The sequence below is a fragment of the Chanodichthys erythropterus genome, chromosome 17 (genome assembly GCF_024489055.1).
Source record: "Chanodichthys erythropterus isolate Z2021 chromosome 17, ASM2448905v1, whole genome shotgun sequence".
Classification (NCBI taxonomy): domain Eukaryota; kingdom Metazoa; phylum Chordata; class Actinopteri; order Cypriniformes; family Xenocyprididae; genus Chanodichthys; species Chanodichthys erythropterus.
Window position 1 is genome coordinate 8,292,600 of NC_090237.1, and position 114,265 is coordinate 8,406,864.

A 114,265-nucleotide genomic window follows, 5' to 3' on the forward strand; every position below is an offset into this window, starting at 1 on the left:
AGTTACTTGTCATTATATAAATAATCAGAGAACTCTCCTTGTGGGAGAATAGGCCTATAGACCTATTTTGTGTTTGCAAACAGTGATGATGTTTTTGTGGGCTGAGCCTACCTGGTGGCAGAAAATAACAGTTCTGCAGGAGCAGTCTTTGGAAGACACTGAATAAAAGAATAAAAAAGTTAATTTCGAGTTTATATCTCACAATTCTTAGAAGGAAAAACAAAAAAGCTATCTATGTAAAATGTTATAGGTTTAAATATTATTTTTTAGGCTGTAACTGCTATATATGTATGTCCTACACCTCCCCTATTCTACTTATGGAACAAACACGGTGCCAGTTTCGTTTTTTTCCATAAGTAGAATAGAGAAGGCGTAGGACATTCAGCGTAAGCGTTTTGAAGAATGTGGAAACGGGAAGTACATTCAAGGCGATATTTTGTGTTTATAAAGCAAAAACAGTTGTATTTTTTTTTTTTTTGAAAATGACTGATCATTTCACTAAATAAGACCCTTATTCCTCATCTGGTATCATTTAAAGTCCTTTGAAGCTGCAATGAAACTGTAATTTTGACCGTTTGGGGTCCATTGAAGTCGACTATAAGGAGAATAATCCTGGAATGTTTTCATCAAAAACCTTAATTTATTTTCGACTGACGAAAGAAAGACATGAACTTCTTGGATGACATGGTGGTGAGTAAATGATTAGGAAAAGTTTATTTAAAAGTGGATTAATCCTTTAAAGGACTCACAGACAGAAACAGTTTTAATTGCTTTCTTATTATGTGAATGAAGAATAGTCTTGATATATATTTACATTTCTTTATCAAGAACCAAAAACAAAGGATGAGTTTTACTGTACTTACATTTATGTATGTGAAATTTAGCAAAAATTAAAATTACATTTATAATATAGTATTCTTTTCTTTTATTTGGGGGGATATTTACGGAAGAGGATTAGGGCCAAGCAATAATAAAAAAATAAAACCATCTCGAGATTAAAGTTGTTAAATTTCGAGAAAAAAATCGTTACATTTCGAAGAAAAAAAGTCTAAATAAAATGTTGAGAATAAACTCGTTAAATTACGAGAAAAAAAAACGTTACATTTCGAGAAAAAGTCGAGATAAAATGTTGAGAATAAAGTCATTAAATTACGAGAAAAAAGTCGTTAAATTATGAGAACAAATTCGTTAAATTATGAGAAAAATTACATTAAATTTTTAAAAATAAAATGTTGAGAATAAACAAATTAAATTATGAGAAAAAAGTCGTTAAATTACGAGAACAAGTTAGTTAAATTACGAATTTGTTCTCATAATTTAATGACTTTTTTCTCGTAATTTAATGACTTTATTCTCAAAATTTCTCAACTTTTTTTCTTGAAATTTAACGACTTTTTTTCTCATAATTTAACGAATTTGTTCTCATAATCTAACGACTTTATTCTCGTAATTTAATGAGTTTATTCTCAACATTTTATCTTGACTTTTTTCTCGAAATTTAACAACTTTAATCTCGAGAAGGTTTTATTTTATTTTTTTTATTATTGCTTGGCCCTAATCCTCTTCCGTAGATATTAGTAAAACCAAATATAACATTTTCTAAACACAAAGAAAAGGTGGAGTTCAATAAATCTAGACAAATCTTTCCAAAATTTAAAAACAAATTAATAAATGTCCTAGCAGCTTGCCATAGCACCCACGTTTATAGAACCCTGACGTAGCCCTCCAGCGCGTGAGGAGGGGCGAGGGTGGCCCGTCGGCACGAGCGCAGACAGCAAGGAACAGCTGCAGAGAAGCTCTCGTTCATTGAATTACACCGCATAGCTCATACAATATTACTGTTTCCTCCCCAAAAAACAAATAATATCGTCCAAACCATAACCATCCAAAATGGTTGACCGCGAGCAGCTGGTTCAAAAAGCCAGGCTGGCTGAACAGGCAGAGCGATATGATGATATGGCAGCAGCCATGAAATCGGTAAGTCATTCTTTTAATATACCCTTGGGGTTTTATTCTTTTGATAGTTTAGTTTGACCAACAATCGTTAAATCAATCAGACTATCTATCTATCTATCTATCTATCTATCTATCTATCTATCTATCTATCTATCTATCTATCTATCTATCTATCTATCTATCTATCTATCTATCTATCTATCTATCTATCTATCTATCTATCTATCTATCTATCTAATTTGGTGAAATAATTGTCTTATTATGCATAACCTATTATAAACTCGATGCATTTGGACAAAAAGGGGTAATGTTGAATGATCACATGGGTGAAGTGACAGTAAAATATTGCATGGTAGCCTAGCCTAACAAAAGGCTTTCATATGCTGTCGTATAATAATTTTGGGGTGTTGATCTATGATAAATCAATGCTTTATTATTGAGAGTGCAGTGGATCGGGTGTAGACTGTCTGGATCTTGGGCGGTGCCTCCTGTCTTACCCGAGCCCACACTCAAATGAATGAGACGACACATGACAAATGTATAAAGATATGTTTCAACATCGCTTTCAGCGTTAATGGAAAAAAAATCAATATATTGCACTTTATTCTTTTTTAAATCGTTGCTTTGCGTAACATACTGCATATTCATAGTCATACACGCAGTGTATAGGCTAATATTTGAATTTACACTAGAAATTGGCGTTTTGTCATTCCTGTTCACAAACATAGTGCATTGTCATAAATACATCAGATGTTCATTTTCCATCATCAGCAAGCATATATAAATTCCAGCTGCCTTTGTTTTTTTTTCTCACGCATCCTAATAATTTAGTTATGTCTTCCCATATTCATTTTCTACACATGGCAGTTGTTAAGATATTTCCTCTAAACCAACGTTAGAGGCAGCAGCATTCCTTCCAGAATCTTCCATCCTTGTCATATTGCAGTAATTCAATAAGGTCCATGATTCCTTCTTGCTTTAAACCCACAGATTTATATAGTACTAAAGGAAACGTATATCTCGTCTATAGTGCTTATTCATAGTGAATATTATTTCTGTTCAATATTTTAACCGTGTTTGAGGGGTTAGCACACTGTAATGAAATCATTGAAGGCCTTAGGGCTTCTCGAAGGGGGTGGGTGGAGGGGGAAGCAAACATCTGCATCTTAAGCTCTAACGCTTCTTCACGTCAGCATCCTGACTATATTCCCTGACTATATGAGCGCATTTAGGAGACTCTAGTCTTACATAGGCTTATGGAGATTAAGGAGGACCCCTCCGTTTCTGCTTTGTCAAGTGTTGACATCACACTTTTTTTCTGGAAGGGTGTCATCTAGCATCTCTTCTCTTATTTCTTGAGTGATTGAATGTTTCTTACCCATGGCAATACGTTTCAGACTTAATTACAAATGACATGTAGATGCATCTCTTTACTTGATGACCTCAAAAGAAAGATTTCCAAACAGAAAATAGACATTACAGTGCAAAATCTACTAGACGTGTCAGTGTTTTACATAAAATAGTCTACCGAAATGTTCAATAAGTGTACTGATCGAAAAGTAGCAAAGATCTCTATTTTTTAGCACCATATTACCTTGATTAAATCCCAAATGACTGTTAAAAGCAAGGTTCTCATCCTTTGAAGGATTGTTTTGTACAATTTTAGTTTCATGGATCTGTGGAGGACATTTAAAACTCTAAAGTTACTTCGGCCCCATGGATAAAAGCCCATTTAGCCACAGAGCTGATGGGAAAGTGCCCACAGGCCTCCATTATCTTGATGCATTCAGCCAAAGAGATGTGCAGCAATAGGCCGAGCTTAAAACTTCACATCGGAGTAAGATCATCCGGCTTTTTACTTAAAATTTGTGAACGACTTCCTTATGTGTAAATATTTGCATCCGATTGCAACACGGCTACCAAGATAACAAGGTTACCCCGTCACCCACCACAACTATCCGTTACTATCCGTCTCTGAGACGAATGCCAAATCTGCGTTGCGCAGAACTTGTGTACCCAGACATAAATAGCTATAAGTTTGTTGTTCCCTTTTTAAATAAAACCCTTTCATATCCTCCTGCCTGTGTTTCGCTATGAGTCTCGTCTTCCTGTCCTACCAGTGTTCCTGTTTTCTGCTCTGATCTTTATTGAAGCTGTCTTTGAATTCAATTCTCTTTGTACTCCAAGGGAATAATTTTAGCCGAAATCTAAAATCAGAAACCTTGATCTGATGCACAAAGTGTTTAATTGCACATGGGTACATGCATACAGTTCCTTCATCATTACATAAAACACATTACAAACATATATTATGTAAGTGCACCACAAAGAGGTGACTAAAAGGAGGTCTGTGGTTGAAATTAATGAAAAATACTCAATCAGACTCGTTTAACATACGTAGTATGTTTGTCTCAGTTTGGCAAGAGAAAAGGTCAGAGAGAAGGCCACCGTAACACATGAACTGCCACACAGAGATCGTGTTAACTTACACTGCAGCTGCCCTGAGGGGTATGTGGGAACATTTCGCCTCCCGCCCCTGCCCCCTATCCTCACCCTGCCCCCACTCCCAGCTGAAGTGATTTCACCTCTAGTGCATTGTGTAGCGCTAGCGCTCCGTCATCTCACTAGATAGAGTTGGACTACTGTACAAAATGAGACTATTGCCATGGAAACTGCACTTGGCATATAGCTCGAGCTCATGGCAGCACAATGCATTCAGCTGATGAAGCTCTGTGTGGATATTATCATTATGCAACTGAAAAATGAAGCATTGTACATTTATGTCAAAGTTGCGATCGTCTTTTCTTACATTTTCCGACACATATCAGTGTGAAACGGCTTCTTGAATCAGAAGAAATGTAGGGCAGGACTTGGTTTTGTCAATGGAGAATTGATTAGATTCTATTGGTCGATCTCATGTGAGTGACAGGTTGTCCCGCCCTTGTGCAATTAAACACATCATCATCAGAAGAGAAAAGATGTCGCTGCAAGAGAGTTATTTTGATTAAAGATTATGAGGACACATAAATTAAAAAAAATATGATGTGCATGGATATATCATTTTATAATTAACACTGCAATGCTCCATAAAAAACAAGAATTGTCTATTTTGATTTCATTGTAAACTTAACCCATAAATGCATGAATGTTTCACCAATCATTATTACATATTTGGGTCTTTAGCGACACAGATGGATCTCTGCCTGTCGCAATAATATAAAACTCAATTGATTTTAGAGTTACAATTACAGAAGAATAAAATAAAGCATATTTTGTTACTTTTTGGAGCTTGGAAGGGTTCAGTTTGAGCAGATGTTTTATACCATCATCACTGTCCTTGTCAGAGCTCAATTCCCAGTAAATTTAGCAACTGGCTCATATTCGCAATCTCAAACTAATTCTCAAAACTATCATTTTCAGCATCTTCAAAATCATTATTTTGATCGCTGACAGCTTCTTCACCAGAGTGAGTGACAGTGAAACTAATATTTGATTTTTGAACAGTAAATCGCTGAGCCGTTTCAAGTTTTGCTGATGATCCTTCCCATTCTTTTGTTTTCTGCCTGCGGCAACTATGAGTGAAGTGTCACTTCATCATTGTGTATCAGACATTGCCACCTTGTGGAATAAAGGTGATTTACACTTATTCAATTATTGTTGTGCAGAAAAATATATACTCACATTACTAAGAATACTAAGAATTGGTGTCTAACTTTAAAAATGAATGAGGAGGACGTCCCGGGTCACTAAAGACCCGAGGTATGCGTTTAAGGGTTCATGTAAATTTGCTCAACTTATGAAGAAAGCGTATCTGTAATTACCTTGTTGGATGTTGTACGTCTCTTTCCTCAAACGGCGTTCTATTTGCCTCCTTCGTAGGTAACCGAGCTGAACGAGGCCTTGTCCAACGAAGAGAGGAACCTGTTGTCGGTGGCCTACAAGAACGTGGTAGGCGCTCGCCGCTCGTCCTGGAGGGTCATCTCCAGCATCGAGCAGAAGACCTCCGCGGATGGCAACGAGAAGAAGATCGAGATGGTGAGGGCCTACCGCGAGAAGATTGAGAAGGAGCTCGAGGCTGTGTGCCAGGACGTGCTCAACCTGTTGGATAACTTCCTGATCAAGAACTGCAGCGACACCCAGCACGAGAGCAAGGTCTTCTACCTGAAGATGAAGGGAGACTATTACCGTTACTTAGCCGAGGTGGCCACAGGCGAGAAGCGCTCCACCGTGGTGGAATCCTCCGAGAAGGCCTACAACGAGGCTCACGAGATCAGCAAAGAGCACATGCAGCCCACTCACCCCATCCGGCTGGGATTGGCCCTCAACTACTCGGTCTTCTACTACGAGATCCAGAATGCTCCGGAGCAGGCCTGTCATCTGGCCAAGACGGCCTTCGACGACGCCATCGCCGAACTCGACACCCTCAATGAGGACTCCTACAAAGACTCAACCCTCATCATGCAGCTCCTCCGAGACAACTTAACACTGTGGACGAGTGACCAGCAAGACGATGAGGGTGGGGAAGGCAACAATTAAAAGTAGAAAACCTCTCTATCTAGTTACATAAAAATGGCTGGTGGACTTTGGCAGCAGCTTTTGCCATGGTTTCCTCTGCAGCAGCAGTTCTTTATTTTTCCACGAGTTTAAAGAAAAAAATATCAAGGGTCGTAAAGGGGGGGCTGAAGTCCTAGTTTGAATATATACAGAAATATATATAGTTGAATGGGCCTCCCTCTTCTTGGTTCTCTTTGACATTTGCCAAAACCACTGAAATGTCAGTCAATCAGCCGGAAGCGGTGGTTGTTGGTTGGGAATGGCAGCCTCACACTGGCATATGGACTGATGTATTTCAAAGGGATGCTGCTTATTTATGTTTTGGGTAGTAGAAATGCATTTCAAAAGAGGGTTAGGTGGTGTTCGAAGGATAGAAATAGTATTAAATGGTTCCAGTATTAGTCACGAGTTGATCTGTTCGAATCATCTTGTTTGCGCTCGATTAATTGAACTGGAAAGCTATTCCGTTCGCTATTAGATGGAAGTGCAGTGAATGAAATTGTGTTCTTTGAATGCACCAAAACAGATTTCAGTCATTGTCATATAATCATAATAATCAGTCTGATACTACTGGAACCATTCACTTTTTAAAGGACAGAGACTGATCTGGATGGAAAAAAAGAAAAGATAAAAAAAAAAAAAAAAAAATAGGACAAATATTGCAGCTTCAAAGTTTGTGGTTTACTTCTGTGTTTAATTTATTTTTGCACTTGCCAAGTATACTGTTTTGTCAGTGTAAGATAATTACAACGATACTATCAATGATTCAATATTGTGCATGCTGGTGATGTATTTATACAATAGCTTGACTTTATTAACTTATATCTTGGATGTTATGTATTCCTATAATTGAAGAGTAAACTGGCTTCTTATTGTTTATTTATAATTTATCAGTTTTCGTTTTGATTTGCTATTCCAAAATTGTGATTGTTAACAATAAATCGATCTGTTATGGGCGTTGCCGTTGTGACATGGAATGTTTTTTCTTTAGCTAGGCTGATTTTTGAAAAACACTACTGATCACTTAAATGTACCGGTGTTTTTCTTGGTAAATTGTAACCATGACATTGTTAAGCAATGTTTTGCTCTCTGAACAATATATGAGTGCTCTTCTTGTCATATTATGCACATTGAACGTGTGGTTTAAACAAGTGACGTTACCGAATCAGTGTTTCCGTGACCGATTCAGAACATGGACCATAAATTGTCTTTGGCAGTATTTTTTAAAATTCATTTATTTGCCTTTTTTCCTTTCAATATTTTATTTTTTTTTACTTTTAGCTGTATCCTCAGTGACAATATCTTGAATGTGAATAACTATGTAGCAGTTGCACAAGAGCCAAAATAATTATAACAATAAAAAGACAGAAAAAAAAGAATTCAAGTAGTCCTAGATGCATCATGTCAATGCTGGTTGTGTGTATTGTTCCTCTATTATTAACTCAAACCAAACAATTACTCAAAATACTGAATTACACCAAAGTCAACTTTCTATTTGCGATGTGTGCTCAAATCCAAGTCCTGTCAATTTTTTGCCTACTGTATTTGCAATCATCGCAACCAATATAAAGTTAAGCAGCATTGTAAATGATTTAAAGGGATAGTTCACCCAAAAATGATAATTATCCCATGATTTACTCACCCTCAAGCCATCGTAAGTGTATTTTGACTATCTTCTTTCAGACGAACAGAATCAGAGATATATTTAAAAATATACTGGCTCTTAGCCTTATGTGTGGTAGCGAGATTTTGAAACCCTTAAAAAATGCATCCATCCATCATAAAAGTAATCCACACGGCCCCCATTCACTTCCATTATGAAGCTTGGAAGAGTATGATGGATGGATGCAATTTTTGGGCTTCAAAATCTCACCCCCATTCACTTCCATTATAAAGCTTGGAAGAGTATGATGGATGGATGCAATTTTTGGGCTTCAAAATCTCACCCCCATTCACTTCCATAATAAAGCTTGGAAGAGTGTAATGGATGGATGCAATTTTTGGACTTCAAAATCTCACCCCCCATTCACTTCCATTATAAAGCTTGGAAGAGTGTGATGGACGGATGAAATTTTTGGGCTTCAAAATCTCACCCCCCATTCACTTCCATAATAAAGCTTGGAAGAGTATGATGGATGGATGCAATTTTTGGGCTTCAAAATCTCACCCCCCATTCACTTCCATTATAAAGCTTGGAAGAGTGTATGGATGGATGCAATTTTTGGACTTCAAAATCTCACCCCCCATTCACTTCCATTATAAAGCTTGGAAGAGTATGATGGATGGATGCAATTTTTGGGCTTCAAAATCTCGCCCCCCATTCACTTCCATTATAAAGCTTGGAAGAGTATGATGGATGGATGCATTTTTTGGGCTTCAAAATCTCACCATTCACTTCCATAATAAAGCTTGGAAGAGTGTGATGGATGGATGCAATTTTTGGGCTTCAAAATCTCACCCCCCATTCACTTCCATTATAAAGCTTGGAAGAGTGTGATGGATGGATGCAATTTTTGGGCTTCAAAATCTCGCCCCCCATTCACTTCCATTATAAAGCTTGGAAGAGTATGATGGATGGATGCAATTTTTGGGCTTCAAAATCTCGCCCCCATTCACTTCCATAATAAAGCTTGGAAGAGTGTGATGGATGGATGCAATTTTTGGGCTTCAAAATCTCGCCTCCCATTCACTTCCATTATAAAGCTTGGAAGAGTATGATGGATGGATGAATTTTTGGGCTTCAAAATCTCGCCTCCCATTCACTTCCATAATAAAGCTTGGAAGAGTGTGATGGATGGATGCAATTTTTGGGCTTCAAAATCTCACCCCCCATTCACTTCCATTATAAAGCTTGGAAGAGTATGATGGATGGATGCAATTTTTGGGCTTCAAAATCTCGCCCCCCATTCACTTCCATTATAAAGCTTGGAAGAGTATGATGGATGGATGCATTTTTTGGGCTTCAAAATCTCGCCCCCCATTCACTTCCATTATAAAGCTTGGAAGAGTATGATGGATGGATGCAATTTTTGGGCTTCAAAATCTCGCCCCCCATTCACTTCCATTATAAAGCTTGGAAGATTATGATGGATGGATGCAATTTTTGGGCTTCAAAATCTCGCCCGCCATTCACTTCCATTATAAAGCTTGGAAGATTATGATGGATGGATGCATTTTTTGGGTTTCAAAATCTCGCCCCCCATTCACTTCTATTATAAAGCTTGGAAGAGTATGATGGATGGATGCAATTTTTGGGCTTCAAAATCTCGCCCCCCATTCACTTCCATTATAAAGCTTGGAAGAGTATGATGGATGGATGCAATTTTTGGGCTTCAAAATCTCGCCCCCCATTCACTTCCATTATAAAGCTTGGAAGAGTATGATGGATGGATGCATTTTTGGACTTCAAAATCTCACCCCCATTCACTTCCATTATAAAGCTTGGAAGAGTATGATGGATGGATGCAATTTTTGGGCTTCAAAATCTCGCCCGCCATTCACTTTCATTATAAAGCTTGGAAGAGTGTAATGGATGGATGCAATTTTTGGACTTCAAAATCTCACCCACCATTCACTTCCATTATAAAGCTTGGGAGAGTGTGATGGATGGATGCAATTTTTGGGCTTCAAAATCTCGCCTCCCATTCACTTCCATTATAAAGCTTGGAAGAGTATGATGGATGGATGAATTTTTGGACTTCAAAATCTCGCCTCCCATTCACTTCCATAATAAAGCTTGGAAGAGTGTGATGGATGGATGCAATTTTTGGGCTTCAAAATCTCACCCCCATTCACTTCCATTATAAAGCTTGGAAGAGTGTGATGGATGGATGCAATTTTTGGGCTTCAAAATCTCGCCCCCCATTCACTTCCATTATAAAGCTTGGAAGAGTATGATGGATGGATGCATTTTTTGGGCTTCAAAATCTCACCCCCATTCACTTCCATAATAAAGCTTGGAAGAGTGTAATGGATGGATGCAATTTTTGGACTTCAAAATCTCACCCCCATTCACTTCCATTATAAAGCTTGGAAGAGTATGATGGATGGATGCATTTTTGGACTTCAAAATCTCACCCCCCATTCACTTCCATTATAAAGCTTGGAAGAGTGTAATGGATGGATGCAATTTTTGGACTTCAAAATCTCACCCCCATTCACTTCCATTATAAAGCTTGGAAGAGTGTAATGGATGGATGCATTTTTGGACTTCAAAATCTCACCCCCATTCACTTCCATTATAAAGCTTGGAAGAGTATGATGGATGGATGCAATTTTTGGGCTTCAAAATCTCGCCCGCCATTCACTTCCATTATAAAGCTTGGAAGAGTATGATGGATGGATGCAATTTTTGGACTTCAAAATCTCACCCCCATTCACTTCCATTATAAAGCTTGGAAGAGTATGATGGATGGATGCATTTTTGGACTTCAAAATCTCACCCCCCATTCACTTCCATTATAAAGTTTGGAAGAGTATGATGGATGGATGCATTTTTGGACTTCAAAATCTCACCCCCATTCACTTCCATTATAAAGCTTGGAAGAGTATGATGGATGGATGCAATTTTTGGGCTTCAAAATCTCGCCCGCCATTCACTTCCATTATAAAGCTTGGAAGAGTGTAATGGATGGATGCAATTTTTGGACTTCAAAATCTCACCCCCATTCACTTCCATTATAAAGCTTGGAAGAGTATGATGGATGGATGCATTTTTGGACTTCAAAATCTCACCCCCCATTCACTTCCATTATAAAGTTTGGAAGAGTATGATGGATGGATGCAATTTTTGGACTTCAAAATCTCACCCCCATTCACTTCCATTATAAAGCTTGGAAGAGTGTAATGGATGGATGCAATTTTTGGACTTCAAAATCTCACCCACCATTCACTTCCATTATAAAGCTTGGGAGAGTGTGATGGATGGATGCAATTTTTGGGCTTCAAAATCTCGCCTCCCATTCACTTCCATTATAAAGCTTGGAAGAGTATGATGGATGGATGAATTTTTGGACTTCAAAATCTCGCCTCCCATTCACTTCCATAATAAAGCTTGGAAGAGTGTGATGGATGGATGCAATTTTTGGGCTTCAAAATCTCACCCCCATTCACTTCCATTATAAAGCTTGGAAGAGTGTGATGGATGGATGCAATTTTTGGGCTTCAAAATCTCGCCCCCCATTCACTTCCATTATAAAGCTTGGAAGAGTATGATGGATGGATGCATTTTTTGGGCTTCAAAATCTCACCCCCATTCACTTCCATAATAAAGCTTGGAAGAGTGTAATGGATGGATGCAATTTTTGGACTTCAAAATCTCACCCCCATTCACTTCCATTATAAAGCTTGGAAGAGTATGATGGATGGATGCATTTTTGGACTTCAAAATCTCACCCCCCATTCACTTCCATTATAAAGCTTGGAAGAGTGTAATGGATGGATGCAATTTTTGGACTTCAAAATCTCACCCCCATTCACTTCCATTATAAAGCTTGGAAGAGTGTAATGGATGGATGCATTTTTGGACTTCAAAATCTCACCCCCATTCACTTCCATTATAAAGCTTGGAAGAGTATGATGGATGGATGCAATTTTTGGGCTTCAAAATCTCGCCCGCCATTCACTTCCATTATAAAGCTTGGAAGAGTATGATGGATGGATGCAATTTTTGGACTTCAAAATCTCACCCCCATTCACTTCCATTATAAAGCTTGGAAGAGTATGATGGATGGATGCATTTTTGGACTTCAAAATCTCACCCCCATTCACTTCCATTATAAAGCTTGGAAGAGTGTAATGGATGGATGCAATTTTTGGACTTCAAAATCTCACCCCCATTCACTTCCATTATAAAGCTTGGAAGAGTATGATGGATGGATGCATTTTTGGACTTCAAAATCTCACCCCCCATTCACTTCCATTATAAAGTTTGGAAGAGTATGATGGATGGATGCAATTTTTGGACTTCAAAATCTCACCCCCATTCACTTCCATTATGAAGTTTGGAAGAGTATGATGGATGGATGCAATTTTTGGACTTCAAAATCTCACCCCCCATTCACTTCCATTATAAAGCTTGGAAGAGTATGATGGATGGATGCATTTTTGGACTTCAAAATCTCACCCCCATTCACTTCCATTATAAAGCTTGGAAGAGTATGATGGATGGATGCATTTTTGGACTTCAAAATCTCACCCCCATTCACTTCCATTATAAAGCTTGGAAGAGTGTAATGGATGGATGCATTTTTGGACTTCAAAATCTCGCCCGCCTGTCACTTCCATTATAAAGCTTGGAAGAGTGTAATGGATGGATGCATTTTTGGACTTCAAAATCTCGCCCGCCATTCACTTCCATTATAAAGCTTGGAAGAGTGTAATGGATGGATGCATTTTTGGACTTCAAAATCTCACCCTCATTCACTTCCATTATAAAGCTTGTAAGAGTTAAATGGATGGATGCATTTTTGGACTTCAAAATCTCACCCCCATTCACTTCTATTATAAAGCTTGGAAGAGTATGATGGATGGATGCAATTTTTGGACTTCAAAATCTCACCCCCATTCACTTCCATTATAAAGCTTGGAAGAGTATGATGGATGGATGCAATTTTTGGACTTCAAAATCTCACCCCCATTCACTTCCATTATAAAGCTTGGAAGAGTGTAATGGATGGATGCATTTTTGGGCTTCAAAATCTCGCCCGCCATTCACTTCCATTATAAAGCTTGGAAGAGTATGATGGATGGATGCATTTTTGGACTTCAAAATCTCACCCCCATTCACTTCCATTATAAAGCTTGGAAGAGTATGATGGATGGATGCATTTTTGGACTTCAAAATCTCACCCCCATTCACTTCCATTATAAAGCTTGGAAGAGTGTAATGGATGGATGCATTTTTGGACTTCAAAATCTCGCCCGCCATTCACTTCCATTATAAAGCTTGGAAGAGTGTAATGGATGGATGCATTTTTGGACTTCAAAATCTCGCCCGCCATTCACTTCCATTATAAAGCTTGGAAGAGTGTAATGGATGGATGCATTTTTGGACTTCAAAATCTCGCCCGCCATTCACTTCCATTATAAAGCTTGGAAGAGTGTAATGGATGGATGCAATTTTTGGACTTCAAAATCTCACCCCCATTCACTTCCATTATAAAGCTTGTAAGAGTATGATGGATGGATGCAATTTTTGGACTTCAAAATCTCACCCCCATTCACTTCCATAATAAAGCTTGGAAGAGTGTAATGGATGGATGCAATTTTTGGACTTCAAAATCTCGCCCGCCATTCACTTCCATTATAAAGCTTGGAAGAGTGTAATGGATGGATGCATTTTTGGCCTTCAAAATCTCACCCCCATTCACTTCCATTATAAAGCTTGGAAGAGTATGATGGATGGATGCATTTTTGGACTTCAAAATCTCACCCCCATTCACTTCCATTATAAAGCTTGGAAGAGTATGATGGATGGATGCATTTTTGGACTTCAAAATCTCACCCCCATTCACTTCCATTATAAAGCTTGGAAGAGTATGATGGATGGATGCATTTTTGGACTTCAAAATCTCACCCCCATTCACTTCCATTATAAAGCTTGGAAGAGTGTAATGGATGGATGCATTTTTGGACTTCAAAATCTCGCCCGCCATTCACTTCCATTATAAAGCTTGGAAGAGTGTAATGGATGGATGCATTTTTGGACTTCAAAATCTCGCCCGCCATTCACTTCCATTATAAAGCTTGGAAGAGTGTAATGGATGGATGCATTTTTGGACTTCAAAATCTCGCCCGCCATTCACTTCCATTATAAAGCTTGGAAGAGTGTAATGGATGGATGCAATTTTTGGACTTCAAAATCTCACCCCCATTCACTTCCATTATAAAGCTTGGAAGAGTATGATGGATGGATGCAATTTTTGGGCTTCAAAATCTCACCCCCATTCACTTCCATTATAAAGCTTGGAAGAGTATGATGGATGGATGCAATTTTTGGGCTTCAAAATCTCGCCCGCCATTCACTTCCATTATAAAGCTTGGAAGAGTGTAATGGATGGATGCAATTTTTGGGCTTCAAAATCTCGCCTCCCATTCACTTCCATTATAAAGCTTGGAAGAGTATGATGGATGGATGAATTTTTGGACTTCAAAATCTCGCCTCCCATTCACTTCCATAATAAAGCTTGGAAGAGTGTGATGGATGGATGCAATTTTTGGGCTTCAAAATCTCACCCCCATTCACTTCCATTATAAAGCTTGGAAGAGTGTGATGGATGGATGCAATTTTTGGGCTTCAAAATCTCGCCCCCCATTCACTTCCATTATAAAGCTTGGAAGAGTATGATGGATGGATGCATTTTTTGGGCTTCAAAATCTCACCCCCATTCACTTCCATAATAAAGCTTGGAAGAGTGTAATGGATGGATGCAATTTTTGGACTTCAAAATCTCACCCCCATTCACTTCCATTATAAAGCTTGGAAGAGTATGATGGATGGATGCATTTTTGGACTTCAAAATCTCACCCCCCATTCACTTCCATTATAAAGCTTGGAAGAGTGTAATGGATGGATGCAATTTTTGGACTTCAAAATCTCACCCCCATTCACTTCCATTATAAAGCTTGGAAGAGTGTAATGGATGGATGCATTTTTGGACTTCAAAATCTCACCCCCATTCACTTCCATTATAAAGCTTGGAAGAGTATGATGGATGGATGCAATTTTTGGGCTTCAAAATCTCGCCCGCCATTCACTTCCATTATAAAGCTTGGAAGAGTATGATGGATGGATGCAATTTTTGGACTTCAAAATCTCACCCCCATTCACTTCCATTATAAAGCTTGGAAGAGTATGATGGATGGATGCATTTTTGGACTTCAAAATCTCACCCCCCATTCACTTCCATTATAAAGTTTGGAAGAGTATGATGGATGGATGCATTTTTGGACTTCAAAATCTCACCCCCATTCACTTCCATTATAAAGCTTGGAAGAGTATGATGGATGGATGCATTTTTGGACTTCAAAATCTCACCCCCCATTCACTTCCATTATAAAGTTAGGAAGAGTATGATGGATGGATGCATTTTTGGACTTCAAAATCTCACCCCCATTCACTTCCATTATAAAGCTTGGAAGAGTATGATGGATGGATGCATTTTTGGACTTCAAAATCTCACCCCCATTCACTTCCATTATAAAGCTTGGAAGAGTGTAATGGATGGATGCAATTTTTGGACTTCAAAATCTCACCCCCATTCACTTCCATTATAAAGCTTGGAAGAGTATGATGGATGGATGCATTTTTGGACTTCAAAATCTCACCCCCCATTCACTTCCATTATAAAGTTTGGAAGAGTATGATGGATGGATGCAATTTTTGGACTTCAAAATCTCACCCCCATTCACTTCCATTATGAAGTTTGGAAGAGTATGATGGATGGATGCAATTTTTGGACTTCAAAATCTCACCCCCCATTCACTTCCATTATAAAGCTTGGAAGAGTATGATGGATGGATGCATTTTTGGACTTCAAAATGTCACCCCCATTCACTTCCATTATAAAGCTTGGAAGAGTATGATGGATGGATGCATTTTTGGACTTCAAAATCTCACCCCCATTCACTTCCATTATAAAGCTTGGAAGAGTGTAATGGATGGATGCATTTTTGGACTTCAAAATCTCGCCCGCCATTCACTTCCATTATAAAGCTTGGAAGAGTGTAATGGATGGATGCATTTTTGGACTTCAAAATCTCGCCCGCCATTCACTTCCATTATAAAGCTTGGAAGAGTGTAATGGATGGATGCATTTTTGGACTTCAAAATCTCGCCCGCCATTCACTTCCATTATAAAGCTTGGAAGAGTTAAATGGATGGATGCATTTTTGGACTTCAAAATCTCACCCCCATTCACTTCTATTATAAAGCTTGGAAGAGTATGATGGATGGATGCAATTTTTGGACTTCAAAATCTCACCCCCATTCACTTCCATTATAAAGCTTGGAAGAGTATGATGGATGGATGCAATTTTTGGACTTCAAAATCTCACCCCCATTCACTTCCATTATAAAGCTTGGAAGAGTGTAATGGATGGATGCATTTTTGGGCTTCAAAATCTCGCCCGCCATTCACTTCCATTATAAAGCTTGGAAGAGTATGATGGATGGATGCATTTTTGGACTTCAAAATCTCACCCCCATTCACTTCCATTATAAAGCTTGGAAGAGTATGATGGATGGATGCATTTTTGGACTTCAAAATCTCACCCCCATTCACTTCCATTATAAAGCTTGGAAGAGTGTAATGGATGGATGCATTTTTGGACTTCAAAATCTCGCCCGCCATTCACTTCCATTATAAAGCTTGGAAGAGTGTAATGGATGGATGCATTTTTGGACTTCAAAATCTCGCCCGCCATTCACTTCCATTATAAAGCTTGGAAGAGTGTAATGGATGGATGCATTTTTGGACTTCAAAATCTCGCCCGCCATTCACTTCCATTATAAAGCTTGGAAGAGTGTAATGGATGGATGCAATTTTTGGACTTCAAAATCTCACCCCCATTCACTTCCATTATAAAGCTTGGAAGAGTATGATGGATGGATGCAATTTTTGGACTTCAAAATCTCACCCCCATTCACTTCCATAATAAAGCTTGGAAGAGTGTAATGGATGGATGCAATTTTTGGACTTCAAAATCTCGCCCGCCATTCACTTCCATTATAAAGCTTGGAAGAGTGTAATGGATGGATGCATTTTTGGCCTTCAAAATCTCACCCCCATTCACTTCCATTATAAAGCTTGGAAGAGTATGATGGATGGATGCATTTTTGGACTTCAAAATCTCACCCCCATTCACTTCCATTATAAAGCTTGGAAGAGTATGATGGATGGATGCATTTTTGGACTTCAAAATCTCACCCCCATTCACTTCCATTATAAAGCTTGGAAGAGTATGATGGATGGATGCATTTTTGGACTTCAAAATCTCACCCCCATTCACTTCCATTATAAAGCTTGGAAGAGTGTAATGGATGGATGCATTTTTGGACTTCAAAATCTCGCCCGCCATTCACTTCCATTATAAAGCTTGGAAGAGTGTAATGGATGGATGCATTTTTGGACTTCAAAATCTCGCCCGCCATTCACTTCCATTATAAAGCTTGGAAGAGTGTAATGGATGGATGCATTTTTGGACTTCAAAATCTCGCCCGCCATTCACTTCCATTATAAAGCTTGGAAGAGTGTAATGGATGGATGCAATTTTTGGACTTCAAAATCTCACCCCCATTCACTTCCATTATAAAGCTTGGAAGAGTATGATGGATGGATGCAATTTTTGGGCTTCAAAATCTCACCCCCATTCACTTCCATAATAAAGCTTGGAAGAGTGTATGGATGGATGCAATTTTTGGACTTCAAAATCTCGCCCGCCATTCACTTCCATTATAAAGCTTGGAAGAGTGTAATGGATGGATGCAATTTTTGGACTTCAAAATCTCACCCCCCATTCACTTCCATTATAAAGTTTGGAAGAGTATGATGGATGGATGCATTTTTGGCCTTCAAAATCTCACCCCCCATTCACTTCCATTATAAAGCTTGGAAGAGTATGATGGATGGATGCATTTTTGGCCTTCAAAATCTCACCCCCATTCACTTCCATTATAAAGTTTGGAAGAGTATGATGGATGGATGCATTTTTGGCCTTCAAAATCTCACCCCCCATTCACTTCCATTATAAAGCTTGGAAGAGCCAGCATTTTTTTTTTTTCAATATATCTCATATTGTGTTCATCTGAAAGAAGAAAGTCATACACCTAGGATAGCTTGAGGGTGAGTAAATCATGGGATAATTTTCATTTTTGGGTGAACTATGCCTTTAAAGCACAAGATTCCAACAGGTTTAAACACAGTGGTGAATCCAGACCAAATAGTTTTTCTCTGCATTGCACCTACTATCCGTGATTAGTGTTCAGCACTGCATTGCAGAGCTCACCTCTCCAAACTAATAATGTGCTTGACATACAGTATGAATGTGTCTTGATAAGGACTGTATTATTGGCTTTGGTTATGGAGTATGCATGCATTAAAAATGATTTGATGTTCGATGAGAGTAGAAACTGCAGATATGGCTGACTTTCTTCCTTCCTTCCTTTGAAGGTCACATGACAAACCTGCATCATGCATGCCTTTAGACATTTCCATGTGAATTCATTATCAGCATGACTAATTCTCTGAATAATTATCTCACTGATGCTAAACTCGGATCTCTTCTGATATTCTCTTCTAAATTGCACCTGAAATGACACTTTCATTGCATTCATTCGATTTCCGTTGAGTTTAAATCTATTTCTTTTTCATATTGCAGAGGTAAAACAAACTTACACGCTGAATTGCTAGCTCTTTCAACATTCTGCTGCAGCCTCCTACAGCAACCCACACCCAGTAGAGCAAGAGATGAATTTCTCTGCTCAAAATGCTCCACAATAACAGCCAATTGCAGGCAGCGTGAGCTGTCATATCCACCAATCCAGTGCATGTTGCTAGGGCTGGAGAAAAAACATCCCCTTTCCCATTGGCACTGTTCAGACATCTAGAACAACCTGCAAAGAGATAAACATCAGAACATCAGAGACACCATTAAAATTCAAGGGAAACCTGTCTCCCCTCGTTCACATCGGGACTCTGTCATGTAGACAAAAGGAGCAAGCCACCATTTTCTGCTGCATTATGATCAGATGCAAGATAAAAAAAAAACGTGTAATATTTGAACATGTTTGCCCTGGTTAAATTGTTCAGATAAGCTTTTCATATTTGTCACATCAAAATATATTTAAAGCAATATTTATTTCTATTCTATTGATGCTTAATTGATTGGACAATTGGAATAGGATGTAATACATCTGTTTCTGCCCCTCAAGGGCGTTCATATATAAAGCTTAATATGGAGAAACAAAAGACAAGAACATTCATTAAAACATTGTACCATCTGCATAAATCCAAATGCCAAGGATTTGTGATGTGCCTCAGTCTAAGATCCCATCTGCCTATTGTAGAAATTAGTTCCAAATCAATAACAGAACATGCCGAGATACGTACTTCAATAAAATCCGTTGGTAAATGAACTGTGACTTCATTTCACTGTAGGCCACAATTAGCGTTTGAATATTTCACACTTCAGATGAGATAATGATCTTAATTTTTTACTAATGCAGCAAATATGATCAGATATAAGATTGCAGTAACAGTTTTACAGCTATAATTTTTTTGAATGCACAGAAAAAAAGAAGCATATTGCTGAGCAAATAAGAATTAAATTAATTCGAAAATAAAAAGGGGACTTTTAGGTTTACGCTTACATTCAGTTTTTTGTAACAGCCTTTACATCGAAGCATTGAAATAAAGTAAAGTGTCTCTGAAAGGGAATAGGGGCCACAACACTTCCACTGTTCTTTCATTATGTAACAAGACTATAAAGAGCACTTACTGATGGTTTTGACCTCTCCATCCACGTTTTTTTTTTACAAACTGTCTGCCTGAAAAGGTTATTTATAACATCTAGGGCTGCTAACGAAAATACAACAATAACCTGGAATTAATGCTGTACCAGCCTTATGACACTGCGGTTTTCTGAATTTTCATAAAATTTCCATGGCCCCCAGAATATTTTGTTGTGTGAATATCTGAATATGCAATATGCCAAAAGAAAGAACAGAGCTACTGCTTTAAAGAAAGAAAGGGAAAAAAATCTTCATGCACATTTTTAGCAACACTTGAATATGCGTAATTTCATTAAAAAAAGCAACGTTTTGAACAAAAAGGTGAGAAAAATGCATCTTTTTCAAAAGCTACAATGTGCATAAGCAATGCTTCTAGCGATTGTTTCTGCTCCTTTTTTGCACGTGTTTTGATCCGGAGATTCTGTACTCTTCAGAAGTTGTGTAATAGCTAAAACAGACTACATCCTTTGGCGGGGACTTCAGACGTCATCATGACAAACAGGACATTTGGACAGCATTTCTCATGAAAAAGTGGATAAGTATTCATAACAGCGCAGATCATAATCAGCGAGCATGTTTTTAAATAGAGTTGTTTTTTAAATGCAGTTTGAGGACGCTTGGTGGTGACGACGTTGATCCGCGACCATGGTCCGTTTATAGCCTGCTGTTAGCCTTTTATATCTGACCACTTTTATTTAGGCTTCAAAATCTATAAATGTTGTGTTAACTTGTAAAGATTATCTTGATAGACAAAATGTGTTAGTGTCATAACCCTTTGTTAAACACAGAGCTTATTTTCTGCGATTTTCCAAAAGTCTATGGGAAAAATGAATAGGCTTTCGATCGAGGGAACCCGTGCGCCGCTAACTTCCGGGTTGGCCTACAAAAACACATCATCCCTGAGGCACTCTATATAAACACATCATCTCGTCAGTTGGAAACTAGTAGTTTCCAATTTAACTCGGTTATACCGGCCGGCTTTTGCTAGCTAGCAGGTGGGCTAGTATCAACGGCTAAAATCATGCGAAGCGTTTTACAAATAACCACTACCCAATGTCTTCGCTTATCCGCTTCCAGGCAAGGTCCTTTTTATTCCTGTCTCGATAAAAATATGATGACACATCATAGAGCTCAGGGTGGCCACACACAGCAACTATTAGTTTGTCCTCCATCTTTGTTCTGGTCTCCACCGCTGATCACGTCATAAACACGTTAATACCAAAGCAGAGTCCCTGATTGGTTAACACACCGCGAATTTTCGCCAATGTTCAGATTTTTCAACTCGGCGTCAGACGCGTTCAGGCGTGTGAACGCTCGATTCGCGCCGCGGCATTCGCGCGTCAACGGCCGATTCGCGCCGCAGGACGTCTAGACGCGCATTTAGATTTACTTAACATGTAAGCCAGACGCCAGACGCGTTCGGTGTGAACGCAGCATCAGAGAAGAGAAAGAGTTGTTGTGTTGAGTATCGGAGCCATGCCGTCATTTTACGCCGGACTGTTTCACAAACCATGGTTAATTCAACGCTGGATTTGCACAAAAGATTAACATGACAGCAACTACATAAATTTATCCACTAACCATTCAGAAACATCCAGTTGCGTTCTAGTTGTAACTTCTTCCTGAGTCTCTCCATCGGTGTCCGACACCGGTTTGAACAATGTAAGGCTGAACACCGTTACTGACAATCCTCATTTTGGCTGCATGAGATTCTCCAGCTTTGTTGTTGTTGAGCAACTGAAGCGCGAGCTGTTAAAGCTCCGCCCTCTTCTGGAAAGCGGGCCAGGAGCAGCAGCTCATTTGCATTTAAAATGCCCAAATAGAGGCAAATTTGATAAGCTATAAATGATCTGTGGGGTATTTTGAGCTGAACCTTCACTGACACATTTTGGAGACACCAGAGACTTATATTACATCTTGTAAAAGGGGTATTATAGCTTTTGAACTGGGTCTTTTGTGTAAAATCAGTTATTATTTTGACTGATTTTGGAAGAAGTCTTTTATGCAAGATAGCTTATTTTAAAATAGCAGTAAATAAAAACAAAATCATCTCTTTTTAAAATTAAGATTTTGCAAGGGTAAACTTATGATCTCAACTAAATTACTTTTGGGGCAATAAAGTTTATTTTTTGCAAAAAAAAAAAAAAAAAAGCTTTTGAAATTAAAAAAAAAAAAAAAACAACAACAATGAATTATGATTTTAATTAAGATAATGATGCCCCACCGAGTTTTCAAAGTCACCCAATCGTAGTTGTACACTCCTGAAATGTATACTCTATTCTTACAAAGTCAACAAAAGTAAAGTATGATATTTAACCTTAGGTTAAGTGTACACTAATTAAAATATATAGTGCACACCAGGAAAATATGACAGCAGGTAATCACATGAATGCCATATGTTAGGTGAGTAAATTTGTGACCTGAATATTGACAAAGTGAACTGCGCATCATTTGACTGCTGTCAAGCAAGCGTCACTGAGGAAGAAATTGAAATCATTTTAAAATGCAGTCAGATCACTATCAAGTGGCTGGGAATGTGAGTTATGTAATATAGGACACCCTGTTCATGCTCTCTGATCTGAATAGCTCAAATGACAACAGATTAATGTCCATTGAAAACTGAGTCATTTCACATCCAGCAATAATATATACGATTTGGGGGATATTTTAAAATAAAATTAAAAAAATAATTTCTTGTATTTTTCTGGGGTGAAATGTGTCTGTTTTTGAGAGATTTACCCTGAAAAAAAAAAAAAAAAAAAAGGATTCTGTTTTTTGGATTCTGTTTTTTACTGTTTGGTAGTTTTTCGTGGAATACAAAGGAGAGACACCACGAAATATGAATCAAATTAATATGCTCGCATTCTGTGTCCCAAATTACCCATGAGGCTGAACCTCTGATATAAAAAGCCACATTGTAAATTCCAGTGGCCCATTTTCTTTCACATTCTTTCATCATAAACCAGCCTACAGCTCATTGTGCCAGTCAGGGCAAAGCTAAGTACAGTGGGCCGATTGTAGTAAGACAAAGTGATGTATTCTCTTCAGTTGCTTAAATGTTTGTTTTCTCTTCAGTGTAATGGACTGACACTGTACAGGCAGTAAAGATAAGAACTGTGCCCGGATGATATTTGAGGACTAAACGTTGAACTGTTAAAGAGATAAAGGATAAACATCCTGGCAAGATCATCAGTCCATTTATACCCCGAGTAACACACACATGCATCAACCTATAATATGTTTAGCCACAAAAGTATATATAAACAAACTTGTTTTATTACAGTAATGGGCCAGAACAGGTTTTTATCTCTAAATGTCAACTGAGCAATAAAATTAACTACCATATTATTCTTCTACTGGGCTGAAACTCAAACGATGTGGTGTGGATAAAATCCCATAGACTTCCATTTAAATGAAAGTGCACTTGCAACAGCCGACACACCAATGCTTAGTACACCCGAGCATCCGCATAGCAAAGCACACTAGCCAACAACTGTTAGAATTTTCTTCAGTTAAAATGAATGCTCTTTGACAGATAAAAACGCTTGATATAATTAAGTTCTGTAATACAACCTGTGATGAAATAAGGGTCATCACTGTTGAGGGGTCATCATAACATTAAAGAGAATCAACAGTGAACTTCACTGTGTTGACACATCTGTCTGGGCCATAATGGAGCTCTTACATACAGTCTCCCTTACAGAGTTATTTTTTAAAAAACAGGGGCATACGGAGTCCCTGGGGTTTGTGTTGCTAATCAGAGAACAACCTCATGGAGGCACAAGAGTACTTTTGCAGTGATTACTAGTGCACACTAAAGGGGCCTATAATTAGGATAGAATGTTTTTTATATTATATTATATTATATTATATATATATATATATATATATATATGGTCTATATATATAAATATTTAATATCATATATAAGTATATGTATATATTTATTTTTTTCCACATTTATTTTTTCTTTCGTTTCTACATTTATTCATTTAGATTTTTATTTCTACATTTTTTTTATTTCCATATTTGTTCATTTCTACATGTCTTTATTTCTACATTTCTATATTTTTACTTTTATGTATTTTTACATTTCTTTGTCTGTAGGGTAATGAGGAGGGCGTGGTTTACCTCAGACATAGCAATCGAGCTCAGAGTAGGCAAGGGCGAAGTGCTGAGGCCACAGTGACACCTTGTGGTGTACCCGAAATACAAAAATACAAAAGAAATGTAGAAATTAATATATGTGGAAATGAACAAATATGGAAATAAATAAATAAATAAAAATCGAAATGAATAAAATGTATAAATAAAAGAAAAATAAATGTGGAAAAAATAAATACATTTTTTATATGTAGGCTATATTTATTTATATATTTTTGCTTTTTTACATTTTTATATATTTATTTATGTATTTATTTATTTTTAATTTTGGCAGACTTGGGATTCCATACATGTATCCCGTCGAGCTGTTTAACCTCGGCAAGTTCTTCTGGAATTTTCTGCTGGCTTTGATGTCTCTAAAGTGGTTAAATAAAGCAATAAGCCCCAAGAAGCCATGGTTTACAGTGAATTTAAAACAGCTAAGGGGTGTTGTTAGGCATGATGCGGAGCGGAATTATACATTTTAAAATGATAAAGTCACTGTAAACCACGGCTTCACGGGGCTTATTGCTTTTATAAAAAACGGTTACCACTCAATACAAATATTAAAGCCAAAAAATATGCATCAATGCAACTTTCATGAAGTAAAATCATTAAAAGGCTTCCTTCCACTGGAAAAAATAGTCCCTGACCGTGAACAGCAACAGAAGAACGTGAACCATAACCGCTGAAAGGATACTAAGACAAAGATATCACTTTCCTCAGCGTTTTATGAATATGTGATTGACCTGAAGAATGAATGCTGTATCAGAAGTAGGTAATCACACTCGCTCATTCGATCTCTCACATAATACTCATAATTTTAGTATATAGCTTATAGCATGTATACTGTATATATCTTTAATAAAATGTAGTAGTTTTGTCAAGGAAAGAACAACAAAGTCACAATTGGTGCAAAATAACGTTTTTTTTTTTTAAATTTCACCTACACAAACTACAGACATTCTGTGATACCACAGACCAGATACACAGTACAACTGCAAGACCTCAAAAAGACAATAAAACAGCATAAAACCTTTTATATAACACATAGACTTTTATACATCTCATGCAAGATTTTGCTGATTTCCACTTCACAGAAAAGTCATCACTGTTGCTGCCATGCTAATGTCAAATGCACAGATATCTTTCTTAAATATGCATTTAAATCAATTTCTTTAAATTTGGCACTTAAATGCAATGAAACACAAATATTACTCTAATATAAAGGACTTATTACCAGATTCAGCATTATATTTTTTTATAGGTACCTCAAAACCTATCCATCATGCTATGTCCAGTACATAGGATTTTGTAAATTCTAATACAGATGTGTGATTAAACTATTTTGTTCCCGACTGGACCAATATAAAAAACGACTTCATGAAAAAGTTTCATCCTCAATCAGGTTTTCCAGCTCCCCCTCTCTGCTCCCGTTACTGTTACTCCCTCTGCTGTTGGAGACACAGACCATCAAAACATGAATATGTAGTACAAACACGCACTCAAACATGAGCATTAAATTTGAAATAATAAAATGAGCTTATTGTCATGGTAGTGAGGTCTATTGTGTGATACCTTAAAGGGCGAAACAGTGACATATCCCTGCAGAATTTATTGAGAGAAATAAGAGCAACATATCAGTGTCACAGGTATTCAGAGTATCAGCGTACAGTAGGATGCGACGACATGCAGTGGTTGACTTACAAGGTCAGACCTCCAGGGGCAGACATGGACCTGCCCTGCCTGCGGCTTGGACACTCAAAGGGGTTACTGAAGGAGCGCTTCCGCAGCATGGATTTCACCAGGATCTTAAAATTAAAAATTTAAAACAAATTTTAGACATGCACTGCACACATTTACATTACAGAGCCTCAACGTGGGACATTTTGATCCAGGGGCTTTTGAGCTACAGAATGTAGTGACTACTACTATTTGAAAGTTTGGGGTCAGTAAGATTTTTTTTTATTTCCGGCACTCCTGTCCGTTTCAATTCAGTGTTGGGACCCAGACATTCATGCTCATGTTCAGGGCCATCCCAAGCAGCGTGTTAGAGGAAGCAGGGCCCCCCTCAGTCAGTCTGTTCGGGATTGCACTTCCCTTGGGTCCTCTCAGTTCATGTTCGCCCTAAAGTTTGGGGTCCGGTGCGGTCACATCATTTAGACTGACCTAAGGAAGGCCCTGCTCATGTTTTGTCTTTGTTGTGAGCACATGGTCTGGGTGTTTGTGCCCTCACTGAGTGCGCTTATTTGGTCTTGTATACAGGGCCGTCACAAGCATGGGCCGGGCCCAGTTCATGTTGGAGGAAGTTTTGAGATCTTTTAACCAGAACATAGCCTACGCCAAAGCAGGTTAGCCATGAACACAGCTAAAAGCTGAGCCGCTTTCATAGTGCCTAAAAACCAGGATTGAACTAAAACATATCTGACTAGCCACCTAAACCGGCTTTATGGTATAGGCTCCTGATCGGATTTGTATGGTTTTGTCAACTCTAAACCTACTCTGAAACCCAGGCCCTGTTTACACCTAGTATTAAAGGATTAGTTCACATCAGAATTGAAATTTCCTGATAATCTACTCACCCCCATGTCATCCAAGATGTTCATGTCTTTCTTTCTTCAGTCGAAAAGAAATTAAGATTTTTGATGAAAACATTCCAGGATTATTCTCCTTAAAGTGGACTTCAATGGACTCCAAATGGTTGAAGGTTAAAATTACAGTTTCAGTGCAGCTTCAAAGGGCTTTAAACAATACCAGATGAGGAATAAGGGTCTTATCTAGAGAAATGATCGGTCATTTTCCAAAAAAATGTAAATGTATATGCTTTATATAAACAAATGATCGCCTTCCAAATGGTTCCACCAAAACCACACTTTCGTATTCTTCAAAATGTTTACGCCTTCCTTGTCCTACTTACGGAAAAAATGGAACTGGCGCTGCGTTCTTTCCGTAAGTAGAATAGGGAAGGCGTAGGACATACAGCGTAAGCTTTTTGAAGAATACGAAAATGCGGTTTTGGTGGAAGCAGTTTTGGAACTGTATGCTTTGTTTATATAAAGCATACAGTTGTATTTTTTTCAAAAATGACAGATCGTTTCACTAAATAAGACCCTTATTCCTAATCTGGTATCGTTTAAAGCACTTTGAAGCTGCAATGAAACTGTAATTTTGACCTTCAAACATTTGAAGTCCACTATAAGGAGAATAATCCTGGAATGTTTTCATCAAAAACCTTAATTTCTTTTCGACTGAAGAAAGAAAGACATGGACATCTTGGATGACATGGGGGTGAGTAGATTATCAGGAAAATTTTATTTGAAAATGAACTAATCCTTTAAGATGCATTTTGGTCGATCAGATAACAAGTGGACGAGAGAGACATTGTTCCTGTGTGAACTATATCTTTAAAATATCTATTCTTTGTTTTTTTTGTTTTCTTTTGTTTTCTTTCTCAGATGTACTCACCACAGCAGACAGGCTGGGAACTAGTTTGACAGAGTTCTGCACCTCCTCCTCAGTGACCTCCACCACTGTGCAGTGCTCCTCCTCCAGGGGAAGGGGATCCGTGCCATCCACCGTCACCCATGGGTGCAACTGCCGACAGAGACCAGATTACAGTAACAAGTCAAATCACCTTTATTTATATAGCGCTTTTTACAATGCAGATTGTGTCAAAGCAGCTTTTCAGTGATAACTGGTACATAATTTTGGCTGCACAGCAGCTCTTAAAGAATAGTGTCAATGCAGGCAGTTGAATATCAAATAAAGCACTGTGGAATATCAAATGTCAAGTTAAAGGTCAAGTGTCCCCAACTAAGCAAGCCAAAGGCAACAGCGGCAAGGAACCCAAACTCCAACAGGTGACATGAGGTGGCAAACAAGTGGCAAATAGGTGTTAAAATGGAGAAAAAAAAAACTTGGGAGAAACCAGGCTTAGTCGGGGGGCCAGTTCTCCTCTGGCGAACAGTGCTTTGTTACGATTTAGGTTGCTATCATAAGTCCGATAGGATCGCAACATTCAAAATATTTCAGTGTTGAAGTTTACAGTGGGTACGGAAAGTATTCAGACCCCCTTAAATTTTTCACTCTTTGTTATATTGCAGCCATTTGCTAAAATCATTTAAGTTCATTTTTTTCCTCATTAATGTTCACACAGCACCCCATATTGACAGAAAAACACAGAATTGTTGACATTTTTGCAGATTTATTAAAAAAGAAAAACTGAAATATCACATGGTCCTAAGTATTCAGACCCTTTGCTCAGTATTTAGTAGAAGCACCCTTTTGATCTAATACAGCCATGAGTCTTTTTGGGAAAGATGCAACAAGTTTTTCAAACCTGGATTTGGGGATCCTCTGCCATTCCTCCTTGCAGATCCTCTCCAGTTCTGTCAGGATGGATGGTAAATGTTGGTGGACAGCCATTTTTAGATCTCTCCAGAGATGCTCAATTGGGTTTAAGTCAGGGCTCTGGCTGGGCCATTCAAGAACAGTCATGGAGTTGTTGTGAAGCCACTCCTTCATTATTTTAGCTGTGTGCTTAGGGTCATTGTCTTGTTGGAAGGTAAACCTTCGGCCCAGTGTGAGGTCCTGAGCACTCTGGAGAAGGTTTTCGTCCAGGATATCCCTGTACTTGGCCGCATTCATCTTTCCCTCGATTGCAACCAGTCGTCATGTCCCTGCAGCTGAAAAACACCCCCACAGCATGATGCTGCCACCACCATGCTTCACTGTTGGGACTGTATTGGACAGGTCATGAGCAGTGCCTGGTTTTCTCCACACATACCGCTTAGAATGAAGGCTAAAAAGTTCTATCTTGGTCTCATCAGACCAGAGAATCTTATTTCTCACCATCTTGGAGTCCTTCAGGTGTTTTTTTAGCAAACTCCATGCGGGCTTTCATGGGTCTTGCACTGAGGAGAGGCTTCCATCGGGGCACTCTGCCATAAAGCCCCGACTGGTGGAGGGCTGCAGTGATGGTTGACTTTCTACAACTTTGTCCCATCTCCAGACTGCATCTCTGGAGCTCAGCCACAGTGATCTTTGGGTTCTTCTTTACCTCTCTCACCAAGGCTCTTCTCCCCCGATAGCTCAGTTTGGCCAGACGGCCAGCTCTAGGAAGGGTTCTGGTCGTCCCAAACGTCTTCAATTTAAGGATTATGGAGGCCACTGTGCTCTTAGGAACCTTAAGTGCAGCAGAAATGTTTTTGTAACCTTGGCCAGATCTGTGCCTTGCCACAATTATGTCTCTGAGCTCTTCAGGCAGTTCCTTTGACCTCATGATTCTCATTTGCTCTAACATGCACTGTGAGCTGTAAGGTCTTTTATAGACAGGTGTGTGGCTTTCCTAATCAAGTCCAATCAGTATAATCAAACACAGCTGGACTCAAATGAAGGTGTAGAACCATCTCAAGGATGATCAGAAGAAATGGACAGCACCCGAGTTAAATATATGAGTGTCACAGCATACTTGAATACTTAGGGTCTGAATACTTAGGACCATGTGATATTTCAGTTTTTCTTTTTTAATAAATCTGCAAAAATGTCAACAATTCTGTGTTTTTCTGTCAATATGGGGTGCTGTGTGTACATTAATGAGGAAAAAAAATTAACTTAAATGATTTTAGCAAATGGCTGCAATATAACAAAGAGTGAAAAATTTAAGGGGGTCTGAATACTTTCCGTACCCACTGTACATTTGAAAATACTTCTCAGCAATCTTTTATTATGATTTCACCTTTATTTCTGGTAATGTGATTCTAGTTTCAGGGACTTTGTCCAGCATTCTGGTAATGAGCTCCTTCAGCCCCTCACTGATCACAGGCCTGTGCAAACAATACAAAAACTATTACACGGGCTGTTTCAAATGCTTCGAGTAAATGAGGGGGACTTAACCTCGTAAAATGGTTTATCTGTGTTTGTGACTCACTTATCTGGAAACTCTACTGCCATATTCCTGATCTTATCATGCAGGCCTAAGATGTATTCATCATGGAAAGGACACTGCACAACAAAATATTAAAATATTGTATTTGAATAATAATATTTGAAAATAATATAGCATTTGATATATATACACAGGTAAATGTCTTACCTTTCCAAAGACGAAACAAAATAGTGTCACTCCCATTGCCCATATGTCTAGAGCCTGAAGCCAACGAGAGTCAATTGTAAATGATAAAGAATCAATGTCTTCATTGTATGCAAACCAGAATATTCTAGAAGTCTTCTAACCTTTCCGCTGAATCTCAGGTCCTGATCGGTTAGAGTTTCAGGCGCCATGAAAGCTGGTGTTCCTGCACTGTTTGTCAGGAGAGCGTCATTCCCCTCAAACACATTACTGACACCAAAATCTGCTATCTTGATGTGCCCATCATCCCCCAGCAACAGATTTGAGGGTTTGATGTCTCTATGTATGATTTTCTGATAGTGCACTAAAAATAAAGCATGCAACAAAGAACTAGCACCAAACCTCAACGTTTATAGATGACATATGGCAAATACTTTTATATACTATTGAAACTTACAGTATTCAATTCCTAAGATGACATCTCTGAAGTAGAAATGAGCCATTTCTTCTGTTAGTGGACTGTCAGTAGGGACCTCCATCACTGGACTAGGGTCAGGTGAAACAAATTTTTAGAGAAAAACAAACTAAAGAAAAATTTGTGATCTATAGGTACAAATACTTACCCTTTAGGTACCAACTCGAAGACTGAGAAAAGGATGCACAGAATAAATCAAAGAGTATAAAGCAAACTGTTCTATATCGAAGAATAATGACTGAATTACTCACCCATGTGCAAGTTATCCTCAGCCGGATCATCAAGAACCTTCAGTTAAATATCACGGGACAGATGTGTTTTGGTTTGTTATTTGTTAACATATTTGACTTGTCCAGTGAAACATTCTTTAAGCACCAGTACAGATCTGACTCACCTCAACTAATTTAACAACATTAAGATGGTCAAGTTTCTTGAGAATAGCAACTTCTTGATATACTCGGTCCAACAGGCCAGAATGCTTTAAAAGATTCTCTTGTGATCCACTGGAGTCTCTGGAAGGATGTCGACCTACACAATCATCACAACATTAATGTTCTGCAGACATAATTCAATTCCATTCAATTCAATTCACATTTATTTGTATAGTGCTTTTCATGATACATATCATTTCAAAGCAGCTTTACAGAGAATGCATGTCAACATCATAATTTAAAGAATGCAGTTAGCAAATAATGTAATAATTATAATGTAAAGACATAAGACTAAACTTCATAAAAAAAGTCAAAAGCTTAAAATGTAAATGTGTCTTACTTACGTGGGAATCCAAACTGCTTTATTAACTTCTTTTTGGATACCAACTTCATAGCCTGCAATAAATATATATTATATTATATTATATTATATTATATTATATTATATTATATTATATTATATTATATTATATTATATTATATTATATTATATTATAAATAAAGCCATTTTATTGTGTTTTATAAGCATTTACTCATTATAATATAATATAAAATATTTTTTTAACAATTACTATATGTTACAAATGATCATGTTATGACTAAATGCTGACAGAAAAAAAAAAATACAATTTTACAACATTTACTCACATAATACTGGTCATCATCTTCATTATGTGCTAATTTGACCACCCCATATGAACCCTGGGTAAAAAAGGAAGATTACCAGATAACATTATGTTTATATTTATGCATGTGTACGGAAGAGGATTAGGGCCAAGCAATAATAAAAAAAATATCTCGAGATTAAAGTTGTTAAATTTTGAAAAAAAAAAAAAAACTTGTTAAATTAAGAGAAAAAACTCGTTAAATTACGAGAAAAAAATCGTTAAATTACGAGAACAAATTTGTTAAATTATGAGAAAAATGTCATCAAATTTTGAGAAAAAAGTCGGGATAAAATGTTGAGAATAAAGTCATTAAATTACAAGAAAAAAGGCATTAAATTATGAGAACAAATTCATAATTTAACGACTTTTTTCTCATAATTTAATGACTTTATTTTCAACATTTTATCCCGACTTTTTTCTCAAAATTTGACGACATTTTTCTCATAATTTAACGAATTTTTTCTCGTAATTTAATTACTTTTTTCTCGTAATTTAACGAGTTTTTTTTTTTTTTTTTCAAAATTTAACAACTTTAATCTCGAGATGGTTTTACTTTTTTATTATTGCTTGGCCCTAATCCTCTTCCGTACATGTGTGATCTTTCCAACCAATCAGAAATATTTGAAACAATCACCAACCTTTCCTATTTCAGTCTTTAACTTGTACTGGTTTAGCTGGACACAGTCCTGTGGGTAGAAAAGGATATAGAGTCAAGCTAAAAATGATTTAGACATTTTTTTTTATATTTTTGATATATTTTTACTAGTGGGTGCAGGACACTATAGTTCATTTATTTAAGTGAGGATAGCAAAATAAAGTAAAATGTGACATATTATACCCAAAAATTCTTCATAAATTGGACTACCAATAAAATTAATAAACATTTGGAACCAAAAATTATTCAGAGACTTTGACCTAACCATGTTTTGCTTAAGTGTTATCTGACATAATTAAGATTATTTTTTTCTGACACAGTTTATCTCTGAGATCTTGTCATATTTCATTACCATTTTTTTAAACTATAGTAAATAAACTGTATTAATGAATGAAATGTTCAAGATGTCTGAATACATTTAGGTTTGACTGAGTATTAGGGGTTGCAATATAGCGATATTAAAAAAATAAATTTTTTGATATTTCATTACACTCATGTTGTGTGTTAATCATTGGCCAAAAATGAAAAGACACAAAATAAACTCAAAAAATAAAAGATTAATTTGTTCCCCATAAACTTTTTGTAAAAATTATGTTTCAAGGTGGTAAATAAAATGAAGATTATATGTAGTACTTTTTACAAGAAAATTCTATTTCAGGCTTTCTGCTTCAAAACTTTGTGTTTATTACTTGCCATTTCTTTGTATTTAGATGTGAAATTTATGGAAGAGGATTAGGGCCAAGCAATAAAAAAAAAAATGAAACCATCTCGAGATTAAAGTTGTTAAATGTTGAGAAAAAACTCGTTAAATTTCGAGAAAAAAGTCGAGATAAAATGTTGAGAAAAACTTGTTAAATTTCGAGAAAAACGTCGAGATAAAATGTTGAGAATAAATTCATTAAATTACGAAAAAAGTCGTTCAATTATGAGAACAAATTAGTAATTTAATGAATTTGTTCTCGTAATTTAACGACTTTTTTCTTGTAATTTAACGAATTTGTTCTCAACATTTTATCTCGACTTTTTTCTGGAAATTTAACGACATTTTTCTCATAATTTAACGAATTTGTTCTCATAATTTAACGACTTTTTTCTCGTAATTTAATGACTTTATTCTCAACATTTTATCTTGACTTTTTTCTCGAAATTTAACAACTTTAATTTCAAGATGGTTTTATTTTTTTATTATTGCTTGGCCCTAATCCTCTTCCGTAGAAATTTACTAGTAATTTCAAAGTGAAAATTGTTTCAACGTAAATCCTACACCACTTTTGTTAATAATATCCTAAATTCTTTTGGCCACAATCATGTAATGAAAATCTGATATTGTGACAGCCCTTACATAATGAATTTCAGTAACAATGCCATATTTTGCTGAACATACTCATTGACGGTCAACAATCTGAAGACAAAAATCTCATGCCCGACTCACATCACCATCAGAGATAGACACCCGCTTCGATTCAATAGTGGGTCTTCTGGCTATTCTCGGGGTGAAGCCATTCGCGTAACTTGATCTCTCTTGGAGTGACATCTTGCGATCAGAGAGACTGAGGCGATGTGGGGTGGTCCTCTGTCCATTTGGAGGGGTCAGTCTGTTGGCAGATACATTCATGGCTGCTACCATGTCAGCCAGTTCAGCATTATAATCAGGGTCCAGATCCATCCTGTTGGCTGTGTCGACACTCATGAGTGTCCTGCCTCAGTCTGAGCTGCTTATAACAAAGTACACATCTCAATGGACATCGCAGAGTCCAGTGTCTTCAGAGAGTCCATGACAACCTCAAACTGTTACAGCAGAACAGGATAGTTTAGTAGAGACAACAATAACAAATAACACTCACTGCCATTTCACAAGCCCCGAGTGTGTGTTTAACATTTTAAGCCACATCTCAGGCTATATGTAGAATTCAGAAACTCTTGTTTTTAGCGACATCGGTGGCTGTCAAGTGAACTGCAGCCAGCAACTAATTGCTCGTGCTTGTACTAGTGCGCATGAAATGTACAAGAGACGACTTTATTCAGTCAAGGCCCCGATATACTCACAGCAAAGTTGTGTTTTGTTCTTCGCTTAGAAGTAAAAAGAAGTTGGAAATACATTTGCAGCAAACATCCAGACACCACCCATGTTAATATGTTCTGCGCACTTTCCTCTCAATAACAAAATAAACGCAACAAAGCTGTGAAAAAGCAGCAATTGATCATAGCGATGTGGATATGCTCGCACCAGCTCTGCAATTCACCGGCATCATGTCGACAAATGAGGTAAATAAACTTAAACTGTTATGATAGTTTGATTATAAAGTATATTTGAGAACATAGACTGTATAGATCTGACTATGTTTGAATTAATCCCTTTTCTTTGTATTGACATTACAGAATAGCTCTTTTGGCATTATCCTCCTGAACATAGAATAAACATTCATTTCCAGTGTCACTGGACGGAAGAGAGGATCTCGGGAGCGTGCGTAAACGTCTCTTCCTTTTAATTTTCCCGGCAAAAACGTCCCGAGTCATTCACAAAAAAAATCAGGCTCTCATAGACAACCTAGGAAGTCTGGGAAAGTCTTAAGTTTCGTTACAAGCTCACAACTTCACACATTTGCACAGAAATAAATAAATAAGTTAAAAAAAATTGATTAATACGTGAAATTTCTTACATATAGCCCTCAAATATGCTTACTTGAAATAAAATAAACATGAACTGAAATTAAAACCCTTAAACGTATTTTATTTCAGCTAGTTACTACAGCAACATGTCATTTTCATTTAGTTTAAGTTGAAGTATTAACATAATGAAGACTAAACCATATAGACAAAAACGAATAAAAATGACAAAACAAAGCAAAAATCACTAAATCCAACTAAAATTAAAACATAAAATCCAATTCAAAATATTAACTATAATAGCAGCTCAGATATTCTAAAATAACACTATGATAAAATCCTAAGGAACATTCTAAACAAATCAGTCTGACCTCATACATTATATTGGTACAGAAATAATATAATTGTCTAAACGTGTTGATTATCTTGTATACAACAAACGTTTATGCAACAACAAAGCATTTGAAAAGTGGATGACCTCAGGCAAGAAAGCATTATTTGTACAGGTTTCTACTTTTTCTTATAATATGTATATGGGTTGTAATTACTTACATAGAGAAACATGCATTTGTATCGCCAGCCATAGTGTTGCATGCTCTTCCGCTCATCAGGCAGAAACACTTGAGTATCTGAAGCCCGGAGGTCTCCAGACTCTTTGGGATCACAGAAGCAAAGAGGATTAACTAGCATGTTCACATTTAGTCTACCGTGGCTATATCTGATCCAAAAGACTGTTTACTTTAACTGGCTGCAGGCAGTGAAAGGACATGAACAACAGTCAAGCTACGTCATACTGGGGGGCATGTGTGGTAATGCCTGGGTAAGTACCTAAGGTGTGAACACCCGAATTATGACAAGTTATTCCTGTTGCAGTGTGGCTTGGAAATGAATGACTAAGTGTCTAAGTGTTTGAACATCTTGAAGTTAAAGTATAACAGGATAACACTTTAAGGTTGAAGTAATATAAACTTGAAACAGTGGGAAAGAAGATCAAGTGTTACATAACCTCATGTTGCTGGGCAGCAAGATAGGATTTAATCCAAAACAAAGATGTCATGTCAAGCTCTTTATAATCAGAGTATTGTCTGTCTTGCGAGTTTTAGAAGGCATTTGTCATATGCTTAATAGCTTCCCCCCAGTTTGGAAAATAATATCAGAAGTTTCATTCTATCAATTGGGTGCCTTTGCCATTTCAAAGAGGTAATATTTTAATTTGAATCTAAATTAAAGGGTTAGTTCACCCAAAAATGAAAATTCTTTCATTACATAAATTAAGATATTTTTGATAAAATCTGACGGCTCAGTGAGGCCTTTATTGCCAGCAAGATAATTAACACATAAGATAATTAACTTCATGAAGCTTCAAAGCTTTACGAATGTTTTGTTTCGAATCAGTGGTTCGGAGCATGTATCAAACTGCCAAAGTCACGCCCCCCAGTGGTGAACCACTGAAATTTCGAAACACTTATGACGTAACAAAGCCTCGTTTACTGAAATCAGGTGACTTTGGCAGTTTGATACACGCTCCGAACCACTGATTCGGGAAAAAAAAAAGATTCGTAAAGCTACGAAGCTTCATGAAGCAGTGTTTTGAAATCGCCCATCACTAGATATTGTTGAATAAAGTCGTTATTTATTTATTTTGCACAAAAAGTATTCTCGCCGCTTCATAACATTAAGGTTGAAAGTGTTAATTATCTTGCTGGGAATTGAGGCCTCACTGAGCCATCGAATTTCACCAAAAAATATCTTAAATTTGGGTTCTGAAGATGAGCTAACCCTTTAATGAAAAGTAATAGGTTTGAATATAACTAAATGTAAAGTAACAGGGTTGACGATAACCAGTTTTATAGTTTTATAATTCATTTGGGTATTATTATGTTGTGTTTGTGATCTTATTAGAAAGAGGGTTTTTAAATAACAGATTGTTTACTACAGAAAATCACAGTAACAGGGTTGACAATTTATTGTCATACTCTTTAGACAAACCTTACAAAATTAATTATAAAATGCAAAAAAAGAGGAGACACTTTATTGTTCTTGCAACATTTACTTCCTGAAAGGATGATGATGTCATTATGAGTTTGGTTTGTTTATAAAATAGGGGAAATAAAATGGTAACAGGGTTGAATAGTCTTTTAATAATACATCACTAGATAATAAATGTAATAGTTATATGTCCTATATGTTTTATATTTTACCAATCAAATGTGCACATTTGCTTATATAACAAATGGAATTTGTAAACACTTAAATATATAATTAAGTAATTATAAGTAAATATTCTACGGTTTAGATACGAGTTATCTATGTTTCATTTTTTGGAATGTGTAAATAATAATAAAAGAAGCTTATCTCTTCTACTCTGCCTATCATAACATACAGTAAATGTGGGTGTGGGTGATTCATTTATAATTATTGATGCATTTCATAGTATTAAACCTAGATAACTCATATCTATACAGTTGAATAATACAAGTAATATTTTCTAAAGTTTTTCTAAGTTTATTCTAAATATTCTAGAGCTGTCCAAGGTGCTGAAGGCCCACAGAAGCCCTCATTTACATTTAGAAAGCGTGTAAGAGAATGTGTAGTTCTGTGCTGGTATATGTTGGCTCCAGTGTAAGCTCAGAAATCCCTAGTAACCAACCTCTCTGGAGCTTGTTATCATGTTACAAGATGTACAAATGCACCGTGATCTCAGAGCACCAGTAGCTAAAGTCCCGGGTGAGAGGCAGCGTCTTTATAAATGGGCTGCAATGCCACATGAAGGGGATTCAATGCTAAATTTGGACTATCTCAGGTGTTTGAACACTGCTCAGCTTCTGGAGCTCTTGGAAGACGAGGAAAGGATGCGAGAAACTGTGAGGGTCAATTCAAAGGTACCAAACTACAAGTACACCATGGAGATTTTACATGTATTTTGCATTTGTACATGACTTACTTGATCTGAAGGACTTGCCTGCAGTTACAGCATCTTCAGAGGTGTAAAGTGATCTTGATGGCGTCCAACTGTTGGCTCGCAGAGCAGAATTTAGCACATCAGCCACGTCTGAACAACTCTAAAATTCTCTTAGCTGAAAAGTACCAGATTCTTGGCCAAATGATGTCTTCAATGCGGCGCAAACAGAGAAGGTTGGGTAAGTTCTCTGAGTGATGAGATTATGCTTGATGTTTTTTTCTACTGTACAACTGATGTAATGCTTCTTGTGCCACATGCAGAAACTTTACAACAGAAACTAAGCCTTAGAGCGATTCATAAACTTATTAAGGAGAAGACCAATCAGTCCTTACGTCAGTCTGAGGTACATCTGAGATATGACTCATGAAATGCAGATTTGAAAAACTTAAGTTATCATTTCAAAGCCTTGATTGAGATTTCCGTCTTCCACTCTTCAGAATCTCTGGCTAAAGTTCACAGAAGGAAAACTTCTGCTGACAGATTTTGTGGAATCACTTCAAAACTCTCAGACGTTATGCCATCGACATCTTATTCAAGCTGAGAAGATCCAGAACCTCATCCTACAAGCACAAATATACAATCAAGATGTTGATTTTTCCCGTCTCGGGCATCATCCAAACTTCGGGTACTCACCGACTGCGATCAATGTTTACAGTGGCCTCTATCCCGTTATGTTACTGCCTGGTTTCCAGTATCCTCATTTATCTCCGACATCATATCTTCCTCCTCTAAAGCATCATGGCTGTGTTGATATATGCTCGACTTTGATAACCGAAAATGAATGGAGCCATAAACAAGGTTTTTGTAAATGCACTGAGACTCGCCAAAGGCCACAAAGACACGCTGCTTTACAGCCACTTGACAAGATTCAACCTAACATTCACCAGACTCCCTAGTAAAGTTGTGCTGGTGATCCAGAAACTCTAAAATCTTTTTAAAACCATTTTGTTTCTGATATATATTTGATTCCGAGATATATATTTAAGGTCACACTTTAGATTAGGGTCCAATTCTCACTATTAACAATGACTTTTGCCTCAAACTCCTAATTACTGCTTATTATTAGTTAGTAAGGTAGTTGTTAAGTTTAGGTATTGGGTAGGGTTAAGGGATGTAAAATATGGTTGTGCAGAACAAGGCAGTAATATGTGCTTTATAAGTAGGGCTGTCAAACGATTAATCACGATTAATCGCATACAAAATAAAAGTTCGAGTTTGCCTAATATATGTGGGTGTACTGTGTGTAATTATGTATATATAAATACACACAAATTAATGTATATATTTAAGAGAAATATGTTATTAATGTACAAAATACTTTTATTTATATATAATATAAATTATATAAACACATAAATAAATACATATACTTGTAAATATTTCTCAAATATATACATGAATGTGTTTGTATTTATATATACATAATAATTACACACAAACACATTCATGTATATATTTGAGAAATATATTATGTTTTAGTTTTGTGAATGTTAAGTAAAAATTAATGTCCATTTCATTTCAGAAATACTGAGTACCATTTGTCATCATTAATGTATAATGTGACTGACTGATTTGGTCTCTAAATATATTATTATACATCATATAATATCATATATTATTATGTGTTAGTCAAATAAATACAACCATTAAAAATATTAACTAAACATTGCATTTCTATCATCAAAGCCCACTGTTACGGTTTAAATAAACTATTGGTAATGTTGCATTAGTAAAGTAGTAAAATTGTTAATAACTGTTATGGTTAAGAGTTTTCATGCATTATATTTAGCCTAATTTGCTGCCATTCTCTATGGCTTCGAGTCTGTCAATTGATTCATCTGGTTTAGAAGAAGTTCAGCACGAGGTCCATTTCCTTGATCAGACTCATCTCTCTAATTAGAGCTCATTAAACAGGCTGAGAGGGTAAAGAGAGGCTTTTGTCTGACCGTTGGCTTCTTTTGTCTCTGGATAATACTTTGGTTACATCACTGTCAGTATGTGCTATTGTCTGCAGCAGCTCAAATTGGGCAATTTTCTCATCTGTCAGCTAAATGCTTAAAGCCTTTGAGCAGCTCAGTCTGACAGCTATGACCTGCCACAGACAACCAACTATGTAAAACTAAATAGTAAAAATGGGAGCTTCAAAAACAATTATATGGAAATACAAAAATTATTTATTACAAAAATAGTTTATTACTGTAAATAAACAACTTTTTTAATGCTTACATTATCCAAAAATCCCATTAGAAAACCATATTGCGTTATGTAAGAAATAAATAAGCATCAAAAATGCACATACTTTAAATACAAATTTAAAAAAAAAATTAAAAACAAGTGCACACATAAATCAGAAGAATGTACTAACTTCCTTCTGTAAACTTTGAAGCAAATATTTTTGCAATTCTTTTGGTCTCTTCACTCCTCTGTGATGGAGGGATGCTGGGTCTTGATCGAGGCATTCTTCGATATAGATTTACAGGATTTACATTCTCCTAAAAGAAAGAAATTCGAATGACAAAATCATGACAGCTTTAAATTAAATTAAATAATTTTACAAATAAGAAAGCGTACCAAGATTCATGAACTTTGGAAATTGTGTTCACAATATAAAGGTCATTATGGGCCACATTTGAAAATGTATTCACTCATATCTACTGAATGATTTGACCAATAGCCTAGGATGACCCAAAAAAGTAGGTTTTAGAGGCTTTTCAGTATTTTATGTAGGCGTAAATGGAATATATATGACCAACAGATCAGATAAATGGATGGATGGACAAATAACTAACTACTTACCATAAATAAGAAAAAAATTAACCATCCTGGGTGAGCTCACAGGATTATTATCATTAACTAAAACTAAAACTATTAAACATTACTCTTAACTGAAATAAAGCTGAAATAAAATGAATATTAGCTCAAATTAAAATTGAAATAAAGTTTAAGTTGAAGCACTAAAATTATTAACTGGAAATAAATAAAAACTAAAATGAACTAAAACTAGGGATGCACGATATATATGGGCCACCATATCGGTATCAACTGATATATGTTCTTTTTTAATGTTATCGGCTCGATAAGAAAATTTGGCCGATATGTTTTAAAGGAGACAGATAATGGATTATTTCCTTCAATTGAGACACTTCAGATGTGCACTGTTCACCATGATGGTTTAAAATAGAGTGCAACATGTGGCGCACAAATCTGTCATATAGGCTACATGAAATTATAATGAGAACATTATAATTGTGTGCTTGGGACATGGCTTTAAATGGTGAACCTTTTGTTTTTGTAATCAGGTTCTCAAAAATTATATAAAAATTTCGATTCATCGGCCAATATATCGTTTATCGGCTTTCAAATATAATGATTTATCGGTTATCGGTATCAGCCAAAATTTTCATATCAGTGCATCCCTAACTAAAACTAAAATAGAAATAAAAATTAATTAAACCTAAATAGCAATATTAAAAAAAAACATCATGAAATGATTAAGGCTAATTCTAAAATATTCATAAAACCATAATAAAAATAAAAACTAAAATAACACTGTCCTGGGACTATCTCCGTACTTATATTCTCGGAGAGTTTCAACAAAGAAAATAATGATAAAGAAGAAAAATCATAAGAAAAACAACCAAATGCATTAACTGAAATATCTTCAGTGCATTAATTAAATCAGAAATAGTTTTTTCTATAATCTATAGTCTTTTACCAAATGGTAGCAGCAGCTTTATTGAAACTTCTAAAAATGGGAGAGTACTCACTGATTCAGTTGCTGCTGATGGAAAGACAGGTGCCATCCTCAAAGCCCTCATGGATGCCTCCAGATGGTGCGCCGATAAGAAGAAATTTGGAATCTCTACAGATTCCGAACTGCAAGGAGGAGTTTAGCCAAAAATAACGCAGATATCAAGTAATAAAAACGGCAGTTTAAAGGATATTCACCTGTCAATGTCAACTTTTTAACACTTGCCCATAGACTTCCACTGTAAATTAACTTATAATCAAGGCTGGACATTAACACCTGCCAACCTGCCAAACGCGGGTGGATTTCAGCAAACCCGCCTTCCCTCACACACTCATTTCATTTGCTCCAGATGAATATTGTTGGTGTTACAGAGCTTGAATTTCGGCGTAGAATTGCGTGTTTTACGCATAATTTTACTCATTTCCGCAGATTTTGTGCTCATGCCCAAAGTGCGTACACATAAAGCTGCCTCTCAGTACTGAATTGAGTTCTTTTGTGTGTAATAGTCAAATACACACAAGATAATGTCATAATGCTGGTCTTGGCGGCACATAAAGACAGTCAGTTATGTTTTAATTGAACATAAACAGTTGAGAAAGAAAACGCATGTGTAACATTATAATGGATCTGTGCGACGGGTCTTAAAGTGACAGCAGCCTAATATACCTGCTCCCAAATTATGAGATAATATTAAAAATATCTATATGGTAGTTTTTCCTCATGGTATCAATGTCAAAATTGTGGCCAGTGAAAATGCTGAGTGGCTAGTAACTTTGGAAAACCACAAGCCACAGTGACTGGTGAGCAAAAAAGTTAATGCCAAGCTCTGTTTACAATGTAAGTCTATGGGGAAAGTGTCAAAACTGTTTTTTGGTTTTCACAAACTGAGGCACAGGATGACATTTTTCAGAGATAATCAACAGCATGCCAGATATGCTGTCAAAAGAAAAAGCTGTTTTGTGACATATAAAGCTTGGAAGGATACGGTTTTGTTCTCTTCTCAACACTTTTATCATCTGTTTCTGAACCAGAATCTGCAGGAGGAGGCGAGTTTGGTTTCTCATCCCTTTCTTCAGGCCCACTGTTACTTAGGTCATAATCTTCAACCTCACTAATGCTAGAAAGAGCACCATCTCCATCCAGACCATCTGGAGAGGGCTGCTGTTCCCGATGATCTGTGGCAATAGCTCTTTCACTCCTAAATGTATCCAGATCAGTTTCAGAACCTTCACAGATATCTGAATCAGAATCAACGCCTTGTGATTCTGCAGTCGATGACTGCGGGTTAACACCTGGAACAAGTTCTCTGCCGTTTCTTTCCTCTCGTCGAGAGTGGACGGTGTCGTCATGCAGTAACTCCAGACTCTCCAGAGATCCCATATCTGGGTCAGACAGTAGGCTGGTCCAGGGACTGGTTCTGTCTGTGACTGAAGTGACCTCATTGAGAGCTCGGGGCTGTATTAAAGTTTCTTCAAAGTCTTCATGCTCATCCTCGTCTTTATCCTCTTCTTTACACTCATCTTCATCAGATTGATCAGAGTGATTGCTGGAGCTGTGATGGAGCTTTTCATCTTCAGGTGCAGCTGGCGGCTGTCTGATCTCTGCAGGAGGAGGAAAGCTGATGGGCGAGACTTCATCTTCATCCTCCAACAGCATGTGTGAGTCTTTATGAAAACGTGGCTCTATCTCACAGCTGTCAGACTCCGATAATATCAGCTGATCAACCCCAGAGGTTAAACGCTCATCGACTGCATCAGGAGTGGTAAACCTTTTATGGGTAGTTGGTGCTTCTTCCATCTGGTGTTCACTTAAGCCTGATTTAAAATAAATACAGTATTAAAAATACTGCTGCAAGCTGCAATTAAGGGCCCAAGCACAACAGAAGCAAACAAAGAAGCTAGTAGCAGACCAACAATGTCATAATGTCAAATTTGTTGAAAATATCTCATTTCGTTTAGGAGTTATAGACATTTATATGTATGAACACAAAAAATTACCCACATGTGACTTTGATTGCATTTTTTTTTTGCCACTTACTATCAAAATTTTGACATTTGGCAATTAACATAATGTCAACGACCTATGTTACAGATTTTACTAAGGTGGTTTAGTCTTGATCGGACTAACGGTTTTTAAGATATTCATGAATGCTGTTTAAACACTAAATCACAATGTTGCACTAACCATAATGCGAAACCTAGCATGTTTGGTGTCGTTTGACTCGGCAAGGATTCAGGAAACCATACTTCTGTGAAAATGAGCCAACCACATTTACAGTTATAAGCATGTAAATAATTTTTTGGTCCAAAAACTTCAGACTCTTTCAGGGAATTATGCCAATGACCCATACAGAGTTTCGTAATGATACATTCATGTGTTCGTAAAATACAGCATTTTACTACAAAATTCAAAATGGTCGACGCCCGGAATATAACCTAAGACCACTTTTATGATTTTTGGACAAACCGTCCAGAAGTTATCAGCAAAAATAGCCATTTTTCGTATCTCCTGACCAGTAGGTGGCACTGCGGCAAAACTCAGCATGTAACCTCAGGTCATGCTTGTGGTGACATGGACAAAGTTTTGTCTGAATACGATAAAGCGTTGAGGAGATACAGCCTTGCGTCTATTTTTGCAAACTCTACGGAAAATTCATTCACATGTTTTTCGAAAATGGTTTGACAAATCAGTTTGAATTCCACAACTTTTTGGCCGCATAGTCTGAAGATGAATTTGGTTCAATTTTCGTGAAAATTGGAGCAACGGCCTATGAGGAGTTCGAAAACTTTCATGACGGAACATGATGCCAAAGGGTCGAATCATCTTAAGCCCAGATACCCCAGGTGAATAGGGTAAAAAAAAATATTAAAGGTGCCCTCGAATGAAAAATTGAATTTATCTTGGCATAGTCAAATAACAAGAGTTCAGTACATGGAAATGACATACAGTAAGTCTCAAACTCCATTGTTTCCTCCTTATATAAATCTCATTTGTTTAAAAGACCTCCGAAGAACAGGCCAATCTCAACATAACACCGACTGTTACGTAACAGTCAGGGTGTATGCTCCCAATATTTGCATATGCCAGCCCATGTTCCCAACATTATGAAAGGCATTAGACAAAGGCAAAACATCTGGATCTGTGCACAGCTGATTCATCAGACTAGGTAAGCAAGCAAGAACAACAGCGAAAAATGGCATAAATAATAAAATGTATAAAATCAGGCAAATGATACATGAACAAACCCCTCTGTAAAAACCTCCAGAACATAGATAGGAATGAAACTGTTAAGTTTGGTGTATGTAAGAGTTGAAGTGGAGATTTCTGACTCATTTTGAGAAAATGGCCTTTAAAGATATGTACTGTAATTGAAATCTACAGACGCAAATAAAGTGCTATAAAAGATCCACTTAAAAGTATATTTTAGATGTTTTCTTTTCACTAGTTTGAAAAAACACTTTATGAAAAGCCAAAAAGACCAAAATCTAAAAATTGACAGTGTTTTTGCTTGAAGTGTCTCGCCTTAAATAAAACAGGAAATCACACAAACCGATAACTACTCACCCTTTATGATGTCATCGACCTCTCCCACCAGCTGACTGGACTTCAGTAGGAGGTGTGTCGTGTCCGTCTCCGAGTCCCTGTGCTCTTCCTGCCTGGAGGTTCCTCTCAGCTCACTCAGCTTTGGGAATGTTGGAGTGGACAACTTCCGGCTAAAATATCTTTGAATATCATCCAGCTCGCTGAGGTTTTTCCTTAAAATGCAACAAAAATTCAATTAATAATAAAAATGACAGCCGAATTGGAATTAATCAATTGGCAGTCCAAATAAAAGCCTAGATCTGAAAAATGATTTTGAAGTGTAATTTATTCCTGTGATGGTACAACTGAATATTCAGCATCATTACTCCAGTCTTCAGTGTCACGTGATCCTTCAGATATCATTCTAATATTCTGATTTAGAAGCATTTCTTATTATCATCAATGTTAAAAACAGTTGTGCTGCTTAAAGGGATAGTTCACCCAAAAATGTAAATTTGATGTTTATCTGCTTACCCCCAGGGCATCCAAGATGTAGATGATTTTTTTTCTTCAGTCGAAAGCAAATTATGATTTTTAACTGCAACCGCTGCCGTCTGTCAGTCAAATAAAAGCAGTGATTGGGAACTTGAACAATAAGAGTCGAAAAAACTTCCATAGACAAATCCAAATTAAACCCTGCGGCTCGTGACGGCACATTAATGTCCTAAGACACGAAACGATCGGTTTGTGCGAGAAACCGAACATTTTTATATATTTTTTACCTCTAATACACCACTATGTCCAACTTCGTTCAGCTTCCTGTTAGTGAGGTCAAAAAACGCATTCTGAAGACGGAAGTGATGTCTCGCCCATATACTTCAATGAGCGCGAGACATCACTTCCGTTGTCAGAGCGCGATCAGACCTCACTAACCGGAAGCTGAACGAAATTGGACATAGTGGTGTATTAAAGGTAAAAAATTATATAAATAATGTTCGGTTTCTCGCACAAACCGATCGTTTCGTGTCTTAGGACACTAATGTGTCGTCACGAGCAGCAGGTTTTAATTTTGATTTGTCTAAGCAAGTTTTATTTACTGTTATAGTTGAAGTTCCCTTCCACTGCTATTATTTGACTGACAGACGGCAGCGGTTGCAGTTAAAAATCATAATTTGCGTTAGACTGAAGAAACAAAGTCACCTACATCTTGGATGCACTGGGGGTAAGCAGATAAACATCAAATTTCCATTTTTGGGTGAACTATCCCTTTAATATTTTTGGTGGAAACTGTTTTTACAATTATTTGATGAATAGAAAGTTCAAAAGAACAACGTTTTTAAAATAGAAATCATTTGTAACACCGTACATGTCTGTACTATTACTTATGATATGGTTTCTCTGACATTAAAAGCCAGTCTTTGAATGTGCATAACTTTTATTTGGAGTACATGTGTGGAGAACATGTAAACTGATATTTGTATTTCATATGGACTCTGATAATTATCTGATGTGACATCTTAACCTTTTAGCCAGGAAGTGGAGGACAGTGTGGCTACCTGAGGGCAGAGAAGAGTGTTGAACTAGATGGATGGGAATCTCCAGCCAAGGAGGAGCGAGATGTTTTCTCACCCTCATGCAAAGTCTGATGGAACATTCTTATGTTGTCCATGTGCTCGTCATGGCGATCTGTCACACTGGACCTGACAAAACATCCCCTTAGATTTTATTTCAGATCGTAAATCTGATAATAAGGTAGATTCTATTTCATTGTCCCTAAATAAATACCTGTCAGAGAGCAGTCTTTCAAAGTGATCAGGTGGTGTGTTGATCCTCTGCTCTGAGAATCGACTAATGTGGCTGGGGAAGCTGCTGTACGTAGCAGTTGTCTGATAGCAGAGTGGAAGTGCACTAAAGAGAGCCTGCAAAAGACAACCATCACCATGTGTGATAACAGTATTGACATTTTCAGGTGGAAAAACAGGTTTTTATTTGTATACACTACCGGTCAAAAGTCTGATCAAAAGTTAAAGTCTGGATAGGGTTAAAGATAACCCAAACTTTTGAATGGTAGTGTATAACAGATTCCACAAAAATATTGAGTAAATAAGCAAGAAAACAAAATCCATGAATGGCTTACACTCGAGTCTGGAGCAACAGTCTCGTGGGCCGTCTGTCTCTGTGCCCGGAGGTCATGTAGTGCCCTTAGAGGAGACACGGACACCTTTAGCTGTCCCTGACACTGCCCACTGAAATCAGTGATGTTATACCACCCACAAACTGACTGAAATCCTGACAGAAGTGGTGACAAGTCTACAGACACGAATCCAATCACCCGTTCGACCTCTGCAAAGGAAAATACATTGCAAAACTAGCCGTTTACATTTTCTTAAGAAAAGATGTGTGGTGCCTGCCTTTGTAAAACTTGCCACAATGCTAGGGTGTTGTGCATGATTGCTGTGTGTAATTACCTCCTTTATGCCAAACTTTAAAAACCAAGGACTGCTGGGGATCCAAAAGTAGCTCCTTTGACAGACTGAAAACAAGAAAAGCCACGTGTTTTAAAGGGACAGTTCACACAAAAATTCTGTCTTCATTCTGTCGTTCCAAACCGGTAAGACTTTATTTCATCTTCGGAACACAAATGAAGATCTTTTTGATGAAACCTGAGATCTTTGGACAGCTACACATCTGACACTTAACACTTTAAAAAGTTCATAAAGAGATCATAAAACTAATTCATATGAATTGAGCGGTTTAGTCCAAATTTCCCTATATGATGAACAGATTTAATTTAGTCTTTTATTCACATATAAACATTCACCAACTCACACATCTGATATGGTAAATGGAAACTCAAGCATGCTTGCTTGACGTGCAAGAACCACTGAGGTTAATTCTTGTGTTACCTAGCACGTTTGAGGTTCCGCAAGAGCCAATGAGTTTCATTCTCGTGTTTTACACAGCATGTTTGAGCTTCTGCCAGACGTTTGTTCTCGAGTGTCAAGCAGGTTTGGTTGAGCTTTTGTTTATATGTGAATAAAAGCCTAAATTAAATCTGTTCAGTTCATATGGATTAGTTTTACAATCTCTTTATGAACTTTTTGAAGTGTCAAAGTGTCAGTTGCGTAGCTTTCAAAAGAGGGACAGAAAGTTCTCAGATTTCATTAAAAAGATCTTTATTTGTGTTCCGAAGATGAACGGAGGTCTTACGAGTTTGGAACGACATGAGGGTGAGTCATTAATGACATAATTTTCATTTTTGTTTGAACTATCCCTTTAACATAGACCCTTTTCACATTTCCAGGGTTCTCGGAAACGGTAGTAGTCATAGTTGGGTAAACTTCAATAGTGGTGAATGGGACATGACCGTTGTGTTTCGATTTGCTCCAATAGCAAAAAAAAACAAAAAAAAACAACATGATAGCATTTCTATGTGATTAAAGGGTTAGTTCACCCAAAAATGAAAATTATGTCATTAATGAATCACCCTCATGTCGTTCCAAACCCGTAAGACCTCCGTTCATCTTCAGAACACAGTTTAAGATATTTTAGATTTAGTTCGAGAGCTTTCTGTCCCTCCATTGAAAATGTATGTACGGTATACTGTCCATGTCCAGAAAGGTAATAAAAACATCATCAAAGTAGTCCATGTGACATCAGTGGGTTAGTTAGAAGTTTTTGAAGCATCGAAAATACATTTTGGTCCAAAAATAACAAAAAGTATGACTTTATTCAGCATTGTATTCTCTTCCGGAATCCTTTCCATTGAATTGATTTCATTGAACTGATTCCATTGAACTGATTCCATTGAACTGATTCCATTGAACTGATTCCATTGAACTGATTCCATTGAATCCTTTCATCTGTCGGCGTTGGTAATGCACTTTTACGTCACTGTGGTTGTTTTTGGCGATTAGGACATCCGTGACATTTTGAAGCATCGAAAATACATTTTGGTCCAAAAATAACAAAAACTACGACTTTATTCAGCACTGTATTCTCTTCCGGGTCTGTTATCAATCTGCGTTCACGACTCCGCTACTTCTTCTTTCCAGTTTTATGGCAGTTGGCATCCAGCTTATTGGTGCATTTCCGCCCCCTTCTGCTCCGGAGTGTGGTTCACGACTCCGCAGTGACGCTGCTGACGTAAGACGCTGCTGACATATTATCTGGTGAGCCAGAGCTTCGTTTACAGTCTGAGGGAGACGCACGCTGTATTCAAGCTATTCTACATTGTTTGTATTTTGGTATTGCTATATTTTTTAAAATGGTGTGTAAGTGTGCATGTCGCGGATGTCCTAATCGCCAAAAACAACCACGGCTACGTAAAAGTGCATTACCAACGCCGACAAATGAAAGGATTCAATGGAATCAATTAAATGGAATCAATTAAATGGAAAGGATTCCGGAAGATAAGACAATGCTGAATAAAGTCGTAGTTTTTGTTATTTTTGGACCAAAATGTATTTTCGATGCTTCAAAAAATTCTAACTGACCCTCTGATGTCACATGGACTACTTTGATGATGTTTTTATTACCTTTCTGGACATGGACAGTATACCATACATACATTTTCAATGGAGGGACAGAAAGCTCTCGGACTAAATCTAAAATATCTTAAACTGTGTTCTGAAGATGAATGGAGGTCTTATGGGTTTGGAACGACATGAGGGTGAGTCATTAATGACATAATTTTCATTTTTGGGTGAACTAACCCTTTAATTACATTGATTACATCCCACAGCCATAGTATTAGACGCACTCAACAGCCTTAACTTTCCTGGATTTACAATATTAATAACTGTGGAAATGCATAATCAATCACAGTTTGTGAAAAGGGTCCATGAGAATTGCATGAGGAATGTTAAATGGGTTTACCGGCATTCTTGCTGGTGGTCCCACACAGGGCAGTCACTGTCTTTGATCAATGCTGTGGTCACTGTGCCCGGGGCATTGGTGGTGGCGTAAGAAACACAGCAACTAGGCAAACCTCCACCCCGCTCAGCGAGAGGACAACCTGAGGATGACAACAGCTTTAAAATCTTATGAAGTCAAGGTACTTTCAAATGAGAATGAAGCAAATAAGTTATTCTACCCTTCAAACTCAGATGCATGGCTCTGTCCACAGTAACATTGGCTGCGAAGGTGTCCTCATTGTTGAATTCTTTAGATGGTGGAGAATCAGATCTCACGGCTGATTTGATGAGCTGTTTGCTGGGGGATTGAGATTGTGTGTTGGGGAGGCCTTCTTCCTCCTCCTCTTCTCCTGAACTGTTGAGCTCCTCAATGGCTTGAAGCTCATGTGGTACAGAGTCTGTTGTCACAGTGATATGGACTCTGACAGCAGCACCACTCAGGTTTACAGCAGAGCGCTTGAACAGCGGATACACACCTAAAACGAGAGCGAAACAGGCATTAGCCAGAGGAGATGAAATAAAGACTGAAATAAAGATGAAATTTTATGTTAAATAAATGGGAAATCATCATATGGTAACACTGTTGCTGTATAATGAATTTTATAATGATTATATAATATGCCAGTATAGTATTATGTTATAAAGCATTACAAGATTTCTATCTAATTCATTAAATAACAGTTTATCTATAATATCTAATTTAGTAGATCTAAAAAATGCGCCTTGATTGCTTTAATATAAATAGAAATATAAATGGTCATGTAAAACTAAATTACAATTGTTTTTGACTAATCGTCTAATCGTTGTGAACTATGGGGAAAAAAAATTAAATTTAGCCCCTTTACAGGTAAACAACAAAAAGATGAAATAACTCTACCGCTGATTGTTTGGTGGTGCTTCAAGGTCCCAGCAAGAGCAGAGAGATCCACAAAGGCAGAGCCCACCAGACGGTCAGCGTTATGAGGCCGGACTCTCTTTTCCTTCCCAAAGGACACCCACAACTGCACCTCTAGCTTCTCCTCCCTCAGGTACCAGCGCAGGGGTTGAGTCCTCCTCAACACTACGCTTCTGCTACCCTGAAATGCCACGGTGGCTAAACCCTCTTCTCCTTCGCTCTCTTCTGGAACAGGATGTCTAAGTTCTGAGCAGAAGGTCTGCTGGTTGTACAGTTTGTATCTATAGTAGCAGTAGGTTGAACGCTGTAAGTCTTCATGTCCTGGCAGTAACAGGCAATGGATGGGCAGCCATGCTCTAGGCATGGAAAGTGATAATGCCAGAGACTTTGTGCTTTCTTCCAAAGTATCTTCATCCTCTATATCGGCCTCATCTTCACTGTCTTGCCCCACGTCCCATCCGAGTCCACGGGCCGAACTGATGACTCGCTCTCTATCTGCATGATGGGAAAAACTGATGGAGATTTCAAGTCCTCCTGCTGAAGTCTGACTGTGAGGTGATGTTGTGCTCTGAGGTAGAGAGAGACTGTACCAGCCAGATATACCTGTAAATAAATAAATACTTTTTTAAAATAATATTTTATTTTATTTAAATCCTGTTAATATTCAATACCCATATACCATAGACAAATAAATACAATTAAATAATAAAAATATGGTTAGGCAAAAAAAAAGATTTTTTTTTAAAAAATGCTAAAATGTAAGTAATTATATATAAATTAATACAAAATAAAAAAATCTAACATTTAAATCCTATTAATATTCTACGGAAGAGGATTAGGGCCAAGCAATAATAAAAAAATAAAACCATCTCGAGATTAAACTTGTTAAATTACGAGAAAAAGGTCTAGATAAAATGTTGAGAATAAACTCATTAAATTACGAGACGTTCTCATAATTTAACGACTTTTTTCTCGTAATTTAATGAGTTTATTCTCAACATTTTATCTCAACTTTTTTCTTGAAATTTAACACGTTTTTTCTCGTAATTTAACAACTTTAATCTCGAGATTGTTTTTTTTTTTTTTTATTATTGTTTGGCCCTAATCCTCTTCCATAATATTCAATACTTTCTTACATAAATAAATAAAAAATAATAGAAATATTGCTGAATAAAAGTGACATTTCAAAATGCTAAAATGCAAATAAATAAATAATATAATATTATATTATATTATACTTAAAATCCTATTCACATATATAATACTTTCATACCACTTCTTTTATGAATCAGATCTGCAAGCTTAATTTTCACAGTGCCCAAGACAGCGTCCTTCGATCTTGTTGTATCGACCACTACAATGAGATAAAAAAAACTTACAATACACAGTATTTACAACACTGAAATGAAGTGATCATACTAGTAATTTAAAAATAAATGTTAAAAATTATACTAAACGGTAAGTGTAAAAGCCAAAAATAAACAAAAATGTAAACAAAAATAAAAAATAAATAAAACTTTGATTTAAAAAAAAATGTGTTTGTGAAAATATGAATAGTAAACAGAAAAAAAAAAAAAAATCATTTGCAAACAGAATTTAAAAAAATAATAAATGAACCACTTATGTAATATTTATAGTAACATGTTGAACTGAAAAATAACTTTTTATTCGTTACAACACAGAACTACACCCCCACACACATCCTTGGATCTTCTGCAAGATGGGATTATATAATGAAAGGCCGCATGTCATGTTTTTGTGAAGTCATTTGTGTCATGACAAAATGACATCTCCACATATCTGTCTACCTTTCTAAGTCGAGTAACTCACTTTTGCGCGTGTCTCTGTTGTAAACGGTGAAGACGGCCACTGCCTCCTGCAGGAGTTCAGCAAGACTGACGCTCTCCCCGCTGTCTCTCTGCACCAGCAGGTTACAGCAGAACTCTGTGTGATGTTCAAACTCCGGGCAGAAACTTCTGGCCGCCACACGTGTGCTTCGAACCTCACTGTCCGGCAGGAAGGACAACTGCATGGTGATGAAGGAGTTGAGCCCCACTTCAGAGTAATACTGCAGTGAGCTGTCTGTATCTGCAAGAACTCTGAGAAACAACAGAAAGATGCTCAAGAAAAACACACACACACACACACATACATATACATACATATATATATATATATATATATATACACATATACACAAACCCCATTAAAATAAACCATCTACTTGTTCATGATGCTGGGATCCTTCTGAAGTCTGTACAGAGACGCAAATGAGCCGTTTAATCGATGAGTCAAAGCAGACATTCTTTCACTCTTCCATTTGTCCTGCTGTCGACGGAGTGTGTCAGAAACTGAACGTGCATCTGTATACTGTATCAGTGTAGACAGCATCAGTGATTATAATGGGTTCTATTGGCTTTTGATGTGATGCGATGCTCGCATACAGTGTAGGCAAATGTCAGCTGTTAAGCGACTGAATGCCAGTGGGAGGGGCCTATGGTGCAATGATGATGCCTATTCGTCGATGTCTTGCTCTGGAAGCAGGCATATGCAAATGTATTTTCTAGTGTGAGTCACAAATCCCACAATATCCAATTGAGCCATTTGTGGAGCTTGATTAAATAAATGCTTTGTTTATAATGAGAAGGATGTTTTAATGGTACAAAGACCTATATGTCAAAAGATCAAAGCAAATTTGATTTCTCATGTCATGACCCCTTTAAATTAATTTAATCAAGCTAGGTTGCTGTGTGGAAAACATTTGGGGTAATTGTTAAAAAACTTAAAGGGAGATTTGAGGTAGATTCACTCACTTGGCTGCAGCTTGCAGCCCGGCTGCTCTGTGCACCTGCACAACCAGTATCACTCTGCGGGAGGGCACGACCCCACTCTTCACCCCGACACTCCTCATTGGTCGAGACTTGTACTGAATGCTTACTTCAAGCAGCCCTACAGGCAAGTACAGACAAAAATAGAATTTAGTTTTTTTTTACATTTGCTTCAAATTCATATTATACTCTGTATATCTGTATGCAGTTTGAGAATTAGGTTTATAACTACCAGGGGACTGAGGCTGCGTGTCAACAGGTCGGTCAGTTCTTGGTACCAGAGGGAGGGAGAAAAGTTGTGCATCGGTTTGACCTTGTTTCTGCATGGTTACCATGGCACACAGTTTGGACATGGGAAGCAATCCTCTGGCTACTAGCTGATCTCTAACATTCGGATAATAATACCTGGAAAATGTTTTTCAATAGGCCTGTAAATAAGTCATATTTTTCACACAATAAAGCAAATAATTGCCAAATATCTGTTTTTTTTTTTAAAGGCTACAATGTAAAAATTAATCAATTCAATTTAATAATAAACATATTGTCAAATTTTTACACATTTTTAAATGCTAAACTGTAAAAAATATATAAACAGAATTAAATAATAAAAATATTGGCATATAAAAGATACACATTTTAAAATGTTAAAATGTAAAAAAATTAATACAAAAATTGCCAAATAAAAGCAATGTTTTAAATGCTAAAAAATAATAAACATTGTCAAATAAGAGGCATGTTTTAAATGCTAAAATGTAAAAAAATATATAGATTAAATTAAATAATAAAAATAGTCAAATAAAAGATAAACATTTCTGAATTCTAAAAAGTAAAAGCAAACAAATAAATTCATTAAAATATTGACAAAAAAGAAAGCCGGGTTTCAAAATGCTAAAATGGCAGGCAAAAAATTAATAATAATAATAATAATAATTAAAAAAAAAAAGTAAATAAAAGTGTCCAAGAATACATACATTAAAACTAAGGACTAAACTACATTTACTGTACCTGCACCAAACCTCAAACTGCACTCCTCCTCCGTTCCTCATTCCCTGATTGGCCAGTGAGCTTAGCAGTATTCTTTGCACTGGGAAGTCAGGAGGAGCCAGTAGGACATGAGTCTCATTATGTCCAAAAACAGGGTCAGGCACACAGAGAGTGGTCTCCGTGCGGTATGCCTTGAGGTCTACATCTGTGGAAAAGAAAGTTGGTTGAGCTAGATAAAAAAAAGCGTTCTGATGCAGTCAGTAAGAAAGCGTCTTACTGCTCTCAACAACATGTGAGTCCATGTCCTCTCTCGACTCATTTTGTGCAGGGAAGGAGTACTGGATGTAACAGTCAGCCTCTCCCCACACTGTGGACTGCAGAGGCGTCAGACCCTTCACTCTCTCTACTCGGATCATGAAGACATGCTCTCGCAGAACATCTGCAATGGTACTGGCCTAAAAGAACATTAATTTAGAAACAATTTAGGCTTCAATTTTAAGCATCAGTGCTGCTTTCTGGAGTTTTAAAGTGAACTAGCCTTGGTTTCTACATGTGGCCGGTGGTCTAACATGTGCGCAGGTCGAGGCAGTGGTGACACACGTGCCAACTCGTCGTCCCTCATTCGCTGCAGTGCCGCGATCTGCTGTGCTAGACCCATTGCTAGACACACCCTTAGGTTTCCACGAGTGCTGCCGGTGAATACGTCAACCACGGGCATATAACTGTCCACTCCAACCACTGGATACTGAGACTGCAAGAGCAGCTCACAGATCTTAGGGTCTCTGAAGACAAAGTAAAAAGACAAATTATGATCCAGCGCAATTTTACTATTATTTATAATATTTTAAATTAGCTTTTATTTTTATATTTTCACTTTACATTTTAATTCATTCTAGTTTACGTTTTAGTAATTTTTTTATTTGTATTCATTTTTATTATTATTATTTTTATTTTTTTTCTATGTAGGTTTAATTTTATTTCAGTTTTAGTAATTTTAGTAGTTCAACAAACTTTTTTTATTTCAGTTACTTGCCAAGGCAACATTTCTCATTTTTGTTTTTGCATCTAATATTTATATTTTATTTTATTTCAATTAAAGAAAATGATTTTTAATAGATTTTGCTTTATTTAATGGTAACAACGCTGCTATGTTCAACATAAAGTTATTCATTAAATGTTAAAATTAATATAATAAAATGTTAATATTTTTTATTATCATCATTAATATATAATAAATATTTTATTACATATAACATGATATTTGATTATATATTTATTGTAATAAAACAAGTTACGAATATACACTATAATAATTAAAACAATATTATAATTAATATAAAGCATATAAATATAGTGACTACTGTCATATAGATGTTATACATATAATATACTATAATGTAATTTACTATAATATAATATAATATAAAATAATATAATATAATATAATATAATATAATATAATATAATATAATATAATATAATATAATATAATATAATATAATATAATATAATATAGACCAACCTGAAAGACATGTAGAACTGGTGGAGAGGTAGTTTTACTAAACCAAGGAGTTTATCATGATCTGAGCTGCTGGACCTCAACCAAACTTCAATGACCATCATGTTGTTCTTCATTCTCTCCAACAGTCTGTTGGTCAGTGCAATTGGAGCCACCTATATCATGTGAAAAATTAGGTTAAAAACAAATAACGTACACTAGATTTTCACGTTTTGTATTATGGGATTCCTGAGGGTTACCACCACTAACTAATATGGCTGTGAATTTTCCTCAATTCTTCATTGTGCACAAACCTGAATAAAGTTGAAAGTTGGATGTTTATGGCCCCAGCTCACTGTCGATCGAGCCGTTTCATCGGATTCGAGGAGCTTACAGTTCAAGTAGATATTGGGCTGCATGGGTGCGCAGTTAAAATCTTTCCCATCAGGCACCATGAGCAACATATGAAGCAAAATCTTAGTCTCTACCACTTCTTGCTGCAGAGGCTCATGAAGAGAGCTCTGGTATCTGACGTGTGGCGATGTGGATCGAGATCTGGTTGGAGGTATCAGGATACTCTGGACTTGAACACCTGCACTAGGAGACGGGTCTCTCCTGTGGTCGCTCACACCCTTCTGCCCATCATGCTCTTCGGTCAGATGAGTCTTCAGTCTTTGTGGACTCAGCATGTGCTTTGCAGGTCTCTTTTTGGTGGAGAAATCATTCTTGTCCGCCACTAATTCAAATGAAACCTTTAAAAACAAAGAACAGGCTGAAATACAGAACGAATATGTGGGGAACGAATTGCTGGGTTCAATAACATCTCCTAGATTTGGTTCTTATGAGTGATTCATTACCTTCAGAGGTCCAACTGCCTGTTTAGCAGTGTTTCCATCCGGTTTTTGAACAGGGAGGGCAGCAGAAATGCTCAGTGATTCACTCAGCATCATGGATCTCAGGGGAAACATTGCTGACCCAATGAGAATGGGCTAAACAACAAATAAAAGACAAATAAAACCATGTACGAGCCTTTGTATTTTTTTAGGTTTGTTTGAGGTGTATATTTTGTGGTTGGCACACACTGCACTTACTGTCTTTTGAAGGCTATTTCTGGAGTAGATATTGAATGTGACATTCATCTCCCACCACTGTTTAATAGAAGACCTACTGAACCTCACTGGAAACAAACTTTGGTGTTGAAACGTCACCACTGAAACAAAAATGAATCACCAGTTTGTTACACTAATTCTTGGTTAAACTTTCTTTTGTGATAGTTCACCCAAAAATAAAAATTATCATATGATTTACTCACCCTCAAGCCACCCTAGGTGTATATGACTATCTTCTTTCAGGCGAATACAATCAGTAAATCATGAGATAATTTTCATTTTTGGGTGAACTATCCCTTTAAAGTTCCCTAAATCCAACATACTCACCACCATCTATTACTTTACTAGAGACAACTTTAGTAATCTCTGAAGGTACTCGTTGAACATCCTCATGCCCAGCAGAGACCAGTGGAAAGAGGTACTCTACTATATAAAAACTAGACAAACAGGACAATTACAGGTCAGGTTGGTTTTAGAACACTGAAAATTTCTAGCCATCTATATTTATTATCTGATACGAAATTTCCTACATGTCGTACCATTTCTTTGTGGTGAGGGGGCGAGGTGGTCTTCCTTTTCTAGAGAGACTTCTTGAAGTACTGTCAGTGGGAACTTTAAACTCACTGATGGTAACCCTGGCAAAACGACTATCTCCAAGCAAAGATATTTTATCCACGCTGAGTCCACAGAGATCATTTCCTGCTTCCAAATGCTGCACATCATCAGAATCAAGCCTTTAAAAAATATAGGCAATTTACACAACAGCAGATTTGAACAAATTATTTAAAACATTTATTAGATTTTGTCCCTTTACACAAATGTGAAACATTTACATGTGTTTGTTATTATACTTTATGTAGTTTTCTTTTAACTTCAGGATAGCACTGTGTGTTAGTTACACTGACCGGGTATTTTTAGCCGAGCTTACGTGTTCCGGCTTCCCTGCTGGGCCTTTCTTCGGATGGTCCTCTTCTAAACATTCATTAGATATCTTAAATAGGAAAGAAAAAAAAAAGAATTGCAGAGTTTTATGTTTAAAGTGCCACTATTATTCTATTTTAAAAGGCTCCTAATTGAGTTTTGGAGGTCTGCTACAAAAGGTTTACATGCATCCAAGGTAAAAATAAATAAATAAATTAAAAAAATATATATAAATTTCTCAAAATATACATTGTAGCATCAACTCTTTTCTCACAGTGTCAGAAACTGTTTGATAAAGGTTTCATCCTCTCTAAACCCCTCCTCAGAGAGCATACACTTCTCTGATTGGTCAGACGGCCCAGTCTGTTGTGATTGGTATTCCTTTTGCAGTGCGTGTCAGAAACAAAACGTCCATTACCATATCTGGATTTCAGCTCTTCCTCAGCACATGCATACACATATATACGAACAGTAACGATGGCGTCAGTTTTACTGTATCAATTCGAGCCTGAGTCCAAGTGCATGCAAATTTGCTTTCACAGCATAGAAAACAGTGTCTTCTCGACATGTAGACAACATGAACCAAACTCATCCAAGCCTTAGCTACAACTACAATGTTTGAGGGTGCATTCAAAGTAGACATTGTTCGCGAACAGGCAATGAGGACGGGCATTCTGCAAATCTGTTACAAACCTACGTAGGTTTGAGCAGGAGGTAAGACTTAAATTACTGACGACTCATTTCGGGCAGTTCAGAATCACTTCTTTCTTTTGGGAGACCATAACTCCATTTATAATGCACATCTTTGAAACTTGCAGAACTTTTACACACTATTACACACTACATGAATGGTAATATCCAGAAAAAAGGGGCACTTTAAGGAAACTACATATAATAGTGTGCTGTTTTACATGACTTACAGGAGCTTTGTAGAAGAGGTTCTCCAAAAGACTCTGGTCATATTGAGGGTCGTTGAGCTCACTGTCCATGAGCACACTACTGTGATCAGACAGGGAATCCGGGAGAGAACCCTCACCATCCCAGAACTGCAGCACAGATCCATTAACACTGAGGAAAAGAGCCATTACAAATATTCAAATGTATATTTTGCAAACACAGACAAAAACATTAAACTCACTCTAAAAAGTTGAGAGAAAAGTTAAATTTTCTTCACTTAAAGGGATAGTTCCTCCCAAAATGAAAAATACCCCAAGAATTAATCACCCTAAAGCCATCCTAGGTGTATATGACAATCTGAGTTATATTAAAAATATATTCTGGCTCTTCCAAGCTTTATAATGCGTTGGGTCAGAGGTCACTCTTTCACTGGAACTAGATTAGGAGAAGCCAGTTATTATAGCTTATAAAGTTTTAAATATGGATATTTTTCTTACAAAAATCCATCGCTTCACTTCAGAAGTCCTTTTTTTAACCCCCTGGAGCAGTATGGATTACTTTTATGATGGATGGATGCACTTTTTTGGGCTTCAAAATCTCGAGGCCCATTTACTACCATTATAAAGCTTTGAAGAGCCAATATTTTTATATATACTGATTGTGTTCATCTAAAAGAAGATAGTCATATAAACCTAGGATGACTTTAGAGTGAATACATTTTCATTTTTGGTGAACTATCCCTTTAAATTAAAGGTAACAGTAGCCTTGACTACCTTCCCAGCAGCAGATCCACTGCCATGTCCTCTGTGTTGACTCTATTCTCACTCGGTTCTTCGAGGTCCTGAGCAGGATGCTGGAGTTCCGATTGAAGGATGTTCTCCAGAAACTGTCCTGATGAGGGCCTATCTGGCCTTTGGTGGAAGACAATGTTTAACAGTATTAATCATTACCATTCTGCTATTTTGCTGTCTATTTTGACTCCTCATTAATGTGTAAATGAACTAAAAGTGTTTATACAAAGCGTCACTGTTGTCTTTAAAGAGGGTCGGGGGAACGTCCTTCAGAGGAACATCTGACTCCATATCAGACTTTAAGGCTGAAACCACCATGGCATTTCTGAGTTTGCTACCACGCTCCAGAAGAACTGAAAGATACAAAAAAAATTTAAAAACATAAAATCGCAAATAGATAAACTTGATTATTTAAATTCAGTGAATAAAGTTAATGTGTTTTACCTGACAAAAGGTCAACAGGTGTATGGCTATTTGCTGGGAGATTTTGGTTGGAAGCAGGTTTAGGTTTTCCAGTGGAAGAAGCTGGCATGACGTTACCACTTTCTTGAAAATACAAGTAATCCTTCCCTCTAAAACAAGAATATTGGAAGAAATATTGTTAACTAAAACCAAATCTATTAAAACTTGTTTCATTAATTGAAATAAAACTAAAACTAAATAAAAAATATAAATATTAGATGAAAAAAATTTAACTTAAGAAACTTAAACAAAAATTACAAATATTGCCTTGGCCACTAACTGAAATAAAATAAATTTAAGCTGAAGTACTAAATAATAAAAAAGAAGATAAATGAAAATATCTAAAAAAAAATTATAAAATAAAATAAAAAAGCACAAACTAAACTGAAAATTATATCTGAAAATATACAACTAAAATCTAATTAAAATAAATATTATTAATAAATAGTATATAATTATAATAATATAAATATAAATATTAAATACTAATAATAAAGTACTAAAATAACACTGGGGGTTAACCCATTTCCAGAGAATTACTTGAAACTTTTGTCACTTAAAAAATTATTTTAATAAGATCATTTAAATATTTTATCCATATCTTTAGCATTATCATTGAACTTGTCTGTTCATAGACCACAGTCAAGTCTAAAACTGATACAACTGAATGTTGTTGCAGTGGAACAGGATGTCAACTGAGTGATCTATTTCCACACAGTTCATTCAACAATCAAATCATCCAAAACATAAAAACTAACCTGGGCATGTGACCGGAGCTGCTGCCAGCTGTCTCCTTCACACTCGGGAGAGCCTGATCCAGAGATGACAGTACAGGCATGTTCTGGTCAACAACTCCAGGAGTCTGTGCGTCGAGGCTCATATCAGTCGTGGGTACTGAACTACTGCTGTCATATCCTTCTGTTAACGGTTCCAGGGCAAGTGTGACCTACATTACACATGAAACAATCACACGCAATTAAATTAAGAACCTAAATAGTGCAGAAAACAGTGAATTTGATTAGCTGAATAAATGCAAACTCAGCTGAGCTCAATCTTACAGCTGAGAATCTCACCAACCTGAAGCTCGCCAAGTTTTTCTGATGTCGGCGAAACAAGTGTGAAATATCCATTTATGGAGTGAGACAAAGAGAGCCGGGCAATCCCAGGAATTTGAGCTCGAGCCATAGGCAAATGATCAACCTTTGTAAGCACATCCAGCACCAATGAGCCCATATCTGTGAACAAACAAATATTATATTCAGTTATGCACCACATGAGATACTGAGGGTACTGAGACTTGAACCCGGACGTTCAATGGTTAAAGAGTCCGACTGAAGAGGCCACAACTGAACTAACCCTACATTATAAACAGCAAACACCCTTGTTATTCGCTTCAATCTTTTAAAACTTTATGAATGATTATTTTATAGAAGGTTCAAGTGGTGTGTGTGTGTAAGGAATTGGAAGCAAGCAGAGTATGGCTGTTTCTAAAGCACGCAGTGCCATCTGCTGTTGAAAACTAAGAATCGTTTCGAGAGAGAATCGCCGATGCATTCGGAAAATCTCAGAATTGATCCAGAATTGTTTTTCGATTTGTGATGCATCGCTTTATTTTCCCAGCCCTAAGATATAAACATGAAAATGCATGAAAAAAGTCAGAATTGTGAGATAAAAATGTTATATGTTTTAAAGTTATCTATGTAAAATGTTATAGGTTTAAATATTATTTCATGCTCAAACTGTATGGATATGTATGTATATCCCCTATGAACTGCATATGTGAATATTTACATTAAATTCATGCTTTAATAGTAGACTAATCACTGAAGATTTCATCAGTCCAGTCTGTGACTTGCAACATAAACGTCTGTGTTTAGCTTCAAAGGGAGTCTTCAACGACGGTATTTTATAAAAATTATTTATAATCTTTTTATAAATCTTTTTTGCATTCTGATTCTGACATCCAAAGGCACAACAAAACATTTTTTTCTGTTATTCTGTGGATTTTGCTCATTTTCCTCCACTTGTTACCACTGTTTTTCTGCCAGTGACATATGCTCCCAAATAGTCTTGAGTCCATATAATACAAGTGAATGGGTGCCACTTGGTTGATGCTTAACAAAAAAAAAATAAAAATTGTATTTCTTCTAACACACACCTATCTTTTTGCTTCAGAAGACACTGATTCATCCACTGGGGTCATATGGATTACCGTCACAATCGCTGTGTGTGGTTTTTCAAGTGTCAAACAAGCGGCACCAATTCACTTGCATTATATGGACTAAGAGATTGATCATTATCCTATGTGTGTATCTGAAGAAAGAAAGTCATATACATCAGGGATGGCATGAGGGTGAGTAAATGATAAGACAAGTTTTGTGAACAATCCCTTTAAATATGTCTCTCTAAAAAGGGACGCCAACAATCCACTATTAAAATACACTATCATATCTGGACCTGTATTGCAACCAAATCTAACCTGTCAAATAAGACGTCAGCTGTTTCGGTCCACATCGAACTGGAAAGCGGGCTGTGGATTTAACCCCTTTCTGTTCGACGTGTCCATCTCTAGGCCTGAAGAAGGTGCCATTGGAAGACTCTCCCCACCATCTCAGCCTGATCAGAGTCACAGGAGGAGGTCTGATGATGGTCCACAGCACTTTACTCACGGACACTCTCAGGAAACATCTCAGCTGGCCTTCAACCAGAGGAGGAATACTGGTGGATGGAGACACATCACTGAGCACTGCAGAGTGTGGAGAATAAGAGCGATATGAAGGTCATACAGGGGGGAAAATGGCATTTCAAGTTAACTAGTGTTTTATGACAAACAGTCCAGAGCGCATCCAACAACAAATAAACATCAGTCAATTTTAAAACGGACTGTCCCGTCAATGATACCCTAGAAATGCTGTCTAGATAGGGAGCTCAATAAGTTTTGAGACACAGCTTTTGTCCTCACTAGGGTTATGCGATTTTAAATCTCTTTAAAAGACTGTTGGATTAGCGACAAATAACCTCCACACTAATATAACGTTAACTTACCTTTTTTTCTGTTGCTCACACCCTTTGAGGGTTTCACCTTTTTATTCTTCATTCCTCACATCGAAAGTGTACTAAATAATATTATTAATGAATCAAAACTATCATACTTTGTTGACAGTTGCGTTAACAAACATAATACCGCTGAGCAACAACACGACCAATCAGATCGCAGAACAACTTCTTCTCTTTGCTTTGACGACCATTCACAGGATGTTCTAGCGCCGCTAGAGGAATTACGTGTAATTACAAGGGAACAAACTGATACCGATGTAGTAATAGTAATCCCAAGATGACTTATTACCTATTATATTCATATAAATAGTATATACTTATTATATTAAGTTCATACTTTAATGTACACTTACATTAACTAATATAATAAGGCAATAACTGCCACTTAACTGTAAATAATTATATGCAACAATTAAATAGGAACATTTAATGTCATTTTGTTCATATAATGCAAAGAATTGACTGACACTTAAACTGTAAAGAATATACTTTCACACAACAATTAAATAGGGGCATTTAATGTAATGTTGTTTATAATATTATGCAAACTTAATAAGACAGGCCTTAACTGACTAAGCAATAATTGTAAATAATAACAGATTTATAATAATAGTATGCTATCATAATATTTGTATATTGTGCAGGAACAAATGCTCTTTACTAGATCGAAATCACCTACACACTGAATTTTTGCCCTATATGTGACAGACATATTAATTAATTGCACATCTTTCTTAATTTCATTGAATCCGTAAGACTAGAGGTCATTAACAAAGAGGCTTCTGTATAATAAGTGCTCTATTAAATTGCGTAATCCACTCAAAAAACACTTGTGGTGGAACAATGGGACTCAAAAATACTAAAAATAAATTTTAAAATTTTGGTTGATGAATCCTGGTGTTATAGTGCACTTCACATCACTGCTTGTGTTGTTGCTCATTGGTGTTATGTTTGCATTTGGAAAACAAAATAGCTTAGTAACAAAATAAGCAGTCAGCAACTCAGACATTATGTTTCTGTACAATAAGTAAATCTGTTGCAAATTATATCACATTATTGGGAGAAAATACTGATACATATCTTAAAGACGAGCATGACTGGAGTACAGTAAAAGCACTAACACGCAAAAGAGTCAGCATTATTATTGCTAAAAAAAATCATTCATTTAAATTAATATTTAACACTTAAAAATCAGCCTTGTCAACTAACAGAAATAAAATGTTTAAGTACTAAAATTTATCAAATATTGAAACAAAAACCTAAAGATTATTACAGAAGTTATGCAACCAATTACTAAAAATTAAATTACAACTAAAAATATGAAAACAAAAGCTTATTCAAAAAATTGATTAAAGACTATAAAAGTATATACACAATAGTAAAATAACACTGAAAATATTACAGTTAAATGTGGGAGAGGTTTTGATATATCTTTTAGAAACTAAGGAGATAGGATCCATATTATATATGTAGCTTGTTAGATCAAAATAGCAGATTAAAAGACACAAACATTTTACCTTTTGAAAATACTATCATTTTAATTGCAGAATTACATTTGTCACAGTAGTAAATAGACAAACAAAATTGAAAATACCAAAAAAATATATTCTTCAAAGTTATGCAAAACACAAACAAAAACGTAAACTAAGTACAAGCTCCTTGACCTTTCCCGGCAATCTTTTTTGAACACTCTAAGAGAGCATTATGAATGTCTTTAGCACATGAAATCTGTGATTTGATCATACTGAGATACTGAGAGTAGGACAGAGACTCTGTTTGCACTGTGTCCGGCTTGGTGGCTGTAGGTACGAGATTTGGAGAATGCTTTGTGCTGTCGATGCTCTGTGAGAGGCACTCGTGGGCCAGCCGCTGCAGAAAAATATTCATGTTAAGAAGTTGAGCCATGATTTAAACCAAAATCAATTTAATAAAATATAACTGAATGAAATATTCAACAGAAACACAACAGTTCCTTACCAGGCAGAGTTCCAGTTGATCACAAAGAGCATAAAACTCTTCTAAACTTTTGTCAAACCGCTGAACTGCTGCATCATTACCTTTCCTACATTTTGAGAGGAAATATATATATTTTATATATCTCTTGTTATGCAGCCATCAAACACACACACACACACACACACACACACACACACACACACACACACACACACACACAGATAGACAGAGACAGAAAGATAGATTACATAGACAGACAGATAGATTAGATAGACAGATAGACAGACATAGACGATAGATAGACAGACAGACAGACGGACAGACGACAGATAGATGACAGATAGATTAGATAGACGGATGATAGATGGATAGACAGATAGATAGATAGACAGACCGACAGATAGACCGACAGATAGACCGACAGATAGACCGACAGATAGACCGACAGATAGACCGACAGACATATAGATAGACGGATAGATGACAGATAGACAGACAGATAGATTAGATAGATAGATAGACAGACGGATGGATAGACAGACGGATGATAGATAGATAGATAGACAGATGGATAGACAGACGGATGATAGATAGACAGATAGACAGATGGATAGACAGACGGATGATAGATAGACAGATAGGTAGACGATAGATAGATAGATAGATAGATAGATAGATAGATAGATAGATAGATAGATAGATAGATAGATAGATAGATAGATAGATAGATAGACGGACAGACGACAGATAGATAGACGACAGATAGATTAGATAGACGGATGATAGATGGACAGATAGATTAGATAAACAGATAGACAGACATAGACGATAGACAGACGATAGACAGACAGACAGATGGACAGATGACAGATAGATGACAGATAGATTAGATAGATTAGATAGACAGACGGATGGATAGACAGACGGATGATAGATAGATAGACAGATAGACAGATGGATAGACAGACGGATGATAGATAGATAGATAGACAGATAGACAGATGGATAGACAGACGGATGATAGATAGATAGACAGATAGATAGATAGAATGATGGATAGACAGATAGATAGATAGACAGATGGACAGACAGATAGACGACAGATAGATTAGATAGACGGATGATAGATGGATAGATAGATTAGATAAACAGATAGACAGACATAGACGATAGACAGACGATAGACAGACAGACAGATGGACAGACGACAGATAGATGACAGATAGATTAGATAGACGGATGATAGATGGACAGACAGATAGATTAGATAGACGGATAGATAGACGGATAGATAGATGGATAGATAGACGGATAGATAGACGGATAGATAGACGATAGATATATAAATAGACGATAGACAGACGGACAGACAGACAGATTAGATAGACAGACAGACATATAGATAGATAGACGGATAGATGACAGATAGACAGACAGATCGATTAGATAGACAGATAGATAGATAGACAGATAGATAGATAGATAGATAGAATGATGGATAGACAGACGGATGATAGATAGATAGATAGATAGATAGATAGATAGATAGATAGATAGATAGATAGATAGATAGATAGACGGATGATAGATAGAATGATGGATAGACAGATGGATACAGATGGATAGACAGATGGATAGACAGATAGATAATCAATTGACAATTATAATAGGCTACACTACAGAAAGTTTTAAAGGGATCTTACTCGTTTGTTCTTAAGCCGTTGTCAATAGCAGTATTATGCCCAAAATTTAACGAAGCAATGGTCATGACATTCTGAAAACATAAAAGTGTAAATGAAAGTTAGTTTCTGTCTCAAACAAGTGCTTTTAGCTCGCATGCTCAATGAAACACGCCACACAAACCTGTAAACTATCTTTGAGCAGTGGAATCAGCATTTTGAATCTGTGAACGGGGTCAAAATCTTGTTGTTGACTGAGCTGTTGAGCTTGCGGTTGCTGTAAAACAGCCGGCTGCTGAACGCCCATTTGAGCATTGTTGGTGTTCATCTGCTGCGACGCCATTGTTGATGACAAACTCGACCACTTCCGCTTGAAGCTTCTGCAGCGGATGTGAACATATCGAGCGGCGAATGATGCTAGCAAGAAGCTGAGACAAAAAAACGTGTTCTCACAGAGGTCGCATTCATTCTCTGGGCATATTTGCGCATTTAAACGTGGTATCGTTCACATTTAATTATCGAAATTATATTGAGAATGGTTTATAAATTTTTTTTTCCTCCAGTAACTACAAATGATTGGGTCATTCTGACCAGCGCTGAGAAAAGTAACAGGAACCACATGATAACAATTCATATGTCTGAAATATTCGATTGCTGAATCGCTGTCTACGGTTAAAATTATTCATATTTGCAAAAGAAAAATAATAGGCTTAATTTATTCATTACATAAATTATCACTCATTATAACTCTTTATACATTGTCATCGTGAGGGTTTACTACAACACTGGTTATTTTCAAGTCAGACATGATTAAAGTAATAACGTAAATATCACAGTCAGATCAGAGTCAGATTGATTTTGTAACTGCTAGTGTTTTTAATTTACTAAAATTAAACGGCTCATAAAAGTCTTTTGTTTGGCTTCGGGACACTCTATGTAATTCAGATTTAGATTTCTCATAATGAATAATACAACAAATCTAGTCAAAATTTGATAAACACCGCAGATTTTAATTACAGTTGTTTCATTAACCACGGTTGGAATCAGCGTTGGTGAAATGAAAACAAATGATGCCATCTAGAGGAACATATGTGAAAAACTATATTGTCATAATTTTATAGAGACTATAGATTTTTCGAGATTCGAGACTACGCACAATCTTCTTAAAATTATTTGTCGTGGGAAGTTTGAACAGAATGATCAGCGTTATTGTTTTTATTTTGGTTCATTAAAACGAACCGTTCGAAAGAACCGACTCGCGGAAATGGCTCGGACTTCCCCTCGTTACAAGTGTTAAAACAGGTAATATTATCAGTTAATTAGTTAAACCTCGGATGTCGTTCAATCTCTGCCCATAATAAGAGACCATTTGTCATTCGCTTATTATTTTCTTGAAATCTTGATTAATTGAAACGAACCGTTCGAAAGAACCGCCTCTCGTAAATGACTCGGACTACCCCTCGTAAAAAGTGTTAAAACACGGTAATATTATCAGTTCATTAGTTAAAATTCGGAATTCGTTAAATCTCTGCCCATATAATCTCTGAGACCATGTGTCATTCACTTATTATTTTTCTTGAAATCTTGATTCATTGAAACGAACCGTTCGAAAGAACCGACTCGCGGACACGAGTTGGACTTCCCATCACTACAACTAAAGAATGTAAGTGTTAAAACACGGTAATTACGTTCGTGTTAGTTAAACTTAATAATCAGCTTCCAAATTCGCCCCCTTTATTATGTATCATTTACTATGTACTAAATAGTGAAAGAATGAGCGCATTTAAACAGCAGCATCCCAGTTTAGAAAGGAAGTTGTCACGGTAACCCGGATGTACACAAAACCACGTGTCGGTGCTTTGCACATGTGAGAGGGAGTAAGATGTAAGTACGGCGTAAATGTAAATTAATATGAAATGTGCTGTAGAATATTACTGTCATATGTTTTGGTGTGTGTGAAAATTAATTTCTGCAGGATCAGTTTTATCATCTGACAAGATAAGCAGTCATATAATTGTAGACTCTATAATTTAACTTATCACGGCTTTTCAGTGTTTATCCAACATTACAATCATGTTTGCTGAAGAGGAATGGACTGATTCTCCATCAGCAGATGGATCATCTCTCACTGTTAAAGTGTCTCCTGCCCCCAGCAAGGTATTATGATTGTTTTGTCCCTTATTTAATAGAGACTTGAATTCAATTTTTTACCTGGCATTTATATCCCAACAGGATAAGGTTGTGGGTAAAAAAAGTCTTTTGAGAACCTTGCAAACTTTGGGGTCAGTTCCAAACTGGGAAATTGAGAAAACATTTGAGGATAGCGATGAGGAGAAAGACACCTCTCCTGCAGTCCAGACAACAAAAAAGAAACGGTGCAAAAAGCGTAAAAGAAAGTCTAACGCTGATGATGAAGGGAAGCATCAGGATGAAGTGGATTCATCTGAAACACCCGCGAAGAAGAAGAAGCCGATGAAGAAGACCGTGAAACAAACAAGTGAGAGTGTGTGCTAGTTATTTTATTTATTGGACATTACTGACTTTTTCACATCAAATTGTGTTTGCAGGTTCTAAGGTGTCGCAAGAGTCCAGAAAAGATAAGCATGACGAAGAAGCCGGACCTCAGTTGGAGGAAAACGAAAGTCAAGCAGAGACAAAGCTAAGCAGAAAGCAGTGGAGGAACAAGATGAAGAACAAAAAACGGTGTAAGAACAAATATCTCACGAAAACCACAGGTGTCGATGATGCCAAAGCAAAGAAGGAACCCTTAGTTCAAACACAGCACAGCAAAGAACCCAAGAAAGTGCAGAAACAAAAGTCCAAAAAAACGAAAAAGTCACGTGAAAAGAATGGAATTTCCTCCGTCACGGACAATGTTGAAAATGGCAAAGACTTCAAAACAGATGAAACTTCCAGAATAGTAGATCACTCTCTTAGCAACAATAACGTCTCGCATGAAGTGGGCAAAAAAGCAAAACCTTCTAAAAAGACAAAAAAAACACAATTACAGGAAGAGAAATTGCGTCGTATTTTAAAGTCTCATCTTACTGATGACTGTAATAAAGACACTGAGGAACCAGAAGATACAAGAGTGAATTCGAAGGGTGATGAAGAGCAAGTGGCTCCTGACCGCTCGACGGCTTTAAGGACAAAGATGGAGAAGCGGTTAGAAGCCGCTCGATTCCGCTACATCAATGAGCTGCTCTACACCTCGACCAGCGGTGAGGCCAAACGCATGTTTCAGCAGGACCCAGAGGCCATCGCGGTTTACCACAAGGGCTACACGACACAAGTTCAACACTGGCCCACAAACCCTGTGGATTCAATAATTTCCTATATTTCTAAAAAGTGAGAGAACCTGCCTTTTGTTGCTTTACATATATATATATATATATATATATATATATATATATATATATATATATATATATATATATGAGCACGTTATATATATATATATATATATATATATATATATATATATATATATATAATATAACGTGCTCAAAGTGATTAATCGCGATTAATCACATCTTCCATAAAAGTTTGTTTATATACATTACTGGTCAAAAGTTTGGAAACATTACTATTTTTAATGTTTTTGAACAAAGTCTCTTATGCTCATTAAGGCTGCATTTATTTCGTAATAAATACAGAAAAAACAGTAATATTGTGAAATATTATTACAATTTAAAATGATGGTTTTCTATTTTAATATATTTTAAAATATAATTTATTCTTGTGATGCAAAGCTGAATTTTCAGCATCATTACTCCAGTCTTCAGTGTCACATGATTCTTCAGAAATCATTCTAATATGCTGATTTATTATCAATGTTGGAAACAGTTGTGCTGCTTAATTATTATTATTATTATTAAATATTATTTTATAACCTGTGGTACTTTTTTAGGATTCTTTGATGAATAAAAAGTTTAAAAATATCAGCATTTATTTAAAATAGAAATCTTTTGTAACCATATACACTACCGTTCAAAAGTTTGGGGTCAGTAATTTTTTTTCTTTTTTTTTGGAAGAAATTAATTTTTTTTTTTCAGCACGGATGTGTTAAATTGATACAAAGTGATAGTAAAGATTTATATTGTTAGAAAATATTTATATTTTGAATAAATACTGTTCTTTTTAGCCTTTTTATTCATCAATGAATCCTGAAAAAAGTATCACAGGTTCCAAAAAATATTAAGCAACACAACTGTTTACAACATTGATAATAACTGAGTATCAAATCAGCAGAATGATTTCTGAAGGATCATGTGACACTGAAGACTGGAGTAATGGCTGATGAAAATTCAGCTTTGCATCACAGAAATAAATTATATTTTAAAATAGATTAAAATAGAAAACCATAATTTTAAATTGTAATAATATTTCACAATAAAATTGTTTTCTCTGTATTTATTATGAAATAAATGCAGCCTTAATGGGCATTAGAGACTTTGTTCAAAAACATTAAAAATAGTAATGTTTCCAAACTTTTGACTGGTAGTTTATGTATGTATGTGTGTGTAAATAATAACATATATATATACATATATATATACATATATATATATATACATATATATATACATATATTATGTAAACACAAATTTTTATGTTAGATTCGCAATTAATCGATTTGACCGCAGTAAAAAAATATATTTACACACATTGTTTTTAATAACAATGAAATATTTTAAAATTTTTATAATCATGTAGTATATTTTTATAGGTTTTATAGGTATGATGTATTTATATTAGGTATCATATATATTATGTATAATACTAATTTTAATAATAATACTTGTTATCTATATAATATTTAAAAAATAGCAAGCATAGAGAATAATATACATACATATTAACACAAAACATTTGTAGCAGGTGGATTTTGCATGGTCTTTATTTTATTGTTTTTGCTTGATCTTTTGTCATGGCTATTACAGTTCTCTGAACTACAGTTTAATTTGTTAATTGTTTTGAAACATCGGGTCAAACTTGTCTTAATTAAATCACAGTGTTCATACATGGAATGATCCTCCATGATTACAAAAATACAATATTTTCTTTTTTGGATGTCGCTAAATGTTAATGAATTTCTTGTTCTTTTTTTCAGACCACCTTCTTTAGTTGTTGCAGACTTCGGTTGTGGAGACTGTAAAATTGCACGGAGTGTAAAGAATAAAGTACACTCTTTTGATTTGGCTCCGGTTTGTGATCTTGCCACTGCATGCGACATGGCAAAAGTAAGTTATTACAGTTCTTAAGCTTTGATTTGTAATGCAGCCAAAATACTAAAGGCAGCACTATTTATTGCTATTTCACAGGTGCCTCTTCGTGATTCTACAGTAGATATTGTTGTTTTCTGTCTTTCTCTGATGGGGACGAATCTAGGACAGTTTTTGGCAGAAGCAAACAGAGTCCTGGTGATGGGGTAACTTTCTTATATTATTGATATTCCATTAAAAAGTTTATTTTAAAATCCCAAACCATAGTGTGTCTAGAATTAGCCCATATATGTCCTCTTTTCCAACACAGGGGTGTTCTTAAAATCGCTGAAGTGGCCAGTAGATTTGAAAACGTGCGTTCGTTCATTGGTGCACTGTCAAGTCTGGGCTTCAAGATAGTCAATAAGGTAATGTCCTGTTTATTCCAGTGAACGTACAGTACCGTTCATAGTTAAGCTGGGTGCACACTGTGCGATTTATGATAGTTTTTTGTGATTGTTACTTGTCAGACTGTACGAACATGATCCTCACTGTGGGATCTCAGATGTCCTATTTGTCAGACTAAACAGCAGTCAAGACAACTTGTCCAGAGTTTTACATCATCAGCCCACACACATTCGGTGACAGTGAGCTGGTGGCTAACAAAGACATCTCTAGCGTTAAATTTGATTGCGCTTATCTTGAAAAACGAAGACAATTTGACGTTTGTTGTAGGAGAAGTCACACTGTAGGACTGTGCACCATATCTTCTGACACTGCTAGAATTTCGTCAGAGGTAAAGTTTGATCGCAACGGTCATTAATTGGCTGTTTGTGAACGTTAAACTAGCGATCAAAGACTACAGATTTGTGCCTAGGATTATAGGAATCTTTTAGGATTCTTAAAATTTGCCTCAGGCGACCAAATCATGGCCAAAATTGCACAGTATGCACCCGTCTTTATGGGTCAGTAAGATATTTTTTTAAATTTTTTTTTATTAAGAACTAATTTATTCAGCAAGGATGCATTAAAATAGTCAAAGGTGACAGTTAAGACATTTACAGTGTTACAAAAGATTTCTGTTTCAAATAAATGCCATTTATTAACAAAGAATCCTGGAAAAATCTATCATGATTTCCTCAAAAATATTAAGCAACACAACTGTTTACAACATTGATAAAAATAATGTTTTTTGAGCAGCAAATCAGCATATTAGAATGATTTCTGAAGGATCATGTGACACTGAAGACTGAAGTAATGATGCTGAAAATTCAGCTTTGATCACAAGATATAAATATCAGTTTAAAACATTAAAATAGGAACTTTTAATAAATATAATAAAATATATTAAAATAGAAAGTTTTTATATTGTAATAGTATTTCACAACATTAATTGTTTTTACTGTATTTTTGATCAAATAAATGTTACCTTGCTGAGCATTAAAGAGATTTCCTTAAAATCTTAATTATTTTAAACTTTTGAACTGTAATGTATATTTGACTCTTGATATGATTTGAAAATACAGTCTTCAGTGTTTGCACCATAACATACCTTTTCTTCATACCTCGCTTTATACATTTGAGATGATTTGACAGATGCCAGATCTTCTAATCGTGATAACTGATCTCTGGCTAATTTGGTTCTTCAAACGAATTTGCGGATTTGATTAAAATATCTGGATTCATTTGCTTAAGATTATTGCGCATTCTTGCGTTCATTGAAAAGGGCAGATATACCGATACTCAAAGACAGATACTCAAAGAACATTTAGTATCATATGACCTAATCAGGTGACCATGTTACATTGATACAAATTGATCAAAATATAGAAGGACTCTCAGCATGTTCATGTCAGTGTGTGTGTGTTTTTTTTTTTTTTGCTGTTTTTCACATGGCTTCATATGTTTGATGAGGCAAATAGCAGTAGGCCTGGCAGCATAATACAGCGTTTTTAGTCATTTTTGCAGATCCATGTGAACGGGGATCATTTCAACAACATTGTGATCGATATGCAAAAAAACACAAAGGAAAACTTCAGTTTTTAGTGCATCGTTGTCATGTAAACATACCAGTACTCGTTAAAATATTTTCCACAGACTTACTGTTAAAAACATGTAAACAAAAAAGGACCGCTGTCAAAAATCTATCCAATAATTAGAATAATCTCCTTCGTAATTATCTTAAATGATTGTTAGTTGCAGGTCTAATGCTGTGTTAGAGATGGAAAGTCAGGCCAACAGTGCAGTGTTGCAGACTAGGATTGTGCTGTTCTGCAAGTATGCAAATCAATAATGGAATATATTAAAAACCACACTAACATAAAATGTACTTCCTCAGCTTTTCAGTAAAATAATAGAGATTGCATCTTATCATAATTTATTAATCAAAATGTAGCTTTAATTTATTATATAATCAATGCAAGCTATTTATTTCCACTTATTTTTCTTTAGGACACAGAAAACAGCCACTTCTACTCTTTTGAATTCATAAAGACAGGAAGAGCACCAGAGAATGTGAAGAAAGCTGGACTTCAACTGAGACCTTGCCTGTACAAGAAACGATAAATGTACATAAAGTAAATATTTAGCTTGGACTGCGTATGAAAGTTTTATCAGCAATAATTCAGTTTAATTCAAGAGTCAGATCTCCTCTTAACATTGTATTTGTAAGTTTTGTAAATCAATGTAACAGGAACGTACATTTTATTAAAAAAAAAAGAAAAAAAGGAGGGCTTTATGTGATATTCAAAGAGTTTTGTCCTTTGTATTTGTTTTAAATTTGCTTATGATTGATTAAGCATTTACCTGAAAAACAAACTGACTCAATTCGTATTTAAATTTGTCAAGTATTTTATTCTTTTTACAAGTATCACAGTGACATTACTTCACCTAAACGGCTCACAGCAGAACATCAACAACACATAGGAAGACCAGTCATCATTCAGACAAAGACTTTGAAGGTAGTAAAATATAAGTAGTAAAATATCAGTTGCTTTAGAACAGGTGGTGTCCAAATTTGGTCCTGGAGGGCCACTGTCCTGCAGAATTTAGCTTTATCTTGCCTCAACACACCTGTCTGGAAGTTTCTAGTATGCCTAAGACCTTGATTAGCTGATTCAGGTGTGTTTAATTGGGGTTGGAGCTAAACTTTGCAGGACAGTGGCCCTCCAGGAGCAGGATTGGACACCCCTGGTCTAGAAGGTCCATACCAAGTTCTTTATAGATGTGTAGATTCCCTCATCCATATACTGCAGGATCACCAGAGGGCGCTACAGCGTTACAGATTCAGTCAGTTTGTGCACTACGAGTCCAATTGGAATTGAAACAAGATAGAAGGCACCAACAAGACATTTAAAGTGTAAATCTGTGTAAATCAGACCAAAATAACAATCTAAAATGATAGTAAACATTACAAATATGCTCATACTATTTATAAAAACAATGCTACTTAATTATCACAGTAAATCATAATGCTGAAAATAATACCAAGCTACTTAAATCTGGGACTGTTCGTAATTGAGGAACAAGAGCAAATATATATCAAGAACACTGATGTAAGCCAATTGCAATGTATATATACAGTAGGGTCCAAAAGTGAAATTTCCACATTTCTCTTTTCATTACCAGTTATATTATTTTATATGAAAATGAATGTTTTTCTAGGTATGTCCCCCTTTTTGAAAGCATGCACTCAAGCTGACCTGAACTCAACAAGTACAGTGCACAGCATAAATGAGTACACCCCTTCTGAACAAATACAAAAGATGTATTTTCTTTATGATCACTAATACAGTTCATGGAAAGATGGCAAAACTAAAATGTATTAAACATATACATCATAAAAACTGAGAAATATATGTCATTAATAGCCATAAAAAAAGTAAATTAGCCATTTTTGTTTAAATTAAGGATTGCAGAAATGAGTACACCCTAGATTTAATTCAACAAATATATAATATTGTAACACTTACTATGCCCTCCATAATTTTGAATATACTGCTCTGACCCTTCTTGGCACAGAGTCTGCAAGTCCATGACACATCTGTCCTGGATGATGAGCTCCTTAAATTCCTTGATCTTTAATCAACTCGCCTCTACAGAATCCCCCACAGGCGCTCAAGAGCGTTAAGATTGAGTGCAATACGTGTCCACAGAAGGTTTTTCACCTTGGGAGAATGCATGTCCTCATTGTCATGTTGAAAAAATGCCCAACAATGCAGGGAATGAGGAAAGGGTAACATCTTCTGTTTCAAGTTTGTGTATTAAATTACACAGTGGTGTGGGAATTCATAACAGCATTGATAAAGCACAACTCCCTCACACCTTCAGCACTCATACATCCCTATATAAGAGCTTTACTGCCACTGAACTTTACTGTGGGAACCAGGCACTTCTCACTGTACTCCTCCTCTAGCAACACCATAACATTTTGGATGCTATTAGATCCAAAATGATTGATTTAGTCTCATGAGAGCAGAGTATTGATTCCCAGAATCTATATTTTGTAAATTTGGGCTTTGGAAATGGCTAACTGACTTCATTGTGCTTTGGCTACAGTTGGTAGTTCCAGTGAGAACAACAACCATGCATGTCATTTCTGAAGGCTGCATCTTACTCTGTGAGAAAAACAGTCACTCTTTTTTTTAGTAGCTTTTGCTGGCTCTGAGACACTCGCTTCAGATTTCTCCTGCTCTTTGTCTAGCAAAAAAATCCCTCATCACTAAATGAAAGCTTAAAATGAAGGCCTGATTATTTCATGGTCCTTGTCACAAGTCCATTGTTTTTGAATTTCTGTGTTACTTTTGCTATATTTTCACACTTAAAACAGTGATTTGGTAATCCTCTGGTAACACTGTACTCTTTTGTGCTAAGAAATAAGTCTCCAGACAGTTCTCTCCCAAGTGGTTCAATTGTTGTCAGCATTAAGTCTGAGAATGATTCAGTGGGCTATATAACAATTTTAATTTTCAAGAAATTACTTCTCTTTAAATGTTTTGGTTCAACGTACTTAACTGTTGATCAAACATAGCCTTAAACTTGCAGCAGAAAATTTTTATTTCGTTTTATTTAGAAACTTTTAGGAGGGTGTACTCATTTTTGCTACACAACATTTTATCACCTTGATCAGTAAAATCTTATTTTCCTGAATAATCTTGACATGCTTCTTTGGCAATTGATTAAGCAGACTTCCTGGAACATTAACGTTTCTTCTAAGTAATTGAGTAATTGCTGTCTTTCAGAAGTTTCAGAGCGGGTGTACTCATTTATGCTGTGCACTGTATGTGCAAAAACGGATATGTTACCTGCATTAAACCCAACAGGTGACTCACACAGTGCTTTTAACATCAAGAACAATGGAATAGTGCACAAGTTCGGCATAGTTCGGCCCAGCCTCGCCTGGAAACACCGTCCTGTCCGGGCATCGAGGGTCCTGCATTAGAGCTGCCAGAGACTCGCGCTCTTTCCTGTTTTTCTTTTGTAAACAACAACAAAAAAATAATACTTGATTTAAATGAGCCATTGATATCTTATTTGACAAACTAATCATATAAAACTAAGTACCTTTTGTGATGAATGGCCTTTCCCACTTTTACTAGAAAAAAAAACAATTGGATAAGACATGTTCATTTATATGGTCACTTTCTTTGTTTAACAAAATTTAATTGACATCATCACTGTCTACCACTGAGGCTTGTGCAATCTGTTTATGTCGCCTGAATAGCAGAGTAGTGGTAGATGCGGTTTCTTCTGCCAGCCTTCGCAAGCCACCATGTATCCTGTTTATGAACAGTACGCATGTTATTGGTCTAGGTAAGCTACCTTGCTTCCTGTTTGCCTCCACTGATCTCACCTGTAGGGTAACATCCAAAAAAGAAAAGAATTGTACCTAAACTTGTTAGAAAGCAACTCTACTCACCAGAGGACAAACAAAACGATGATCAAGACGAGGGTGATTGCAGCAGCTGACGTGAAGCAGATGGTGATGAATATCACTGCGGAAAATCAAAATTATGAGCTAATTCACAGCATATCTATATACTACAAATATTGATAATCTTGACTAGGACTGATGATATGTGCAAAACTCACTGTGTTGAGTCTCTTCACTAGTTACATCCACACGAATTAAAACTTTAGCCATGTGGTGGTGGTACGAGACCTCGCATGTGTACAGTCCTGCATCCAGTTCAGTCACTGGTTCTGTAAAAACTAATGCCATGCCTACAGTGTGTGCTGCTGACCTGCCCTCCCTGGGATAAGAACAATTCAGAGACATGGCTCAAAAAACAACAGCAACACTGGTGTATGTGCAAAAGAAAAAGGTCAATGTTTTCCCTAGAAACTGAGAGATTGAACATAGAGAAGAGTTTTGGTTAGTATGTCTGACATAAGCACATACGAAACAAAACGTTACAGGAATAGTTTACACACAGAAATGAAAATTCTGAATCATTTACTCAGCCTCATGTCCTTTGAAACCTCTTTGAGTTCATGGAAAATTTTCAAGCCAAGAGTTTTGGTTAATATGTTTTGGTTAAAACTGGATCTCCTTGTAGGGCTCGTAAACTTTCAGAATGTTCTGACTCCACCTTTTCTAACTTATGATTTTCATTAAACAGATGATCAAAAATCCCATAGACTTTCATTGAGGGTGTCAAAACTTTTAACTCAAATAGAGTACTTAAGCTTCATCCACCAAGTATCTATCACTAACAATGCCTAGCAAATAGCTTAGGACATGTTAAAAATGTTAAAACATGCTAGCAACATGCTAATTCATGTTAGAAATGTGCTAAAACATGATAATTCATGTTAGAAATGTAAAAATATGCTAGAAATGTGTTAAAACATGTTAACAAAACGTGTTAAAACATGCTAGAAATGTCAATTCATGTTAGCAATGTGTTAAAACATGTTAATTCATGTTAGAAATGTAAAAATATGCTAGAAATGTGTTAAAACATGTTAACAAAACATGATAAATCATGCTAGCAACATGTTAAACATGTTAGAAATGTCAATTCATGCTAGCAATGTGTTAAAACATGCTAATTCATGTTAGACATGTAAAAATATGCTAGAAATGTGTTAAAACTTAACAAAACATGCTAATTCATGCTAGCAATGTGTTAAAACATGCTAATTCATGCTAGAAATGTAAAAATATGCTAGAAATGTGTTAAAACTTAACAAAACATGCTAACTAATGCTAGCAATGTGTTAAAACATGCTAATTCATGCTAGAAATGTAAAAATATGCTAGAAATGTGTTAAAACTTAACAAAACATGCTAATTCATGCTAGCAATGTAATAATTAATGTTATAATTAACATAATTAATGCTAGCAACAGGTTAGAACATGTTATGTAATGTAACCTTATTGTAAAGTGTTACCAAGATTTCTATTTTTATTTCAGTTTTAGTAATTTTAGTACTTCACTGTTTTCAGTTAGTAGCCAAGGGAACATTTCTAATTTTCCTATAATTTCAATTAGCAAAAACAATCAGTGATACTTATAGTTTTGCTTTTAATGAACAATAACACTGTAGCAGCTTGACAGCATCTGTCACCATTCACTGCCATTGTGTGGAAAAGAGCAGCTTGAGCATTCTGCTGAATATCTCCTTTTGGGTTTCATAGAAAATCATACAAGTTTTGGATGAGATGAGGGTCAGTAAATAATGACAGAATATTAATTTTTGGTCAACTATCCCTTTCAGATATACAGCGCATTGAGTGTTCATTCAAAATGTTCATGCAAAAAAGGGAACATTGCTCTGTGCTGAGAGTATTAAAGGCACCACCACATTTATGGTCCATGTGATGTGTCAAGCAAAACGAATACTCTAGTCTGATGCAGTAAAACGTTACTGTGAAAACTTTAACTAGCCCTTCTCTTTTCAATTCATCGCACTGGGTGTCTGACATGAAAGAAAAATCAATGTGCCACATTTAGGTTTTAAGAGAGAGTGCAGTGGAACTGCTTTGATACTGTCATAATGTTTTTTTCTGTTTTTTGATGGGCACAAACTATGATTTCTTAAGTATGTTGTACCTTATTTAAGCATCCATGACTCAACATACCTGTAACATGTTGTCTTGTATGATGGTGCATTGCCATGGGCTCTGAGAAGTATCTTCTGATTAGAGAGGTTTTCTTGCAGTGCTAATCGATGCTCATGCTGGCCATGACTTCTACGATCAAGTGTGGTTTTGTTTACAACCTCAATAGATGAGATAGCTGAGAGGAAGAAATAGCAGATTGCAATCAGCAAATAAAATAAGGTTTTTTTTTTCCATTTTTGCTGGGAAAGTTGTGAAAGCTTACAGTATTTTGGAACATGCACCGTCCGTTTCTCATCCTTGCCGAACTTCTGGATCAGACATGTCAAAACCTTCCCCTCATACTGACTGAGTTGAAATTCAGAAGTCAAATTGACATTTACTTTAATTCCATTGCACTTGGACTCAGTAGTTGCCTGCATTTCAGTGTCTTCATCAGACCAGACCCAGGAGATTTTGGGAATCACCCCATCGCCGCTGTACTCACACACAGCATGCCAATTATCAGTGTATCTCTCTTCACGCAAAAACACGCGGCTTGCAGACGGACCTAATAGTAAAGAGGTTTTCATTACTTGGTGTGTTGGCCAGTGCTTCCATTATATAATCTTAAGGCCAATTCACATGGATGCTGACTAACAACAACAGATACATTCGTCAGGTTTTGTTGGATCAATGTGTTACCCCTGTTGCCATCTGTTGGTGTTGGTCAGTGCTTGATTTCACTGATTGAACATATTTAATTAGCATTTGTCGGTCATGGAATGTCTGAAACATGACGCTCTTCCAAGCTTTATAATGGTAGTGAATGGGGTAATGAAAGATTTTGAAGCTCAAAAAAGTGCATCCACCCATCATAAAAATAATCCATATGATTCCGGGGGGTTAGTAAAATCTATCTAGTTCCACTGGATCTAGACTTGTGTATGGCCATTGCCTGAAGCCAGTTATTATAGTTTATAAAGTTTGAAATCTGGATATTATTCTTACATAAACCAATTGCTTCACTTCAGAAGGCCTTTATTAACCCTCTGGAGCCGTATGGATTACTACGAAAGAGGATTAGGGCCAAGCAATAATAAAAAATTAAAACCATCTTGAGATTAAAGTTGTTAAATTTCAAGAAATTTGTTAATAAAATGTTAAGATTAAAGTCATATTTAATGAGTTTATTCTCAACATTTTATCTCGACTTTTTTCTCAAAATTTAACAACATCTTTCTCATAATTTAACGAATTTGTTCTTGTAATTTAATGACTTTTTTTCTCGTAATTTAATGAGTTTATTCTCAACATTTTATCTCGACCTGTTTCTCGAAATTTAACAAGTTTTTTTCTCATAATTTATCAAATTTGTTCTTGCGATTTAATTACTTTTTTTCTCGTAATTTAATGAGTTTATTCTCAACATTTTATCTCGACTTTTTTCTCAATTTAAAATTTTTCTCATAATTTAACGAATTTGTTCTCGTAATTTAACAACTTTTTTCTCGTAATTTAATGACTTTATTCTCAGCATTTTATCTCGACTTTTCTCTCAAAATTTACCAACATTTTTCTCATAATTTAACAAATTTGTTCTTGTAATTTAACGACTTTTTTCTCGTAATTTAATGACTTTATTCTCAGCATTTTATCTCAACTTTTTTCTTGAAATTTAAGGAGTTTTTTCTCGAAATTTAACAACTTTAATCTCGAGATGGTTTTATTTTTTTATTATTGCTTGGCTCTAATCCTCTTCCGTAGATTACTTTTATGATGGATGAATGCATGTTTTTGGGCTTCAAATTCTTGAGCCCTATTCACTACCATTATAAAGCTGAGAAGAGCCAGGATATTTTTTAATATAACTCTGATTGTGTTCGTCTGAAATAAGATAGTCATATACACCTAGGATGGCCTGAGGGTGAGTAAATCATGGGATAATTTTCTTTTTTGGGTGAACTATCTCTTTAACACACATACAGTTTACATCTTGTGTCTAAATTGTTCACAATGAGCATTTTAACATTTACAGATTGACCCCATTCACTTCCATTCTTCAGTAAGTGCCTCACTGTAACCCACATTTTTGGAGTGACAAGTCGCAATTTAGTGGTAATCAACATTATGCCACAACTGCTGTTGATTAAGCTTAACTTTTAATGAATGCATTATATTTCTTCAAATTCAAGCAATACGCAGCACAGCATACAGATTGTTACGGTTTCACAGCGATATACATACAGTGACAATTAGGTCACATTTAAAATGAATGAATGGTTTGACATTTAGTTTCAAATTAATACATTTTTAAAGTATGGCTCAATTTGGGTTTTGGGGTTAACGTAATAATAAAACTTACCTAAGGGCGGCAGGTCAATGCTCTTGTTCTCTGGTTTCGCTAACCCTTGAAGCTCAACCGCACAGGTCACGCTGCATCCGGCATGTGAGTGAATAGGAATACGTGCCACACTCTGAACGACAACCATATGACTCTGCTGAAAGTCAGGCTGACTCATTACGAACTCACTAGAGGCAATGTCAATGCCATGGCAGTCTACGGCCCAGGTGATGGCCTCTGCTGGAGTCTGGCTCTGCACTGAACACACCAGCCATGTGTATGCAACGCCACTGTCCCATTTAATACTAGACTGCAGGGTTATATTTGGTGGTGCTGCAAAAAAGAAAAATTAACATTAACTATATGTCAGAATGTTTTATTGATAACTGTTATACGATTGTTCCTTCCATTTATCTATATATAAATCTATCCACCTATCTATGTCTATCCATCCATCTATCTATCTATCTATAGTTCTGTCCATCCATCCATCCATCGTTCTGTCCATCCATCCACCCATCCATCCATCCATCCATCTGTTCATCTATTCATCATTCTGTTTATCCATCCATATGTTCATCTATACATCCATCATTCTTTCCATCCATCATCCATCCATCCACATGTTCATCTATTCATCATTGTTTATCCATCCATCCATCTGTTCATCTATACATTGTTCTGTCTATCCATCCATCCATCCATCTATCTATCTGTTCATCTATACATCCATCATTCTGTCCATCCGTCCATCATCCATCCATCCATCCATTCATCCGTCCATCCATCCATCTGTTTATCTATACATCGCTGTCCATCCATCCATTTGTTCATCTATACATCGTTCTGTCCATCCATCCATCCATCCTGTTCATCTGTTCATCTATAAATTGTTTATGCATTCCATCCATCCATCCATCCATCCATCCATCCATCGTTCTGTCCATCCATTCATTCATTCAATCATCCATCCATCCATCCATCCATCCATCGTTCTGTCCATCCATTCATTCATTCATTCATTCAATCATCCATCCATCCATCCATCCATCCATCGTTCTGTCCATCCATTCATTCATTCAATCATCCATCCATCCATCCATCCATCCATCTGTTTATCTATACATCGTTCTGTCTATCCATCCATCCATCCATCCATCCATCCATCTGTTCATCCATCATCCATCCATCCATCTGTCCATCCATCTGTTTATCTATACATCGCTGTCCATCCATCCGTTCATCTATACATCGTTCTGTCCATCCATCCATCCATCCATCCTGTTCATCTATACATCGTTTATCCATCCATCCATCCATCCATCCATCCATCCATCCATCCATCCATCGTTCTGTCCATCCATTCATTCATTCATTCATTCAATCATCCATCCATCCATCCATCCATCCATCAGTTCATCTATACATCGTTCTGTCCATCCATCCATCCATCCATCCATCCATCTGTTCATCTATACATAATTCTGTTCATCCATCCAATTTCTTTAAAAACATTAACCAAGGTGTTTTCAATGGTTTGTGTATGACACTTTGCTTTTAAAAATTACAGTTAGGTCTTTGAATTTCAATTCAAATTCGAATCACAATTCTACATCCAGTTTGCAACATCAATTCAAATTCAGAAATTGAATTTAAAATTTAAAAGGCAATCCCAATTAGGTTCAGAATGGTGCACAACTCTGCTATGTTTAAATATTTAGAACTAATCTGGAGAATAAAGAGGCATTGTTTATGATGATTGTAGCCATCGGTGTCTTACCACACACAGGAAGAGCAATCTGCCGTCTCTCTTTTTCCATGAAAGCAGGATGGTCGACTACACACTCAACTACATATTCGCGTGCCATGCAGTTGGGCACAGTCAACACACTTTTGACAGAATACGATCCATTAAAGGATGTGACATTCGACTGGATTGTACAATTCAGCTCTTGTGAAATGATCCAGGACACGTTTGCAGTGGGAACAGCATTCGAGGCCAAACACTCGATGTGAATGTAATCTGAATTCTCCACGAAATTCACACTGATATTTGGGGGAAATGTCACTAAAAACAAATACAAGTTTAAAATGTAAATAGAGTGTAGAATGTAAATACAGTTTGATGATAAAACATTTTTACAGCAAACACAGTACCTGGCAATAGAACTTTTGGATTTACTTCAATTGTGAATTGCAAGGAAACTTGATGTCTACGGTAAGAGGCCTGACAGAGATACTGTCCAGAGAGGTGCAGCTCTACAGGTCCCCTGAGAAAGATATCATTGCCAACCACATCCACATCCTCAGGTAGTGGTTGGCCTTCCCTTGATCAAATGAAACAAAAGTGCACAGCAAGCATTTCACAATTTGTCTCAGTGTCTTTATGCTATAGTAAATATACTAGAATAAAATATTTTTATAAACTGACTATCATTGTGTTGCATCAGTGCTTATTTTTTTAATCATCATTTTACGCTCATAATTAATCTTACCTGGAACAGTTAATTTCATGACTTGGTACATTTCCCAAAATACCCATCCTGATTGTAATATTTGTGTCCCCCTCCTCAAACGCCAGTGAACTCTGATTCTCACTCTTAATGGCGTAATCAACAAAGTGAAGTGAGGAAAGATCTAGAGGGAAAAAAGTTTTACAAATTAGAGAGCTTCATACATTCTACATATCTATTCAGTTTAAACAGTGCTGGTACTCACAGTAAACTGGCAAAGTGGTTGTCCTTGTGTTTATGAAAGGGAAAAACATGTAGCCAAAAACACAAGAGACATTTTCTCCTTCATAAGGATCGGATGGGAACCGATAAGAACTGATAACTGAATCTGAATTAACTGAGTTATTTCTCAGTATAGGTGTTGTGTTTTTGAATTCAGGCAGTCTCCATGTGATATTTGGATGTGGCTTCCCCCCTGTTGCCGTGCAGATGACCTCTTGAAAGTCTTCTCCTCCTTCTTGGACCGGGACGGTCTCCATGCTCATAATAGGAGAAACTGTTAAAAAGGGGAAAAGAGCCAATAAGAACAAGGGAAGTTCATGAAAAATCCTCTAAGAGACTATTCTTTTTAGAACTGAGAAGAGTATCTGTTAGTATTATCTTAAGGTTAAACAAGCTGACATTTGAGTTTAACTGAGTTTTATCAGCTGTTTCGTCTGTTTACCAAGCTGTTGGAGACGCTAACTATAGCTCAAACAAGGACACTTGGTTTAGTTGTCATGTTTCAAGAAATAATAAAGGGTGAATTCACTAAAAAAGTAGTGGCACTTTTGTATTTCAGTGCAAAACCCTATTCACTAACAATCTAATTTGGCTAGGTATGCACTGAAATAGCGCAGTGAGTATTTAAATTAAGCTGTTGTTGTTCTTTTCAGGCCAAACACTACTGCTTTATGCAAATGCTACTTTATATGTAAAATAGACCTTTATAGATTGTGTCTTATATACAAAAAAGCATGTATGGTTATAAGTAAATATGTTACAAGTCAAAAATCTACTGCAGTTGCGCTATTACCGCTATAATAAAGAAACATTTATGTACCTTTTCTATCAATCATTGCAGCAGTAATTGAACAAATGATGGAGAACATCATTATAACTGGGCAAATATCAAGATGCAAGACACTTTCTGCATTTAAAAAGCAGTTTCATGTGCCTGGATCCCAGTGAAGTGCTTGCCAGACGCTAAAAACGCTAACTCTGAGAACAGTTCTTGCTGAGTTCACCAGTATTCATAAGTTTGGTTAGCAGCCATTTTTATATATTATGTTGTTTTTACTGACATTCATTCTTCACAGTTTTTCGTATTAGTTTTGGTATTCTAAAAGAAACACCTCTATGCTGCAGCTTCAGAGTATGTGAAGTTTGTGGTCAGACAGCTGCTGCAAATATGAAGGTACTACAGGAAGCACATGCAACACTGTCGCAAAGTGCAGACAGTAGAATACCAACTTGATTTCTCAGTTCTGTCTTTAGGTTTCATACTGAGCTCAGCTGATGCACAAGAACGGAAAAGTAATTTTTGTTGTCTGACACTCTCTGGCTTTTCCTAATAGCGGTATCTCTTTTGATTACCTGCTGTACCCATCAAAACTGAACTTACCAAATGTTTCCACCTCAATGTTGGCTCTTTCAGGTTCAGTAAAAGCTGGATGATTGACCACACAGGTAACAGTGCTCTCATTATTCATAATTAAGGGAAAGCTCAGTACACTGATTGAACTGGTTGTGCCATTGAGATGAACTGTTTTAGTCGTGTTCACAGAGAAGATGTCATCTCTTGGAAGGGCACCAGAGATCTCCCATCTAATCACAGCCTCAGGCTTGGCACTTGAGGCAGAGCAAGTGACAGCATGGTAGAGGGTCCTGTTCACAACTTCCTTCTTCACAGTTAAGTCAATACCAGGCCGAGCTTAGAGACAAAACAGATACTGATGAGTTTTGCAGGATAAGGTAATCTCAAAATTAAATGAATAGATCACCCAACAAATTGAAAATTTCTTCATTTATTCACCCTTTATGTCATTGCAATCCTGTAGGACTTTTTTCTGTGGTATACATACATTTTTGCATTACAATGAAACTGAAGAGGAACTTGGGCTGTCAAGCTTCATAAAAGTAATCCATTTGACTTGTGCCATGCAGGAACCCATGATGTTTGATGTCAAACCTGACATGTCTTAAGGTCTTTGCACACGGAGTACAAAATTTGTGTCCGAATTTTTCACATCCCTAGTGTCGGGCCAGATCCGGCCCACATCTGGCCCGCGTGTAATCCACATGTACCAGATGTGGGCCAGATCTGGGCCACACTATGTTGCTGTCTGGGATTGAGTCAGTCATGTTTACACACTGCCTCTGAAACTTTCATCCTTGTTAAGGAGATGCAACTCTCCTTTCTCTCTACGCAATTTCATGATTGGATGGACCCAATATTTCCTTTCTTTTTTCTTGTTTTAAGAAAAGAGAGGACAACAAAACCATTCTCACTGCTTGAGGACTCCATTTTGTATTCTTTTGCGAATCTTTTTCGCAACGGATTAATAAATACACATCGGACTCAGGGTACATTTACACTACAATGATATGCTTAAAATTGAGTTTTTCTTTTGAGTTTCACATACAGACAATACCATTGTCAAAACGATTCCCATTCATACGAATCCATGAAAATTACTAAAAACGCTGTATTCTGATGGCAGGCCATTAGATGGCGATGAAACACTATAGACTGAACATGTAATACGCATGTGCATGACGCCTTCGTTTTCACAGATCCATGTTTTTCTTTATACAGAGACCGTTTTCAAAAACTTGCACTTTGAAACCCATTTTCAAAAGTTTGAGTTTTCAGGCCACCATAATGCCGTTGTCGTGTAAATGAACGGCCAAAATGCATAAAAAGTTTTCCGTTTTAGTTGAAAACGGTGTCGCAAGGTTTCTGGATGACGAATTTTGAGGATGACTCAGTGTGGAAAGACCTAAGGTGATGTATTTTCACTATTCTTTCACTATTTTCACTTGTGTGTGTTCAACAGAGGAAGAAAAGTAGGTTCAGTATGACATGAGAGTGAGTAAAATGATTTGAATTTTATTTTTAGTGAAAATTTCCTTTAAAAACTAAATGCACTGATTATAAAGCACTCTTCAATCTTCATTCATACTCACCAATAACTCTGAGAAACATGGTGTCCTTCACTTCGTCATCAACAGTGTTTATGACGCATGTGTATTCTCCCTCTAGATCGAGACTTGTCACGTTCAACTTTACGGTAAGGTTTTTAGGTGATGCCGGGATGTCAAAGTTTTCTCTGTTGAAAGGGGTAAGATGATTATAGCCTGCCATTTTCTTTGACCTCTTTGAAGAATCCAGCCGGTTCCAGGAGGAGAACAGGATATCCATCTGTCCAGTGTACAGACAATGCAGGTAGACCTCCTCCCCCAAAATCCCTATCACTGTTTGGTTGAGAACCAAGTGTCTGGGCTCTGAATCTATATAAAAAAGAGTGGGATGAATATTACTCAAAGATTTAATGACATAGTCCATTACAATAATCATTATGGCAACAACTAGTTTTATTTGTTGTTTATGTTCACCGTGTCCCCTCTTAACCCCACATATATAAAGCACAGTCGGGGGAAGTGTCAGTACTTGGCACTCTTAATAAACCTTGACAGATTCTTCATTCATAACATGGCGGCCAAGAAAAGGATTTCTTGACATGTCCATTTAACACTCCCTAACATTTTGTGAAATTAATCCAGAAGGGCATATATTATGTAACACAGAGTAAATTAAGAAACAACATTCTTAAAAGGAGAGTTCACCCAGAAAAAAACAACATTTCTGTCATTATTTACTCATCCTCATGTGGTTTCAAACATAGTTAAAGGCAAAAGAAGGCATTTTAAAGACTGTTCTGGCTTCTTTTTTTCCTTATATTGAAAGTTAATTGGGAGTGGTGCCTGTGCTTATTAAGCTCCAAAATAACAAAAAGCACCATAAAAATAAGAAGTTCTCGCAACTTTTGCGTGATATATACCGCAAGTCTTCTTAAGTTACACTGAACTTTAGGTCATGTCAACTAGTTTTTGTGGTGCTTCTGCATCCTTTTTGCCACCAGTCTCCATTCATTGTGATGGAAAAGAGCAGCCAGCACATTATTCAAATGATCTCCTTTTGTGTTCCAATGTAGAAAGAATGTCATACAGGATTTGAAATGACATGAGGGTAAATAAATAACAGAATTTTAACTCTGGGTGAACTATAAGGACCATTCACAATTCCACACTGTTCAGAAAAGCTAAAATTATCATAAAAAATGCAATGCACAGGCAATGTTGCTTACAATGTTCAAAGAATATGCATAAGGCAATGATAAAGTGACATCACGTGCAGTGTGCATAGAGTCTTGGATGGAAACTGAGTTGCTTTGCACGAGAGGAAGCAGATGTTTTTGGTTTTTCAATCATGTGACACTTTCCAACACAGGTTTTTGACACACATGTTGCGTGCTGCTGTAAACCACACACATACCACTGTCCCTGATTCATCGTCATTTAAATGATTACATGCAAACAAAATTCTGTTCAAAATCACAGCTGCTGAATGCGTCATCACTATCCTGATTTGATACATTTACATATCTTGACAACAGAAAAACAACTGCAATAGGCATTTTTAGGTTTTATTCACTTCAGCATCAGAAATAAGATGCATCTTGCATTACTACTGTACATCTATTAAACATTTTAAACCACATTTTTCTTTTCCTTATTTCTTTTTTAAAGAACTTAATCTTTTCTAGGGATCTTATTTGATCAGTACTTCCAAATAAATAAAAGCCAGAATTTATTGTTTCCATGCCCCAGCATTTATTGGTTTCAGAATGAAAGGGACATGTGGTTAAATGCTTTTTTTCCAAATTAGGATGTCTGCCGAAGGACAGTGGAAATGCCTAAAGCAGAATGTGTGAAAGAATCTCCATTCATTGCATGCAGCTCTCTCAATGAGTAATAGATAATATCATTATGATAAGCATCACATACTCAAAATTCCACTGCAATAACAGCCAAAGCTCAAAATAACAATACCAACAAGTGTTAATTTATGGAAATAACAATATTTTTATGTGCACAATTGCAGAGAATTGTCATTCCCTCCCTTACCCCCTTGTTCTTGTCCTCTCAGTGTGAACAAAGTGACACAGAATCAAATGAAATGCACAGGTTGTGTACAAGTTCTAATGTACATTATTCCATCCAAAAGCTGTCTGTTCTTATATATTTAGCCTACCATAAAATATGCAAGCTATTCAGAAGGACCAGAAAATACAACAGCATCATCAAATTATCAAGCTGCTCAAATTAAGCCAAAAATGATTAAACCTGAGAGGATATGAACCTACCTTGAAATTCCATGCTGTGAGCAAGATTCAGAACAATTCCTAAAATAAAAAATATTGGCAGGCCCATGTTAAAGTCATTAAAGAAGGCAACTTGAGCAAAAAACACTTGAATGTATGTGCCAGGGTGTGTGTGTGGTTGAATCTGTTAGGCTGTGGGACAGAAGAGGTCATAGTCAGCTGTGTGTATGTGTGTGTGTGCGCTCTTCACCCCAAACCCCAAAATACTCACACTTTGAATAACCCACAAACTGCTTGTCTGCACTATATTTTTAAATCATTACTTCAAAAATGAATCTCATGCCCATTTATTATGGTCATAGATATGATATAGTATCTTTTTTTTCTGTATGTTCTGGTGTGACAACATGTTATGATCTTATGGTAATGAGATTATAATAATGTGTTTTTAATGTGATTTTTCTGTGTCTAAAAATGCTTATAAAGATATACCACAAAAGTTTCCATTTACATGTTCCATTTCCATTTTACTGCCAGCCAGTCAGACCAAAGTCATATTTGAAGAGACAGTATTGGTCCCATTAAAATAATTTTGTGTTAAATGACAAACATTAAAATTACATTAAATTACTAGATTAATGGATTAACTTTGGCTTAATAGAAAAAGAGAAGCATTTGGAGAATCAGTGTCTGGAGAAGCAGTCAAGACAAGTCAAGCATTTCCTCTCTATCACAAAAGGTAGCCTTTTTACATTTGCTTACAACTGTGAAATTGTCAGTTATCATTCTTAGTCATGCATCCCCTTTCAGTAAGTCTCATTTAAAGGTAGGTGTAGAGAATGGAGGTCACTGTTTAGGAAACTACACTAAATCTGTTGACTCATCATACTGAGGTTTCAACGACATTTTTACTCATTCAACGAACAATGAGACAGAAGTTTCAGTCCACGGCAGACACTTGGCTTGAGGTTTCTCAGTTTCCTACTTCAAATAGTGGGTGTCAGGAGCGTTTGCCGTCTGTTTTGTTGAGATGTTCTGTTACTTGCTGACTATTACTGTGCACAAAAACAGTCCGAGATGGGCACAGAAAGATTTACACGTTCACTCATAGACGTTTTCTCACACGTTTACACCACAGAACGACAGTTATCAAGGTAAACAGGAAGACTATGAGCCAAATACCAACCTCAGCGCAGGGTTCCTGCGTCAGTCACTTTTAAAATCTCCTTTAAAGGCAGTCAGTGGAGCATGTGCAAAATAAGCACTCTGTATTTGTCACATATTCACTTTCTGGAGTTTTTATCAGTACATGATAACTTTATGATTGAAATGTCCTTAGATTGCTCTATAATGATATTGTATCATTGTCACGCCAGTTTGTTGGAACTGTAGTAATCTTTTCCCAGAATCAAAGAAAAGTGCATTCAAAAGAATTACTTTTGGAGATAAATTGTTTATCAATACATTGTGCGCTGGTAGTACCTATGCTGTGATGCACTTTGATAAAATGCAAATGAAAGGCTTGTAAACAATTTTAGGTGTAAAAAAATTATTACTGGAGAACATTTGACAAGAAAATACTGTTTTAATCTTTGTACTTGAAAATTTCACATTTAATTCAATGTGTTACTTGTCGCTTTGCAATTAATTATAATTTCTGAGTGAAAATTGTTTGTACAACTTTTTTTTCAGTGAGGCTATACTAAAAATCTTCTCAATGAAAGAAGAGTGAAAGAAGAGTGACTAAATGTCACCTTATAAAGTGGAAAAACTACATTTACAAAAACAATGCATGTAATGTTAATGTAAAAACAAAATTGTGAATTGTGAATAAACCTTTACATTAATCAAGACTAAATGTGTACTTTTACAGTAAAGTATTGTAAGTAAAAAGTATGAACCCATTAATTTTTAGAGAAAACTGTAAAATGACATACTGCAACAGTTTTATTTGATCAGTAATGTACACCGTCAAAATCCACTGTAGGTAAGCTGAATGAACCCAAGTGCAGTTTATTAAGTGCAAAACAAATAAAAACAAAATAAAAAACAAGATGATGTCTTGCATATGACTTGACTTGAGAAACATGAGACTAGCAGCAGGTTGACACAACCAGTACATGACAAGGAAATATGGCAAGCATGAGGGCTTAAATACATGAACATGGGTAAACACTTGACAACAACAACCAATAGGGGCTCTGGAGGAACCTATTCATAGTTCCTAGAACTAATGGCAGAAGTATCCACTTTTTGCTGTGTTCGCATGCAGGAACTGGGAATGATTTTAGTCCTAGAAATGCCTTTTGGGGGAACTAAATTAGCTCCTGTTTCAGAGTAGGGTCTAACCCAGCACAATAAAGGCTGAATCCCAAATGGCACACTTCTATGCACTTTCAGTCTTGTGGACTTACAATGGCTGCCGTGTGCGCATGTACGTTAAGTCCACAAGACCATAGGGTGTCCCATTCATCATTATAGGTTTCAGAAGGGTGTTCGCGAGCGCCCCCCTTTGCGGCTGCTACGTGCCCTCGATGTGCCCTCGAACTCAGAATTGCAGCGTGACACAACAAGACTTCGCAATGAGTGACTGAATAAACAGGGCTTATAGAAAGAGAGTTAACAAGGGTAATGACACACAGGTGGAAGTGATCACACAATAATGAGTCTGGGCAATGGGTTATGGGAAATGCAGTCCATGATGATATAACAAAGACGGAAATAGTCCCCTCTGGTAACTATCATAAACACTCTGGTTGGCAGGCATGACAGAGGGAAGGACACATCTGTGTATCCTCGCTTATGACTCCTCAGGAAGCTTTCTTGCTCCTCGTTGGCTGAATCCCAAATGGCACACTTGTATGCACTTTCGGTCTTGTGGATTTACAATGGCTGCCATGTACGCGTGTCCGTTAAGTCCAAGAGACCGTAGGGTGCCCCATTCATTATTTTAGGTTTCAGAAGGGTGCTCGAGAGTTCCCCCTTTGTAGCCGCTATGTTCCCTCGATGCACACTTTACTATGCAGAGGACTTTACTCGGCAGTCAAAGCATCATTATGTCAAGAAAGTGTTGACTCAGAGGAAGACCGTGAGGGTTTAGGGTGCCATTTGGGACTGGGCCGTTATTGGGCATAACATCACAGCCTCCTCATGATGCAATTAGAGAATTAGGATGTTCTTCAAGATGGTGGAGTTTGATCTGTTTCCAGGTCATGGCCTGGAGGAAATAGTAGCCTAGAAAAAATGAAGCATCAATTTGAGTATTAAAAAGCACCCAATTTTTGGATGCAAGATGCTGTTAAACCCTGAAGAAGAAGAAGAAGAAGATGAAGAAGGTTGCGCCTGAAATTGTATACTCACTTGAGTATTTATTTATTTTGAATAATTGCTTACACTATATTGCCAAAAGTTTTGGGACATATGCCTTTACATGCACATGAACTTTAATGACATCCCATTCTTAATCTGTAGGGTTTAATATGGAGTTGGCCCACCCTATAACAGCTGCATCTCTAATGGGAAGGCTTTCCACAAGGTTTAGGAGTGTGTTTATGGGAATTTTTGACCATTCTTCTAGAAGCGTGTTTGTGAGGTCAGGCACTGGCTCACAGTCTCCGCTCTAATTGATCCCAAAGGTGTTCTATCGGGTTGAGGTCAGGACTCCGTGCAGGCCGTTCATCCACAGCAAACTCACTCATCCATGTCTTTATGGACCTTGATTTGTGCACTTGTGCGCAGTCATGTTGGAACAGGAAGGGGCCATGCCTAAACTGAAATGGTATGCTGCAGCATTAAGAGTTCCTTTCCCTGCAACTAAAGGGCCAAACCCAACCCCTGAAAAACAACCCCACACCATAATCCCCCTCCACCAAACTTTATACTTGGCACAATGCAGTCAGGCAAGTACTGTTCTCCTGGCAACCGCCAAACCCAGACTCGACCACTGGATTGCCAGACAGAGAAGTGTGATTCGTCACTCCAGACAACATGTCTCCACTGCTCTAGAGTCCAGTAATGGTGTGCTTTACACCATTGCATCCAATGCACTTGGTGATGTAAGGCTTGGATGCAGCTGCTGGCCATGGAAACCCATTCCATGAAGTTCTCAGCGCACTGCTCTTGAGCTAATCTGAAGGCCACACGAAGTTTGGAGGTCTGTAGATATTGACTGCGCAGAAAGTTGGCGACTTCTGCACACTGTGCGCCTCAGCATGTCCTGACCCTGCTCTGTGATTTTACGTGGCCTACCACTTCATGGCCGGATTAATGGACTTATTGCACAGACGGCAACCTATCACTGTACCACTCTTGAATTCACTGAGCTCCTGAGAGCGACCCATTCTTTCACAAATGTTAATCGAAATGCATTCCTAGGTGCTTGATTTTATACACCTTTGGCCATGGAAGTGATTGGAACACCTGAATTCAATGATTTGGAGAGGTGTCCCAATCTTTTGGCAATATAGTGTACTTTGTGAGTGCTAAAAAAGTAAGTTCTATATAGTATGAATGTATGTAGTACGAATGTAATCTGGACGTACCACATTCACTCTGTGTCATTATGCCAGCATCGGTTGTCATTCACAAATCCTCTTCCATGGCCTCATGGGATAGTAAAGTGTCCATCACTGGGATGTAAATTATGTTGTTTTGTACATGTTTATTAGCCATTGTTAATGGAAAGGCCATGAACTTTAAGCTACAATATGACCTTCTAGTTTACAACTTTTTGGTGGCTTATTTTCTTGGTGGCTATTAGTCTGAAATGGTAGAGAGAACATTAAACTTGTACTTACAATTTTAAAGGAAGAATGATGTTTACATAGGAAAGTCTAGTACTGATGACAATGGTAACAGATGGCAGAAGATTTGGTGTCCACAGCATATTTCTGAAATGAGGCCAAACTTTCACCCCCAATGCCTGGCAAATCGTTCACCACTCACTGTCACTGTGTAAAACTAGAAAACTAGGAAGCTTTTATCATGCCAACAAGCACTGATGTCCTAACATTGGGGAGTCTACATTTTCTCCAGCCAAGGGATGATGTCAGCAGAACACCATTCTTATAGTTGAGCTTAAGGGACATTTTACTAAGTCCACTTTTCTGGATCCACTCAATGCCCAATGGATAAAATCAAGTCGATCTTAGATTACAGAAGTAAAATGGGTTGCAATTTCATTCATTCATTCATACATCTAGATTGTAAAAAGAAGTGGTCTCTGATGAAAGGCCAACTCTGATGAAAGTATTGCATGAGTAGATGAGCTTGCACAGATTGAGAACAGAATGCTATTAATTAAGTGGCAAGTAATTACAATTACATCTCCTTTCATGCAAGCATTCCTTATTATTTCTTAAAGCTGACACAACAGAAAATCCACACGCAACCTGTGAATGAGAGCATAAAGTGCTGCGGGTAGAGGCAGGGCATCGGAGAGAATAATCAATACATTTCTTGAAGCCGAATCATACATAAATGCTCACTTAAGTGTGCTATATTTTGTTCCCTGGGGAATGTACTGGGGAATGTACTTTAAACAGTCAGCACTCCACCTGATCGCCCAACCAGATATCATGTATTTTTTATGAGGCCATTAAAATATGTTTTTTTGTTTTGTTTTCAGCAATAGATCTAATTATTTCCAAAATGTGTCTTTTATGACAGACACTTAATCAAACTAGTGTCACTTTCAGAAGGAAATTTGAAGTCTTATAAAACAAGTCATCAGTCATGCAGAGTGCCAAGCACAACTCATGACTGCCATCTAAGGGTAAAAACTCAAACTGACACACATGTCCATTAGGGACACTTCAAAAACGATATTAAATTAACTTTTGGAGGAAGGTACATTTACATTTATTCAGTTGTAACAGTATTAACCGCATGCATTAGGTATAATCAGCAGTGTGGCTAGAATATATATAAAAAAAAAAACACATTAATGCTTTCTATCTCATACCCTCAAATTCTAAAGTAAGTAAATGCATGAATAAACCAACATAAAATCTCCCTAAAACAGTTCTTCCCATGGGAGCTGATCTAATAGTTTCAAAGTGGAGCTCATCTAAAATGGTCTGTCACACTTGCTGTTGCAACTGTCTGTTCATTAGCATTATTGATCTGGCTCTAATGACCTTACAGTCAGCCTTTACTGTCAGCGTCCTTGTGTATGCTTGATTGTTTTAAATGCATTTATATTGGTTCCACAACTAGTTCCACTATCAGGCTTCTGAAAGTGTCAAACAGCTAAATGATGACCCTGCACTGATGTTATCACAAATCAAATGTTTAGAAAGAGTGGACGTAAGATAGAAGTGCTGTCCACTTCTGCCCACATAATCACTTCTCAACCTTTAATGTGATACAACAGAGACAAAAGATTCTATTTACTCTCAGTTAGCTTGTGCTGACTGTAGAAATACATGTGGTCAGGAGTATCAGTCAGAAGCACCTTGCCGTTGATGTGTATAAACAACAGCTGTAGCAAATCGTTTTGCCAATGGCAAGATCGATTTCCCTAATAGACCGATGCTAATTGAAAGTAATTAGTTGTGCTATTAATGCTCAACGTGAGGTAGTTTCAGCGCATGACAACAAACCATGCAATGAAACTGGGACATGAATAAAAACAATTAACGAAATGGTGAAAAGTGCTAAATATCAGTGAAAAATGAGAGGTTAAAAGAGGTTTCGTCTGCTCACCAAGGCTACATTTATTTAATTAAAAATACAGTAAAAAACAGTAATATTGTGAAATATTATTACAATTTAAAATAACTGTGTACTATTTAAATATATTTGACAATGTAATTTATTCCTGTGATGCAAAGCTGAATTTTCAGCATCGTTACTCCAGTCTTCAGTGTCACATGATCCTTCAGAAATCATTCTAATATGCTGATTTGCTGCTCAATAAACATTTATGATTATTTTCAATGTTGAAAACAGTTGTGTACTTTTTTTTTCAGGATTCCTCGATGAATAGAAAGTTCAAAAGAACAGCATTTATCTGAAATACAAAGCTTCTGTAGCATTATACACTACCGTTCAAAAGTTTGGGGTCAGTAAGAATTTTTTTTTTTTTTTTTTTTAAAGAAATTAAAGAAATGAATACTTTTATTCAGCAAGGATGTATTAAATCAATCAAAAGTGGCAGTAAAGACATTTATAATGTTACAAAAGATTAGATTTCAGATAAACACTGTTCTTTTGAACTTTCTATTCATCAAATAATCCTGAAAAAAAATATTGTACGCAAATATTTTGTACAAATTAAATGTTTCTTGAGCAGCAGATCAGCATATTAGAATGATTTCTGAAGGATCATGTGACACTGAAGACTAGTAATGATGCTGAAAATTCAGCTTTGCATCACAGGAATAAATTACTTTGTGAAATATATTCAAATAGAAAACAGTTATTTTAAATTGTAATAATATTTCACAATATTACTGTTTTTACTGTATTTTTAATTAAATAAATGTAGCCTTGGTGAGCAGACGAAACTTCTTTTAAAAACATTAAAAATCTTAGTGGTTCCAAACTTTTGGACTGTACTGTATATATGAAAATATTTACACACTTATAATAAATTTATTTTATATAAATTGTATATTATATAATAAATAAAATTTACATTTTAAATAATTGTCTACATTAAAAGCACAGTGATATAAATATTTAATAAATAATACAATTAACATTTAAATGTTTTATAAATAATATAAATATTTGGATAATGAGACTCAGATGATTAAGAAAGAAAGAAAGAAAGAAAGAAAGAAAGAAAGAAAGAAAGAAAGAAAGAAAGAAAGAAAGAAAGAAAGAAAGAAAGAAAGAAAGAAAGAAAGCAGTTGATCAATGTTTTGATCACACATTTTTCTACATTTTTCTTTTTTGGTTTTTTGTCACAGCAATGGCCAAAGTTCTGATCAATGGGCAGTAAATCAGATAATTTATATTCATTTATTTTTGTACTACAAACCTTCTGAACGACCTTCCTGGTTTGCAATTCAGGCAAAAGCCAGCCATAATTCAGTCAAAACATCTCTATACAGAACACTCCCAGAAATTTAATTATTTAAAGCAAATGCTATGCATCAGTGGGGCTGATAGGCCCAGTGAATATATTTATCTCCACAAGGGCACTCTGACTAAACAAACAAATTGGTTGTTTGTTCAATCATCTCTGAATAAAGATACAGATAATTCTATAAGATCCATGCGGTATCTACAAGATAAGAAGGGCTAAAAGTCTTTTTTGATACTTTGCAGCATTTTCATGCTTATTCATAGCAATGGAAAACACTTGAATCCAGACATTTTGTAACTGCAGCTTCCAACAAATCATGCAAAACCAACAAAATGAAAACCGGCCACAGTGGAAACTTTTGCCACCTCTATTCACTTAAATATCAGCTTCTCCTACCAAAAGCAAGAAACCGAAATGACTCCATAAACTTTTAACAGATAAGTCATTTAATAGCCTCACACAAACCTCTAACACCAAAGTGACGACTGCCAAATCAAATAAACAGATCTTTGACCTGTAGCCCAACCTTCAGTATAGGTTAGTCATTAAAGCGTGAGGTTTACCTCTTAGGTAGCCTAGTTAGTGACTCAGCAGCTGCTCTTTGGTGTCCAACAGCTAAACCTAAAGGAACAAGGCACCATTATTCTACATTTTAGAGTCTGACATTTCGCTACTAATAGTTTTCAGGACTAGAATTTTACGTCAGTAAAACAGTCTGTCTGGAGCCAGACAGTTTTATTGCATTCTGGCATTACAAAAGCTGGGAGAAATGAAATTGCATTGTCACGGCTTCCAGAGCCCTTATCCCAATGACAGAGAGACATAAGCGCACAAGCCCTCCAGGTAGTGCTGCCAGTGGTGAATTTAATAACATGACTGGGCGCCCAGGCAACACAGGACCTGAGGGGACGCAGAGAGCTGTCAGAAGGCCTTTTGTTACTCAGACACCAGAGGTGCCACTAGCGAGACGGAACTAATTGAAAGCATAGTGATTTACAGTTAGTGGGCTACAGATATAACTTTAAGGTTTTGCTGTCTCACAGGCTATTTAATTACTTAGTTGTTAGAGGGCGGAAACAAACCCCAGTACGCAATGGGGCTATAAAGTTAAATTCAGATGTCTGTCTGATATTAAACCGGTTTCAGGGAAGTTTTTATACGCATACTGACACAGACTCTACCTTACTTTCTGAGTACAGTCTTTGGTAAGATTCTCTTCTGTTGCTCCGCCATGACGGTAGTTGAAAGAAAAAGAAAAAACTTCTTGCCGTTTTCCAAGTTTACGCTTATGCGCCCCTTGCGGCAGCGCGGAAAATGCAACTATAAGTACGCGTGAAATCGACCTCACATTGGAAAATGTGTCTACACGCATCTATTCAGTTTATATAAGAAGTTCTTTTTTTTACATCTGTCTACCCACTGATTAGAATCAAAGTCCCTTTCAAGGAAAGTCTGTTCACTCGGCAGCCATATTTGCAATGCCTCCAGGCAAGAAACTATTTCGGGCATCCAAGACCAAGTCCTACCTATTTGAATGGGAGAATCCTGAAATCGCAAAAACTGCTTGGCGAACTCACAATTAAAGGGATAGTTCACCCAAAAATGAAAATTTGATGTTTATCTGCTTACCCCCAGGACATCCAAGATGTAGGTGACTTTGTTTCTTCAGTAGAACATGATGATTTTTAACTCCAACCGTTGCGGTCTGTCAGTCAGACAATGCGAGTGAATGGTAACACAATTTATAAGAGTAAAAAAAAAAAAAACACGCACAGACAAATCCAAATAAAACCCTGCGGCTCGTGACGACACCTCACTAACCGGATCCGCAAGGCAGTTGGACATAGTGGTGTTTTAGAAGTAAAAAATGATATAAATACTGTTTTGTGTCTTAGGACATCAATGTGTCGTCACGAGCCGCAGGGTTTAATTTGGATTTGTCTGTGCATGTTTTTTTGACTCTTATATATGGAGTTCCCATTGCCATGCATTATACGACTGACAGACGGCAACGGTTGTCTACTGAAGAAACAAAGTCATCTACATCTTGGAGGCCCTTGGGGTAAGCAGATAAACATCACATTTCAATTTTTTGGTGAACTATCCCTTTAAATAACATATTTCAAATCAGCAACAAAATCTGACATGAACTGTCCCATAAATGTTGTTTCTTATGCTCAAACAGCATTAAAAAGGCTTATTTTTCAGGCTAGACGAGCCAATGCGCATGTACAGTCCTAAGCAGGAGTATGACTTTATGAATCAGCGATTGGATCTTTTACTTAGAAGGTGGGACATATTCCACCTTATTTCGCGTTGCAGTTTCTCCAATTGTTGCCAAGTCCTTCCTCGGTATTGTTTTTCATGTCAGTGGGTTGAAGTGACCCCAAATTACATGATATTTAGCCCCTGGAATGTGAATTTTACTAGGGGAACCCCACCAAAAACACAGATTTTACCCTGCGGAAAGCGTTTTTTACCGTGGGACTAGTTTTGAGTAGCAAATGTGTGGGTTTTGTTGTGAAAACCTGGCAACTGGCAACCATGGTTTCTCCCATCCATAACTAATAGGAGTGAACCTCTTTCTACATCTATAGTCTTTGTTAGAATTTTGATTTTTTTTTTTTTTTCGTGTTTACATGGTGAATTTAATATCATTCTACAAACAAAGAGTAAAATTGAATGTATTGGCCTGCATTGGCCATTAGACAAATTAAAACCTGAGCCACACAGACTGTTTTGACAGGCAAATTAATCTGAATTTGTCTTTGCTATAAATAGTTTATTCCCTGTATTCTTTTTAAAACAATGCTTGGCTAAACAAGACACAGTATTTTTATATTTTGTCTTTGAGTGATTTTTTGGGTTATGTTTTTTATAGGATTTCAATAACTTTTAGTTAATGCGCCATCTAAAACATTTTGGCAACTGATAACATTACATAAAGAGCATGACTTAGTTTCCCCTCAATGTGGTATTGATTAGAAAACTGCAACAGGGACCCAGAGGAGAAATTACATTGAAGAAAACAAAGTAGGCCAAGGTTAAGAGGCGTCACGTGAATACTTCCTTGGTTGCTTTTTCGACTCGTAATGCTCAACTCTTTTCTTCTCTGTCTCCTCTACAGTTCATCTTTCTTCCTGTGGAATTTTAGTTGGCACTGACACATAATAGAGCATTCAGGGGCAATTTAGACTTATTTATTATATGTTTTAATGGCTTTTAGGGTGTAACCATGGATAAAGTCAAGTGCCATTAAACACTAAGTCTGAATTTGCATTCTTACAATTTTTCTTCTCATTAGATTACTTGGCAATGTGATTGAAAATCTTAGCAATGTGCTGCGCAACTCTTCATTGCTCTGACAGGGAAAGTCTTTGCTTCCTCTAGCACAGCAGGCCAAAACAGAGGCTAACTTCTGACCGTCACAGCATGAACGCAGCACAGCCCAACATTAAGTCCCTGTAATTAGGGCTTCAAGCTGCTTGCCTTTAATGGCTTTTAAAGGCTGGCTGTTCCCCTCACATTCTATCATGAGCAATTTATTAGACTCCTTAACCTCATCCTCCTCCCTGCCATTGTAGAAATGTATTTTGTGGTGAACCACTTTTAAAATAGCGAAACGGTTTTAAAACTGGGATGCCTTAATCACTGGTGTCTTAAGCTTTCATTAAAAGAATCAAGAAGGAGCACCAATTAATCAAAGCAAATGACTACACTACAGCAAGAATATTTTTACTGAACAGCTGCTATGTTGCTTGAGGAGTGGGCAAATGTATGTGTCATGATCACCGTCTGTTCCTGTCAGTTCCCGGACTACATCTCCCATCATCCTCTCTGCCACTCACCTGCACACACTTAACACTAATCACTAATCACCACACCCAGCTGCTGCTCATTATCAGGACTATAAAGGACTTCCACTCACACCACCTCACCGCGAAGTATTGTTAACTGTTGTTGCAATTTCTGAGCGTTTATTCCCTGTTTGCCTGTCTGTTCTCGGCCTTGTCTGTTCCTGTTTTTGATCCGTTGCTGCCTGTCCTGATCCTTGCCTTGTATACTGTTCTGTGAGTGATATCTGCCTGCCTTTTGACCTACCGCCTGTACCCTGACTACGACACCGCCTGTACCCTGACTACGACCCTGCCTGTCCTTTGCTGCTCCTGTTTGTTCCTGATTGGTCATACAGGCAGGGTCATTCTCATTCTTAATAAAACGCTGCACTTGGATCTCCTGCCTGAGCCTCCCATTCGTAACAGTATGTACTTGCACTGTCATGTAATTGTTCTTTGTGAAAAAGTGAATTTTATTTATTTATTTGAATGGTAGTGTATTATGTTTCTAATAGCCACAGATGATGTTCTAATCTGTGACATATGGAAGAAAATGTAAAATCTTACAATTTCTCCCATGGCAATGGCAAAATAAGCTTCAAGACATTAAAATAAAAAGTAGATGCAGATGTTGATGTTTTAAGACCATGTGCACACACACTAATAAACTAACACACATACTAATTATACAGTCCTTGAACCCACATAATGCTTATTCTGAGACAGTGCTATGTAAAATCCTCTCTCTTTTCATGTGGTTCTCGTCCGGTTACTGTCCACCTGTTAGCAGCACAACAGGTGGGACAAACACTTTAAAATCCCTCAGCGACACAAGGAAACTGTTCCAGTAAGTGCCAAGAAACATTACAAGATTGACAGACGGCTGTACATGGTATTACAATCAATAGACTTTGGCTTGAAAAAGAAAACATTAAAGAAGTCCAGAACTTCAGGAATTGGGGGGTATATATTGTTTCAAAAGGATTTACATTCATGTAGGATTATATCTGCCTCAACTGGAAACACTGTGAGGTAGAATTTACTGTCAGTTTTCAGTGAAATTGTTGCCCACCCAAATTGTTCACAGGGCTTACATGTCATGATCCCAATTAGAGCCCAGGTCATGAGAGAAGCTTTAAATCACACATGTTCTCATTAGCACAACCACAAACTACTGAACTGTATTTTTAGGTGTTGGTTCTCAACAGATCCCAAGACTAGTCAAATGGTTGGAGCCACTGTGTGCAAGACTGAGGTTTCTCATGGAAACATACTTCTCACATTTTGTCCCTGAAAAACCTCCAGAAATCAATGCAGTGATAAAACGTAACTCTTTCGTCATTTTTGTTCTCAATCTCACTGGGGTTAAAAAAAACCAAACAGGCTTTTGTATTCATTAAGTTTCTGTATATAAAACGGCTAATTTAAAACAGTCAAAGTTAGGCAGTATTCTTTAAATGGGTTATAAAACAAATAATGTAAAAAATTGATGCGTCTCTTGATGGAAATAAATGTTGTGATATTATCATCAAGAGGTGTGTCAATTTTTGGTCAAGATCTTGTATTGGCAAGAGGTAATCACTCTGTAAAGTCTACTCCAGCACATCCCAAAGACTTTAAATGAATTAAAAGTCTGGATTCAGAGGTGCCAATTCATGTGTGAAAATGATTCTTTATGCTCCCTCACAACCATTCTGTCAGCAAGGGTTGAAGGAAGAAGATGGAGGTGGATCTGAAGGTGGATGAGGAGCTGGTAAAGGGATGGTGATAGGAGGCAGTGAAGGGATGGTGATAGGAGGCAGCTAAGAGAAGGGATGGTAGTGAAGGGATGGTAAGGGAGGGTGATAGGAGGCGGCAAAGGGATGGTGATAGGAGGCGGCAAAGGGATGGTCATAGGAGGCGGCAAAGGGATGGTCATAGGAGGCGGCAAAGGGATGCTGATAGGAGGCGGCAAAGGGATGCTGATAGGAGGCGGCAAAGGGATGCTGATTGGAGGCGGCAAAGGGATGGTGATAGGAGGCGGCAAAGGGATGGTCATAGGAGGCGGCAAAGGGATGGTCATAGGAGGCGGCAAAGGGATGGTGATAGGAGGCGACAAAGGGATGGTGATAGGAGGCGGCAAAGGGATGGTGATAGGAGGCGGCAAAGGGATGGTGAGGAAGGAAAGATGACACCCTGGCTGCGATGATGAATGATGCCCGATGCCAAGAACCCAGAGCACAACAGGGATGACACCCCATGGCGGAGTCAAGGGAGGAAGGAGCCAAGGTGTCAGTGTGGCTGACAATGTGGCGACTACCGACGGAGACGGAGCCGATGGATCCATCCGCAGAAAAAGAGACGATGGTAACAAGTGACATCGCTGGCACTGGACACCTGGTGGAGCCAAAGGTGGAAGGAGCCAAGGCAGAGCCGACAGGTTAACGGCTCACACCCCTGGTCAGACTCACCCTGGGGGAATGGTAAGCACTGTCCTATTCTCCTCAAACTCTGGTTCACCCATCGTGGCAGGTGGTAGCTGTCTGTCTGCAGGGGGGCTCACATGAATTCTCCACGGTCAAAGGTGGTGTGTTGGGCTCTGGGTCTCTCTGCGTATCAAATCTGGGAATGATGCTCTCCAGACATTGGATGATTGCCTCCCTCCAGTCCATTCCTGAGATGTCTGGGAGCTCCCTAGGATGTATAAAGTTCACCCCGGTCTGGTCCAATGATTTGATGATGTCGTCGTTCAAGAGGCTGGTGATGGCAAATGCCAGAATCCCTCTGGGAAATTGAACAGATCGTGGCTATTTTTAAATATTTTTTTCTTTTGGTCCGGTCTTCTGTCAGCAAGGGTTGAAGGAAGAAGAAGAAAATGATGATGATCAATTTTCAAAAGTCTTTAATAATCCACAAAAAGGTAATCCAAACAGACAGGCAGGCAAACAAAACACAACATATCCAACGCAAACGAGACCAGACAAACACTGAGTGAATATGAGAAATTTGGATACACATGTTGACTAACTAAAAGATGAACAGCTGTGATGATGAATTGGGTGGCGGGAAACTCAAACAAAGGAACACATGTGACAAATGAAAACAAGTAAAAGTCCATGAAAACTAAAACAAACTGAACATAACTGTGACACATTCTTTCACAATTTGAGCCTGATGAATCTTGGCTTTGTTATCCTGGAATATGGCCATAATGTGTCTTCCTACATAGTTGTTTAAGAAATGAAAAAAGCTACACACTTGTACGGCTGCTAATTTTTTCTGCTGAGTTTTTTTCACAGTTTATGAGCATGCAACTGGCTGATTTTTCTCTCTCAGCGAAGAAACTCTAAACAACAAACAGTCGTGGGAGTCATTTGGTAAATATTGGAGAGGCCTGTCTTGCTCAATGACTTGTCCTTATTCACAGAGTGCAGCAAGCCAAGTTTCTATGGAGACAGCATTTTTCTGCTGATGCAAGAAGAACCTCTTCAAACCCCCCACATTCCCGCATTTACCTTCAGAGTCACTCACATAATCAGATGTGAAGCATTGACCCATAGGGAACACTTGTTCAAAACAGAGGTAGAGTGTAACTCTATTTAGTTTTCTGGATGAATTTTCCAACCAAAATCACGTAAGGCATTCTTTCCACAGGACCCCACTTTGTGTTTTAACTATCACCCACTCTCTCACCCTCTGAATCATTTCATTATTTCCAAATCCATGAGCTCAGACAATTTGTGTGTTCTGCTGTGTCAGTTGTGGCCTTTGATGTGAACTCCCTGATGCTTGGGTTGTGTTCATTAGCCAACAATGGTGTGATCTTGTGCTCATTTTTTTCTAGGAATAACAAGAATGAGTGTAGCCTGCTCTATAACCTTTAAATCCAAGCTACTGGAACCCTGTGGGAGTCCCAATTTCTGACCTGAGAAAATTTGAACAACACTTAAGTACTTACAGGAGCGCATGGTGAAAAAGACCCTGGTACTCCTCCTTTGAGTTGAAATACAGTGGGGGCCAAAAAACCACACTGAAAGTCTGGGATTCAGAATCTGACTTTAAAGGGTTAGTTCACCTAAAAATGACAATTCTGTCATTAATTACTCACCCTCATGTCGTTCTACACCAATAAGACCTTCATTCATCTTCGGAACACAAATTAAGATATTTTTGATTAAATCCGATGGCTCAGCGAGGCCTGCATAGACAGCAATGGTACTTCCTTTCTCAAGATCCATAAAGGTACTAAAGACATATTTAAATCAGTTCATGTGAGTACAGTGGTTCTACCGTAATATTAATAAGCGATGAGAGTATTTTTTTGTGCACCAAAAAAACAAAATAACTACTTTTTAAAGGTGCCCTAGAATTAAATATTTAATATTTATATTTAAATATTTACTAGAATTAAGAATTTACCTTGGCATAGTTGAATAACAAGAGTTCAGTACATGGAAAAGACATACACTGAGTTTCAAACAGTTGGGATCATTAATATGTACGCCCCGAATATTTGCATATGCCAGCCCATGTTCAAGGCATTACACAAGGGCAGGACGTCTGGATGTGCACAGCTGAATCATCATACTAGGTAAGCAAGCAAGAACAATTGTGAAAAATGGCAGATGGAGCAATAATAACTGATTATTGAACTATAAATGTTTCGTTAGCATGTTGCTAATGTAGGCTACTGTTGGTAAAGTTACCATCGTTTGTTACTGTATTCACGGAGACAAGAGCCATCACTATTTTCATTTTTAAACACTTACAGTCTGTATAATTCATAAACACATCTTCATTCTTTATAAATCTCTCCACGCATGCAGCATGCATGACGAACATCTTGTAAAGATCCGTTTTGAGGGTTATATTAGCTGTGTGAACTGTGTTTATGCTGTTCAAGGCAAGCGCAAGCTCCGGGGGCGGGGGAGCACGAGAATTAAAGGGGCCGCAACCTTCAATCGGTGCATAGTCAATGATGCCCCAAAATAGGCAGTTAAAAAAATGAATAAAAAAAAAAATCTATGGGGTATTTTGAGCTGAAACTTCACAGACACATTCAGGGGACACCTTAGACTTATATTACATCTTTTAAAAAGAAGTTCTAGGGCACCTTTAACATTATCTAGTGATGGGCGATTTCAAAACACTGCTTCTTAAAGCTTCGGAGCTTTACGAATCAAATCAGTGGATCGGAGCGCCAAAGTCACGTGATTTCAGCAGTTTGGCAGTTTGATACGCAATCCGAATCACTGATTTGACTCAAAAGATTCATAACGCTCTGAAGCAGTGTTTTGAAATCGGCCATCACTAGATATTGTTAAAAGGTTTTTGGGTTTTTTTGGCACTCAAAAAATATTCTCGTCGCTTTATAATATTAAGATAGAACCACTGAACTCACATGAACTGATTTAAATATGTCTTTAGTACCTTTATGGTTCTTGAGAGAGGAAATACTATTGCTGTCTATACAGGCCTCGCTGAGCCATCGGATTTAATCAAAAATATCTTAATTTGTGTTCCGAAGATGAACGAAGGTCTTACGGGTGTGGAACGAAATGAGGGTGAGTAATAAATGACATTATTTTAAGATATTTTAATATCTTCTTTTAAAGGTTTTATACTAACCCTTTAAGATATTTTTCATAAAATTTGATGGCTCAGTGAGGCCTGCGTTGCCAGCAAGACAATTATAGGCCTTTGCACACTGAGTCCGAAATTTTTGCATGCGTTTTTCGTATTCGTAATGCTAAAAATTTGTCACGCACAGAGACCTTGCACACTGAGTCCGATGCGTATTAATGAATGCGTTGCAAAAAAAAAAATCACAAAACAATACAAAATTAAGTCTTCAAGCAGGGAACACTATTTAGTTGTCCTCTCTCTTCTTAAAAAAAGGAAATATTGAGTCCATCCAATTTCGAGATTGCATAGAGAGAAAGGAGAGTTTCACCTCATCAAGGAGCTGCGTGATTATCCCGAGAGTTTCAAGGTTTACTTCAGGATGTCAGTGGCTCAGTTTGAGGCTTTGCTACTGGCACAATCTGTCTTTGTATTCCTCACGTTGTTTGTCATTCAGTGCTGCTGTTTTGTGCTGTAGGCAATGTGGATAAACTTGTCAGATGGCATTCGGGATTTTTGCGTTCGCGTACGGTGGCTCTGAATTGTCAAAACGTCTCTCAAAATGCGTGCCACGAATTCGAAAAACGCAGAAAAACGAACCTGGACCGAATATTTTTTTGACGGACGAAAGTTTCAGAGGTAGTGTGCAAATGTGATTGACATAACGTGAGGTCGAATTTATTTTTTAACGTGCGAAAATTTCGCATGCGAATTTCGGACTCAGTGTGCAAAGCTTAACACTTTCAGTGGCCAGAAAGGTATTAAAGATGTATTTATTCACGTTCATGGGGTTAAAACTTAATGTTATAAGTGACGAGAATACTTTTTGTGCACCAAAAAAACAAATACAGACTTTATTCAACAATATCTAGTAATGGGCGATTTCAAAACACTGCTCACGAAACTTCAAAGCTTTACGAATCTTTTGTTTCGAATCAGTGGTTCGAAGCGTGTATCAAACGGCTAAAGTCACGTGATTTCAGTAAACGAGGCTTCGTTATGTGATAAGTGTTTCGAAATTTCAATGGTTCACCACTGGGGGGATGTGACTTTGGCAGTTTGATACACGCTCCACACCACTGATTCGAAACAAAAGATTCCTAAACCAAAAGGGAGTATGCAACAAATACTATGGCATTATGATAAAATAACTTGAAATAAAATGTGTATTCATTTTAACAAAATACAAAATTGAACCTTTTTTTATTACTGGTATCAGAATTTTGGACCCCACTGTACATAGATTAGACACAATTTGGACAAAAGCTGACTCAGATTTAGTCACTTTCACTTTTTTTTGTGTTAAGTGTAAAACATAGAGGAGGTGATGCTTATGAAAGATAGCTGAAAGTAGTGAGAAGGTAACTTGAGGCCACCAGCAGAGAGATATTTATACTCAAACTGGACAAACGTGCTGCTGAAAGCAGTGATGGATGAGATTGGGGCCACTGCGGTGAAACAACACTACAGCACAAAAGCTGTCCCACTGTAGAGAAGACACTAAAGCCACTTGAGTGTTGAAAGCAAGACAGCGGGTAGGACATGGGGGTGACTGAGGGTCTGCTTGCCTCCTGGAAATACTTTGAAGCTGCTGATTAACCACAAAGATGAATTTGATGTCAACTTTAACTTTAAATTATATTATTTCAAATAGGTCACTTTGGACTAAAGTGTCACCTAAATGTAAATTACAACAAAAAATGTTGGCTACTGGAATAAGGCCGAAGCTTCTGGGGGTCTCATTTTACCAGGATCACATTGAAGGATCAATCAACAGCAGGGAGAAATACTCAAGACTGTAGCGGTGGGGCAGATCCAGAGCTGACGTTGGGTGTGGGTTGTGTCTGTGTTTTTGTGTGGTTGGTCAATACAGAGAAGAATAGACAGCATGATGTATCAGGGCTGTGCTGATGTGATCGATTACCTCTCATTGCCAAAAATCTATTTTCCCTCCCAGTGATGGAGAGGGTGCTGAGTTGGACCTAATGGAGGGTGATGTGTCGGGTCAGTAGCCAGTAATCACAGGTGTGAAGCGTTCTTTTACATGGGGCTTTGGGGACGTGCTTTTGGGTCTCATTTTATGGTGAAGTTCAGTTTTTAAATCTAATCAGGTCCCACTTTGCAGTGGCGAAAGAAAAACGTTCCTTTGTTGGTATTCCAAAACATAAATGTCCTTATCCTTTCAGAGGTACATAACATTCTGCTGACACAAATCGATGTCAAAAAAGCGCATAGTTGGTGTCCGTGACTGATTGCACCTCACTGCCTCCAACAGCCTTATCTGGTTATTGACAAAATGGGAAGATTTAAAGGGATAGTTCAGCCAATATGAAAATTTTGTCATAATTTATTCACTCTAATCATTTCTAACCTGCGTGATTTTAAAGGCTTAGTTCACTTCTGAATTAAAATTTCCTGATAATTTACTCACCCCCATGTCATCCAAGATGTTTATGTCTTTCTTTCTCCAGTCGAAAAGAAATTAAGGTTTTGAGGAAAACATTCCAGGATTTTTCTCCATATTCACTGGGGTACAATGGGTAAAGGTCTGAATTGAAGTTTCAGTGCAGCTTTAAAGAGCTCTACATGATCCCAGCCAAGGAATAAGGGCCTTATCTAGAGAAACCATCGGCCATTTTCTAAAATAAAATAAAAATTTACATACTTTTCAACCAAAAATGCTCATCTTGCACTGTTCTGTGATGCGCCACGCATTACGTAATCATGTTGGAAAGGTTGCGCGTGATGTAGGTGGAAGTACCTCAGTAGGACGAAAAGCTTCATCTCATTTTCTCCTCCAACTTCAAAATCGTCCGACATCGTTATTTTACCTTTTTTTTTTTTTTTTGTAAAGGCTGTTTGACTTAGTCTTTGCATGTTCGCTTTGTAAACACTTGCTCAATAATTCCTCCTACATCGCAGAGCAGTGTAAGATGAGCATTTGTGATTAAAATGTGTATATATATATATTTTTTTTTTTAGAAAATGACTGATCGTTTTGCTAGATAAGACCCTTATTCCTCCTCTGGGATCGTGCAGAGCCCTTTGAAGCTGCACTGAAACTGCAATTTGGACCCGATGAACCCCAATGAAGTCCATTATATGGAGAAAAATCCTGGAATGTTTTCCTCAAAAACCTTAATTTCTTTTCAACTGAAGAAAGAAAGACATAAACATCTTGGATGACATGGGGGTGAGTAAATTATCAGGAAATATTAATTCTGAAGTGAACTAATCCTTTAATTCCTTTATTGAGCACAAAATGAGAAAGTCCAAACTGCTCTTTTTCATTTTTAACAGCTGTCAAGCTTCCAAAAAAATCACTATTATAATAACAAAAGTAGTTCATTCATCTATATCACAAGTCTTCTGAATCCATACAATAGCTTTGTGATTGTATGTTATTTCCTGATTTTTTTTTCACTCATTGTAAAAATTGCTTAAAATAATTAAAAATCTTTAAAACAATCAGTTTACTCCGAATAATATGAAATATTGCATAAAATATAAAATATTATTTTCATAGACTGTATCTTTGATTTACTGCACTGGCCCATTTTTCACTTGTTTTTAAACTTGGTTTTAAAGGGTTAGTTCACCCAAAAATGAAAAGAAAATAAATGCACCATTGAGTCACGCTCATGTCGTTCCAAACCTGTGAGACTTTTGTTCGCCATCAAAACACAAATTCAGATATTTTAATGAAATCAGAGATTTCCGTCTCTCCATTTACAGTCCACACAACTCCAACTTTGTAGCTTCAAAGGCCCTGTTTACACCTGATATTAAGACGCGTTTTGGTCAATCCGATCACATGTGAGACACATTCCCATTTATGGTGTTTTAATCTTTACAGTGCCTTAATCTTTTGTCCACTTTCAACCACTTCTGTCCTGATTTCTTCGAGGGTAGGGTCTATAGGCAGGTACATTTACGGGATTTTTCAGATCTTTTGGTCTAATGGAAGATATAAGCTTACGCAACTTACATATGAACGCGACCGGAGATGACAGAAAAACACACAGAGAGCATCAGCTCATCTCATTTCTACTCTGAAAGCCACAAGATCGTCTGGAAGCGCTAAGTGCGTGTTAGAAATCAGGAACAGTGAGAGAACATTGTGCTTGGTATGTTTTTTGTTTTCAAACCAAACTTTGGTCTCCAGAAAAACAAAGTTTAAATCCCGTCTAGTTTACGCATTAGTTAGTAGGCGAGGAGTAGTTTTTTGTGGCTGTTCGAACACATTCGATCACATGAATATACTATGAAAGCAATCCGGTTGAATGCGTTTTTGACTACCTCTGGAAATGGTCAAAAGTGGACAAGCTCAAAATGTTTTACACCCCGTTTACACCATGTATTTAGCATTGTCCATTTGTGATCCGATCGACCAAAACACATCTTAAAAACAGATATAATTTATAACCCAACATATAGGGTTCAGGAGGGCTTCTAATTTTTTACAAAATGATTCCCCTGAAAGAATTCACAACTATTATGTTAAATCACAAAGATGTACTTGCCTATAATGTTCACACTTGTAGATGTCTGCATGCTTTCAATCTCATTTGCACTTGAACCCTCAAGATATGTCACTTTGAGTGTGAATAATGAATTCAATTTTAGTGCATTTCTGCACACAAAGTTTAGAGCGCTTGGAATATTCAGTAATTTACATTGACAATATAGTGGTGCATTTTTAACAGCTCAATTTCTTGTTATTGAAAAGAGCAGCTTGCACATTGTGCTAAACATCTCCTTTTGTGTTGCATAGAAGAAAAAAAAATGACTTGGAATTGAATGAAAGTAAGTAATTAATGACACTGGCCAAGATGGTTCAAAATACAAACACACTGTATACAGTTTATCACAGCATTAGTGTTACACGCCACACAAACGCTTTGACATGTTCAAAAAGAACTTTTTTATTATAAACAGAAGGCATCAAAACAAAGCAACGTCTGTCCCTCATTTCCAAAATGATTTACAAGTCATCAATCAACTCTTAATATGTACAAAATAATTTTTCAAACTCCTGAGAACTAAATATAAAAAAATGAACATGAGAAGATAAAAAGCACATGTTAACTAAGCGTGAACATCCTCTGCTCAATGTTCTGGCCTCATATAAAAATATGTTTATTCCATAGACAAATATCTCCTGCCAGAATATGTACAAAAAAATAATATATACCAACAACTGGCCACCGTAACACTTGCAAGTGCTACTGTTGTAAATTTCCAGTGAGTTTGCACAACAAAAAAATCCAGAAAATACAGTAATAGTGGGAAACAATACAAATAACACTTCGGGAATACAGAAAACAGAAGCGTGTCCATTGAATGGTGAAAGAATAAATATCTGATGCTTTTATATACGTCCAAAGGCACTATGCTTGTAAATATACTGTTTTTTAAATAAAGGAAGAAAGGTAGAAATTTAACCTTATAACCAAACTGCCCAACTTTCACTCAGTTTTGCCATTTCTATAACTTCATGAAATTGTGTTACATTAAACATGCATGCAAGAGTTTTACAAAAAGTTTTTTGTTGTGTGTGTGTTTAGAATTACTTTCTGAATGAAATGAGAAAAAAAAGGCAATTAAAATAGCGAAAATACTAGACTCGAGAGACTTTTAGGAAGACTATCTTCGTGATAAATAGTGATACAAATAACTGCCCCATTAATATTAAGATGAGAAGCAGCCCAATTTGTTGAAAAAAAAAAAAATTGTCTTGAAAACTCAAAACAGACTGTACCACAGCTGTAGCAACACTGCCGCTGATTTATGAACAATGAATCCAGGCGTTAGCAACTGCCGTATCTTTTTCAACAGGCATGCAACGTGTGACCATAGAGACTTATGGAGAAAAAACAACCTTGCGTGCTTGCGAACAGATGCTCAGCACAACTCTAAGATGGAATGGAACCAGGTCTGTTTGCAAGAGAGCAGAAAATATTAATTACAAAGTTCGATCTTTGAGGTGACGCATGCTAGAGGAAGCCCATGCGGCACATGTCT

General features: G+C 36.9%; 6 protein-coding genes across 8 annotated transcripts; 2 read left to right on the forward strand and 4 right to left on the reverse strand.

Annotated features, from left to right (window-relative positions):
- Window positions 1-1,748: 1,748 nt before the first annotated feature.
- ywhag2 (3-monooxygenase/tryptophan 5-monooxygenase activation protein, gamma polypeptide 2) lies at window positions 1,749-7,872 on the forward strand. Its single transcript, XM_067364739.1, has 2 exons — window positions 1,749-1,977; window positions 5,836-7,872. The coding sequence occupies exons 1-2, from the start codon at window positions 1,891-1,893 to the stop codon at window positions 6,490-6,492; spliced, it is 744 nt and encodes a 247-aa protein (XP_067220840.1). The 5' UTR covers window positions 1,749-1,890; the 3' UTR covers window positions 6,493-7,872.
- Window positions 7,873-25,081: 17,209 nt separating this feature from the next.
- On the reverse strand, window positions 25,082-38,091 carry camkk1b (calcium/calmodulin-dependent protein kinase kinase 1, alpha b). The gene is made up of 18 exons (XM_067364743.1): window positions 38,014-38,091; window positions 35,622-35,722; window positions 33,895-34,250; window positions 32,446-32,493; window positions 31,788-31,841; window positions 31,484-31,535; window positions 31,103-31,236; window positions 30,960-30,996; window positions 30,857-30,878; window positions 30,691-30,779; window positions 30,398-30,597; window positions 30,258-30,311; window positions 30,093-30,166; window positions 29,901-29,988; window positions 27,629-27,757; window positions 25,871-25,974; window positions 25,742-25,768; window positions 25,082-25,617 (listed from the first exon to the last, which is right to left on the reverse strand). Exons 3-18 carry the CDS (start codon window positions 34,150-34,152, stop codon window positions 25,545-25,547), a joined length of 1,443 nt encoding a protein of 480 aa, XP_067220844.1. The 5' UTR covers window positions 34,153-34,250; window positions 35,622-35,722; window positions 38,014-38,091; the 3' UTR covers window positions 25,082-25,544.
- Window positions 38,092-38,450: 359 nt separating this feature from the next.
- On the reverse strand, window positions 38,451-63,795 carry c2cd3 (C2 domain containing 3 centriole elongation regulator). Of its 2 annotated transcripts, XM_067364741.1 has the most exons (35): window positions 63,651-63,795; window positions 63,085-63,351; window positions 61,683-61,840; window positions 61,364-61,551; window positions 60,588-60,715; window positions 60,370-60,496; window positions 60,126-60,263; window positions 59,376-59,523; window positions 58,440-58,525; window positions 58,074-58,268; window positions 57,862-57,971; window positions 57,517-57,635; window positions 57,283-57,414; window positions 56,740-57,177; window positions 56,450-56,601; window positions 55,466-55,709; window positions 55,205-55,382; window positions 54,949-55,132; window positions 54,176-54,348; window positions 53,929-54,064; window positions 52,946-53,214; window positions 52,389-52,469; window positions 51,098-51,718; window positions 50,400-50,696; window positions 50,183-50,321; window positions 47,773-47,837; window positions 47,442-47,647; window positions 47,090-47,223; window positions 46,861-47,004; window positions 45,347-45,537; window positions 42,768-43,596; window positions 41,799-41,907; window positions 40,397-40,523; window positions 38,665-38,793; window positions 38,451-38,591 (listed from the first exon to the last, which is right to left on the reverse strand). In XM_067364741.1, exons 1-34 carry the CDS (start codon window positions 63,700-63,702, stop codon window positions 38,768-38,770), a joined length of 6,591 nt encoding a protein of 2,196 aa, XP_067220842.1. In that variant the 5' UTR covers window positions 63,703-63,795; the 3' UTR covers window positions 38,451-38,591; window positions 38,665-38,767. The 2 variants fall into 2 exon arrangements, with proteins under 2 accessions (XP_067220842.1, XP_067220843.1); XM_067364742.1 differs by lacking the exons at window positions 38,451-38,591; window positions 38,665-38,793 and having other exon boundaries at window positions 40,208-40,523.
- A 438-nt stretch (window positions 63,796-64,233) lies between these two features.
- med29 (mediator complex subunit 29) lies at window positions 64,234-68,051 on the reverse strand. The gene is made up of 4 exons (XM_067364963.1): window positions 67,482-68,051; window positions 67,322-67,392; window positions 65,640-65,724; window positions 64,234-65,531 (listed from the first exon to the last, which is right to left on the reverse strand). Exons 1-4 carry the CDS (start codon window positions 67,638-67,640, stop codon window positions 65,307-65,309), a joined length of 540 nt encoding a protein of 179 aa, XP_067221064.1. The 5' UTR covers window positions 67,641-68,051; the 3' UTR covers window positions 64,234-65,306.
- Window positions 68,052-69,049: 998 nt separating this feature from the next.
- Window positions 69,050-75,229, forward strand: rrp8 (ribosomal RNA processing 8). 2 transcript variants are annotated; one of them, XR_010892142.1, is made up of 9 exons: window positions 69,050-69,181; window positions 69,350-69,454; window positions 69,530-69,794; window positions 69,865-70,645; window positions 72,411-72,540; window positions 72,622-72,728; window positions 72,833-72,929; window positions 74,698-74,778; window positions 74,953-75,229. XR_010892142.1 is itself a non-coding variant. In XM_067364962.1 (8 exons), exons 2-8 carry the CDS (start codon window positions 69,371-69,373, stop codon window positions 75,064-75,066), a joined length of 1,578 nt encoding a protein of 525 aa, XP_067221063.1. In that variant the 5' UTR covers window positions 69,050-69,181; window positions 69,350-69,370; the 3' UTR covers window positions 75,067-75,219. The 2 variants fall into 2 exon arrangements, 1 of the variants encoding a protein (XP_067221063.1); XM_067364962.1 differs by lacking the exon at window positions 74,698-74,778 and having other exon boundaries at window positions 74,953-75,219.
- A 94-nt stretch (window positions 75,230-75,323) lies between these two features.
- Window positions 75,324-90,982, reverse strand: si:ch211-149e23.4 (uncharacterized). The gene is made up of 14 exons (XM_067364961.1): window positions 90,812-90,982; window positions 88,572-88,895; window positions 87,007-87,315; window positions 85,609-85,899; window positions 85,386-85,527; window positions 85,048-85,217; window positions 84,671-84,958; window positions 82,912-83,223; window positions 80,833-81,117; window positions 80,589-80,745; window positions 78,592-78,752; window positions 78,419-78,494; window positions 78,064-78,094; window positions 75,324-77,974 (listed from the first exon to the last, which is right to left on the reverse strand). The coding sequence occupies exons 1-14, from the start codon at window positions 90,876-90,878 to the stop codon at window positions 77,828-77,830; spliced, it is 2,760 nt and encodes a 919-aa protein (XP_067221062.1). The 5' UTR covers window positions 90,879-90,982; the 3' UTR covers window positions 75,324-77,827.
- Window positions 90,983-114,265: the final 23,283 nt, after the last annotated feature.

What these genes read in the sequence shown, in the direction of transcription:
- ywhag2 (XM_067364739.1), top strand. Translation starts at nt 1,891, where the DNA reads ATGGTTGACCGCGAGCAGCTGGTTCAAAAAGCCAGGCTGGCTGAACAG. An exon ending in TGGCAGCAGCCATGAAATCG is followed by an intron (nt 1,978 to 5,835) that starts GTAAGTCATTCT and finishes CCTCCTTCGTAG; the next exon opens with GTAACCGAGCTGAACGAGGC.
- si:ch211-149e23.4 (XM_067364961.1), bottom strand. Translation starts at nt 90,878, where the DNA reads ATGGGCCTGCCAATATTTTTTATTTTAGGAATTGTTCTGAATCTTGCT. An exon ending in CATTGAGGTGGAAACATTTG is followed by an intron (nt 85,900 to 87,006) that starts GTAAGTTCAGTT and finishes CCTTTTTAACAG; the next exon opens with TTTCTCCTATTATGAGCATG. An exon ending in AAGGCCATTCATCACAAAAG is followed by an intron (nt 77,975 to 78,063) that starts GTACTTAGTTTT and finishes TGTTTACAAAAG; the next exon opens with AAAAACAGGAAAGAGCGCGA.
- c2cd3 (XM_067364741.1), bottom strand. Translation starts at nt 63,702, where the DNA reads ATGAAGAATAAAAAGGTGAAACCCTCAAAGGGTGTGAGCAACAGAAAA. An exon ending in CATGCATCTGAGTTTGAAGG is followed by an intron (nt 50,322 to 50,399) that starts GTAGAATAACTT and finishes TGTCATCCTCAG; the next exon opens with GTTGTCCTCTCGCTGAGCGG. An exon ending in GACCACCAGCAAGAATGCCG is followed by an intron (nt 47,838 to 50,182) that starts GTAAACCCATTT and finishes TCTTGTTTTCAG; the next exon opens with TCTGTCAAAGGAGCTACTTT.
- med29 (XM_067364963.1), bottom strand. Translation starts at nt 67,640, where the DNA reads ATGGCGTCGCAGCAGATGAACACCAACAATGCTCAAATGGGCGTTCAG. An exon ending in TGCTCAAAGATAGTTTACAG is followed by an intron (nt 67,393 to 67,481) that starts GTTTGTGTGGCG and finishes TTATGTTTTCAG; the next exon opens with AATGTCATGACCATTGCTTC. An exon ending in ATCAACTGGAACTCTGCCTG is followed by an intron (nt 65,532 to 65,639) that starts GTAAGGAACTGT and finishes ATTTTTCTGCAG; the next exon opens with CGGCTGGCCCACGAGTGCCT.
- rrp8 (XM_067364962.1), top strand. Translation starts at nt 69,371, where the DNA reads ATGTTTGCTGAAGAGGAATGGACTGATTCTCCATCAGCAGATGGATCA. An exon ending in CTGCATGCGACATGGCAAAA is followed by an intron (nt 72,541 to 72,621) that starts GTAAGTTATTAC and finishes GCTATTTCACAG; the next exon opens with GTGCCTCTTCGTGATTCTAC. An exon ending in GCTTCAAGATAGTCAATAAG is followed by an intron (nt 72,930 to 74,952) that starts GTAATGTCCTGT and finishes ATTTTTCTTTAG; the next exon opens with GACACAGAAAACAGCCACTT.
- camkk1b (XM_067364743.1), bottom strand. Translation starts at nt 34,152, where the DNA reads ATGAGTGTCGACACAGCCAACAGGATGGATCTGGACCCTGATTATAAT. An exon ending in AAGATGATGACCAGTATTAT is followed by an intron (nt 31,536 to 31,787) that starts GTGAGTAAATGT and finishes TATTTATTGCAG; the next exon opens with GCTATGAAGTTGGTATCCAA. An exon ending in ATGTTGTTAAATTAGTTGAG is followed by an intron (nt 30,997 to 31,102) that starts GTGAGTCAGATC and finishes ATTTAACTGAAG; the next exon opens with GTTCTTGATGATCCGGCTGA.